We start from the raw sequence: 144,179 nt of genomic DNA, 5'->3' as shown, positions 1-144,179 counted from the left end.
GTAGCCATTTTTCTATTGACTCTCTCTTGACCTCAGGCTGTGGATAAATAAATGTAATGTCACTGTATCATGAAGTAACTGCTATTTGTTGAATACTATATAAATATATACAGGTATAAATATATACTATGTATATTTACCTATATATATATATATATATATATATATATATATATATATATACACACACACACTTATAGATATATACAGATGTATTAATATATATGTTTACATACATATAATTTAATTTTCTCAATAGCTCTATTGTGTAGGAATCAACCATTATCCTGATTATTGGTCGGGGAAACTGACACTTAAGCAGTAAATGGTGGATCTGAGCCCCAAATCTGGTTAGGTTAGCTTCAAAATTTGGACTTCCCCATTTTCCTTCAGTGCTTTTCACTATGCTTGTTATAAGCTTGACAATGTTCTAGGGTCTGTGGAGGGTTTAAAAGAAGGATAAAGAATTTTCAATATCTTGAACAAATTTTAAACTTTGTTTTGATGGCAAGATAAATCTTATGAAACTATAATAAAGAATTACAATATCTAAAAGCTTTTGGATGCTTTATGTCAGGCACTGTCCTAAACTCTTAATGTGTAAGTATTCACTTAATACTTATAACAACCAATGGAGTGGTAGTAATAGTTCACATTTTACAGATGAATGTTAAACAGTTATTAAGTGGCCAAGCTGGGATTTGAACCCAAACAGTCTGATTCCAAAGTCCATGAATCTGGAAAAAGAAGATCCAATGAGTCAGAAAAGTATTCTCTGCCCAGCACAAGAGAACTTGATTATGATAAGAATTAAGTCCCCCACTACCCATTCCTTCATCATTGGGGGGAATTGGTGATATAGGCATATCCGGGGAGTTTCGGCAGAGAAGATAACAGTCCTGGTTCTTTTCCTACTAGGAGACAGATGTTGGCTTGGCAGGGCCAATAAAGAGGCACAAGAGTTTCCTGGGTATACGAAATTTAGTCTGAGTATATACAATTTAGCCTCAAGAAAGTTAGGAGGTTGAAGATGGGAGGAAAGACACCCCCAAGTTCTTGTGCCAGCTGGGAAATAATAATACTAAATGGTTTCCAGGAATAGTATTTGGAGAGGATAGTGTCTATTCAGAAGTACTGTGTCTATTTCTTGGCTCACCATGAGTGTTAAATGAGTTACTGTTTGTCAAGCGTTTAGAACAGAACCTGGCACATAGTAATCTCAATATCAGTTTTTGTTCAATAAAATAGATACCTATACTTAGTGGACAGGCTCAGTGTCTTAAATCCATCATGTTTCTCCTTCCTCACACTCACTGTTTTATCTAACTCTCATGATTTCCCACATGCATCACTGAAACTGATTCTTGTCTGGCTCCTGACTTCATGAGGGTGGGGGTGAGGTACCATAAATGAGGGGAGATTGGACAAGCACTTCTAAAACTAACAATGCAGTGAAGCAAATAGTAACCACTGAGTGGATGTTACGGTTAGTAAATGCTATGAGTTCAAAATCTCTGGGCAAAGTTGTGATGAATGTATAGAGGATGGAAGAAAGAATAGAATGAGACATAGAAAGGATGTGAAGGGGACATTTCAGAAGACAGAAACAGTGTAGAGAAGATTCAGAAACTGGAAGCACATAGTTAGTCCAGAAACCATTGTGTCCTTCAAGGTTTCTGCCTCATAAACCTGCTGCCTCTTACACTTTGAGTTCAGGTCAGAAAATGTGCACAAATATGTCAATGAGATGAGAACACTGATTTCCTGAAAACTGTCATTTTTCCATGTCATTTTCCGTTCTTAGCCTCTCCAGTCTCCCGTTAAAGTAATTCCTCTTTCATATCGAAAATAAAATCTCAACTCCTTAGCCTTGAGTTTTTATTGTTTTTAAATATGCACTTTACTGATCCTTCTCGTCTCTTAGAATTTCTGTTCTGTGTCTGAGGTCATTTTTAGGATGAGGAAATATTTATAATTTTAAAGTACTTTATTTTTTATGTAGTCTCTCTTTCAAGAGAGATAAAAACATTTTTTATTCTGAAAATATGGCTTTTCTTCCATCTGTGGACACCTGTTCCTCACCTGGTTTCCTGCACACACAATAATAGAAGCTCGCTCTGTTCTCTGAGCTGACACAATTTCAGGCAAAGATATTACAGATTTTATTATATTCGGTAGAAATAAATAAAGCTCTTAACATTGTCTAGTATTGCTCCTGCAATTTATAAAGAGTTTTTTAAATGGCGCCCTGCAAATGCTCTCACCTCCACCACAGGCCAGAAATGTCCACGGGAAACTGCTGTTGGCTTCATGGCAGATCCTAACTCACGCAGTGGAAATGACACTTCCAATTGGGTTGTCACTTGTTACTTTCGATTCTCTAGCTCTTTCACAATGTTTAAAATTTTCCTTTCTCTCTGTTATTGCAACGATCTGTGTAAGTCTTTAGAATGTTAACACTTTTAAATTTTTTATGGCTCCTCAGAAAAATATGAACAAGTCTTCTCAGCAGTTTTCATGGATTAGTGTTAGGCTTCGATCAATGACGTCGGGAATACAATAAAGAGGGACTGAAATCAATCCTCTGCTTCCACCAAGTTGCTCCTCGTAGCACAGCGTGGGAGAAGAAATGCATTTGGTCCTCATTGCTCTTTCTCTTTCTCTGCCTTTCTCCATTCTCACCCCCAAATGTGAAGAATGTCCCATTATGTTGTTTAACTTTGTGTCATTACACATTCTGAGTTTTTGTTTGTTTGTTGTTTCAGTTTGGGGGTTTTTTTGGCCACACCACGTGACATGCAGGATCCTAGTTCCCTGACCAGTGATTGAACCCACGCCCCCTGCAGTGGAAGCGGGGTCCCAACTGCAGCACCACCAGGGAAGTCCTTGATGTTATTTTTTTTAATGTTTGCTCCCTTCGAAGCTAAATGCAAACACTCCATTTTGGCATTTTCTCTTTCCTCTCCAGGATTTCGGATTCACAGGGAGTCCAGGTCCTGAGAGAGCATGAACCTACATAAGTGCAATCAGATCCTCCCTGGGCTCGACACCTAGTTCCTGAAGGAAGTAGCCTCACAGCTACCTTCCTCACCAAATGCATCCTCCTCTTTTTCCTGGGCACAGTGCAGAAACTAAAGGTTATAGCCACACACACTTGCAGCTAAGGGTGGCCATATGACTAAATTTCTCACCAGTGGAGTGCAAGCAGAAGTGATGTATGCAAACTCTGCTGCACTTTGTTAGTAGGAAGCTATTTTTCCCTTGACTTGCTGTGTTACCCCTTTGTGCTAATTGAACACAGCAATGCCTGAGATGCAGCTTCAGCCTTCCAGATAAGCCAGTGCCCTGGGAAAGGGAGGAAAATGATGGAAGCAAACCATGTCCCTGAATGACTATATAGAACAGAGCCACCCCACAGCCTCATTCAGGGACACTGTTGTCAAGCTCTAGTCTGTTGCAGGCCACTGCATATTGTTTATTTGGGTCTTTTTCTTCAGCAGCTTAGCCTTAACCTTGACTGAGCCGAGACTGATTTATTCGTTCTCCTCCCACATTCTCCCACAAGAGATGCAAATACAACTCTGCTGGCCTCTTCTACAATCATTCCACATACAGCCCATTCAATCAGTGTTTAATGCGCTCATACCTTGTACAGCACTCTGGGCTAGGCAAGATGCAAGATATGATACCAGCCTCACTTGCTCAGAAAAGAGGGGAAAACACGCCCAACAAGAGGGATCATGAGAGACCTCAAAAAAGATGTAATGTTGGATGAGGGTGTCATGTATGCAAAAGATTTCACAGTTGGAGATGAAGGAATGGAACTTCTAAGCAAGAGAGAATATACTGACAAAGAGATAGAGGAAGAAAATTCTCAGCTTGGCTAGAATATGATGGGCATGAAGAAAGAATGGAAGATAGAACCAAAAATATATAATTGGAGGCCATTTCTGGAGAAGTAGCAGGTCAAAAAGATAGGTCTGGAACAAAGCATGGAAAGTGGGTAAATGACAGGCTTTATTGTTATACAATAAGAAGACACTGAAAACCTTAATTTTCAGGTCTCAGAATTCAACCAGGCCCAAGCAAATATTCTGTTCGTCTTTTGATTTGAAATGACTTTTGATGCTGGTAGGTGATAAGTGAAAGCATTCATATAGTGAATTATCTTAAAGATAGGAGGCACTTCATAAATATTGATAGTAAAACTTTAATATTATTTTCTAGTATAGTATAAGGCTAGTAGAGACCATGCCACTCAGTTACTTAGTATTCCTATGAGAGTTCCAACTATTTCCATATCTATTTCTCAGTCTGATTAGTGAGTTATAAGGGAAATGTTGAGCTGATTGAAATGTATTTAAAACTACATTAGTTCTAAATCTATACATTTAGTGTGTTTCTCCTCTGATCACACTGTCAAATCAAGATGCATACTTAGGTGCTTTTAATTAATATACTTGGTTTTTAAGACATTTTTTAAAAAGTGAGTAGGAGGAAAGTACATATTTCCTATTTGTTTGTGTTTGGATTACACCCTTCACAGTCATAGTTTCTTTTCTTCACTGCTTGCAAAACTAATTCATTATTATTTCCTTCTGAAAGGAATTCTGATGGGTTAACATTTACAAGCATATATAGCATAAGGTTCATAGTGAAACTTTTCTGGATGGGTTACTGCACACTGACTGGAAGAATTATAAATGCATCAGGTGAGCTTCAACTCAGGTGAGCTCCCAACCTGGATGGGATTATGTGGAAATGACGCTTCATGGAAAAATTTTATCCAAAGATTATTCTTAATTCTGAGAATGAAATTGCTTTCAAAATTCTTAATTAGTAACAATAAATTACCATTATTAAAAAGTGGAAATAAAATCTGTAGTTATTATAGAAATAGATGCATACATACATACGTGCATACATACAAACATAATTTTTTTTTCTGGATTATATATAGCTCAGTATGTCCAGAAACTTACTATCCTCCCCATGACCCTTGCCACACTCACCCTTAAGAATTTTGTATCCTCTCTATTAATCTGATAATATAGAATAAGGGAATATGAGGGAAAAGTGATACTAGAAATCACTAATATCCTTCTCAGGAAAAGGCCAAAAATTACTTTAGACATTATTGTTATTGACTCACTTTAATTATTTTCCAAAACTAATTCCCAATGCCCCACCTATCCAGACAATATTAGTATTTCAACTGTGCTACTGCATATACTCTTTCCATTGTCATTGGAAATATTTCAATTCCTGTCTTACTATAGAAAAAGAAAGTCACTCTTACCTCATTGTGTTGAATTTTTATTCCCAGCCCCCCATTACTTACTTAGACTAGTCTACTATTCTACTTAAACTATTGGGTTAGGGATGCAGAGAACAGGTCATTATCCAAAGTACAAGTTGTGGTGTACAGAGAATTTGGAGACTCAAAATTTCCTCCTTGGTCACAACTCCAGTCTAACATACTGATCTTCTTAAAAGCCAAATGAAGAGGATCTGATGAAGGAAAAAGTTAAGAATGGGATTCATTTGCTCAGCACCAAACACCCAAGAGAAACTGAAGTGGCTTCACAAAGGACCATGTAAAACGTGTGCACATCTCCAGAGCACATCTCCCTTGGCTCTGACTTACCCCAGATCTGAGAGCAGTCTGGTTCTTGCAGCTTCTCTCTATGACTCCTACCATCATATCCCACCCGAGTCTATATGCCAACCCTCTGTCACCCACATTCTGGCCTGGGAGCATGGTCCATAGTTAGTGCTCAATAAATGTTAGCTGCTGTGTCATTTCCATCACCACCACCACCATCATCATCATCATTGTCATCTCCATCATCTGTAGGAGTCCCGATTCCTGGTTTGGACTTCTGACCCTTTATTCCCTAGTTAGTCAGCTTAGGTTAGCAATTTTGTCTAATTGGTGGTGTGCACTCTCAACTTTGCTCAGAAGTACAGAATTTACCTGACGTCTTCCTATCTTAGCCAATTTCCCTGGCCTTCACTGCATGTCTTCCTAAATCTTCATCAACTTTTTTTCTTCCTTCCATAGAATCTCATCTTGTTAGAGTTAGAAAGCACCTTAAAGATAATCTTGCTTAACCCCTACTTTTTAAAGGTGAGAAAAGCAAAATTTAGAATTAGTAGGTAGACTAGCCAGAAGTAGCCATCCTTCCCCTTCTGAGTCCAGGACAACTTTTTCTATAGTCATGGTTCTCAGTCAAGGATGATTTTGAACCCCCAGCAACATCTGGGGACATTTTTGATTGTCATAATCAGGGAGGGAGGATCCTTAGCAGCATCCTTGGTCTCTAACCACAATTAATCCTACAACTGTTAAAGGTGTTATTGCAAGTAGGAGGAAAATGAGGTTAAGAAATTAACTCAGGGCTTCCCTAGTGGTGCAGTGGTTAACAATTCCCCTGCCAATGCAGGGGACACGGGTTCAAGCCCTGGTCTGGGAAGATCCCACATGCCGCAGAGCAACTAAGCCTGTGCACCACAACTACTGAGGCCACGTGCCACAACTACTGAAGCCCGTGTGCCTAGAGTCCATGCTCCACAACAAGAGAAGCCACCGCAATGAGAAGCCCGTGCACCACAACGAAGAGTAGCTCCCACTCGCTTCAACTAGAGAAAGCCCACGCGCAGCAACAAAGACCCAATGCAGCCAAAAATAATTAATTAATTAATTAATTAATTAATTAAAAAAAGAAATTAACCTAAGTCCCTTGGCTAGTAAGTATAAGATCTATCAATGCCAGGTCTATCTGATTTCCAGATACCATCCACCTCTACTGTGGTGCCTTTCTGATAAGAAAAGTAAAGAATTAACTCACAGGGTTAGTGAGTTAATTACATAACATTAGATAGTATACTATATTATCATTTTTTTTCATTTTCCCCAAATTGGATCATTTATAGTTTTGCTGAACTTCGCAAATATAAACTTATCTTCCCAGGGGAAGAAAGCTACTACTGTCCTCACTTGGTGAGAAGAGAAAGAGGCTCCGATATGTGGTGCTGGGACCTCACCAGGTCCCTGGTGGAGTCCTGCAGAGATTCACTAGCTCAGCAAAGATATGGCCATCTTGCAAACAACACTGGCAGCTGGAATAAGTTACCATATTTTGTTCTCATTTGAAAAAAATTAGATGAGAAAAGAGACATTTCCTGGACTTGCATGAACTTTTCTTTCACAAGCTATTTCCTTTGTAAATCAATATGCCCCAGAAGACTTCTACCAAAAAAGGGCAGCCTTTCTGTGGGCTCTTGTATATGAGGCAGGTGGCACCAGGTCACAGAGCCCTGTGTGGAGGCCCAGGAAGAGAAAAACAAACAAACAAGAGAAACAAAAATTTCCTAAGAAAGCCTTTCAGAGTTACATCCTGTCAACCACCTGCAGTAGACAGGGAAGCAAAACAAAGCCCTCTGATTTCTATGTTGGTATTTTTATCAAGACTCTGTGGCTGACAATTTCATTGCTGATACTCTGACATTTACTATTTTTCAGACTCAGCAATCAGCACTCATGTTCTCTGTTCAACCCAGAGTCTCAAGTTTTATTAATGATTCAAAGTATACTCCTATAATTTTTTGCTGTATGTGCAATCTATACATGCAGACTTGTGGACAAAAATGTCGCCTGCCATTTCAGTAAACAAAGGAGGCCATCAAGCATCAGCCATTGCAGTGGCCCCTGACGGTATATCCTGAGGGGAATTCAGGATGGAATAAAACAGGATACTGACCCTAGATAGGTAAGGTGCATATCAAAGGATAATTTCAATAAGCCCAGACTTGGATCTTCCCATAGAAAAGCATTAAATTCATTAATTTAACATGTCTGGTTCTCTTTAATTAGCAGCAATCTTCTGATGTTCTGAGTACCTAGTGGTTTTGGGGTGTTTTTTGCAAAACTCCTCTGTATCCTGGCTCCTCCCTTACCTCTTCGGAACAGTTCCTCAGAGCTATCTGAGAGGCTGTATCCTGGGCTTCAGTACTCAGTAAATTTGCTGATTAAGACATAATCCTCAACTCTTAGGTTGTGCTTTTTTTTCAGTTGACAGACTTAAATCTACAAAATTATAAGAGTGTTTTGATTGAATTGCATTGCCTCTCGGTAGAATCTGGTTGGTGATTTGGCTTCAAGCCTTATAATTACTGAGTGACATGAGACCTGGAATAGTCAGGGAGATGATAATTACCGTAAATAATGTTTTGAGGAATTATAGTCCATTTTTCCTCTCTTTTGCCCCAGCATTATTTCTAACTTAGCACTGATATCGTTTTATTGCTTCCTTGTTTACCTGACTGATTCATCTAGAAGCTTATAAATTCCTTGAAAATAGGAATCGCGTCCTATTTTTCTCTTTATCCCCAGAGCCTCTGATAGTACCTGGCACAAATTAAGTGTTTAATAAATATTGGTTGAGGTACCAAATGAATGAGTCAATAATTAATAGCATGACTGGATAAATGAACGACTGCTGGATGTCTCAGTAGGTCTTTACCATTCTTAAGGCCAAAGAGCCCACCTTTTGCCACTATTAGAGGATCAAGAATGAGACAAAGGAGGAACCTCTGAAACACCAGGAAACTTTCTCTGGCAGTGAAAGCTAAGCAGCTTCTTAACGTATTACTCAGAATTCTGAATAAAGATACCAGCTTTCTGGGGCCATGTTGACCGCACATACTAGTTAACTTGAGTGCGCCACTACTGAAGACGATAAGCTCACTGTTGCAAAACCTCAGCGGGATCTAGAAAAAACAATATTGTTCAAGCACAAAGAGCTCTGTGTCTTCTACCTCCCAAAGGTTAAATACCTGTACACTGGTGACAGTGACCTGGATGAGCACCGCAATCCCACTGAGCTCAAACGTTCTGTCACTACTAGGCAAACTGTAAGAAAACTGTAGAGAGAGGATTCTAAAATAATCTTCATGTTGGCATATCCTTTCTATTCAATTCAAAGTCTCTGCATGATAGCTGGCAAGTTGCTTATCCTCCTAATCTCAGTATTCTTGTCTGAAAGACAGAGATTAACAAATAAGTGAGTTTATAGCACTGGGCAGAGAAGCAGGCACACACTAAACAAATGTTCACTGATAAGGTTTATAATATAGTCCCTGACACTAAAGACACAAAAGCAATCATTACACCAAAAGCTATAAGTTCAGAATGCTACAGGAACACCAAAAAGTACCCAAACCAGTGCAGGGCTGGGGGAGGTCTCCTGAAGATGTTGCCTCATCTGAGACTTTGAGGATAATTAGGAGTTTAGGTGTCATCAAGTAAAGGGGGAGATGACATTGCAGGCACAAAGGACAGTATGAACAAAGACACAGAGGTTGGAAGCCACGTGGTGTAAGCCTGAAACCATGAGCAGTTTGATATTGCTGGAGCCGGAAACCAGAGATTCGGCAGGAGAGGTAAGCAAGGGCCATCTGATGAGAGCCACTGAGCTGTGCTACACAAAGGGCCACCTGATCACACACATCATTCAGAGAAAAAGTTCTTGTAGCTGATAGAGGATGGTGACAATGCTGAACCTGACCCGAGCCCTGTGTCCCTGGAAAATGGGGAAGCTTTAGAAATTCCTTTGTGTTCTGGAAACACTTGCTTACTGCAAAGAAGTCCCCATGTGACTTAGATAAGACTTGTGGACACCCTGCGTTTACCTCTGACAAGGCCAGACATAGACCCTCCAGATTCCCATTTTTGCCTCATAAATAATTAGCTGAACTGTTTTGTCCCCACTGCTCAATCTGAACAAAGGGTTTGTTAATCAAATTTTGGATAAGGTGAGCTTTGGCCCCATCAGCCTGAGCCAGCAAGCAGCCCCTCCTTAAACCCCTCCTGAAAGCAGACTGAATCCTCAGAACATTCTCTGCCACATGGTCCAATAGGCCACTCCTATTCAACCCACGTGCCCGCACCTGATTCTCTGCAGCCTTGTTTACTCCTCCCTGCAAAAGAAAAACCCTTGCAGATCTCACAGTCAGAGCATTCTCCCTATCGCTGTAATCCATTTCACACTCCTCGCTTAGCAATTATCCTTTGGAACAAAGTTTCTCCTTACTAAGTCAGGACTTGTTTTTTATTTTTCAACAGATTGGGCATGAACAAGCTGGAGACCACATGGGGACCATTGCAATAGGCCAGGCCAGAGTTGATGGGCATCCGAACTGGGACACTGCAGTGGCACAGAGTGGCAAGAAACATTTAAAGGTTAACTTGGTAGGAACTGATGATGCCCTGAACAAGGGGTAGAAGGAAGAGTCCGCTTGCTTCCTAGGTACCCTTACCCTGTATATTCTCTCCTTGGGGCCCACTCAGAGCTACCTGGTGCTGCACCTGTGCTCCTGCTGCACCTACTGCATCCCTCTGTCCCTGTGTCATTGTACATGCACTGTGTAATCAGGTGTTTCTATAACTGCCTCGCCTGTGGGCTGTGAGCTTCCTGAAAACAGGGTTCATGATTAGTCAATCCATACTCTCAGCACCCAGCTGAGTGCCTGGTGCCCTAGGAATGGTCACCAAGTGTTCACTGAATTGAATTAGACATTAATTCATAAAACTGATTGAAGATTTCTCAAGACGTCTGTATGTATGCAAGTCCTCTGGCTTCTGAATTGATAGGAACGACTGGGAAAATAATTTTAGCTAATATTTATTCTAGATTTACTATGTGCCAGGCATTGTGCTAAGCGACGTGAGTACATGATCGCCTTTAATCTCCATGAAAACCCTAAGAACTAGGTACAGTTACTATGATCCTTAGTTAACTGATAGGTACACTAAGACTAGAGAGGTTGAGCAGCTTTCAATAAGAAGCAGAGATGGGATTCTGAGCTTCCGTCTGGCCCCCGAGCTCACACACTTAATCCCTACATGCTATTGTCTTCCTTCAATCTCAGAAATAGCTGTGACCAGCTCAGGAGGGACTGCTCACCTTTCCATATAAAGGAAGATCTGAATGATGATATGTCAAAGAGACAGATGATTGAAATGAGCAATGGAACGTACTCTTTCAGGAAAATGCCAGAAAGACAAAAATGGTTTGGGAATGTGCATGCAATATTTATAACTCAATAGAAATGCTGACTGAGGGATTAACTGAGATTGTGAGTGCCTTGATGTTCTGTGCTAACCATACTCAGTGTAAAGATTACCTTCCAAAGAAAGCAACCAGTCACACAGAAAAAACTGAAAAGCACCATTTTTGCACAAATGTTTGCTTTTCCAAAACACTCTGTGTACATTTTCTTGGCACATTTCTGTATGTAAGCAGCTCTAGAATGCGGAGATGTAGAAAAGCCAACATGGTGCATGGTGGAGCTGATATCTGCAAATGTGAGCTTCCTCGGGAAGAGCTTCCCAGCCCTATGAGATGTGACTCTGAGAGCCATCAGCACTTTCACTGCACCTGAGACATGTTTTAGATTATTTTAGCTAAGACGCATTGCAGAGTGATGGCCATGTGATAGGCTTCAATATACAAGAAGCATGATTAACATGAGCCTTAGGCCTAGCCCGCTTCCAGAAGGGAATAGAGACATTTAAGAACCAAGATGATCCCTTGTACACCTGAAACTTACATAATATTGTAAATCAACTATACCTCCATAAAAAAGAAAAAAAGAACCACAGTGATCCTAAGATCACTTTAGACTGAATTGTTTCCTTCTGAGAGGCCGGGGACAAAGCACAAACCTCACTGTCTCTGTTTTCTAACCTCTGAACAGGGAGTACTAACACCTCTGTTTCTGGGAGTTCTCAGGAGCAGTGATGAGTGAGGTCAATGACTGGTATGTAAACATTGCTCAATCGATGTTCCATAGTTTTTCTTGCTGTTATGCAGATTTTTGAACTGAATTTCAAACAATTGGGTTCATTCCTAGAAAATATAGCCTATCAAAATTAGATACCCTTCAATAAAAACAATGAAAACATAAAACAAGGGTGAAGTGGTGAGAATAATTGTTGACCAATGACGTTCTCTCTGAGGAGGTGGGATTAAAGAAGCCCTCATGTAGCCTTGGATCTGAGTCACTTCGTGAGGTTGGGAACAGAGGCAGGAGGCCCAGGCAGGAGACTGCTGCAGGGGTCGGAACTAGAAGCTTACCAGACAATGAATTGGTCAAGGGGTCTGGAGTCCATCTTTCTAGCCATGCCCCATCCAGCAATTGCAGGAGAGTCAATTCCTGCACTTCTGTCTCCCTATCCTTTTAGTCGTTTGTACTGCTCAGTCATTTGCCAGTCAAACGTTTATACTGCTCTTCTCAACATGTGCTCCTTCAAGTTTGGACAACATTACAACTTAGTTCTGACTTCATTGAGATCCCACAGAGTGAAAAAGAGAGAGAGCGAGAAAGAGAGATTGACCTTGCTAACATGGGTGGGCCTCATCCAATCAGGTGAAGGCTTTAGGGCAAAATCTGCAAGTTCTCAGAGAAGGAGTTCTGCCTCAAGACTGTAACAGAGGAATCCTTCCTGAGTTTCCAGCCTGTTGGCCAGCCCTACACACCCCACACTCAAGACTGCAAATCAGAGCTTCCCTGGTGGCACAGTGGTTAAGAATCCACCTGCCAATGCAGGGGCCATGGGCTCGAGCCCTGGTCCGGGCAGATCCCACATGCTGCAGAGCAACTAAGCCCGTGCGCCACAACTATTGAGCCTGTGCTCTAGAGTCCGTGAGCCACAACTACTGAAGCCCGTGCACCTAGAGCCATGCTCCGCAGCAAGAGAAGCCACTGCAGTGAGAGCCCACACACTACAACAAAGAGTGGCCCCCGCTCGCCACAACTAAAGAAAGCCCACGTGCAGCCACAAAGACCCAACGCAGCCAAAAGTAAATAAAAATTTTAAAAATAAATAAATTTATTAAAAAAAAAAAAAAAGAAAAGACTGTAAATCACCTCTCACCTATGGCCTGCCCTACAGATTTAGGACTTTCCAGCCCTCACAATTGCATGAGCCAGCTTCTTAAAATAAATTTATATCTGTATCCAAAAAAAATTCTCGAAAAGTTCTCTTCTTGTTGGATCTCCTCTGTAGTGTTTTTCTTGGAAAAATATCTTTCTTTTTTGATGGAACAAACAGACAAAAAAACACAAATGAAACAGCCAAGGCCTTCAACTTCATCTTTGTCTCCTCATCTGTAGTAGGGTGTGTTCCTACTACCATTTGCTCTGTTCCAAGATTGTTTGCTTTGTGATTGTATTCGGTAATGCTACAACAGAGCCTGGAATGAGAACACAATCATGGGAATTCCCTGACGGTCCAGTGGTTAAGACTCTGTGCTTTCATTGCCAAGGGCCTGGGTTCAATCCCTGGTCGGAGAACTAAGATCCCATAAGCTACACAGCATGGCCAAAAACAAACAAACAAACAAACAAAAAGAAAACACAATCATAACTGATTCAAGATTAAAATCAACACGATATGTGTAAATATACATAAACCAAAATGCTGATATTCCATTTGCTATTCATTAATCTACAGTCATATAACTTCAGGTAGGATTTTGTATTAGGGAAAGAGCTGTGAAGCAGAGAATTTGATTTCTAGTCTGCCATAATCCTGGGCAATTTAAACAACCTCCCTTTTCTCTGTTTATTTGATTGTGAACTAACGCTTGATGATCATATGTAGTCAATAGTTTTAAAGAACATAAAATGAAGTAATGTTATAGGTTGTGTCACCCAAAAGATATGTTGAAGTCCTAACTCCCAGTATCTCACAATGTGACCTTATAAATAGGATGTAATTAGCTGGAGGTGTAATTAGTTAGGTTGAGGTTATACTGGAGTACAGTGGGCCCTTAGCCCACAATGACTGGTGTCCTTAAAGAAAAAAGGAGAGACAGACTCACAAGGAGAACAGCATGTGATGATAGAGGCAGAGACTGAAGGCTGCAGCTACAAGGCAAGGACTGACAGGAAACCACCAGAAGCCAGGGAGAGGCAAGGGAGGAGTCTCTCCTACAGATTTGCAGGGGAGTGTGACCCTGCCAACATCTTCATCTTGGATTTTTAGCCTCTAGAACTGTGAGACGATAAATTTCTGTTTTAAGCCACCCAATTTGTGGTACTTAGAAATAAGATAAGGGACTTCCTTGGAGGTCCAGTGTTCCGCAGGGGGCATGGGTTCGATCCCTGGTCGGGGAGCTAAGATCCCGCATGCTGCACAGCACAGGCAAAAAAAAAAAAAAAAAAAAAAAAAAAGAAGAAGTAAGATGATGAAATTTTTGAAAGATACAACACATCAAATTTGAAAGATTTGACACAGTGAAAGGTGTCATGGTGCATTTACAAATATGGGGCACTATATTAGTAAACAAAGGACACGTGTCAGACACCACAATACACGCTTCACTTGTGTCATTTCATTATATTATCACAATAACCAAACGAGGCAGGAACTACTATTATTCATATTTTACAGCTAGTAAAAGCATGACACAGACAGCTTAGATGCTTACCCAAAGTCACATTGCAAGTAGATATAGGCTGTTGGGGGAACACCATGACATTTCTTGCTCTTAAGGACTTCTTTAAAATCTAGTAGATAAAAGTTAAAATATATGCATGTTAATTTAGTCATTCATTGGTTTTGTTTCTAATGTTTTTCCACTTGAAATATTACTGAAGTGATTCAACAAAGGGATTGAAAGAGAGAGGGGGGCTGAAAAAGAGAGACAGAAAGAACATGTATGGGGGCGATGAAATCCTCAGCAGACGTAAGAACTATTAAGTACAAGCCTGCTAGGTTCTCCATATAATCATCACATATGAGAAGAAATCAGTTTCACAATCCCCAGAGTCATATCAACATTCTGGTTTGAGGTGATTTTCTAAGTTAACATCATTTTTTTTCTTGGAATTTCTCAATTCTTTGTGGATTCTGCACATTATTGCCTCCCTCCCATTTTCTGTGGTCACCCTGGTGGCGAGCAAATAGGGGTTAAATGAAAAAGATCTTTCCCTTCGTGATAAAATGTGAAGGAGAAAAAAAATTACCAAAATTTTTGTTACCGAAAATCTTTTCTGCATATTTTGTTGTGTTTTCTTTTTTAAACGTTCACAATGTCTAGGACTGGACTTTGGAAGTTATCGTTGTCTTGGCTGTGCTAACCCAGCCTCTCAGCCAGTCTCTCCCCACTGCATCTCACCCTCCACTCCTGCCAAGAGGAGGAGAGACAGAGATTAATATCTGCTCCTACCAGCCATTTCTTTTAAAGCTCTTCTATTATGGCCTTTCTCATCCACGGCCTTCCACTTGCCTAACTACAACTTTTCTTTGAATTTTCTAAGCCATGTTGTATAAGAATTTACACATAACTCTCCATTAACTTGCATGTTTTAGCTCATTTCATTCTTTCACTATGATGACAAGAGTAATGACTGCTCCAAAGTTACTCCAATCTTTCTGCCTCCTAGTAATCAAAAATGTGATTTGCAAAGCTCTTAATTGTCACAAAAATAATTAAGGCAAAACTACTTGTATTCAGATTACGGCCTTAATGACTTCAGGGTCTCAGGGTGACAGATGTGCAGATAGCTGTTGTTCATCAGTCACTGGGATTTCATCATATAGAGCCTGGGAAGGAATATTTAATAAGGTCCCAGAAAACAAGACTCATTTCTAACTTCAGTGAATTTCTAATGAGGCAGCTCTCGAGTTGAACAATGACTGATTCAGCCTCCATGGACAGGAGACTGGATTCTGATGTGCACTAAATACATCTCGGCTAACAGTTGGACCTTTTGTCAGCTAATATTTATGCAGTGTTTCCCTGCGCCAGAGGTACTGAGCTAAATGCTTTACAAGCACGACCTCCATCCTTATGCAGCCCCATGAGGTGAGTAGCATTATTTTCATATCGTTTCACAGCTGAGGAGACTGAAGTTTTAAGGGGTTACTAGTTTACTCAAGGTAGAGCCAGCATTCAAACACAGACAATCAGAAGCCAAACTTTTTGCTCTGAACCACTGTACTATACTGCTTTCTGTCTCCTTCTAGAAGAACTCCACTGAGGAGTGAGAAAATCTGCACTTGCATTTGAAACCCTCTTAAATGCCAAAGTAATAAAGGCAGTCGCGTTTATGCTGAAGAATTCTCTTACTGTATTTTCTAGTGTGAGAACCTCAGAAAGGAAGTTTCCACCAGATATATGCCAGACAAAAAGTGTATCTCCCAGGAAGTTGTTCATCGCCGTGCTATTTTTAAATGGACAAAGTAAACTGTTTTCCCATTGCCATCCCTGAAAGATACCTCACACATTTCTCAGTATGGTGTAGAGGGTTCCTCACAACCCAACCACAGCCTGGCCTCCTGGCCAAGGTCGCCTCACTACACACCACCTGTCTCCACCCTGTTTCCACTCAGTGTCACTCTGTTCTTCAGATTAGCTGTGATCCCCAATACCTTCGTGCGGTTATGTGCACATTTCTTCTTGCTGGAATTCCCTTCCTTCTTTTTGCCAGGTGGCAAGCCTCTACTCATCTTTCAGGACTTCGTTTGTGGTCTCCTCCTCCATACAGGCTTCCTACAGATGCTCCAAAACAGAATTAATCGCTCCTCTGTACTATCATGCATTTCTATTGGTATCACAGGTATTGCTCTTATTTGCTGTCTTATAACTATCTGTTCAGTTGCCTCTTGTCCCAAAAGCTTGTCAGTATTGACACTATTGTAAGTCCCGCAGCAGAGAACGATGATCTCAGCTGCTACGCTCTGCGTGTCAGTTTCCCTCGGCCAGCATGTGTCTCTCTATTCTTTACGGTCGAGAAACATGAAGTCTCATATCCACAAGATAACAGATGCCTTTTTTCCCTATCATCTTGGGTGCAACCAATCTATGACCTTTCAACTTCAAGTTCATTACCAATCTCCTATGTTAGAACAGTTCATTTATAACTTAATAATCAGAATGCAGAAAGCAAATATACAGCCAAGATGCCCAGTGTGTTAGAGGAGCAGCCATCAGAGTGGAAGGAAGGTTCACAAAGGAAATTGGCTCCTCTTAGGCCTTTTAAAAAACCCCCACGCAAAATAAAAATAACCCTCCAGGCACCCCACTAGGAGATCCATCCAGCTCGCTTCCCACAGACCTGTGAGGGGCTTATTCGTACTCCCTCCACCCAAGTTCTTTGCTTCTCACTTCCCATCAGTGTCCATTTCTTCTGGTCTACAGCTTGCCTGTTTCTTCTTGTCCCCCTGGACTGAGGACCCAACTTTGGGCTGTGGGTTCTGCCCCGGCACATCTTTGGATGCTGTTCCTAACAACTGCCCCTGGGCTCCACGCATTGCTGCTGAGCTGAAGTGAGAAAACCCACAAGCCTGGGCACTGTCCGCTCCCTGGAATAACATCCTGACAGGACCCACAGGACTGGCCAGTAGGGAAGTGCACAGACAGGCCCATTATATGACTGTGAAGGGCCTTATCACCTGTCAAGGAGTTGCCTTGAGCCTTTGGGTTTGGGGCCGCCATCACCACAGGGGAGGACTGGGGTCAGGTCTGTGTTTTAGAAAGCTGCCTCGAATAGGTGTGAAAATGGATTTGAGGGGGACAAGCCTGAAGCCAAGGACACTAGTTAGAAGGTACTAAGCAATCCAGGTGAGACTGATAAAGCGTGACCCTAAGTAAGGAAGAGCAAATACAACAGGGGGATACATTTGAGAGGCATTTTGGAGTTAGAGTTGACATGCTTCAGTGAATACTTAAACATAGGGGACAATGAAGAAAATATGCTGAAGATAGCACTGAGGTTTCTAGCTTTAAAAACTGGGAGGACTGTGACGCCATTAAAAAAGCAGGAAGAAGAGCAAGATTCATATAAAATCAGATCCAGCACATGTGAGCAGGACGACTCCACACCAGAGTCACTGGCGGTACCTGCGCTCAGCGGCTTCATTGCTTTCATGAACCTGATGCGGCCTGTAGCCTCCCATAGACTGTCTACGTGAACTGGGAGGGGGAAGAATGTTTCTAAGGGTTAATTTTAAAATGTCCTTAGATGAAAGATATCTTCATTACAATGATTCCCTACTAGTAAATTCCCAAAGAATACAACTCTGTTTTTACTGAGGTATAATTAACATGCAAAAAAGCTGTCCATGTTTAACGTATACATCTTGATGAGTTTGAAGATAATATACACCTGTGAAACCATCACCATAAACAATACCCTAAAACATAACCATCACCTCTAAAATTTTCCTCCCTCTCACTCACTTTTTTTTTCCCCCCAAACAATTTCCGTCTTAGATTCATGACTATTGGAGGTCAGGACGTGGGGAGGTGGGAAATGGGGACTGGGGCAGAGGAAAGGAGAGACTATTGAAAAGACAGTGGGCGACAGTAATGGAGAATGTGTTGGCACCATCTGGAGCACCTTCTGTATCAGCCTCTTACAAGCCTGGCAGCTGCAAGGGCCACATTCCAGGGCTCACAAAGTGGGTGTTGCCCAAACTGAGCGGTCATATCACCAGAGATGGGAGGCAGAATCATGGGAGGAGACTGCCTGAGAGAGGCACAAATCCTGCATTTTCTGCCAACATGAATCCACAGACAGAGTGAGAATTCCAGGGAGATTTCCAGATTGCTTCACCTGGAAGAAAAGAAAAGAGCAAAGTAGCTGTCAGAGCCACCCCCTCACAGCTGATAGCCTTCTGTTTGTGATGGGTCAGGCAGGGGAGGCCCTGGGAACCCAATTCACATCACCCGAAAACAACTATTACTTGCTTCCCCTCCTTCTAACCTATCTTTCTCAAGGCAGGGTTCCTTTTCAAATGGTAAAAATGGACTTTTGTTTCCTATGAGTAGGTATTACTATCATGCTTTATAAATGAGGAGACTGAGGTACAGAGAGGTTAAGTAACCTGCCTGAGATCACACAGCTCGGAACCAAAGATGTCAGAATGCAAACCAGGCAGTCTGATTCCGGAACCTCCATCTTTATTTAACCTCTGCACTAAATTTCTTCCCCAATAGGCTCTCTACAGCAAGAAGTAATGAAAAAGAGCAAAAAAATTTTTTTAAATAAGAAATATAATTACTGGAACAAAAGATTCAAGAGTAGATTGGACAGAATTGAAAGAATTAGAATTGGAAGTTAAATTTGGGGAAATTACCCAGAATATGATATGGAGTGATAAAGAGAAAAAATAAAATATTTGGAAGATAAATGAAGGAGTTCCAATGTTTATTCACTAGAAGTAGCAGAAATAGTGAATCTAGATGGTCAGGGAGAGCAAAAGAAGAATTTTTCAGAATTAAATATTAAAATTCACATCAAAGTACACTTGGTCTTTGACAATCTGACACTATTTTGGCATTTATTTGAGAGAACGTCATTGCTACTACACTCCTGCTTTTGTGGATAATTTTTTTCTGCCTCAGAAGAGTTAGCAGTTGAGTGTTTAGCTCCTGACCTACCTATAACTTATAGGCAACATTACTGCCATTTAAGTGATTATTTGCCTAACAAAGGGTGTTTTAGTTTTTTCTTTTTGGTAGATTATACAGTGCACAACTTTAGTGACTAGGTATGTGGATGATTTGGTGTGAGTAGGTGTACAAAACTTAGTGGAGTGGTATGGTATATTTTACGGAAGAGAATTCATTGGAGGGAAAATTAAGGTATATTGTGAAGTGGGATTTAAACAGCGTGTACCCTCTGGTTTGCAATTTATATACGCTGTCTTATAAATTTTGTTCCTGTTACCTAAAGGAGAACTCCTAAATCTGTTAAGAAGGCCATGCCTGCCACATTGTTAAAACAGTGATTTTATCCCTGCCCCAAACCATCAGATTCCTCAGGATTTCAGAGAAACTGCCTAATGGTTAGAATTAGAAGCTGTGGTAGAGATGATTTGGGTTATACTGAGTTCCATATACAAGTGGGTGTGAAATCCTGATTAAAGCAAACCTACTACTTACCAGACAATAACCTCTAACCTCACCTCCAACCCCCAAGTATGTGGCCTTGCTGGGTCACATGGTGACTAACGTTTCCCAGATTTCCTCTAAATTCAAGGTAGTAGCCCAATTGAACTGGGGGAGGAAGGAGTCAATGAGGAAAGTCTGTTGAAGATCTTTCTCCTACTCAAGAGAAATATATGCCCTAGAGCTGTGCCAGCACCCTTGATGTCTGATTTTTTTTTTTAATTGAATATGGGTTAGAAGAATGAAATCAGATGACACTTGACTGCAAAAATGTTTATAAGCAAATAGCTTAGACTTCTTACATTTTGGCATAAAGCTGGGAACTTCCTAACTTTGTAAAGCAAGATATAAAGCAAATATAAGGGGAAAATAAAGTACTTTTATTAAAAAAAAATGGCATTCTGGCATTTATTAATAACACTATCTATTACAAATTACTTAACATCTCTGAGACTTAGTTTTCCCTACCATAAAATGGGAGTCATGAAAACTATTTCAAAGTTTTTCTTTATTTATGTTTGGAAAACACTTAGCCCAGGTCCTAATACACAGGGGCACTCAATAATTATTTATTTATTAAATCAGAATTTATTTAATCAAATATTTTTATACTGTAATTCTATTTTTCTGACCTATTTCCTTACCAGTGGTATCTCTTCTTTTGTCAAAGTTTTCTGAAAATGAAGAGATTCATGGAATGCATCTTCATTATTACAAGTACTATTAACTTGACTTTTATACTATCTTGATACAGAAGACAGTGAGTGCTTTCAAAGACAAATACTGTATGAATTCACTCATGCATGGAATCTAAAAAAACAAAACAAACAAAGAGACCAAACAAAACAAAACTCATAATACAGAGAACAGACTGGTGGTTTCCAGAGGGGAGGGGGGCAAAATGGGTGAAGAGGGTCAAGAGGTAAAAAGTTCCAGATAAATAAATAAGCCACGGGGATGTAACATACAGCATAGTGACTATAGTCTGTAATATTGTACTGAATATTTTAAAGTTGCTAAGAGAATAAATCTTAAAAGTTCTCAGCACAAGAAAAATGCTTAATAAGCATTCCTAATTTAGCCTTGAGGAGAAAGAAAGTTTTAAAAATAGTGACAGATGGTAACTAGACATTATGATGATCATTTTGCAGTGTTTGTTTCGAATCATTATGTTGTACACCTGAAACCAACAGAATGTAGTATGTCAATTATACTTCAGTCTAAAAAAAGAAGACAGCAAGTGTTTAATAAAGGTTAGGCCTGAAAATATGAAAAAAGGAACGTTTTGCCATTTGGTAATTATATCTACATATTATTTTTAAATGAAAAATCTATTTTGTAACCATACAAAGTGTATGTCTATAATCCATTTGTTTTTGAAGATTTTATAACGGTGAAAAAGTGTAGACTTTAGAAACTGTGCCTTTTCCTTAATAAATTTTTTCAACCTCAAACTTTAGTTTGAACTAGTCTCACTCCAGACCACCAAAATACTAACACATGAATGCCTTATGGCGCCATCTAATGTCAAAGAGTTATTAATACAATCTGCTCTTCTAGGACTAAAATATCCCTATTATACAGCGATTTCACGAGCCATTATTTGGAAGGGGCCAGTCCTTTGTCTCTGTTAGCATTATACTCTATACTTATTATCCGTTGAATCTATGTGATTTTTTTTCCCACACATGACCTCTTCCCGTGTCCTGGACAGGTAGGAACCCAGTCTCATTCCTCTCTGTGGCTACCATGCTGTTCGCAGTACCTGGAACAATGGATGAGACTAGAAACATAAACAATGTGGTAGAATTACACTGTGTTTTAAAAGGAAAAAAAAATTATGGCCCAAATAATTTCCTTACAAGATAAAGGCGTATCTTTACAAAGAATAACAAACATCTCTGGTGGTAAAATTATATACAATCATTTCTTCTGTAAGTTGCTTTAGTTGAGGCTTTTGGCAATTTGAGCTTTGATGGCCTGATTGTGTTGATAGCCCTACTCACAGAGCACACCTCACATGTGTGTAGCAGTCTAGAGAGAGGCGCTGAGGCTAGGGGTTTGTGCTGCTGACCAGAAGCACAGGCAGCCTCAGCTCTCTTGATCTGTATTCTTGGGGATGGTACACAAAGCCTCAGTGAAGAATAGCCCATTCTGTTTGTTTGCTTGTGTTTTTGCTTGTGTGTTTTTCAAAAGTAGGAATTGGTTTCTTAATTGTAAATTGAATTGTCTCAGATATTTCAACAAAATAGAGTAAAAAATTGGTATTTTTATTGCTTGTGACAAGTTGTTAGCTATTGGTAAGAAGTGTTTTTACGTTTTGCCCTTATTGGCTAAGGAAATACCTGTGCGACACAACGACTTCCCAAGTTTGAGCAAATCCACTTGACTGCAGCTTCCCTGAAAGCATAAACAAATAGATCCACAGAATTCAGTGAGAGCAGGCACTCAAAGTAACAATAAGGTTGGTGTCCTTTCTTTTATCAGTATTTCAGCTCACAGAAATTCAGGCGCAAATGAAGTCTATCCCTGCTCCTGCCTCAAACTGAAGGTCATGATCACACTATGGTCATTCAGGTCGGGTTGACACAGGTCTCAACCCTGACCGGGAAGTCAGGCAGCCCTTTCTAGGCTCTGATGTTGGCAGCAAAGGGCAGGGCAAGAGGGTTACCAAGAATAGCTCATTAAAATAAGCTACTTTGTATAATGTGTCAATAAATTATAGAATAAGATATTTCTGCTCTGGATTTTGTTTTGTTCCTGACAGGTAAAACAAAGGAGGGAGGAGGGGTTTGAATGTTAAAAGCTTGCCAAAATAACATAACACACTATCCTTGCATACGTATGTTTAGCTCTGTTCTCTACCTTCTAATTCATCTTTGGGATCATTTGCAACTGAAAAGTAAAAAATCCAAGTGAATCAAGATATCATTTTTTTACCTACTTGAGTTGGCCAGATTCTTTTTAAACTACCAGTACCCAGTATATTGGCAAGAATGTAGGAGGTATAAACTTATTTAAACTTTCTAGAGAATAAAAAGTGCATGCCCTTTGACACATCAATTCCATTCTGAAGATTTATCCCAAGAACAAATGTGGAAAGAAGGATGTTACATGGATTTTCATTATACCTTTTATTTACAATAACAAAGTTTTAGAAACAACCTAAACACTCAAAAGTAGGATAAAGGCTAAATAAGTTATGATCTATCCACATGATGAAGCACCGTGTAGTCATTTTGAAAAGTGTATGAAAGAATAAAGAGAAATTTTTCACAATATAAAAATAGAGGAAAAACATACTATGAAACAGTGTGTGCATATTTATAAAGTACAGCAATGTGAGCAGTAGCTATCTTTGGGTGTTGTTATTACGGGTAATTTGATTTTCTCTTTGCAGTTTATGGATTTGTACAATGAGCATGTATGCCCATTGTAATCTGAAAAATAAACAATAAAAGTTTTCTGTAAAAAATTAAGAAGGAGCGTCATGTGTTGGATAGAGTCATGAGCCTGAATGAAGAAACAGAAACATCCCTTGTTCTTCCAAAATAATCATGACTCTGTAACTGCAACTCAGCAGATACAACAGGGGCCAGCCAAGTGTCATTGCTGTTTAGGACCTAGGTGATGGGATTACATGAAATTCCTCCAGCTTTTATTTTCATAATAACTTATCCTAATGTCCTGCAGCAGGACTAGGCTAGGCAATGTGCCTATGTAAGGTTCATGCTGAGTCAGATGGTGAGAATGGGGCTCACACAGTGTGCCAAGACTGCACAGTTGTGGTTGGGAGAAGCTACAGTGTGCACGGTGTTTCGGTAACCGGGAGGCTACAGCGTGACCACAGCTCATGGTGCAATTAGGGAACAGGGAGAAAACTGGAAAGATGACTTTAAATGCCTTGGAAAGATGGTGTGAAAGAATTCTACTTGGAGTTTGGACATATTCAGTAGGTTGCTGGCAGGACTTTTTTTCAAGCATTTTCAGCACACTGATGCCACAATTAACATCTGTGTTTTAGAAATGTGTGTGTGTATATGTGTGTAATGTGGAAGCTGAATTGAGAGAAAAGAAACCAGAGGCCGATTTGCCAGTCTGGAAGCTACTACAGTAGGGCAAATTTTAGAAAATAAAAATAAATGGCCATTATCAAAAAGTCTACAAATGCTGAAGAGGGTATGGAGAAAAGGGAACCCTCCTACACTGCTGTAAATGTGATCATCAAAATTTGTAAATTGTAAACTGGTGGTGCAGCCACTATGGAGAGCAATATGGAGGGTCTCAAAAAATTAAAAATAGAGTTGCCAAGAGACTTCCCTGGTGGCGCAGTGGTTAAGAATCCGCCTGCCAATGCAGGGGACACGGGTTCGTTCCCTGGTCTGGGAAGATCCCACATGCCGAGGAGCAACTAAGCCCGTGCGCCACAACTACTGAAGCCTGCACACCCAGATCCCGTGCTATGCAACAAGAGAAGCCACCATAATGAGAAGCCCGTGCACCACAACGAAGAGTAGCCACCGCTCGCCGCAACTAGAGAAAGCCTGCGTGCAGAAACAAAGAGCCAACACAGACAAAAAATTAATTAATTATTTTTTAAAAATAGAGTTGCCAAATGATCCAGCAATCCCTCTTCTGGGCATATATCTGGAGAAAACTCTAATTTGAAAAGATATATACGCCCCAATGTTCATAGCAGCACTATTTACAATAGCCAAGACATGGAAACAACTAAATGTCCATCAACAGATGAATGGATAAAGAAGATGTGGTGTATATATATAATGGAATGTTACTCAGTCATAAAAAAGAATAAATACCATCTGCAGCAACATGGGTGGACCTAGAGAATATCATACTAAGTGAAGTAAGTCAGAAAGAGAAAGACAAATATCATATGATATCACTTATATGTGGAATCTTAATAACTGATATAAAAGAACTTATTTACAAAACAGAAATAGACTCACAGACATAGAAAACAAACTTTATAGTTACCAAAGCGGAAAGGGGTGGGGAGGGATAAATTTGGAGTTTGGTAGATACAGACTACTATATATAAAATAGATAAACAACAAGGACCTACTTATAGCACAGGGAACTATAAACAAAAAATAAAAATAAGAGGCCTGAAATAGGACTAGAACAACAGAAATGGTGGTGAGAAGGAAACAGACTAAAGAGGCATCGTGGAGGTGGAGAGAACAGGGCATGGTGATCCAGTGGAATCAGAAAGTGACTGAGAAAACATTTAGAAGGTGACTGACTGCTCAGCCATGATGGTGGAACCAGCACACACTTTGGAAGTTTTGATTATCACAATTTATGTGAGTGGAAAACATCCTACAACTACAAATCTGGTCCCCTTTAGCACGTGACAATGTGCCACTCTACTCTTAGCTTCTTATAGCCACGAAGAGCCCCTACGAACCTTGGAGCAATAAATGGAATTTATAACTCTATGTCCAGCTACTTCTGCATCAAACACAAGGTCAGAAGAGCAATGATATGTATAACTTAAAACTGGATATTTTTTAAATATTAGTTTTAGAATATAGGTTTATTTTTTTTAACTTTTAATTTTATTTTGGAGTATAGTTGATTAACAGTGTTGTGATAGTTTCAGGTGTATGGCAAAGTGATTCAGTTATGCATATACATGTATCTATCCTTTTTCAAATTCTTTTCCCATTTAAGTTGTTACATAATATTGAGCAGAGTTCCCTGTAGGTATATTTGTTAAAGAAGCACATTTTGACCTAACCCTCCCACCAAAAAACAAAGAATTCATTACAGGTATAGGGTTTTTTTTGTTGTTGCTCCTACTGCTACGATTTTACTATTAAGTAACATGTGAAGCAACATCCTCAGCTTTTCCCTGAGCCTCGTGTCACCTCCCAGGGTCTGGGCTCAAGTTGGGCCAGACAGAAGGGGGCTGGTTGGGTGAGGGTGATGGTTTTCCTCATCCAGCAGGGAAGCCACACTTGAGTCATATGTCTGTCTCACTGGCTCCCCGTGGAAATTGCAACAAATCCTCCATGCAAAGCATCTGTGTAGTTTCTGGTCGTTGACCCCTATAGGCTGCATCTCACTTCTCATATTCCTCTCATCTACTTACATTGGTAATGTTCACTGGCTGAACAAATTTCAAAATTGGCATTATACTTTTGAAAGTATATTTACCATTAACTTGGAAAGGCTACTACAGTCCATTGAAGACTTAAAATAGAGCCTGGTAAATATATAGTTATATTATTCTTAAAGATTAAAGTTGGTTTTAGCAGAACAAAACTTTTCAGGAAAAAGGTTTTAAATAATAGTGCTTTACATACATAGAGAGAAGCCTGAAAAAAATGATGCTGATTGACTAACAAGGTGATATTCTGCCCTCAAAACTATTTAAGGATTGTTATGAACCTTGAGCTTCAACCCTGACCTCTTTGATTACAGTATCTACAAGTTTATCCCTTCTCTCTGCAACTAGAGGTGGTCTCTCCCATTTTTAAAAGAGCAATTATTTTCCTAAGTTGTAAACTATTAACTTACTAGACATTGCAAAGAAATGCCATTTCCCATTTTTATTCTTGACAAATTAATTATAGACTGGGCTATTGACCACAATTGTATACTCTTAACCCTTTGGGGGGAAAAAATCTGTTAGGAACAACAAAATTATTTGTGGCTTTTATTGGCCTTTCTTCTGTATTTGACTCAGTGAGGTTACCTTCCTGAATTCAAAGCAGAGCTCAGAATATTCAATAATATCAATAACTTAAATCTGAGTGTGCTGATCATTAGAAATACTCTTTTGATAGCTTAGATAAATGATCCCCAAACTTTCTTATCTAGTTTTTATCAGTAAATGTATTTATACATTTATATATAAAATTATTTGCAAATACTATTATATTAATAGAGACTTTAGGGAAAATACACAAACTAGTGATTTCAAAACGGCAAGCTAAAGGTAAAATAATATTTTTTTAATTTAAATTTTATTTATTAATAATAAAATGTCATTTGTTAATAAAATATATTTCACTTTTATTAAAATATATATTTAATAAGATCATATAATTAATTATGCTTCATTATTGTTGGAAACCTTGCCTAAGCTTTGCAACATTGTAATTAGATGTTTCTTTCTAAATGAGATGTATTTCTCTGCTTGGTTTGAATGGCTGTCACAGTTGTGAAATGTCCTCACATAGATGTGTACATTCCAATGGAAGCAACGTATCAAATGTTGCATTTTCTAAGTTACGACACATATTTCAACCTATCTACCAGTTACATACAGGCTTTTGATAAAGTTGTGTTCATAGGTTTCCTTTCTTCTTGAAGGCTTGAATGGGTAGGAATTTTGAGGACCCAATTCTGGACTGATTTTTGCCTCTTTTTTTTTTCTCTCTTTTTCCATCCAGCAGCTACAAGGGTTTTGTTTGTTTGTTTTGGCTTTTTTTTCTTTCAAGACTTTAAAGAAAGCCCTATTTTCAGAAACACCCATATCTGAACATGGAAAACAGTTGCTCCTGTAATACTGGTCTTTCATGGAGAATAATTCCCACTGGAGGCAATGCACTGTCCACTAAGAAGACTTTTGTTCACGGGGCATTTCACAGTGGCTTCTGTGCACAGTCACATTTCCAAAGTGCCACCTTCCTCCCCGGCTTTCCTGCCAGACAGCAGTGAGCATGCCCCCCTCAGCTGTTGGTGTCTCCTGCTTTGTCAGGGATGCCAGCGGAGACCAGCCATCCCTTGGAAAGGTGCCAGTCCAGGTCCTCTGTCTTGGCAGGAGCCTGGATTAGTGAAAACCTCAACCCAAGCTGGGATTCACGACTCCTTCTGGGTCGCCTTCTCCACTCCAGAGGGCAGCTTTGCTTCAGATTCGCTCTGGCTGGAGAAGAAGAGTCCCTTGGTTTCTTCAACAACATTGGAGTGTATGCTAAGAAGCGACCTTGTCCTTGACTCCCTTCCCTTTTGGTTTCTGTTTCTCTTTTGCGCACAAATCTCTTCTAAAAGCCGTGAAATGCTCTCTCCCACACCATCCACCCCCTTCTCACTATTCTGCTTGTCCCTGACCCACACTGAGTAGACGGCAGTTATCGTGGCATAAATGTTCTTAGCGCTGAAGTGCTGCTAATGCATGGCATCTAGCACTGGACTGCACTAATCACTTTCAACCCGAAGCCAGCCCTGGCACAGAGTGAGCAGGGCTCTTCTGAAGTTGCTCTAAACTGTAGCCAGAGCCGCCACACCAAGTTAGTACCAGAAGAACTGCCTGGGGCATGAATCTAACTTTAGACGGTTTGTAAGAACAAGTAGAATTCTGTCTCTGTATCCAGAGGAAAACTATCCAACAGCACCCCGCAAGTTAATCCCCTGGACAGCCCCACAGACTCGGAGCAGCATCTGCGCCCTCCTGCTCCAGGCTCTCTGCCCCATTTTTTGAATGCTGGAGGTACTGGTGTTTAAGGGGACAGGAGGTGTGTGTGGTCAAGGACCCAGCCTAAAAGTGACAATCCTTTCACCCATCCCAAACCTCTGCAGTGATGGGAAGCAAGTCAAATTGCCTTTTCTCCGGTCCTTGCCAGTGAGAGGAGATTATCTTCTATCCGTAACTAGATCACCTATTTTATTAAGAAAATGTGTTAATTATTTGTAAGGACTCCTGTATAAAATAAAACCATAGGTAGTCACTTTTTAAAATGCAGGATAAGAGGCTCTGTTGCCACTAACTAGGTATGCTTTCAATAGATGAGTGAGCCTATCTGATATCTGTTGGAAAGAAGGGCTAGTGATCTTTTAGAATCAGTCATCATTTTTGTCAGATGATTCCCAACTTTTAACTAGCATAAAGCTATTAAGTCTACACAACATGTTAATTTACTGTTACCCTAGTAATAGTTTTTTATGCTAGTTTATTTCAGAAGTTACACCAAGAAAAAGCACTATTTAACAGTAAAGGTTCTGTGAAACTTTATTGAAATGTTTTTACATATGAAGAAACTATTTTGCCATAGACATTTAAAGATTTTTCAAAGAAAAAAACATCTACACCATTTGCTGTGGAGTTTTGATGGCCCTGGTTGCCCTTTCCTCAGGGCACTGCAGCAGGCCCCAATTCCTGGAGAAAATCCTGGTGGCCCCCAAGGCTGTGCCCTCATCCTCCCTCCACGTGGGGAGGGTGGGCAGCTTCTCTTCAGCATGTGTGCAACATAGGTTGTCAGCCTGCCCCTCTGGCTGCCAGCTGGAGCACATGACAGCTGACTTTGCAGGGAACCACCCTCCAGGTTATTTTCACTAGAACAGCCTGATGTAACTGCTGTGCAATACAAGCCAAAATCGTAATGAGAAACAGTATATTTGGAATATCACTTGGAAGACATGTTAGCTATCCCTTCTTTCTGATTTTCTAAAAATCCCTCTCTCCAGCATTCCAGACAAACACTGAGCTCTGTACCTGGACCAAATGCTTTTGAGCTCCCTGTGACTATTTTCACCAAATTACCCAGAGGTTTATATTGAGGGACATTACAAACAAGAAACCTGTTGAAACTTCTCACTGTGTTTCAAGATGCTGCTAATTGCATTGCACTTGCTAATTACACGGCACATTCTCACCTGGAGATCCCACAAGAAATGTTCTAATCGTCAGGAATGAATGTACTTCCTCCAAGCAACTAATTAAAATTAATTTGCTTTAATTTTATGGACACTTTGAAGCACATACCTGCTTTCTTCTTTGAATGGACTGCTAGAAAGTTGAGAGTCAAATTTGAAGTTTACCTTTAGCAAATCACCTTCTACCATTTATGGGTTTTAATATTTTTATTTATAAATTTTATGTAATAATTTTACCTTCTAGCTTCTTCCTATCCCTTCTACTCTCATTTTCATTTTTCCTGCTTTCCTCTTCTGTTTAGTTTAAATTGATTTTTACCTCATTTTTATCTATTTATGTAAGATACCTTAAAACCTTTGAAACAGGGAAATGAATAAATAAATAAAGACTGGAATATCTGGTACTTTAATTATTTATCAGAGGCAAATAAAAGTGTTCTCTTTTCCTGATATACTAGGAAATAGAATAGAATTATAGAATTAGAACAATTCTATGGAATATAGTTTTTAAAAAATCCACTAGTTAATACTCTGAGTACCATTTCATGAAAGATTGGAAGTGGAGCCCCAAGGCCAGGGCCACAGGCAACAGAAAGAGGAAGACAACGGTTTAGGAAGCCAGGTCTAAAGGAGGACGCCAAGTGTGACCTCAGAGCTGCAAATATAGGTGATAATCCCCATCTGTAATGGGTTGAATGGTGACCTTAAAACACACGTCCAAGCAGAACCTCAGAATGCAATTTTATTTGGAATAAGGGTCTTTTAAAATATAATTAAGGTAGGGCTTCCCTGGTGGCGCAGTGGCTGAGAATCTGCCTGCCAATGCAGGGGACACGGGTTCGAGCCCTGGTCTGGGAAGATCCCACATGCCGCGGAGCAACTGGGCCCGTGAGCCACAACTACTGAGCCTGCGCGTCTGGAGCCTGTGCCCCGCAACGGGAGGGGCCGCGATAGTGAAAAGGCCCACGCACCGCGATGAAGAGCGGCCCCCGCACCGCGATGAAGAGTGGCCCCCACTTGCCGCAACTAGAGAAAGCCCACACACGAAAACTAAGAGACCCAACACAGTCATAAATAAATAAATAAATAAATAAAATAAAGTATTAAAAACTATTAAAAAAAATATATATATATAATGAAGGTAAGGATCTAGAGATGAGATCATCCTGAATTAAGGTGGAAAATCCAATGACAAGTGTCCTTATAAGAGTCAGAGAAGGAGACACAGACACACAGAGAAAAGCCATATGAAGACTGATGCAGATACTGGAGTGCAGCCACAAGCCAAGGAGTGCCAAGCATTGTCAGCAACCACCGGAAGCCAGGAGAGAAGCACGGAGCAGATTCTCCCTCAGAGCCTCCACAAGGAATCAAACCCACAGGTACCTCGATTTCACACTCTGGTCTCCAGAACACATGTCTGTTGTTTTAAGCCACCCAGTTTGCGATCATTTGTTCCAGCAGCCCTGGGAAAATAACGCACCATCTTAGGTCTCCAGGTTCAAATTCACACCAATCCATGTTTTAGGTTTCAGAACCTTTCTTGATGAATTTAACTCTTGATTAAAGTGACTTTTTGAAAGTGAAGCTTCTTCACTTTGAAAAAATATTTCAAACACAAATCAGTAATTATTAAGATATATTCAGTTGAAGATGTTTATACTGTAGCCTAAATGTTTTAACTTTCCAGAAGTTTGTACACTTAAAGACTATTCTCCATCACATTTTTATATTACGCATTTTAATAAACGATGGTATGATATTCAATAGAATGAAAAACTACAGCCCATATAGGCATGATTTCTATTTTTTTTTAATTTTAACCTTCTTTAAAAAATTTTATTTTATTTATTTTTTTATACACCAGGTTCTTATTAGTCATCCATTTTATACACATCAGTGTATACATGTCAATCCCAATCGCCCAATTCAGCACACCACCATCCCCACCCCACCACCACTTTCCCCCCTTGGTGTCCATACGTTTGTTCTCTACATCTGTGTCTCAATTTCTGCCCTGCAAACCGGTTCCTCTGTACCATATTTCTAGGTTCCACATATATGCGTTAATATACTATATTTGTTTTTCTCTTTCTGACTTACTTCACTATGTATGACAGTCTCTAGATACATCCACGTCTCTACAAATAACCCAATTTCGTTCCTTTTTATGGCTGAGTAATATTCCATTGTATATATGTACCCTATCTTCTTTATCCATTCGTCTGTCGATGGGCATTTAGGTTGCTTCCATGACCTGGCTATTGTAAATAGTGCTGCAATGAACATTGGGGTGCATGTGTCTTTTTGAATTATGGTTTTCTCTGGGTATCTGCCCAGTAGTAGGATTGCTGGGTTGTATGGTAGTTCTATTTTTAGTTTTTTTAAGGACCCTCCATACTGTTCTCCATAGTGGTTTTATCAATTTACATTCCCACCAACAGTGTAAGAGGGTTCCCTTTTCTCCACACCCTCTCCAGCATTTGTTGTTTGTAGATTTTCTGATGATGCCTATTCTAACTGGTGTGAGGTGATACCTCATTGTAGTTTTGATTTGCATTTCTCTAATAATTAGTGATGTTGAGCATCTTTTCATGTGCTTCGTGGCCATCTGTATGTCTTCTTTGGAGGACTGTCTATTTAGGTCTTCTGCCCATTTTTGGATTGTGTTGTTTGTTTGTTTAATGTTGAGCTGCATGATCTGTTTATATATTTTGGAGATTAATCCTTTGTCCATTGATTCATCTGCAAATATTTTCTCTCATTCTGAGGGTTGTCTTTTCATCTTGTTTATGGTTTCCTTTGCTGTGCAAAAGCTTTGAAGTTTCATTTGGTCCCATTTGTTTATTTTTGTTTTTATTTCCATTACTCTAGGAGGTGGATCAAAAATGATTTTGCTGTGATTTATGTCAGAGTGTTCTTCCTGTGTTTTCCTCTAAGAGTTTTACAGTGTCCAGTCTTACATTTAGGTCTCTAATCCATTTTGAGTTTATTTTTGTGTATGGTGTTAAGTAGTGTTCTAATTTCATTCTTTTACATGTAGCTGTCCAGTTTCCCCAGCACCACTTATTGAAGAGACTGTCTTTTCTCCATTGTATATCCTTGCCTCCTTTGTCATAGACTAGTTGACCATAGGTGTGTGGGTTTGTTTCTGGGCTTTCTATCCTGTTCCATTGATCTATATTTCTGTTTTTGTGCCAGTACCATATTGTCTTGATGACTGTAGCTTTGTAGTATAGCCTGAAGTCAGGGAGTCTGATTCCTCCAGCTCCATGTTTTTCCCCTCAAGACTGCTTTGGCTATTTGGGGTCTTTTGTGTCTCCATACAAATTTTAAGATTTTTTGTTCTACTTCAGAAAAAAATGCCATTGGTAATTTGATAGGGATTGCAATGAATCTGTAGATTGATTTGGGTAGTATAGTCATTTTCACAATATTGATTCTTCCAATCCAAGAACATGGTATATCTCTCCATCTCTTGGTATCATCATTAATTTCTTTCATCAGTGTCTTATACTTTTCTGCATACAGGTCTTTTGTCTCCCTATGTAGGTTTATTCCTAGGTATTTTATTCTTTTTGTTGCAATGGTAAATGGGCGTGTTTCCTTAATTTTGCTTTCAGATTCTTCATCATTAGTATATAGGAATGCAAGAGATTTCTGTGCATTAATTTTGTATCTTGCAAATTTACCAAATTCATTGATTAGGTCTAGTAGATTTCTGGTGACATCTTTAGGATTCTCTATGTGTAGTATCATGTCATCTGCAAACAGTGACAGTTTTACTTCTTCTTTTCCAATTTGTATTCCTTTTATTTGTTCTTCTTCTCTGACTGCCATGGCTAGGACTTCCAAAACTATGCTGAATAATAGTGGTGACAGTGGACATCCTCGTCAGGTTCCTAACCTTAGAGGAAATGCCTTCAGTTTTTCACCACTGAGAATGATGTTTGCTGTGGGTTTGCCGTATATGGCCTTTATTATGTTGAGGTAGGTTCCCTCTATGCCCACTTTCTGGAGAGTTTTTATCTTAAATGGGTGTTGAATTTTGTCAAAAGCTTTTTCTGCATCGATATGATCATATGGTTTTTCTTCTTCAGTTTGTTAATATGGTGTATCACATTGATTGATTTGCATATATTGAGGAATCCTTGCATCCCTGGGATAAATCCCTCTTGATCATGATGTATGATCCTTTTAATGTGTTGTTGGATTCTGTTTGCTAGTATTTCGTTGAGAATTTTTGCATCTATATTCATCAGTGATATTGGTCTGTAATTTTCTTTTTTTGTAGTATCTTTGTCTAGTTTTGGTATCAGGGTGATGGTGTCCTCATAAGATGAGTTTGGGAGTGTTCCTTCCAATGCAATTTTTTGGAAGAACTTGAGAAGGATGGGTGTTAGCTCTTCTCTAAATGTTTGATAGATTTCACCTGTGAAGCCATCTGGTCCTGGACTTTTGTTTGTTGGAAGATTTTTAATCACAGTTTCAATTTCAGTGCTTGTGATTGGTCTGTTCATATTTTCTATTTCTTCCTGTTTCCATCTTGGAAGTTTATACCTTTCTAAGAATTTGTCCATTTCTTCCACGTTGTCCATTTTATTGGCATAGAGTTGCTTGTAGCAGTCTCTTAGGATGCTTTGTATTTCTGTGGTGTCTGTTGTAACTTCTCATTTTTCATTTCTGATTTTATTGATTTGAGTCCTCTCCCTCTTTTTCTTGATGAGTCTGGCTAATGGTCTATCAATTTTGTTTATCTTCTCAAAGAACCAGCTTTTAGTTTTACTGATCTCTGCTATTGTTTTCTTTGTTTCTATTTCATTTATTTCTGCTCTGATCTTTATGATTTCTTTCCTTCTGCTAACTGTGGGTTTTGTTTGTTCTTCTTTCTCTAGTTCCTTCAGGTGTAAGGTTAGGTTGTTTATTTGAGATTTTTCTTGTTTCTTGAGATAAGCTTGTATAGCTCTAAACATCCCACTTAGAACTGCTTTTGCTGCATCCCATAGGTTTTGGATCATCGTGTTTTCATTGTAATTTTTCTCTAGGTATTTTTTGATTTCTTCAGTGATCTCTTGGTTATTTAGTAACGTTTTGTTCAGCCTCCATGTGTTTGTGTTTTTTACTTTTTTTCCCTGTAATTCATTTCTAATCTCATAGCATTGTGGTCAGAAAAGATGCTGGATATGATTTCAATTTTCTTAAATTTACTGAGGCTTGATTTGTGACCCAAGATGTGATCTATCCTGGAGAATGTTCCATGCGCACTTAAGAAGAAAGTGTAATCTGCTGTTTTTGGATGGAATGTCCTATAAATATCAATTAAATCTATATGGCCTATTGTGTCATTTAAAGCTTGTGTTTCCTTATTAATTTTCTGTTTGGATGATCTGTCCATTGGTGTAAGTGAGGTGTTAAAATCCCCCACTATTATTGTGTTACTGTTGATTTCCTCTTTTATAGCTGTTAGCGGTTTCCTTATGTATTAAGGTGCTCTTATGTTGGGTGCATATATATTTATAATTGTTATATCTTCTTCTTGGATTGATCCCTTGATCATTATGTAATGTCCCTCCTAGTCTCTTGTAAGATTCTTTATTTTAAAGTCTACTTTATCTGATATAAGTATTGCTACTCCAGCTTTCTTTTGATTTCCATTTGTGTAGATTATCTTTTTCCATCCCCTCACTTTCAGTCTGTATGTGTCCCTAGGTATGAAGTGGGTCTCTTATAGACAGCATATATATGGGTCTTGTTTTTGTACCCATTCAGCAAGCCCGTGTCTTTTGGTTGGAACATTTAATCCATTCACATTTAAGTTACTTATTGATATGTATGTTCCTATTTACCATTTTCTTAATTGTTTTGGGTTTGTTTTTGTAGGTCCTTTTCTTCTCTTGTGTTTCCCACTTAGAGAAGTTCCTTTAGCATTTGTTGTAGAGCTGGTTTGGTGGTGCTGAATTCTCTTAGCTTTTGCTTGTCTGTAAAGCTTTTGATTTCTCCATCGAATCTGAATGAGATCCTTGCTGAGTAGAGTAATCTTCATTGTAGGTTCTTCCCTTTCATCACTTTAAGTATATCCTGCCACTCCCTTCTGGCTCAGAGAGTTTCTGCTGAGAAATCAGCTGTTAACTTTATGGGAGTTCCCTTGTATGTTATTTGTTGTTTTTCCCTTGCTGCTTTCAATAATTTTTCTTTGTCTTTAATTTTTGCCACTTTGATTACTATGTGTCTCGGCGTGTTTCTCCTTGGGTTTATCCTGTATGGGACTCACTGCGCTTCCTAGACTTGGGTGGCTATTTCCTTTCCCATGTTAGGGAAGTTTTCGACTATAATCTCTTCAAATACTTCCTCAGGTCCTTTCTCTCTCTCTTCTCCTTCTGGGACCCCTATAATGCGAATGTTGTTGCGTTTAATGTTGTCCCAGAGGTCTCTTAGGCTGTCTTCATTTCTTTTCATTCTTTTTTCTTTATTCTGTTCTGCAGCAGTGAATTCCACCATTGTGTCTTCCAGGTCACTTATCTGTTCTTCTGCCTCAGTTATTCTGCTATTGATTCCTTCTAGTGTAGTTTTCATTTCAGTTATTGTATTGGTCATCTCTGTTTCTTTGTTCTTTAATTCTTCCAGGTCTTTGTTAAACATTTTTTGCATCTTCTCGATCTTTGCCTCCATTCTTTTTCCGAGGTCCTGGATCATCTTCACTATCATTATTCTGAATTCTTTTTCTGGCAGGTTGCCTATCTCCACTTCATTTAGTTGTTTTTCTGGGGTTTTATCTTGTTTCTTCATCTGGTATATAGCCCTCTGCCTTTTCATCTTGTCTATCTTTCTGTGAATGTGTTTTTTTTTCCACAGGTTGCAGGATTGTAGTTCTTGCTTCTGCTGTCTGCCCTCTGTTGGATGAGGCTATCTAAGAGGCTTGTGCAAGTTTCCTGATCAGAGGGACTGGTGGTAGGTAGACCTGGCTGTTTTTCTGGTGGGCAGAGCTCAGTAAAACTTTAATCTACTTGACTGCTGATGGGTGGGGCTGGGTTCCCTCCCTGTTGGTTGTTTGCCCTGAGGTGACCCAACACTGGAGCTTACCTAGGCTCTTTGGTGGGGCTAATGGCTGACTCTGGGAGGGCTCACGCTAAGGAGTACTTCTCAGAATTTCTGCTGCCAGTGTCCTTGTCCTCACAGTGAGACAGAGCCACCCCCTGCCTCTGCAGGAGACCCTCCAACACTAGCAGGTAGGTCTGGTTCAGTCTCCTATGGGGTCACGGCTCCTTTCCCTGGGTCCCAATGTGCACACTACTTTGTGTGTGCCTTCCAAGAGTGGAGTCTCTGTTTCCCCCAGTCCTGTTGAAGTCCTGCAATCAAATCCCGCTAGCCTTCAAAGTCTGATTCTCTAGGAGTTCCTACTCCCATTGCCAGACCCCCAGGTTGGGAAGCCTGACATGGGGCTCAGAACCTTCACTTCAGTGGGTGGACTTCTGTGGTATAAGTGTTTGCCAGTCTGTGAGTTACCCACCCAGCAGTTATGGGATTTGATTTTATTGTGATTGTGCCCCTCCTACTGTCTCATTGTGGCTTCTCCTTTGTCTTTGGATGTGGGGTATCATTTTTGGTCAGTTCCAGTGTCTTCCTGTTGTTGCTTGTTCAGCAGTTAGTTGTGATTCTGGTGTTCTCACAGGAGAGAGTGAGAGCACATCCTTCTACTCTGCCATCTTGAACCATAAGCCACATGATTTCTATTATTCAGATTATGTCAATCAAACATAGAACTCCTCAAAATATAGCTATCAACTTTATATCATGGAAAGTAGATCTTTTTGACAAACATTTTTTAAATATGCAAAGATAATAGTAAATAATCACATAACCACCAGGAGACAGGGAGAAAGGGTAAGACAGAATATACTAAGATAAGAAAATTCAGAACAAATAATAATACAAGACAAAATCTAAATGGATATTAGACAGTGATGAAAGAGGAAGTTGATATTATTATTCAGGATAAACCTGTTTTCTCTATTAGAGAAAGAGAGAAGTGATTTCATAAAAGTAAAAAAAAAAAAAGAAATGTAAAAGGAAATGTGAGATTTAATTATCTTTTATAAAATAATCTGTGTTCTTTTCACTCAGTTCATATTAGCAATGTTCAAGTGAAGAATATCCAAATATTTTAAAATTGGTTTGCAATACCTAATTTCACCAGAGGATGGTAGAAGAGGGTCGACACATATGAAAAAATTGCTAATTTATATTTTTCTCTCAGGAGTTGACTACAAAGTTCCGTGATTTGTAGAACTGTCAAAATCTTTTTATTCAAAAATAAAATTTCGGAAGATGATACGGCCGGGAATGTGGTTGATTTGCTCTTTAGTCTGTTTCTTTGTGGTGGAGAGAGGAGGGTGGGAAGAACTCCATAAGTGAGTTGATTTGTAAGAACTTTACAAAAGTTGGGGCGAAGGGGACATTACCTAACCCACAGCCCTCCATTCAAAATCCTTTAAAGGTTTCCAGGCTGTTAGTGAGGGTCCACAAATAGCTAGCAGGAAAAAGAAGGGTGTTTTTTCTGCTCATGAAAATTCATAGTGTATATCCCGCTAGACATCTTGAGCCTTTCCCATCTAATCCACCCAACTTCTACAAATGATTAAGAGATTTAGATCAATGGGAACTTTGGCTGCTAAGCAGGGAACCCTTGGGGCAAGGGCAGGTGGAGAACTGTCCACATTTCATTTTCAAACAGTGAGTGCCTACTAAGTGCACATTACCAGGCTCTGGGGTTTCAAAAATAAATAAGGTCTGGTCCCTGCCCTTGAGAAGTTAAAAATGTAGGCGTCATGAGCAACTGTCTGCCTCTTGGTCCTTCCATCCTATAGGTTCTCTCACTAATGGTACCGAGTTACCAAGTAAACAAGCGCTCTGACCCTGAGGAACCCTGGACTTAGTGTCAGGCTCCTCTGCTGGGGCACTGAGTTCTTATTGTCTCCCTCTGCCTGGGTTCCTGATCCTTCTTTTCTCGTCCCTGCTGCCCCAGACTGCCTCCCTGGATTCCAAGCTCCCTGCCGTTGTTCATCTCTGAGGCTCGACCCATCTTCCTAGCCAGCCCTACCTCTCCTAAACCTTTCTCCGTGCCCTGCATTCAACATCCTCTGTTGGCCCCACAATAACCCAGTGCTGACTCTGGACTAGAGCAGCGGTCCCCAACCTTTTTGCCACCAGGGACCAGTTTCGTGGAAGACAATTTTTCCACAGACTGGGCAGGGGAGATGGTTCAGGCGGTAATGCGAGTGATGGGGAGCATCAGATGAAGCTTCAATCGCTAGCCTACCTCTCACCTCCTGCTGTGTGGCCCGGTTCATAACAGGTCTCTGACTCATAACAGGTCTCTGACTCATAGCAGGTCTCGGACTCTGACTCGGACCGGTACCGGTCCGCCGCCAGGGGTTGGGGACCCCTGGATTAGAGGATGCCTGCAGGTGAGCTCTTTAAGTCTGGATAACCTGCATAAGCAAAGGACATGAAAGCAAATTATCCATGGATATTACAAATATTTATACCATAACTTCAGGTAATACTGTATTCCACTATTTCTTTGTGTCAATATGGACAAAATCTAAGACCTCAGAGCCTTCCTCTTACATTCTAATCTCCTAGAAGTAATCCAACACAGAGACTGTGGGAGGAGTTCTGAGTTTCTAATTCCAGAGCTATTTACCTGCTGTGTGATCATGAATAAGTTACTGCACATCTCTGAGCTATGTGTAAAATCAAATTAGGAATAATACATGCATCATAAATTTGTTGTGAAGAGTAAACAAGATAATATATATTAAAGGTGTTGAGGGTTTCCCTGGTGGCTCAGTGGTTGGGAATCTGCCTGCCAATGCAGGGGACACGGGTTCGAGCCCTGGTCTGGGAAGATCCCACATGCCGCGGAGCAACTAGGCCCGTGAGCCACAATTACTGAGCCTGCGTGTCTGGAGCCTGTGCTCCACAACAAGAGAGGCCGCGATAGTGAGAGGCCCGCACACCGCGATGAAGAGTGGCCCCCACTTGCTACAACTAGAGAAAGCCCTCTCACAGAAACGGAGACCCAACACAGCCATAAATAAATAAATAAATAAATAAATAAGACTTTCTCTCTATTTCACTGTCTTTATAAAAAAAAAAAAAAAAAGGGTGTTGGGCATAGTTCTTGGCACAGAGTAACACCGTGTTCGATAAATGTTAGAATAACATGGCTGCATGTTAAAGCTATTTCTAATCGTTTAAGAAATCTGAAAGTATTAGCATTAGAATTTTGTATTGGAGTATAGCTGATTCACAAAGTTGTGTTAGTTTCAGGTATACAGCAAAGTGATTCAGAGATATATATATATATATATATAGTCTTTTTCAGATTCTTTTCCATCATAGGTTATTACAAGATATTGAATATAGTTCCCTGTGCTATATATGTATATATATATGTGTGTATATGTTAACCTCAAACTCTTAATTTTTCCCTCCCCCACTTTCCCATTTGGTAACCATAAATTTGTTTTCTATGTCTAGCATCAGAATTTTTATTGCTTGTACTTCTATTGCTTGTACTTTTTCAATTGAAAAATTTCAATTGGAAAAGATATAAAATATCCACTTATATAAAGAACTAGTTTTCACAGCTTAGTCAATCAGTCCCCAATTTTTTTAGGACTGCTTATTCAAGCTTCTCCCTTTTTGATTTTTTCACTTCTGCCACTTGCATTTTCAAGTGGATTTTCTTTCACTATAGACAAAGTAAATACATCAATTTAAAAAAAAATTAAGGTAGAAGTAGGTATAAAATGAAAATAAACCTTTCCCTTCCACCCCAGACCTCCTATTCTTTTTTTCCCCAGATATAATCACTATCTTCATCAAATTCTTGCAACTTTCAGGCTTCTAAATGCATTTTTCACACAAATGATACCATACTGTAATAGTTCTCTGCATCTTGCCTTTTCATTTTACACAATAACGTATCACATAACATGACATACAGATCTACCACGTCATTTTTAATGTGGGGTTGCCCGATGCTTAGATGTACCATGCTTTATTTAAAGAGTTCCTGTACTGATGCGCATTCACTTGGGATTCTTGTTTATATAAATAACAATGCTTTATACACTTTTGCACATATTATCTTTTCACACTTTGTCAAGAATATGGATAGGGCAAATTTCTAGAAATGCCACTATTAGGTCAAAGGGCCACTGCATTTTTATTTTGAATAGATGTTGCCGCCAAACTTTCCCCCGGTGAAGTGGAAAGGAGCTTACACTCCTCTGTCTCAAGGGTGCATGACAATGTCTCTTTTCCTGCAACCTCCACCAGACATTTTATCCAAGTGTTAAACTGCATTCATCTGATAGGTGAAAAATTCCTATCTCTTTGTTGTTTTAATTTTCATTTTAAAATTATGAGTGAAATTGAGCATTTTCACGTGCTTATTATCCATTTGTATTTTTATGAACTACTTGCCAAGATATTTGCCCATTTTTTTCTATTTTTTAATGAATTTGTATTTTTTCTATAGTAAAGGAATTAACCACTGTTTGCCATATATGATACAGCATTACAATTTATACTGGAAATATTTCTGTCACTAATTAACATTCAAATTTATATATCACATATAATTGTTCCATATATATAACCTAAAAGAGAAAAATAAAATAGAAAACTAAGACTGATTTTATGGTTATACTAAACATCACTCTAGTATTTTATTATTGTACTTAACAAAATAAAGTGATGTCAATTGATAAATCACTATTTACTATATTTATCCATTCATAAGAGTGATATTAAGTGATATACTTAATAACATTTCAGTCTTTGTATCACTTTGCAAAAATTTACTGTACAAGGGATCAGACCATATGTGCCTTGCCTGGAGAACTGAGTTTTGGAGTTTACTTCTTTTAATACACCACTTATCATTATTCCATGCTGGGTATTTAGAGCCATCAAGGTATTTGATTTAATGATTCTAGAAGAAACCCGGGCTAACCAAAAACAGTTGACAGTAGAGGAATGAAGCAAGATGATCACATACATATTCCTTTGTAAACTCTGGTGGGTGATGGATGCTAACAGTAGAAAAATATCACTATTGTCTGATTCTGTAAAATCCCATTTTCCAGTGAATAATGGTCCAATTAGATTGTAAGCTTCTGATGGATAGCTACAGCATCTTGAAATTCATTTTTGGTTTTTAATTTTATTGTGGTAAGATGAGATCTATCCTCTTAACAAATGTTAAGTGTACAGTATATTATGTATTGTTGACTATAGATACAAGGTTGTACAGCTGATCTCTAGAAAATTGCTTGACTAAAACTTTACACTGGTTAATTACTAACTCCCCATTTCCTCCTCCCATCAGGCCCTGACATCTAACCATTCCACTCTTCGATTCTATGATTTTGAATATTTTAGATACCTCATATAAGTGGAATCATGCGGTATCTATTTTTCTGTGACTGGATTATTCAATTAAGCATAATGTCCTCAAGGTTCATCCATGTTGTCACATACTACAGAATTTCCTTCTTTTTTAAGGCTGAATAGTATTCTGTTGTATGTATACATCACATTTTCTTATGCATTTATCTGCAGATGGGCATTTAGGTTGTTTCCACATCTTGGCTTTTGTAAACAATGCACAATGAACATAGGAGTGTTCATCTCTCTTCCAGATCCTGATTTCAGTTCTTTTGGATAAATACCCAGAAATGAGATTGCTGGATCATACAGTAGTTCTATTTTTAATTTTTTGAGAAGCCGCCATACTGTTTTCCATAGTGGCTGCACCAATTTATATTCTCATCAACAGTGTACAAGGATTCCCTTTTCTCCACATCCTTGCCAACACTTGTTGTCTTTTGTTTTGTTAATGACAGGTGTGAAGTGATATCTCATTGTGGTTTTGATTTGCATTTCCCTGATGATGTACCTGATGGCCATCTATATGTCTTCTTCAGAGAAATGTCTATTCAAGCCCTTAGCCCATTTTAAAACTTGGGTTTATTAGTTTGTTTTTTTGTTTGTTTGTTTTTTTTGTTTGTTTTTTTACTATTGAGCTATACAAGTTCCTTATATATTGGACATTAACCTCTTATCAGATATATGGTTTGCAAATATTCTTTCCCGTTCTGTGGGTTGCCTTTCGGTTTTGTTGTTTCCTTTGCTATACAGAAACTTTTTAGTTTGAGGTAGTCCCACTGGTTTATTTTTATTTTGTTACTTGCTAAGCTTTTTTATATGCCCCATAATTAACAATTTCCATGAATACTTGCAAACTAAATATGAAATTAACAGATGCTTGTAACTATCTTGAGTGTTACCCAGTGGTTATTAACACCATATACTGGTCTTAACTACAAATCAGTAATTTCAGGATAAGTACATTTATACCCCATATCTAACAATGCCTGCTATGTCTCTGATTCATCATTCCCTCACATATTCATCCCTTATTCCTATAATCTCATATTGTACTTAATCCATCAATTATTAAGAGATTTTCTTCATCTACTCTTTCCTATTACATAAATGCACTAAGTATTTACTATATTAGTCATCGTTTACAGCAGTAATTTTGGAGAATTTATATATTTCCTATATAAATATGGAACAAATTATAGATCAAAAAATGTTAAAAGTGAAAGTCACCATTATCCAACAATAACCACATACTCCCAGATCCTTGAAGCTTTAGGGTGCCTTAATCATGATGAAATGGTCCCTACTGACCTAATGCTATTAATGAAGTTAATGTATCTGGCTTGAAATTGGATAAAGTGATTTTAAAGGTCATCTGCTCACTAAAGTGCAGATAGTGGTGATTCTTCTACCTTTAAGTTTCTCTTGCTCCACATATGCCTTGATTTATGATAAGAACATCACTTAGAAGATTGTGCAGATCTGGGACTCTGTGGTTGGGGAGATGCCCTCTGCATGAAGTTCTGGGAAATGACTCTCTAAAGATTCTTCATGGAAGACCCTGCAGTCATGATGACCCAGGGATGGTCCAGGGCCTGCCCAGCTGACACTTGATGTTTAGCCTCCAAACTCAGTAGTTTGTTAAGTCCTTTGCCCAGTGGGAAATAGTTGGCCAAAGCTAAGAAGAAAAGTAAATAAGTAAAATAGAATAAAATAAATAAAATAAAAACACACACATACAGAATCATGTTCTTAATTATAAAGGTCAATGCTTTTTAAATCCAAATGACTTCTTCAAATAAGCCATTCAGAGATTATGTCATTAAACATGTAGTGAACCTAAAATTCCACTTTTGAAAAGACAAAAAAAAATCTCTCTTTAGCAAAAGAAAAAAACAAACACAAAAATTCTCTTCCAAACTCTCTGTCCAACGAATGAGAATTCTTTTCCAGAGATCTGTCCAGTGTGCTGCCAGCAGTGATGCAAGTTTCCACATCCTGTTCACGTGAGCAGGACAAGGCGAAGCAGCTGTTGTTGGTGAACTCCACCAGTATCAGGTGAGTATTTACCACATTGTGGTCAAGTCAGAGAGCCCCTGTGACTCCAAGAATGAGTTAGAATGGAAAGTGGAATGGACTGGGAAATCATCAACTTTTCTCTCCCTTTGAAAACTTACTCTGGACTTACGATGCCTACATCTCCACAGCCTGCAGAGAAAAGAGGACTTCGGGGAAGAATCCTTCACAGCGTCTTTCCTCTGAGCACACAGGGCCCACATGACTCCCAGTCAGTTGCCTACAAGCGGGATTCAGCCTGTAGCAGAGATACGACATGTTCAACCAGCTATTTGATGTTTTGAGGACGTATTCTGGCAAAATCTACAGCTTTTGCACATAATTTAAGTACAATGACAGAAATTCATAGTGACTTTTGTGAGGATGGGGACAAGAGGGCTTTGCTTTTCCTCAAACTTGTTTTCTGTGTTACCTATCAACATGTAGCACATACCTGGAAAATACTATGGTTTTGTATCCCTCCTTATCTAGAAAAGAGAGAGATTGAGAAAACTGACCATATATTTGCTATATCGCAAACAGCAATTTCTGGTTGATATGTGAATCTCAAGAAAAATAAGGGAATCCTTACAAGCTATTGCTTTGTCCTTGTGGGAGGAAAAATCAAACTCCATACATAAGCATCACAGCCTCCAATCTCTTAGCACTCTGAGAATCTGGATCAAAGAAACCAGTAAAGGAATTACTCTTCCTTTTTTCCTTTAGTTTATTTAGGTAAATAAGATTCGAGAAATGTTTATCCCAAAAATAAAATTCCTGAAATAAATGAACACACTTGCCAAACACAGGGAAAATAAAACATAAACCTTGCAAGTCTAGACAAAACATGTCAGTAGCTGACACTCATGATGGCATGTCCTCTGATTCTGGCTAGACATTTATTTGGCCCTGGATCCAGACATATTTATCTGGGTTCATGTCTAGTTAAATGAAGGTTAAATTAGATGTCTCCAATGGAGCATTATAGGACAAGCAACTGAATCTTTCTGGAAAGAATATAAAATATGTGTAATGAGATTTATGGAGAGCTCATTAACATGACCAAATGAATATACATGGAAAATGCAGTTGCAGAAAATAAGGTAACTAGTGTCCTGGAAAAAATTTCTTCAGACAAAGCTCATTATTCAAACACAGGTTATAAATGACAGAATCCCTGAGCCACAAAGAACAACTACAGAGTATGTAGAAGACAATTTCATGTTACATATTAGAAGACAACAAGTACAAGGAAAAAAATGTTAGGACTTCTACTGTATTTTTATCTTCTTAATCCAAAATTTATTTTTGTCTATATTTTATAAAGTATAAAACAGATTAATATACATACACGTATATATTCTAGAAATGCATAAACACTGAGTGTGCATGCTCAAAATTTTTGAACTAATAGTGTTATACGACACAGAACAATCAGGTTATGGCACCACAGGTTGAATCAAATTCCTATTCTGGACCAACTGTCACCTGATGACATCATCCAGTTCTGTCAGCAGCTTTCACATCCACGTTACGTCCAATGAGGCTTTCCTCACAATTTCTCTTCTTAGACATGGCCACTCCCACTCTTTGACTTGAAAATTCCCCTTTGGCTTTTCTCCACAGTCTCAGGGAGACACTGCTGTCAGCCAGCCAGTTAACCCGTCTTAATGTGGAAAGAGCTGGGGATTGCGGTAAGTGGGTCTGGACCAGATAGGCTGACTGGCCACACTCAGCTCTAAACCTCAAGGTCTTGGTTTCCTCATCAGAAAAATGGGGATCATCATATCTCTTATTAGGACCAAATTAATAAAGTATGTGAAAAATGATTTTCAAAGTATAAAATATTAGGTAGAGTGTTGCTGCTTTTGTCGTGGTTACTATTAAATCACAATGTAACTTCCTCCTCAGTACTTCTACAGACACCTCACTAACAATACTTAGAGGACCAGAAGATGCAAATTATCCAAAACTTCTCAGACTAATTCCACTTATTATTACCATGATAAATGTGTGTCCTTTAAAAAAAAAATTGTTCTGTGTGAAGCGGTAATGAACCATGTAAAAAGAAAGACAGCACTTTCTTTTATCCCAAGCTCATCCAATTAGTTACAAGTACTTTGTAATATTTGTGGACAATATGGGCCTTTTTCCGCTTTCTTCTCTCTTCCTTTGTTCATCTCTGCCTATTTCTCTGTCATCTCTAATAGAAACTAGCTAAACTGTACAAAACAACAACAGAAGGTATAAAAGTAAAATTCAATACTAGCAATTGCACTATTAGCTTTGGAGGAATTAAAGAATTTTAGAAGGATGGTATCATATTCTATTGATGTCCTGACTCCTTTGCCTCTAAACAGAGAAGTAGGGAATGATAGTAGTTTATTGCTTTCCAATTTGTTGATGAATACTTTTCTCTTAATGTGACCCAAGTGCAGGGCCTTTGAAAGAGTCTGGCTCTCTGGATCCTGCCCCAGTGAGGCTCTTGCTGGCTTATTGTTCAGCAGAGTCTTCCAGCTTGCCCTTCATCTGGTGCTCCCTGGCCTTCTCTGCAGTGTTCCATTCACTGGGTCTGTCCTCCACCCCATCCTTTCCTGCCCTTCTTCCTCGTTCTGACAACCAGGCCCTACTTTCATCTCTAATTTTATGCATCAGCTCCCAAATTAAATTATTTGTTCAGGATTCTCTTACCTAGGGGTCGCCCACAGCTTTGTATCCTATAGTCTCCTTCACTCTCCTCCCCAGGAGCCCCAGGAGTCCCCATAGAGATTCCCAGCTCCCCCTGCAAGAGACAACAGGTCCTACATTCCAGATTCCATGTTAATTATTTTCTTTTAATGAACACTGATTAATAAAGGCAATATAATAGCTTGAGAAGAAGGTTACCAAATATACAAAAACTGACTACATAACTAGTTTAAAAAATGAATAATATTCATATGACTAGTCAAAGCTTTCATATTTCTTGGTTCCTTTGAGGCATTCCCACAGAGAATCATTATTAAAGATCATTATTAAAAGCTAGACACCACAAGCACATGCACATGCAATATAGATGTAGTCCCTAAAATTCTGGATACAATGTCTTAAATTTTAAACATTGTAATGGTGATCATTTTTTAATGTACAGAAATATTGAATCACTATGTTGTACACTAGGAATTAACATAGTGTTGTAGGACAATTGTACTTCAAAAACAAACAAAACTCATAGAAAAAGAGATCAGATTTTTGGCTACCAGAGGCAGGTGGGAAGGGGGAAGAGGAATTGAATGAAGGTGGTTAAAAGGTAGAAACTTCCAGTTACAAGATAAATAAGTATTGGGGTTGTAATATACAACAAGATTTAATAATTAGCACTGCTGTATGTTATACATGAAAGCTGTTAAGAGAGTAAATCCTAAGAGTTCTCATCACAAGGAAAAATATTTTTTTCCTTTTCTTTTATTTTGTATCTCTATTAGATGATGTATGTTCACTAAATTTATTGTGACAATCATTTCATGATGTATATAAGTCAAATCATTATGCTGTATACCTTAAACTTATACAGTGTGGTATGTCAATGATATCTCAATAAAACTGGAAGAAAAAAATTTAAGGATTATAATTAATGTTGAAACTTGATAAATATAGAGCTTATAGAAGTAAACTGTAATTACTGGTGGATTTAATCATAAGTTTTCATAAAACTACAAACATCTATTTTTCTAGGTAGATGGTTAAGCTATCATTCAAATCCTTGGACTAGGAGCACTCAAAGTAATATTAATCCCCTCAAAAATTGTAGTTTTTATTAAAATTTCTACTGGTGATAACCCTCCGACTAGCATTTCCCTTCCTTCTTTGAACTTTAGCCTTATGGCCTTGGTAGGATTTCACTTAAGCTTTGCAATTAAATTTTATGTAAATGTGCCCCAAAGTAATGACAACTCTCCATAACTTTGTTAGCAGTAGACTGGGCAAAATCATTGTTCCTCATTTCAAAAAGCAAGAGATTCTGTACATCATCTTTATGTCATAGATATTTAAGGTTTTTTTCTTCCCAATATTCAAAGCAGACTTCAAATTACGTCTCATATTTGCCAAAGCTGAAACTGCTCAAAGTCAAGATTTGACTAATTATGTCACAATGCTCTATCTGTTGGGATATTTGTAAACCCTGGAAAAAGTGAATAGACATTCACAAGTTATTATAGGTGACATCTAATAAAAAATGGAAAAGAGCTAATTAATCCTACATGAGGCTCATAAAGAATATATTTTTATAAGTTAATAAGATAATTTTGAGGCCCTTGACATGGGGGGAGGGATGGTTTTAGTTCTTCACTCATAAAAAAAGTGCTGAAACTTTAAAAGGATTGGGCAGAGATTATCCTCAAAAAAAGATGATAAGAAAAATAACAAAAAATTGAATTGGCCTTTGAATGCTAAATCATCGGTTGACCCATTCTTCCATACATAACATACATTTAGAACTAGTTCCTATATTATAAGCCTCATAAACCATAATATAAATAATATAAATAAAATATTAAATCCATATATTTCTAAGTTTATGAAAACTTTATGCAAATAGTTCTTTCTCCTGAACTCCATGAATTCCATTGATAAGATCAAGGTCAAGATGTGCAACATAATCAAGGAAGCCAATAGCTATTTTCCACTCTAATCACTATCCCTTATGCCAAGGGTAACATCTACACAGTCAAAGTGAGATGCACCAATGTTTCGATTCTTTTTTTTTTTTTAACATCTTTATTGGAATATGATTGCTTTACAATGGTGTGTTAGTTTCTGCTTTATAACAAAGTGAATCAGTTATACATATACATATGTCCCCATATCTCTTCCCTCTTGCATCTCCCTCCCTCCCACCTTCTCTATCCCACCCCTCTAGGTGGTCACAAAGAACCAAGCTGATCTCCCTGTGCTATGCGGCTGCTTCCCACTAGCTATCTATTTTACGTTTGGTAGTGTATATATGTCCATGCCACTCTCTCACTTTGTCACAGCTTACCCTTCCCCCTCCCCTTATCCTCAAGTCCATTCTCTAGTAGGTCTGCGTCTTTATTCCCGTCTTGCCCCTAGGTTCTTCTGACCATTTTTTTTCTTTTTTTTTTTTTATATTCCATATATATGTGTTAGCATACAGTATTTGTTTTTCTCTTTCTGACTTACTTCACTCTGTATGACAGTCTCTAGGTCCATCCACCTCACTACAAATAACTCAGTTTCATTCTTTTTTATGGCTGAGTAATATTCCATTGTATATATGTGCCACATCTTCTTTTTCTTTTCTTTTTTTTAACATCTTTATTGGAGTATAATTGCTTTACAATGGTGTGTTAGTTTCTGCTTTATAACAAAATGAATCAGTTATATATATACATCTATTCCCATATCTCTTCCCTCTTGCATCTCCCTCCCTCGCACCCTCCTTATCCCACCCCTCTAGGTGGTCACAAAGCACAGAGCTGATCTCCCTGTGCTATGTGGCTGCTTCCCACTAGCTATCTATTTTACGTTTGGTAGTGTATATATGTCCATGCCACTCTCTCACTTTGTCACAGCTTACCCTTCCCCCTCCCCATATCCTCAAGTCCATTCTCTAGTACGTCTGTGTCTTTATTCCCGTCTTACCCCTAGGTTCTTCATGACCTTTTTTTTTTTTCCTTAGATTCCATATATATGTGTTAGCATACGGTATTTGTTTTTCTCTTTCTGACTTACTTCACTCTGTATGACAGACTCTAGGTCCATCCACCTCACTACAAATAACTCAATTTTGTTTCTTTTTATGGCTGAGTAATATTCCATTGTGTATATGTGCCACATCTTCTTTATCCATTCATCTGTCAATGGACACTTAGGTTGCTTCCATGTCTTGGCTATTGTAAATAGAGCTGCAATGAACATTTTGGTACATGACTCTTTTTGAATTACGGTTTTCTCAGGGTATATGCCTAGTAGTGGGATTGCTGGGTCATATGGTAGTTCTATTTTCAGTTTTTTAAGGAACTTCCATACTGTTCTCCATAGTGGCTGTATCAATTTACATTCCCACCAACATTGCAAGAGGGTTCCCTCTTCTCCACACCCTCTCCAGCATTTACTGTTTGTAGATTTTTTGATGATGGCCATTCTGACAGGTGTGAGATGATATCTCATTGTAGTTTTGATTTGCATTTTCTAATGATTAATGATGTTGAGCATTCTTTCATGTGTTGTTGGCAATCTGTATATCTTCTATGGAGAAATGTCTATTTAGGTCTTCTGCCCATTTTTGGATTGGGTTGTTTGTTTTTTTTATGTGGAGCTGCATGAGTTGCTTGTATGTTTTGGATATTAATCCTTTGTCAGTTGCTTCATTTGCAAATATATTCTCCCATTCTGAGGGTTGTCTTTTCATCTTGTTTATGGTTTCCTTTGCTGTGCAAAAGCTTTTAAGTTTCATTAGGTCCCATTTGTATATTTTTGTTTTTATTTCCATTTCTCTAAGAGGTGGGTCTAAAAGGATCTTGCTGTGATTTATGTCATAGAGTGTTCTACCTATGTTTTCCTCTAAGAGGTAGATGGTGACCAGCCTTACATTTAGGTCTTTAATCCATTTGGAGTTTATTTTTGTGTATGGTGTCAGGGAGTGTTCTAATTTCATTCTTTTACATGTAGCTGTCCAGTTTTCCCAGCACCACTTATTGAAGTGGCTGTCTTTTCTCCACTGTATATTCCTGCCTACTTTATCAAAGATAAGGTGACCATATGCATGTGGGTTTATCTCTGGCTTTCTATCCTGTTCCATTGATCTATATTTCTGTTTTTGTGCCAGTACCATACTGTCTTGATTACTGTAGCTTTTTAGTATAGTCTGAAGTCAGGGAGCCTGATTCCTCCAGCTCCGTTTTTCTTTCTCAAGATTGCTTTGGCTATTCGGGGTCTTTTGTATTTCCATACAAATAGTGAAATTTCTTATTCTACTTCTGTGAAAAATGTCAGTGGTAGTTTGACAGGGATTGCATTGAATCTGTAGATTGCTTTGGGTAGTAGAATCACTTTCACAGTGTTGATTCTTCCAATCCAAGAACATGGTATATCTCTCCATCTATTTGTAACATCTTTAATTTCTTTCATTAGTGTCTTATAATTTTCTGCATACAGGTCTTTTGTCTCCTTAGGTAGGTTTATTCCTAGATATTTTATTCTTTTTGTTGCAAAGGTACATGGGAGTGTTTTCTTAATTTCACTTCCAGATTTTTCATCATTAGTGTATAAGAATGCAAGAGATTTCTGTGCATTAATTTTGTATCCTGCTACTTTACCAAATTCATTGATTAGCTCTAGGAGTTTTCTGGTAGCATCTTTAGGATTCTCTATGTATAGTATCATGTCATCTGCAAACAGTGACAGCTTTACTTCTTCTTTCCGATTTGGATTCCTTTTATTTCTTTTTCTTCTCTCATTGCTGTGGCTAAAACTTCCAAAACTATGTTGAATAATAGTCATGAGAGTGGGGAACCTTGTCTTGTTCCTGATCTTAGTGGAAATGCTTTCAGTTTTTCACCATTGAGAACAATGTTGGCTGTGGGTTTGTCATATATGGTCTTTATTATGTTGAGGACATTTCCCTCAACACCTACTTTCTGGAGGGTATTTATCATAAATGGGTGTTGAATTTTGTCCAAAGATTTCTCTGCCCCTCTTGAGATGATCATACGGTTTTCTCCTTCAGTTTGTTAATATGGTGTATCACATTGATTGATTTGTGTATATTGAAGAATGCTTGCATTCCTGGGATAAACCCCACTTGATCATAGTGTATGATCCTTTTAATGTGTGGTTGAATTCTCTTTGCTAGTATTTTGTTGAGGATTTTTGCATCTATGTTCATCAGTGATATTAGCCTGTAGTTTTCTTTCTTTGTGACCGCTTTGTCTGGTTTTGGTATCAGAGTGATGGTGGCCTCGTAGAATGAGTTTGGGAGTTTTCCTCCCTCTGCAATATTTTGGAAGATTTTGAGAGGGATAGGTGTTAGCTCTTCTCTAAATGTTTGATAGAATTCGCCTGTGAAACCATCTGGTCCTGGGCTTTTGTTTGTTGGAAGATTTTTAATCATAGTTTCAATTTCAGTGCTTGTGATTGGTCTGTTCATATTTCCGATTTCTTCCTGATTCAGTCTCAGAAGGTTCTGCATTTCTAAGAATTTGTCCATTTCTTCCAGGTTGTCCATTTTATTGGCATATTGTTGCTTGTAGTAATCTCTCATGATCCTTTGTATTTCTGCAGTGTCAGTTGTTACTTCTCCTTTTTCATTTCTAATTCTTTTGATTTGAGTCTTCCCCCTTTTTTTCTTGATAAGTCTGGCTAATGGTTTATCAATTTTGTTTATCTTCTCAAAGAACCAGCTTTTAGTTTTATTGATCTTTGCTATCGTTTCCTTCATTTCTTTTTCATTTACTTCTGATCTGATCTTTATGATTTCTTTCCTTCTGCTGACTTTGGCGGTTTTTTGTTCTTCTTTCTCTAATTGCTTTAGGTGTAAGGTTAGGTTGTTTATTTGAGATGTTTCTTGTTTCTTAAGGTAGGTTTGTATTGCTGTAAACTTCCCTCTTAGAACTGTTTTTGCTGCGTCCCATAGGTTTTGGGTCATTGTGTTTTCATTGTCATTTGTTTCTAGGTATTCTTTGATTTCCTCTTGGATTTCTTCAGTGATCTCTTGGTTATTAAGTAGTGTGTTGTTTAGCTTCCATGTGTTTGTATCTCTTACAGATTTTTTCATGTAATTGATATCTGGTCTCATAGTGTTGTGGTCAGAAAAGATACTTGATACGATTTCAATTTTCTTATATTTACCAAGTCTTGATGTGTGATCCAAGATATGATCTATCTTGGAGAATGTTCCACGAGCACTTGAGAAAAATGTGTATTCTGTTGTTTTTGGATGGAATGTCCTATAAATATCAATTAAGTACATCTTGTTTAATGTATCATTTAAAGCTTGTGTTTCCTTATTTATCTTCATTTTGGATGATCTGTCCATTGGTGACAGTGGTGTGTTAAAGTCCCCTACTATGATTGTGTTACTGCCAATTTCCCCTTTTATGGCTGTTAGTATTTGCCTTATGTATTGAGGTACTCCTACGTTGGGTGCATAAATATTTACAATTGTTATATCTTCTTCTTGGATAGATCCCTTCATCATTATGTAGTGTCCTTCTTTGTCTCTTGTAATAGTCTTTGTTTTAAAGTCTATTCTGTCTGATATGAGAATTGTTATTCCAGCTTTCTTTTGATTTCCATTTGCATGTAATATCTTTTTCTATCCCCTCACTTTCAGTCTGTATGTGTCCCTAGGTATGAAGTGGGTCTCTTGTAGACGGCATATATACAGGTCTTGTTTTTTATCCATTCAGCCAGTCTATGTCTTTTGGTTGGAGCATTTAATCCATTTACATTTAAGGTAATTATCGATATGTATGTTCCTATTACCATTTTCTTAATTGTTTGGGGTTTATTATTGTAGGTCCTTTCCTTCTCTTGTGTTTCCTGCCTGGAGAAATTCCTTTAGCATTTGTTGCAAAGCTGGTTTGGTGGTGCTGAATTCTCTTAGCTTTTGCTTGTCTGTAAAGCTTATAATTGCTCTGTCAAATCTGAATGAGATCCTTGTTGGATAGAGTAATCTTGGTTGTAGGTTTTTCTCTTTCATCACTTTAAATATGTCCTGCCACTCCCTTCTGGCTTGCAGAGTTTCTGCTGAAAGATCAGCTGTTAACCTTCTGGAGATTCCCTTATGTGTTACTTGTTGTTTTTACCTTGTTGCTTTTAATATTTGCTCTTTGTATTTAATTTTTGATAGTTTGATTAATATGTGTCTTGGCGTGTTTCATCTTGGATTTATCCTGTATGGGACTCTCTGTGCTTCTTGGGCTTGATTAACTTTTTCCTTTCCCATATTAGTGAAGTTTTCAACTATAATCTCTTCAAATATTTTCTCAGTCCCTTTCTTTTTCTCTTTTTCTTCTGGGACCCCTATAATTCAAATGTTGGTGAATTTAGTGTTGTCCCAGAGGTCTCTGAGACTGTCCTCAATTCTTTTTATTCTTTTTCTTTTATTCTGCTCTGCAGTAGTTATTTCCACTATTTTATCTTCAAGGTCACTTATCCGTTCTTCTGCCTCAGTTATTCTGCTATTGATCCCTTCTAGAGAATTTTTTATTTCATTTATTCTGTTGTTCACCTCTGTTTGTTTGCTCTTTAGTTCTTCTAGGTCCTTGTTAAACGTTTCTTGTATTTTTTCCATTCTATCTCCAAGATTTTGGATCATCTTTACTATCATTATTCTGAATTCTTTTTCAGGTAGACTGCCTATTTCCTCTTCATTTGTTAGGCCTGGTGGGTTTTTGCCTTGCTCCTTAATCTGCTGTGTGTTTCTTTGTCTTCTCATTTGGCTTAACTTACTGTGTTTGGGGTCTCCTTTTCGCTGGCTGCAGGTTCGTAGTTTCCGTTGTTTTGGTGTCTGTCCCCAGTGGCTAAGGTTGGTTCAGTGGGTTGTGTAGGCTTCCTGGTGTAGGGGACTAGTGCCTGTGTTCTAGTGGATGAGGCTGGATCTTGTCTTTCTGGTGGGCAGGTCTACGTCTGGTGGTGTGTTTTGGGGTGTCTGTGTCCTTATTATGATTTTAGGCAGCCTCTGTGCTAATGGATGAGGTTGTGTTCCTGTCTTGCTAGTTTTTTGGCATAGGGTGTCCTGCACTGTAGCTTGCTGGTTACTGAGTGGAGCTGGGTCTTGGCATTGAGATTGAGATCTCTGGGAGATTTTCACTATTTGATATTACATGAGCTTGGAGGTCTCTTGTGGACCAGTGTCCTGAACTTGGCTCTCCCACCTCAGAGGCACAGCCCTGATGCCTGGCTGGAGCACCAAGAGCCTGTCCTCCACACAGTTCAGAATAAAAGGGAGAAAAGAAAGAAAGAAAGAAAGAAGAAGATAAAATAAAATAAAATAAAGTTATTAAAATAAAAAATAATTATTAAGGAGAAAAAGATTTTTTTAAGTACCAAAAAAAAAAAAAAATGGACAGACAGAACCCTAGGACAAATGGTAAAAACAAAGCTATACAGACAAAATCACACACAGAAGCATACATATACACACAAAAAGAGAAAAAGGAAAAAATATATATATATCGTTGCTCCCAAAGTCCACCTCCTCAATTTGGGATGATTCATTGTCTATTCAGGTGTTCCACAGATGCAGGTACATCAAGTTGATAGTGGAGATTTTATCCGCTGCTCCTGAGGCTGCTGGTAGAAATTTCCCTTTCTCTTCTTTGTTCGCATAGCTCTGGGGTTTCAGCTTTGGATTTGGACCCGCCTCTGTGTGTAGGTCGCCTGAGGGCGTCTGTTCTTCGCTCAGACAGGACGGGGTTAAAGGAGCAGCTGATTCGGGGGCTCTGGCTCACTCAGTCCGGGAGGAGGGAGGGGTACGGAGTACGGGGTGAGCCTGAGGCGCGCCATGCGTTCTCCCGGGGAAATTGTCCCTGGATCACGGGACCCTGGCAGTGGCGGACTGCACAGGCTCCCGGGAGGGGAGGTGTGGATAGTGACCTGTGCTTGCTCACAGGCTTCTTGGTGGCTGCAGCAGCAGCCTTAGCATCTCATGCACATCTCTGGGGTCCACGCTGATAGCCGCGGCCCGCCTGTCTCTGGAGCTCCTTTAAGCAGCGCTCTTAATCCCCTCTCCTCACGCACCAGGAAACAAAGAGGGAAGAAAAAGTCTCTTGTCTCTTTGGCAGCTCCAGACTTTTTCCCAGACTCCCTCCCAGCTAGCTGTGGCGCACTAGCCCCCTTCAGGCTGCGTTCATGCAGCCAACCCCAGTCCTCTCCCTGGGATCCGACCGAAGCCCGAGCCTCAGCTCCCAGCCCCCACCCGCCCCAGCGGGTGAGCAGACAAGCCTCCCGGGCTGGTGAGTGCTGGCCGGCACCGATCCTTCGTGCTGGAATCTCTCCGCTTTGCCCTCCGCACCCCTGTGGCTGTGCTCTCTCCCGTGGCTTCAAAGCTTCCCCACTCCGCCACCTGCAATCTCCGCCCGCGAAGGGGCTTCCTAGTGTGTGGAAACCTTTCCTCCTTCACAGCTCCCTCCCACTGGTGCAGGTCCTGTCCCTATTCTTTGTCTCTTTTTTTTCTTTTTTCTTTTACCCTACCCAGGTACGTGGGGAGTTTCTTGCCTTTTGGGAGGTCTGAGGTCTTCTGCCAGCGTTCAGTGGGTGTTCTGTAGGAGTTGTTCCACATGTAGATGTATTTCTGATGTATTTGTGGGGAGGAAGGTGATCTCCGCGTCTTACTCTTCCGCAATCTTGAAGCTCCTCTCTGTTTCAGTTCTTACAAACACTCACTCTTTGTGATTGAGTTTAAAGGAAGATATACATACATTCAATTTAAGGTAAGTCAGAGAAGAGGTGAAGTAAGTGACAAGCAGAAAATGAAGTCCAATTTGAAAGATTTATAATCTTTAAATTATTTTCTGTAAAACAACTTTTAAAGTAAAAATATCATTAAAAAAATATTGAGCACCACTTTTTTTGTGAGCAGAAGTACTTAGGAACTAAAACACAGGAATGAGAACCAAATTACAAGAATTATGGCCTGAGATACAGTGTAATGTTCATTATTGGCATTCTAGTCAGGATGGAAAGAGAATGAACGGGAGTTAAAGGACCAAATTTTCTGCTCTCCTCTCCTTTTTTTCCTACTTAATAACCTGAGTAGAGAAGAAATACAGTAAAGAAAAAATGTGAGAAACTAGTGGAGATAAGGAGATAGAAAGAAACTGGGGTCATGGCTGGTGAGCATAATTCATCAGATCTGTTCCTTCCAAGGGAACATATCAGTAAATTTTTTCCTAACAGTACAGCAATCATAGGTGAATCTAAGCAGATGGGCACCACTTTCTATTAATGTCCATGTGGGTTATTTTTAAAATATCTTTTTAGGGCTTCCCTGGTGGTGCAGTGGTTAAGAATCTGCCTGCCAATTCAGGGAACACAGGCTTGAGCCCTGGTCCGGGAAGATTCCACATGCCACGGAGTAGCTAAGTCCATGCACCACAACTACTGAGCCTGTGCTCTAGAGCCTGCGAGCCACAACTACTGAAGGCCGTGCGCCTGGAGCCCGTACTCCGCAACAAGAGAAGCCACGGCAATGAGAAGCCCGCACACCACAATGAAGAGTAGCCTACACTCGCCACAACTAGAGAAAGCCCGCGCACAGCAACGAAGATCCAACGCAGCCAAAAACAAATAAATAAATAAAATAATTTTATTAAAATATATATATATATCTTTTTAATACCAGTGTTTATCCTTGTCAGCTAGCTAATATGGTTATGACTCACTTTATTATCAATTTACTTCACACCAAAAAAAGATTACTGCTATATAGTGGAGATAATTAGGCAAAATATGTGATTCTCAACTCATTGGCAAGAATGTGTAATTGATTTATCATGAATATTAAAAAGCTAACACCACACGTTTCTCACTATTCCATTTAAAAGGTGAGACAGGTACACTTGATAATTATATATTCTCTCTCTCTCTTTCTCTCTCTCTCTCTCTCTATATGTATGTATGTATGTGTATATATATATATATATATATATATATATATATATTGCTTAAGCAAAATTCAAACTTTCAGTCCCAATATTTCCCATATTAATAGTAATAATAACAGAAATAGCCAACACATATATAGCACTGACTACATATGTACTAACATATAAATCTATTCTAAGCACTTTACATCTATTAGCTCATTTGATCTTCACAACAACCTTGTTAGGCAGACGCTAGCATTATTTCTGTTTTACAAATGAAGAAACTGAGATATAGAGAAATTAAGAAGCAAGCCCAGAGTTACACAGTTAGTAAATGGCAGAGCTGGGAGTGAAGGGCAGCCAGTATCGCTCCAGACTGCGCTCTTAACATTTACACTACACTACTCTACAAAAGACTCATATAAATATGTATTCACATGCACACAAATGCTCTAAAAGTCTTATTTTTTACTAGTCAACTTATTCCGTTTCCTGTGCTTTTGCATATGTTGTTCTGTCTACTTAGAATGTGCTCATCTCCCATTCAGAAACTCCTACTCTTCCACCAAGTCACAGCACAAATGTCCCCTTCTCCAGGAAATCTGACCCAGTTTTCCTACACAGTGAGAGGCTCTCTTCCTTTGCTCCATGGACTTTGAGCCTTTTTTCCTATGTGTATCACAGCCTTCATACTTGAAGAGATACATAGTAATACGTGGGCTGTCAGATAAGAGCACTAGATCCCTAAAAGCAGGGACACTAAGCATTTTTCATGTGGGTATTCCCCAAGCTGAGCTTGATTCCTGACATGAAGAAGGCCCAACCAGGAAGAAGGAAGGGGTGGAGACACACAAGCATGCGTCAAACGGTCTCCAGGAGAATTACGGATGAGACTCCAGCACGAGCCCTGCCACCATGCTGAAAGCCATCGTGATGGCATTGGTGACCAAGTAGATAAGCAAAGGTCTCCCTCACACAGTGGGGAGGAACTCTTTGCTCTCTTCCACCTCTTTTCCACCATGTGCTGTGTCTTGCTACCCTGGTTGCTCCTCAGGCATTGCCGGGAGCACCTGGAATGGGGAACCCCCACCTCTATCCTGCAAAACCCAGTAAAATAAATGCAGCCTTTAAACCACCCGAATATTCCAGAATGAATCTAATAAATTCAGCAACTAAAAATATGAGTTGTCTAATAGTCTACCATACCATAAATTAAAATTTGTATTCTATGTTCAATGCAGTGATGGTTGAGATCCATTTACTCATGTAGGTATAAATCAGAATCTCAATTTTTAAAAGCAATTTAGTTTTAAGAAATGCGTTGTCTATGCTTACCTCTTTGTGATATCATATTGGAGACGGGTCGAAAAATATGACAGAATCCCAGCCTTCAAGGAGCCTACAATATCTTAGAAAGATGACACACAGATTAAATGTCAAAACAAAAGAAATTTATGGTAATCCTAAACAGTATTCAGAAAAGGAAAGAACAACAGTGGAATGGTCATAAAAGCTTCATGAAAAGGAATGTATTTCACACCAAAATCAAGAAAAATTAAACATTAACATTATAGCTAATTTTCTGCCTAGACATGGGTGAGACTAGAGTACAGATCTGCCAGGTGTCTAGTAAAATATCAGCTATTTATATTAAACATGTCTCTCTTCTTCACCATAAGAGATCTCTGGATGTTCTGATCCTATTTATTTCACTCTTCCATCTGACTTCTAGAGAAAAGAAGTGATTCACACAATGTGTCACACCTGGAATTTCAGTTATAGACAACAGAACTTTTTAAAAAGACAATGCAAATCTATCATCTTACAGTTTTGCAGGTCAATAGTCTGAGATGGGTCTTAGGGACTAAAATCAAGGTGTCAGCAGAGCCGTGTTCCTCTTAGAGACGGACTAAAAGCAAGGTGTCAGCAAAACCGTGTTCCTTTCAGAGGTTCTAGGGGAGAATCTGTTCCCTGCCTTTTCCTGCTTCTAGAGACCACCCACATTTCTTTGCTCATTGTGACCCCTTCCTCCATCCTCAAAACACATTAATCCAACCTATCTTTCTGTCTTCACATGTCCTCTAACTTTGACCCTTCTTCCTCCCTGTTACATATAAAGATGCTTGTGATCACATTGGGCCCACCCAGATAATCCAAGATAATCCCCTCATCTCAAAACTCTTAATTTAATCACGTCTGCAAATTTCCTTTTGACCTGTAAAGTAATATAGCCACAGATTCTGGATATTAAGATGTGGACATCTTTGGGGGTGGGGGGCGGGGGGGCATTATTCTGTCTATCACACCTATGCTTCCAGACTTGATGGTCACCCGGTTTTTAAATAAAATTGGTGCATTTAGAAATTACTAGATTTCTTGATAGGTATAGACAACAATATTATGACAGAGAAAACATGATGATACCCTTATCTGAGTCTATCGACATATGTTTCCTTGGTGTTATGGAATGAATGTTTGTGTCCCTCCAAAATTCATATATAGAAGCCCTAACCCCTAGTGTGGCTGTATTTGGAGATGAAATTTCTAAGGAAGTAATTATGGTTAAATGAGGTCATTATGGTGGGGCCCTGATCTGATAGGATTAGTGTCCTCATAAGAAAAAAACACCAGAGAGTTCATTCTCTCTTTCTCTGCATGTGCACAAAGAAGAGGTCAAATAAGCACACAGTGAGATGGCAGCTGCCTGTGAGCCAAGAGAAGAGGCCTCAGAATGAAACCTACCTTGCTGGCATCTCGATCATGGACTTCCTAGACTCTGGACCTGTGAGAAACAAATTTCTGTTGTTTAAGCCACCCAGTCTGTAGTATTTTGTTATGGCAGCTCAAGATGACTAAGACACTTGGTAATATTAAAAGAAAATGTTAATATGTAGACATGTGTGGCTGACAAGCATGGGGAAGAAGGCCAAGGGGATATAACTCCAATAAGTTATTAAAAGCTGTTGCACTTCTGCTCTGTGGTATGTGCTTTCAGTACTCTGGGGCTACAGACAGGCATTTCCTCAAGAAACAGAGCATGACATCATGGAGATATCAGTGCTCCGTCCTGCCGCTGAGCCCCTCTTTTCGGTATGTGCGTATACTCTTCTCTTTTGGAGTGTTTTGCTTCTGAAACGCAGCACCTCGATCTCTTTCATCATCACCCTTGGGCTTCGGGGGTCACTCTGCCTTGATCCCAGAGAGCAGTGAGTATTTGCCACAGCATTCGTATCACCACCCCACGGGTCAGCAGAGAGGGGTGGGCGTGAAGACCCAGCTCACCTCCCTCAGGCTGGAACAATGCTGTGGGATGAGGCTCACCTCCATGGCCTTGGCCTCCTCCCCTACCCAACCTGGTTCCCTCACTCCCTCACCTGTGTCCATGGGAGTCTATCTTTAATAAATTACTTGTACAAGAACCCTCTTCTCAGGGCTGCCTTCTGAGGAACCTGACGTTAGAAATCCTCTGAATTAAACCTGACAAAAGGACCTCTTAATAGAATAATTGTTTATTATTTTTGCACATTAAAAAAGACATTGTGATATCTAGTCCAAATGTGGCCCCAATGGACCAGGCCCCTGGAGCCACACCTTATGTGGTCTCCTTGCACATGGAATCTGGGTTGGCCTGGCACTCACAGTTGCCAATAGAATGAGGCAAAAGGGATGCTGTGCCATTTCCAAGCCCAGCCTTGAAGAGGACTGGCGACTTCTTGTCTCCCTCTTGGAATACTGCCTTTTGGAAAGCCTAAACCGCCATGTAAAACGTCTGACTGCCCTGCTGAAGAGACCACGTGGAGAAACCCCATGAAGAGAAAAGGGGCCTGAGATGCACAGAGAGAGGAGAGAGAGAAAAAGGCCGAGTGGTCCCAGTGACCTAGTTAATCCAGCTTTCCAGCCACCCCACCAAGAGGTCAGCCATTTGAGGGGTCATCAAGTCTATTCCATCCCAGTCAAGAACCAGATGGCTGCAACATCATGTGGAGCAGAAATGTCACCAAGCTGAGCCCTGTCAACCCACAGAATCATGAGTCATGATAAAATGGTTGTTATTTTAAGGCGTTAGGTTTAGGGAAGGTTTGTTATTCAGCAATAGATAACCAAAACAGAAATATATGTTCTTTGTAAACAAAACCAAAACAGAAATACAGATATACTCAAACTATAAAGAGGAAAACCAAAATGGTACCTAATCCGTAAACCGGGAGATAAGCTCTGTTAACATTATACTGCATTACACTGTATTCCCTCAAAGACTTTCTCCTATGCATACATTTTCCCACATGATTTGTGTTAATACCGTATACACAATGTGTATTCTGTTTTGTTTTGTTTTTTTACTTGGCAGTATATCGGAAATATTTTCCATTACCCTTATAATTTTTAAACATGAATAATTTAGGGACTATCGTATGAATGTTCAATAATTTATTCAAACATTTTCTTAGCGTTCTTTTCAATTGTCCACTTTTGTAGTATAGCCCAGATGAGCCTCTTGACACTGAAATCTTTGCTGCATCTGAGATTATTTCCTTAGATTCTTAAAAGTGGAATTAGTATATCAAAATACATAAACTTTTAAAAGTTCTAGATGTATCTTTTCAAACTACTTTCCAAGAAATCTACAATTCATCCTCTACCAGTACTGAATAACAGGGTTAGTCTCTTAGTACCCTTAGCAGCAATGAGTAGAATTAAGTTGAGTGTTTTTTTTTTAATCTTTATCAGTTTGAAAGACAAAGAAAAGATATTGTTGTCTTCATTTGCATTTCTTTGGTCATTAGTGAAGCTAGACATTTTTTTCAAGCTTTTAATAATCAGTGGTTTACATTGTCTGTGAATTCTTCCCATCCTTTCCTATCTCCCTATGTAAGTCTCAGTTCTCAATTGTCAATTTGTATCAGTTTTTTTTTTTAACATATACACGTACTATAAGATATTAAATCTGTCAGAGTATAGACAATATTATTTTTCAATTTGTTATTTAGCTTTCAATTTTGCTTAAGATGTTATACATATAGACGTTACACTTTAAGTAGGTAAAATCAAACTATCCATACTTTTCTTTACGAGGGGAACAAAGCCCTTTTATAGTTAAACATAAAATAAATTTGCTCAACATGAAGTGAATTTCCTATTTTGTCAGGCTTCCCAAAGAGAAGTATTGGTTACTTTCCTTCCTTAAACAAAACAAAAAAGTTAACACATTCATAAACACTGGGAGTTCCAAGTTTAAACAATGGATAAATATTTTACACAAACTGTGACGTTAAATATTTCACTGAGGAAACACTACATCTCAAAAAGGGTGTGGATCATCTAGAATCAAGGCAGAAAATCTCTCATCAAACACCCAAGCAGCATGCTGAGCCTCTGAGTACACATTAATCTACTCAGCTGGCTCAGGCTCTGCATGATGATTAAAGAAACAACAGCAAACTCACTCATCTACTTGATTGTCAATGTCATGTGCTAACCACAGACAACTCAGTAATCAGGGCTCTTGCTACCTTGAGACCAGTGGCTCTCAGCCAGGGGTGATTTTGCCCCCTTGGGGACATTTAACAATGTCTGGAGACAGGGCTTCCCTGGTGGCGCAGTGGTGAAGAATCCACCTGCCAATGCAGGGGACCCGGGTTTGAGCCCTGGTCCAGGAAGATCCCAGCAACTAAGCCTGTGTGCCACAACTACTGACCCTGCGCTCTAGAGCCTGTGAGCCACAACTACTGAGCCCACGTGCCACAACTACTGAAGCCCGCATGCCTAGAGTCCGTGCATTGCAACAAGAGAAGCCACTGCAATGAGAAGCCCGTGCACCACAATGAAAAGTAGCCCCTGCTCGCTGCAACCAGAGAAAAGCCCGTGTGCAGCAACAAAGACCCAACGCAGCCAAAAAAATAAAATAAAAATAAAATAAAAATAAAAATAATTCTTTAAAAAAAAACAGTGTCTGGAGACAATTTTGATTGTCACAACTGGGGGAAGGTGTGTATCTAGTGTAGCTACTAGAAATCAGTATCTACCAGTATCTGCTAGTAGTATACCTACTGGTACCTAGTTGGTAGAGACCAGGGATGCTGCTAAACATCCTACAATGCACAGGATAGTCCCACTCCATCACCTCTTCCCACCCCACCCCCAATAAAGAATCATCCCGCCCTAAATGGCAATAGCGCTAAGGTTGAGAAACTCTATTCAAGACCAAGTCAATAGAAAGAAAGTGAGAGCTTACATCTCCTGTATAATTATATTTGCCTTTCAGAATCTTCCTGTAAAGTCTCATGTGGCTTTCACCATCAAAAGTCAGGAATCCGCTAAGTAAAACATACGTGATTAGGCCTTAAAAGCCCACATGTCAACTGCACTGGTGTAAGGTTTCCTTAGCAAAATCTCGGAGGCTATTTACTCTGGGGTCCCACAGAGCATCCTCCCTGTCCAGTCACCACTTTTGTTCCCAGAGTGTGCCAAACCAAAATCTGTGATAAAAAATTTTGACTCTGCACCTGGGTGATAACATAAGAGATTTTCAGGCTTTAGGTGCCTGTGAGTTATTTTCAATGCGTTGCAAACACCTCATGCCATCAGCAACCATGTGGAGGATTCTGACAGCGTCCTGCTCTGTAAAGTATGCCTGAGAGATGAGTCCATCAAAGAATTCCCCTCCTGTAGCCAACTCCATCACCATGTAAACTTGATCTTGGGCCTCAAAGATCTCCAGGAGCTGGACGATGTAATGATAGCTAACCCACCGCAGGACGGAGAACTCAGACTCACACGCCTCTCTGCCTTCTCTCATTCTGGTTTCCATCACTTTTATTGCAAAAGGTTTCTTGGTGGTCTTCTGCTCCACTCTGACAAACTTGCTGAAACTGCCTGTCCCGATAAGAGCCTTGATATCATATCTGTTGGAAGAAAACCCAAATAAATCTGTTACCCTCTGAAGTGATGATTTTCAAAATTATTTAATTAGATGCTTTATATCATCTTTTCTAGCTTTATATTTCCCCTATCCAATTTCCTTGCGTAACTGTGTTCATTATTTTTGAAAGTCACCCCAAATCCTCTTTTGAAATGGAGGCAAGTGATATAAAAGTAATTAGTTGGTAGAAAGACAAATAATCTTAATAACAATAGCTACCATTTATTACACATTTATTATGCTCCAGGAATTTTTTTTTTTAATCCTATCCTATAAAATTCCTGCTGGGTGATATTAAAAAGTTAAGTGATTTCCCAAGGCCATACAGATTGTATTGATAGTTGCAATAGATGGGATTTAAATCCAATTCCTTCAAATGCATTTCTCCAAAATTTTCTTGAAGAATTTTGGGACCTCCATCTACCATTTTCTTTCCTCCCTCCAACTCTTGTTTTTATCATTCTGCAACAGCAACCACCAAACCAGGGGGAGAGAATAAAAAAGAAGCTTAGTCTTATTTATAACTTCTCCAAAGATGGAGGAAACCATATCAGGAGACAGGGTACAAAGAGTAGGCTTCCTCAGGTTACTAGACTGTGAGCTCTCAGTCCCAGGCATAACTCACATCTCACCCAAGTTATCGTCCTAAATCGCTCCTCAGTAGATGTACCATTGTGAAAGTCAGCATGGTTGCACTATTATAAGGGCAGCTTTCAGAAGACGGGTGGCGATGGTGTCAGGACCGCCTTGTAGCCAGCAGCTCTCATAGTTCCCCTTACCTGATGCCACTGCACTTGCAATTTTACACAGCCAACAAAATTTTAACCTGGGATGTATGTGAGTAATGTGTAAAGTAATCATCTCTCAGAAAGACCAGGAAGTCAGCTAGGATTTCAAAGGCTAGGGATCTTAAACTTTAGTTACTGGTGTTAATGTCTATGTAAATTTAAGAATCCTATCAAAATTTAACCTTCTATCTTTATTTAAGAAATGTTGAGAAAGTGCTTGACTTAGAATCATGATTTTAAGCTGGAAAGAATATTAGAGAATGATTTAATCCAACCCCTCATTTTACAAATGAAGACATTTGAAGATCAGGTTAGCTGATTGGTTGTTTAATTTGTGGAGTGAGGATTAGAACCCAGGTCTCCTTACTTGCATCATAATTTGGTGCTTTTCCCACTTTACTAAAACTTCTCCCAGGTAAGAATGCCAGCGAATGGAATGTACTCAAGGAGGACACAGGGAGAAGGTAATTCTTTAAGTCACATACTGAATACCAAAGATTCAAATGCAAATATCAATCTGTACTTTAAACAGCCTTACTTATTTTTGCTGAATTTATTCTTCCTGTATTTTTTTTCATTTGTCTACTTACTTATTCCTTATATTCCTGTGCTTACTGAATACAAATGGCATTTGGCTGTACCAGCTTACAGAAAATAGCTTTGTTCTATACGGTGCATTTAATTTTCTGGCCAATTACCTTATCAAAATAGATAGCAATTTAGTAATCTTAAATGGATTCTGTCCTCTCTTCTCTTTCCAACTCTGCTTTTTTTATTCACATGCACTCCCAGTGTGATTTTGAAGATAATCACAGGCATTTCAAATTCTGTTGCTTTGCAGACCAACACATTACCTCTAATGTGGATGAAAGCACTTTACAAATACTAATTTATCACTATGCCCTCAAAACTGCAGGAAAATTCATTTGCTCATGGGATTAATCATCAGCTATCAGACGAATTACCATTTCTGAGGAACTACACTCTCACTCAAATAAAAGGAGTGTTATTCAACATTGTTATGGGCCTTCATAAACCAAATGTTTGAAAAAATGCCAGTAATTTGGCATTGGAAGAAACAGTAAGCTTTAAGCCAGAATTTAGAGTAGTGCAAATAAATGCTTTCAGATAACAAATGTCCCTCAAGAAAAGCCTGAAGCTGTGGCCTTGCTTGAGAGCCCTTGATGGCCATGGATGGTGACTATTTTTATGAGGATGGTGACAATTTTTATGACGATGGTGACTATTTTTGTGACTTGGGTGGCTATATCTTGTGTAGTGCCTGGCACAGCAATAAATGTTGAATGAGAGAATCATTCACTGAATGAATACTATTTCCAAATTATCGCCTTATTTTGAAAACATTAAGAATGGAATCAGGCATGGGAGTATGCATCTACAAGGCCAATCCACCTCCTCCACTTCCACCCTCCACTCCCACCCTCTCACAAAGCAGCCTCAAAGTCAGGTTTGTAGGTCATGCAATTTTACATCATCCCAGAGATTATAAGAAACAAAATTATTACTTTGACCTCAGCTGCCACAAACTGAACATGATTAAAAAAATGAAACATGGAAACAATAATAATATTGCAACCGGTTTGACAGAAGCAATTGTAATGAACTCCCAAGAAGAAAGTGAATATAGTCAGACTTAAATTCTATCATCTTTCCTTTGGGCTCACAATGGAGAGGAAAGGCAACTGTGTTCTAGACCCATTTCTGTCACCAGCTTGGATAAGTCACTTAATCTTTTAGGGCTCAATTCCTCATTGGTTAAAGAAGAGCCTTTAGTTAGTCTCTAAAGCTTTCCAATATTGAGATCCTCTACGTCTATGACTTTGTCATAATCTAAGGGCCTGGGACTAACCCGGAGGTGGAGGTTATGAGGGTGGATAAAGACTAGACCAGACCCCCTGGCCACAGATGACCAGAGATGCCACCCAATCAATTCAGTCTTGACAAGACCCCATATCCCCTCTGATTCAAGTTCAGTCACATCAACCAATTTTGTTCTTCTCTGAGCTTAGCAGATACTAGACTAATCCTCAAGTCATCCTTGTACCAGAATTTCCCAAGGATGCCAGGAAATGGCTCTGCATAGACTATGGTCAGAACAGTGTGATGAGGTGAGTGTATAATCCTAAGACTAGAAGTGTCCCTGAGAATCCGGTCAACCCACCTACCACTGTGTCCAACCAAACGCTGCAGACTGGAGGGGATTCCATGATGTCCTTCCTCCACCTGGCCAACGTGGGGCACTCTGAGGAAATTCTTTCTCAGGCCAACCAACCGGCCAGCCTTCCTTGCTCATTTCTTACATGGTCATCTTATGAAGACAATAATAGTATCTACATGAGGATCTGCACCATGCACTGTACAGCATCATTTACATATATTACTTAATCATCCTCACAGCATTCTTACGAGGCAGCTATTATTATTATTCCCATTTTACAGAGGCGGAAATTGAGCAAGGAAAAAGGCTAAGGAACATTCCCAATGACACACAATAGAAAAGACAGGAATGGATCTCAGGTCTGGTTGATTCAAAGCCCTGTTTCTATTCCACTAATTATGATCTCCTTTTCTAGAATGTAACAGAAGATCCTTCACACACCCCAGCCCCAGTGTATCTATGGCAAGCCCCCCCCAACTCCACCCCGCCAGGCGCTGTGTGGGTGCGAGGCCTTCCTCCTTCCCAGGGCTCTGAGGTCAGGGATTCTCTCCCTTTACTCCCTGCGGCTCCTTCTACTTCTTCAGTCTTGAACTTTCCCTATCTTCTGCCCTCCTCCCCTCTTTCAAAGAGAAATTGCACTGGACACTTGCTAAAAACAGCAAGGAAGACTTTATTCCAGACTATTGCAAGAGGGGTCAAAACTACTGCGATGGGAGAGACTGAACTCAACTGTTGAAACACAAGGCAAGAGAGTTGTAAGGCTGGAGTGAGCTTGTAGGAAATTACTAAAGGGCATTAGGGTAGGAAGGGGTGTCATGGAAGTGAGATTCCTACCCTCCCACAGAGACTGGTAGATAGAGCCTCGATCTTTCTTTGATTACATTTCAAAAGGTTGGCGCCCAGGTCCTTGAGAAAGACATTCCTGGGTTGTAAAAGATTTACACCTCAAAGGGGCAGAGACGATTTAGGGAGGTCTGGGGCCTTTGATCAGAAAGAAGCCTAAGGTCCGGTCAAGTCGAGGGGAACTTTAAGGGCGCCTCGTTCAGCGGTTCACCTTGCTCAGCCCAGTCCCTCCGCCTGCGGTTCACGCCGCGCTTTACCTGGCGAGGATCCGGGGGGCGAACTTGGCGCGGAGGCGGGCCACCTGCATCCTTCGAGACTCCGGAGCGGCCTTGGCCTTGACTCTCCCGCTCGACCCGGGCCGGCGCGGGCGGCTGGCGCCACAACCCATGGCCACGGCGGGGAGCGGGGCCCGAGGCTCCCGGTGCGGGTGTCCACTTATCCCCGGCTAGCAGAGGGGGCAGAACTGAGCCCCCCGCCCAGGGGCCCTCGTTAGGAAGAAGGTCCGGCTTACAGTCCGGCCGCCTTGATCCGCACTGACCACTTATCCATAGTAGAGCTTGACGTGGTAAAAGCAAAGTGGGCGAGAAGTCAGGAGCCTGGGCTTAATTCTCAAGGGCTCAGTTTTCTCATCTGTGAAATGAGGACGTGAACATATAAAGTTATATAGTTTATAAAGGAGATCTTCCTTCTAAAGGACTTCTATGTCTCCAAGGCAGAGCGCACTCATATCTAGATGATATGAACATTAAATATAATATTTTTTAAACTCTAAGAGCTTATAATATTTAAAGTATAAAATATCACTGTACTCTATTGCCTTAATTGAGCGCACGAGTCTGTGTCTGGCACTCCACTACCTCCTACATCTGTAAGAGACATGAGCCTCACCCTCTGAGTGATGCATCTGAGACAGAAAAACTCTGTCTAGAACCCAGCCCAATACACTTTGCAAATACAAGGGTAAAATCTGTGGGGGAAAAAAATAGTATTAATTATGTATAATATTAATTATTAATTGTAATTATTATATAATATATAATCTATTTTATCTATTTCATCTTTGTATTCATAATTATTTATACATGAGTATATATGTTATACGTATCGTTTTAGTAAATGATATTTTATGTATTGGTCAGATATCAACATATTGATTATGTATAATTTACATTGATAAATTTTATATAATTGATGCGTGGGGAGTGAAATTCAGCCAAAACCAGCCAGGCACGTCAAGATCAGGTACCCCTCAGAGGCTGTGGAGCCAGAAGTGAGGTCCAAGTCTCCCAGTCTAGTGCTCTTTCAATGGTCATATCCTTTCTAATTTTTTTTTTTTTTTTAGACTGAGCATTGGGATTTATTTATTTATTTATTTATTTATTTATGGCTGTGTTGGGTCTTCGTTTCTGTGCGAGAGCTTTCTCTAGTTGTGGAAAGCGGGGGGCACTCTTCATCGCGGTGCGCGGGCCTCTCACTATCGCGACCTCTCTTGTTGCGGAGCACAGGCTCCAGACGCGCAGGCTCAGTAATTGTGGCTCACAGGCCCAGTTGCTCCGTGTCATGTGGGATCTTCCCAGACCAGGGTTCGAACCCGTGTCCCCTGAATTAGCAGGCAGATTCTCAACCACTGCACCACCAGGGAAGGCCTCTAATTTTGTTTAATGTTTAGTTTGGCTTAACAGAGACCATCTGTGATGAGTCAATTAGTCATGGATTTGCCCAGAAGAACTGTATTTTGAAGGAAAATTTAAAATACGACTTGGGTTTAGCTTAGAGAAAATGAGCCCATCCTGCAAAGGGAGCTTAAGTGCCAAATAATAGACTTTTCATGAAAAAGAACCCTCAAGATTCGCCAGGTACTGGGAAACAAAGAAAGTTGGTTGTAAGCAGGTGAAGAATTCGTGCTTTTATGTCTCAAGTTTTTAACTGATTTTCAGAATAGGCAAAATAAGCAGAATGGAAAAGAGAAGAAAGGGGAGGAGATGGAGAGAAGTAAAACGTTCGGGTGCTGCTCAAAGAGCAAGCTCTCCTGCTCAGGGAGCACAGGGTTGTGAGGATACATGCGGCCCAGCAGATAGGAAGCGTCCACCGTGAATCCTGGCCCTGGGCAGCGTTGACGGCCTGCCTCAGTCCCGCGAGGCAGTCCCTCTATGCAGCTGGCCGTCCAGCAGGGAGAGCTTTGTCAAGAGCCTCCTGCTAAGCCTGAATTTTCCTTGAAAATTGGCTAATACAATCACTGGTTTTTAAGCTCTTTAGAAATGAAAACAGTAAATAGAAACCACTGATTAGTTCTCTTTTGGAAAGCATCAACTATTAAATGGAAGTGTTGTTGACAATATAAATTCCGTTCCAGGAGACAAAATTTACTTACGCATTCAAAACTTTTAAGGGTTTTCACCAAGCTTTAAAATGTTAAAATGTTAACCACACATCTTCAGTGTGTTCTTTTAGCCCAACTAACCCCTCCAAAAGGATCAGTAATGTGCAGAATAGCATCCTACTGCAGGGTCTCCTGTGTGTATTTCTCTTTATTGTGCATAATTGCCTCATTGTTTTGGAGACCACGCAAACATTGTTTGGGACCACATGCTATTTACACATTAATTATTTATAGTTATTTAAATTATATATTTTATCCTAATTGAAGTAATAAAATTGTTCAAGTAAGTTTTAGACTTAAGGCCCATTTTAAATGAACTTTTATTTTTATGTCCTTGTGTTTAATGCTTGTAAATGGCTTCCTGTAACACTCACACCAGTTGAAGAAATGAAAATGGTGTTCAACATCTGATTCTGTGCTAAACTTTACTCTAGTGGTGTTTTCTGAAGAGTATTAAAAAATTGAACCTCCAGTTTCTAAAGAAAAAAACTTACCTCATCCTCAGCTCCCACTTACTACCCCAAAGTCACAAATTCTCATTAAATAGTCAGCCATAATGTTCAAAACAATATGTAGGGCTTCCCTGGTGGCGCAGTGGTTGAGAATCTGCCTGCTAATGCAGGGGACACGGGTTCGAGCCCTGGTCTGGGAAGATCCCACATGCCGCGGAGCAGCTGGGCCCGTGAGCCACAACTACTGAGCCTGCGCGTCTGGAGCCTGTGCCCCGCAGCGGGAGGGGCCGCGGTGGTGGGAGGCCCGCGCACCGCGATGAAGAGCGGTCCCCGCACCGCGATGAAGAGTGGCCCCCACTTGCCGTAGCCAGAGAAGGCCCTCGCACGAACCGAAGACCCAACACAGCCAAAAATAAATAAATAAATAATAAAAGTACAATTCAAAGGTTTAAAAAAAAAAAAAAAAAAAAAAAAAAAAAAAATTATAAAAACAATATGTAGTGCATAGCTCCAATCACTCAGTGCTGGGTTCCCTCCTATACCCAGTTTTTAAAAAACAGTGTTAGAAGGGCACATTGAGTCCTAGGCAATAGAGATTCTGAACCCATAGGAACTTCCTAGAATAACACTCTGGCTTATATGTCATAAATTGAGTCAACTAAGTAACTTGGTGTGTGAAAGATATACTCAACAAATTATAATCCAGTCCCTAAAGAATATTGCACTGAAAGGATATACAGAATTATGCCAAATCTAAAACTCATTAAAGACTTAGACGATCATTTAGGGAAAACTCATTTCTCTCTTACATGAATAATATTGGTGGAAAACAGAAAAATATTATGAATTTTTGTATTCTATTCTATTGTAAGTATTTAGTACACTTAGTGAAAGAAAAAGAGCAACGCAAGAAATTAGGGAGGTCACAAGGAGTGATACACTGGGAAGCCCTACAATTCTACACTCTCTTCTTTAGATTAAGAAGAAAAATATATAACCAAAAGGCATATTTAACAGATAAAAATGAAGAATTTGCTTCATTTGGAATGAGTTCTTCTTGGAATAGCTGCAATTTTGTTGTTGTTTTTCAAGTTTTCCTTTTCTTTAGATCCCACCTACTGGGATTAATTTTCTCTAGAGTGATCTCATGCCTGAAACATCAGTTTGAAGGTGTAGGTGTTCATCTTATTGACTTCCTTTTCCCCAAGGTGCAGGGTTTGTGTTTGTAATGACAACTAGCATGGGGCTCTTTTAAGCCAATTTCACATACAAAGTGAAGTGTGGAACCAACAGTGCAAAGCTCCTCTCTGAGCTTTCTTCTCATAAACCAGTAATAAAGAACCTCTAAGTAGGATGCCTTTGTGTGAAATTCAGAGATGAGAGAAACGTTCCTGCTACCCTTGGCAGACTATTTTTCATTATCATAACACCTAAAAAAAAACCATAACAATTCAGACAAGTCAGTAAGAAATTTTCAATTACTGAAAATATTTTGTCTCCACTATAGTAGTGAATCATTCCTGTTAATTTGCATAGCTCTACATTTAGCACTGAAAAAAAGAGTATTTAGCTCTTGTAGAATTTCAAGTTTTTTAAGTTATCTTATAATTGCAAAAAAAGAAGATAAATGTTAGTATATAATAATAAATTGCAGGTAAGATCTCTGCTGTCAAGTAAAAACACAAATTTTGCTTTTTTTAATAGTAATGACTCAAAGTTGACAGCCAACTGATGAGTGAAGTTTCCCTGATATTGTGCATAAATCAAAGAAGATAAAGTGAGAGTATTTCCATGATATTTTAGCTGATTTGCCTAAAAGAATTCTGCCTTTCCAAGTTGACAATTTGCATCCAAACCTTAAAAAAAAATGATGATTAGAAATAGATTTAGTTACTTGGAAAAATATTTACAATATATTTCAGGGTGGGGTAAAAAAACCAAACTCTATATAGTATGATCTCATTTATAATCTCACTAATGAGATAAGTTCCCATGGTGTGGAAGGAAGCCTCTGGCCAAAAATCAAACAGCAAGGAACAGAGACTTGCTGACAACTACGTGACTGAACTTGGGAACAGATTCTCCAACACTAGCTGAGCCTCGAGATGACTACAGCCCCAGATGACAGCTTGACTGCCACCTCAGGAGAGCTTGGCTCTGAAAGTAGACTTCCAAGTTCAAGTCCCGTTAGCACCACTTACCAGTGCTGTGACCTTAGGAAAGTTGCCTAGCCTCTCCATCACTCCAGCTTTCTTATCTATGAATTTGAAATAATAATAACACAAAGGTCATAGGGTTGCTGTGAATAACTCCATTCATGTAAAGCAATTAGAACAGTACTTGGAACATTATAAATGCCCAATAAATATCATTATTGTAATATATTATATATAATAACTACATAGTTCACTTAAAAACTAACATAAGTAAATGGCTTTAAGGGGTTGTATTACTTATCTCTTGTTTTATAACAAATCTCCCCTGAATTTAGTAGCTTTCAAACTTTAACAAAATGAGCTGAGAAGCATCCCCTGTCTCTCAATAATAGGTCTGAGTATGCCCACCACACTTGGGCATCAGAGAGGTTACCTCTGCGAAAATGCACAGTTGGCTGGGCCCTCAGTCAGTCAGCTTCCTCTAGTAGGAAGTTCTCAAGGTGCAATTCTCATGGCTGCCACAGATAATCAAGTATCAAGACAATTGTTATGAAAAGAAAACCATGTTTGAATAGCTAGATGAACTAGTTTTTAATGAGCATTTTAACAAACAAAAATCAAAACTTTTATTCCAAAAATATTTGCACAGTTTTCATAAACATTTCAAAAACCAGTGGCTTAGAGACTGATTTCTAACCTAAATAAATCAGCATTTTTTACAATTTACTGAAACATGCCCTGGATTTCCATGCTACCATATTTAATTCAAACAAGACTCTAAAAAAAGTTAACAGAGAAAAGAACCTTGGTTTTTGATTGACTTGCGGTTTCGGGGCATTTCCACAACCTGATACTTCTCTTATATCCGTTATTCCCATACAAGCCTTTCTCTCCAGGGAAATAGCTTTCTCTTCCTAGGACACCATCAACTGCATCCTTGGCAATGCTTTTCTCTCTGACTGTTAGTCTGTGACCAATTTTCTCTCTCCAACATTTTGGAGAAACCTGCTATGGATTGAACTTAGAGGTCACAGTTTCTTTCCAAATGTTAGTCTCAGAGCCCATGGTCAAGCTGAAAAGCCAGCTGTGAAAGCTTTCAAGACTTAATCTCTTCACCCTGTCATCAACTCCTCTGGTGTCCAAATTTGTCAGGTGCCATTTGGCGTCAGGAATAGCAGAGAATGTTTAAATCCAGATTTATTCCTCCATTATGTGAAGCTTTATTTCTGAAATGCTGTTTTGTTTCATTTTATTTTTTAAGACATTGCTTATTGGTTTATACACTTCAATTGCCACATACATACTGGGTGCTTTCATGAAGTAGTAAATTTTTGGTGGGTGGTGGGGGAGTGCTTAGATTATTAAAATTATTATTATTAGTTTGTCCCTATATGTTTGTGTCTTTAAAAATATTGAATATATAAGCATCTGCTAGAAAAATAGCTCAGATGAGGAGTTTGATATTCAGACTTTAAAAGCGTTCACTAGTTTGATATTTTTACTCTCATTTTTCTCACGCTTGATCTCAGCCATTACCAAAGGTTCTCAAACTTTAATGTGCATAAAAATAACTCAGGGGACTTCCCTGGTGGCACAGTGGTTAAGAATCCGCCTGCCAATGCAGGGGACACGGGTTCGAGCCCTCGTCCAGGAAGATCCCACATGCCGCGGAGCAACTGGACCCGCACGCCATAACTACTGAGCCTGAGCTCTAGAGCTCGCGAGCCACAACTACTGAAGCCCGTGCTCCTAGAGCCCATGTTCCGCAGCGAGAGAAGCCACCGCAATGAGAAGCCCGTGCACCGCAATGAGGAGTAGCCCCTGCTCGCCGCAACTAGAGAAAGCCTACGCACAGCAACAAAGACCCAACACAGCCAAAAATAAATAAATAAATAAACGTTAATTAAAAACACAAAAAAACAAAAAAGCAAACTCAAGGAGCTAGTTAAAAATGTAAATTCCAGAACACTATTCCCAAAATTTTAGATTCATTGAGCCTGGGAAAAAGACCAAGAAGTTGCATTTTTAACAAACCAGTGTAAAGTGGTCTGTAAACCACAATTTGAAAATATTGTTTTAGACATTCAAATCTAAAAGTCATCAAAATTTAAATCAAAGAATCATAACCATATTCAGTGCTATTACTCATAAATGGCAAAACTGGGCACCTAAACAGTAAATTCATAGACCCCGCCCAAATGCCATCACCTCCAGGGAAAACAGATATGAGAGAGCCACCTCCAGGAGAAGGGGAGAGAGAGAGAGGGAGCAAGAGCGCTGGGCAAGCTCTGAATGGCTTGGACAGTGGACAGCAAGGGAGCATCGGGTACTGAGTACGGCAAAGGAGTTGCTTTACCAACCCTTCTGTTAATGTTTAGTTTTGTTGTTTTCCAATTTCAGAGGTAATACATGATTAGCGCAACCTTTCTGAAAACACTATAAGAAAGCTGACTGTTAATAATAACTTTAATTTATGGATGTATATAAATATCCCTGTTTTTCATATTTGTATATTGTTATTTCTTAAAAATATCATGGTATATATAATGCAATGTAATTTTTTTTCCACTGATCAGTATCCTTATTTCCCATGTCAAAAAAAATTATCTAAAAGATGATTTTAAGTGGCTAACCAGCATTCCATCGTGTAGATATTCCACAATTTAATTAAATATTCTTTTGTTATTGAATATTCAGTCCCACTGTGTGGTGGACGTGGGACATGCCACCACCATCCCCTTCAACACATAGATATTTTAAATATTTGAGATAAGTCTTTTAATTTTTTCCTTTATTGTTTCTGCCTTTTGCATTGAACTCAGAAAGGACTCCTACATTGGATACATTGTGATGTTGAAATGCACTGTGTAATCAGCCTCTGTACTTTTGATTGAACAGTTTCTCATTTTCTACCCACCACACTGATTTGAGATCACCAAAGCAACTTATATCTCAGGGTTCAAGAGTCATTAGACCTGGCTCTCACTACGTTAGAAGTAGGGGAAAGTTACGGCCTCATTCTCCTCAAGTAAATCCCAACTCATCCAAATCTTTATAACTTCCTGTCTTTTGTGACTTTGCAATTTGCCATTTTTCTCATTGACCCTATTTACCACTCTAGACCTATGAAATCCCATATTGTGTTTTATTCAGTAGCCTGCTATCTAGTGGTTGAAATGGAGAAGTACAGGTATTTCCTCCCTAAAGAATAATCCCATTTCAGAATACAGCTCTAAGGTCACTCCATATATTTGTATAAAAATATGAATAGTTTATAAATCACTTTTTAAATAGTAGAATTAATCATAAACCTAGAGTCAGAATATCTTTGTTTTATCTCCAGATCTGCAATTACTGATTTGTAACGTCTATTTTAAAAAAAAATTACTTAACTTTTTGAAGTTGGGGTTCCCTTTCTTTGAGGTAAGAAGGCTGTTTTTGACGTTCCTAAATTCTTTATAATTTTCAATACGTTTTACAATTCTATTATATGTAGTATTTGGAGAACTCTTAAATCAAGAAATTTCTTTTTCAGATTCTTTAATGATTAGACACAAAAAGCCATGAATTCCTCCTTATTTCTTCAGTTGGTATGACATTCTATCAAATTATCTCTGATAATATCCCTTCCTATTCTAAGATTATAAGGTTTGTTTGTATAAAACTCTCTCTGATTACAAATCTTTCTTCTGTGACATCTTTAATAATGTAAATATAATGTATAATAATGACCTCTATAATAATGTAAAATCACCTTTCTACCTAATAATTCATTTTTCTTAGTTCATATTTTTTAATAGAAACAGTGTTCTCAGCATAACAATGCCCTTTATTATTCCCACTGGTGAATTTTCCATCATTAGTTCATGTAATTACCATACAAGCTTACTGCTGTAGCAAGACAGGTCCTGGGATCTCTGCCATCAAGATAGAAAAAAATAGGGCTTCCCTGGTGGTGCAGTGGTTAAGAATCCACCTGCCAATGTAGGGGACACGGGTTCGAGCCTAGGTCTGGGAAGATCCCACATGCCGCCGAGCAACTAAGCCCATGCACCACAACTACTGAGCCTGTGCTCTAGAGCCCATGAGCCACAACTACTGAGCCCGGGTGCCGCAACTACTGAAGCCTGCACGCCTAAAGCCTGTGCTCCAAGAGAAGCCACCTCAATGAGAAGCCCCCCCACCGCAATGAAGAGTAGCCCCCACTTGCTGCAACTAGAGAAAGCCTGCGTGCAGCAACGAAGACCCAACGCAGCCGAAAATGAATAAATAAATAGATAGAGAGACAGAAAAAAATAAAAATGAGAAACATTTGGAGGGCAGAAGAAAACATTGTAAGGTTATTACATTTTAAAATACATGTGAATTCAAAAATATATAATTTATTCAAGTGAAACATGAATATTTATACAATAGTATGATATATGAGTTTTATAACTTTTTAAAATTAATGTTATAAATCAGAATTTCTCAAATACTATTCCAAAGAATATTACTTCTTCAGGTTGTTAAAGACATTAATTGCCCAAACAAAGGGAGTCATTGTCCAATCAATTGTTTGGAAAATGCTGTTTTAAAGTTAAGTGGCTCTAATCACCAAGGGACTGCTCAGAGACTTCAGTATGTTAACATGCACTTTGTCCAGGGTGGGATGTACTGTCTAACCTGTTTTTTCACAGAGCTTTTCTTTACCCCCACAGAACATCTCTTATGAAACTGTCGACTGAAAAGAAAACACACACACACAACTTAAGAGCAGTAAGTTTCAGTTTTATTTTATTTTAGTTTTTAGTTTTTTCATGTTTGAGAGGCAAAGCTCTCTTCATTTATTTGTCATGAGGATGGGGAAGAGGACCGTGAGGTCACAGGCATGTCTGCACATGGGGGTGCCAGAAGCTAGTATCCACCAGGCCCTCACTCTCTCAGGAGGCCTCCCTGGAAGGGGCCAGCTCACAGATGCCTTGGACACCCTCCATGCCAATCACAAAAAAGTCACGACTGTCCTATTCTTGCCAATCTGCCTGGGATCCAGGGGAAGAAAGCGGATAATGATCCTTCAGGAAACAGAGAAAAAGATGTCATCAGCTCCTGGGCTAATGCCTCACATTCCGAGACCCCGAGACAGGCACTCCCATCACGGGCTCCCAGGCCAGCCTACCTTAGCCCCCGGGCATTTTGCAAGCCTGCCTCACCCCATTAATGTCAGGGATGATGGTGACTGCACATCATCATCGCCCTCCCAGGACAGACTCTCAACATGGCAGCCTCCGAAGTCACTGTATGCTATCTGTGGGTTCACAGAGAAACCCTCGCTCTTCCAAACTGCAGGCCCCCTGGGGACATACGCAGTGCTCCAGCCGCCTGTTTTCACAAAGTCTGGCTCAAGAAGGCCAAGCACAGGGTGACTCCCACTCCCACCCCCACCCCCGTAATGTCTGTGGAGTGAGTGTGCCTCTCTCACAGAAGTGATAGGAAGTTCTTTGTGAAGAAACAGGATACTTGGGATAGCCTGGGGCCAAGGAGGTATATGTGACAACTTCAGTTTTCCCATCTGTAAATAGGCATAATGGAGGTATCTACCTCATGGGGATGGCATGTCCACATGAGGGGTGTGGACACGGGAACAAAACTTCTAAGGATCAAATGGAATCATGCATGTGAGTTACCTATCGAGTATCTGGCACACGGTAAATTACGCATTACTTATCATTGTTAGAATTATTAACGCTCCCCAGCTTGAGGACCAGGCCTGAGCACCTCCCAGAAGTGACCATTCTTCACCAGCCTTTCTGGGCCAACGAAGGCTCCATTCTGGAAGGTTCTTTCAAGCTTCTCATGCACTTAGTACTTCGTAGGCATGGGCTTGGCTCAGGAATATTTTTCACCCGGGAAGAAGTTTTAACCTTGCCACAGAATCCCAGGTTTGGGAGCTGTAGGGGCTTCTTGGGAATCATTTAATCCATGCCTCTAGTCACAGAAGAGAAGGCTACAAACCAGAGATGGTTCATTTCCAGGTTTGTCTGGATCCCCCAGCTGCTCGGGACCCAGAACCCAGGTCTCCAGACATTCAGGCCAATGCTCTTTCCACTACTCCGTGGTCCTCCTGGGAAACTTACCTGGGACCCAAAGGTCCCTGCCTCAGAACATACCCAGAATTCCTCCTGACCTGCTTGGAGAAGTTCTAGAAAATTACTCCTGTTTTCCTAAGATGTGGAAAAGTCTGAAGGCAGATGATAAGTGGCTTTGGTTTTGTCAGGGTAACAACATCCCACCCTGCCAGGTGCCAGGGCAGGTACGGTATAGTGCCATGTCATGCAGTGCCCCCAGGGGGTAGTTAAAGGACAGCCTTCCCACTTCACAGATGGAAACACTGAGGTCCAAGAGGCCACACCTTACCCGGGTGTCACAGGAACCACTGAAGAGCCAGGAATTCATTCAATTCCACTACCACTCTCAAGGTGGCTCCACCACGGCGGGTGCGGGGGAGGGCAAGGGGTCAATGGGCCCTGGGGCACCAGATCATTCTTGCACAGGGTGAGAAACTTATTTGTTCCCCAAACTTAGGATGGGCCTGAGGTGGGATCCCTGCTCCCGGCCGCACAGCAGTCCCAAGAGGGTCCTCTCCCTGCCCCTACGCACCAGTCCTGGGCCAGCTCCAGCTCCTTGGTGAGGAACTCGAAGAGGCGGGGTGCCCATCACACCGATGGAGGAGACGAGCGGCTGCGCGCCGGGATCCGCTAAGTCGTTCACCGCTGTGGCCAGGCCGGATCGCACCGTCACGTTCACGCGCTGCGGGGACACGAAAGCTTAAACTGAAGCCGGTGTAGGTCGGGATCGTGCTGAGGACCGGGGCGCGCGGAGTGCGGGAGCGCGGGGTGGAGATGCGCGGGCCCCAAGGGATTAGAGCTGGGGGCACCGGCCGGGGTTACTGGAGGTCACGTCGGGCTCCTGACTGGGCAAGGCGACACGGAGCGGATGTCGGGGACGGGGCCGCGAGGTCACAGAGAGCTGGAGGTCAGACTCGGCGGGCAGCGGGGCGGGCGGGCGCGGAAGGGTCGGGCTCACGGTGGGGGAGCCGGGGCGGGGACAGAGCCCGACCCAGGTCAGCCAACTTCCTCCCACTCCGTGCTCCCCGGCCCATGTGCAAGTCCTCAGGCTTGCCCAGGGTGGCGGCAGTGGCCGCGCACAGCCGCTTCTCCAGGCCCGCGGGCACGCGGCGGGCGGGCAAGTTGGAGTGCACTGCCGAGTCCAGCGGGAAGCTGTGCGAAGGGCAGCAGGGGAGAAAGCTCAGTTTTATTTGATTTGGGAACCTTATTGAGGACTATAGCCTGGAGAGAGCCTCTCAGATAGCTCTGAAGAGGTAGGGGAAGAGCCAGTATAAATATGAATTCGGGGCTGGGGAATACATGTAATCAAGCGTACATCTTGGTAAGAAATTATTGCTAATCACAAAAGCAGATATCTCACGGCAATGAGTTTAGCGCTTTTCTATGTATGGGAAGGTGCAAGAATCTGGGGTCACTGAAATTCTTCCTTAGATATGCATCTTAACTATCTAGGGACGGTAATCCAAAACACAGAATGCTTCATCCTGTTTTTGCCATCCTGAATTCCCTGAATTCAGAGCGTACAGTCGGTGGGTGACTGCAGTGGATTGCAACTTATCCCTTTGTGTAACTGGATGATAAATAACAGACACTCTGTTCTTTTTGTTTACAGACCCTTAAAACAAGATAAGTTGCAGTGAACATGCAGGGTAAATGGAACCAGACTGTGAAATAACAGATGAAAACATTTAAAAAAAAATTGCTATTTAGGAGGAAGAAAAGAAGGGCTTGCATTATGGTGAAGACCAGTGATGGTTTGGTGAGCCATCAAGAGATAGGGAGTAGGAGAACACCTTGACACTTAATGAGGTGTCCAAAAACATCTAACATATACAACAGGAAGTCACTTGTGTAAACTGCAGTGCGACTTTTTTAAATGAAAAATTTATAGGTAATGTATGTTAAAGAAAAAAACCACAGGCCCCAAATGGCATCACTTTTGCTAAAGCCCATGATACCACCTAGATTTCATAGCTAACCTAACTGCAGTTTCAACCTGCCTCAGAAATGTAATCTTAATCACGCAGTTGGAATTTTCTAGTCAGCATGTTGGCCTTTTCCCCAACCCACCCCCACCCCCCATCCCAGAGGAAGAGGACGCAGTCTGCATGATAAAACCCTCTGGGTCTCTTCCCTCCAAAAATAAGTTGTCCTGGCCCCAAATAATCCTTTCTTTTCTTTTACTAATGACTTCCCCCGGCCGGCCCTTCTTCCTATAAAAGCCTTCTGCCTGTACCACTCCTGGGAGCGCTCTTGTAGTTACCAGATGGGATGCTTCCTGGTTCATGAATTGTTGAATAAAGCCAATTATACCTTCAGATTTACTCTGTTGAATTGTTCCTTGACAGGTAAATCAAGTGAAAAGGTGCTTGCTGTAATGTTATGATGACCCCTTGTGGTTCAAAACCAAAATGACCCTTTGAAAAATTAAACCTGGCACCATGAGCAGCAAATATCTTGGAGTTTAAGTAACATTCTTTCAATGTTCCCCAAACTATTGTCAGTGGTTATCTCTAAAGAGTGGTTTTAGAGGGACTTTCATCTCATATATTCCTGTAATAGTTAAAATTTTTGCAAAAAGTATGCATTGCCCTGGTAAGCAGAGCAGAAAACGATAAAGACTAAACAAAATATAAGGGAAAATAATCATCTTTCTCAGGTAGATATTCGTTTCTATGCAGCCAGAATATAGAATTTGGATTAAAGTAAATTAATGCCCTTAATCTTTTTAAATAAACAGGATTTTGAACTTTTTACCTTTGCTTTAGAGTTATACTTAACATAAATATTTTATCTAAGTATTATGAGTGATGATTGGTTTTTGTACTTTTCTAATCAGATTAAAATTTTTGCCCTAGAACAGATTTTGTGATAAGAAATTAAATAGGGTCACTGAAGAACAATAAGCTATTATGAAGGAAGACACATACTGTATCAGGTCCAGGATTAATTAACATATAAAAGCAAAAATATAATTTTGATAAAGTATAAAAGCTGAATCATTAAGGCAAACAGCACATTACAAATCACTGACAAAACAGATTTCATCACCAGACAACATGTGAAGTACTTTTAGTATTCTCTTTAGCAAGAAGACAATATTAGGGTTTCCCTGGTGGCGCAGTGGTTGAGAATCTGCCTGCCAATGCAGGGGACACGGGTTCGAGCCCTAGTCTGGGAAGATCCCACATGCCGCGGAGCAACTAGGCCCGTGAGCCACAATTACTGAGCCTGCGTGTCTGGAGCTTGTGCTCCAGAACAAGAGAGGCCGCGATAGTCAGAGGCCCGCACACCGCGATGAAGAGTGGCCCCCACTTGCCGCAACTAGAGAAAGCCCTTGCACAGAAATGAAGACCCAACACAGCCATAAATAAATAAAAAATAAATAATTAAAAAAGAAGACAATATTAAAACACCCTTAAAACTTTAAATTATCCAAAACCAACAAAGCATAAAGTGGCCCAGAAAGTCAGTGATGCTGATGACAGTTGGCAAATACTCTGGCTTATAAGAAAGGAGTTAACCAGGAGTACACTCTGGCTGAGCACTGTGATAGCTATTTTGAATCAATGTCAAGGGAGCAGTCTTGCTTTGCCTGCAGTGTTCTTGTCCTGAATTCAGTCACATGCTTGCTGGGTTTTCTCACTGTAGCCCACTTTAATCAAGTTGGGATTCTTGAAGAACGTACACGGAATTTAAGTTCATGTGGCTTTAAAACTCAATTTTTCAGCATAATGTGTTTTTTTGGACTGATATGGGAGGTTTGTTCTGTTTTGATATGTTCTAATCTGAAAACTTAAGTACTGGAGAAAACAGTTAAGGAGAGGTAACCACAAACCCATCTACAAAGGCACTGTCTCTACTGGGCACATGTGCTCTTAGAAATCAGCCACATGCATATACTGACCTTAGCTTCCAGTGAGCAGTGCGGGGCTATCACACCACTTATTGAACTGCCCACTCCACTGCAGAGACTTTGCCTTTCTGCGAAAACTCATTGAGAACTACAATGTTAAACCAGAGCTCCTTGGAGAAATAGGCGATTCCAGGTCAGGGTAAAAATTGAACAAAATGAGCATGGAACAGCCTGTCTACAGAAAACAAGGAATTTGTCAAAGACTACTGGGGTTATATCAGAAAACAGGATGACTATGCTTAAATCCATATGTTAATAATAATATTTTTTATTTTGAAAAAAAAAACCCTTATTGGTCACTTTTGGAGGATGCTAAGAGCCAACTTGTTATTTGGAAAACTGGTAAGTAAATGGAACGAGTTAAGCATTTATCCTGCTTTCTTATATGAAATGTAAACTAGGGTAACCAACAGTTGTTGTTGAAAAGTCTCTTTTTATATAGTTCTCCAGCTAATAAATGAAGAAGGAATGATAAACTAAAATATAATCATTTTGTGACTAAATGAAACAGTGGACCTAAGTGGTAATCATAAATGGCATCTGACATTAAAAAAAAAAAAAAAGAGATATGTTACATGCATCCTGATGGAAGCATTCAATACTGCTGTGAAGTGTTCTTGCAAAAAATCTAACATGAAAGTGATCTAGTGGCCAGATTTAACTACCAACTTACAGGAATAACAGGAGATAGACCAACAGGTTCAATGACACCTCAGGATGTAATCAGCAAATTCCAAACTGTGAAAAACTCTCCAGAACCTGAGACCAAGTGTCTTAAACAAAAAGCAGGGCTAGTGGGAGGGAAGGCGTACCTAAAAGAAAGTTAAGAGACATGTAACCCAATTATAATGTCTCCTCATTCCAACAAACCACGTGTAAAAAAAATTACGCTGAGAAAATTTGAACATTAACTGGATATTTAATATTAAGGAATAACTTCAAGTACAATGGAGTCATGATTATATTATAATATATAATACAGTATATATAACAATATTATATTATTGTTAAAGGATTTTTATCTTTTAGAGATAACTGAAATATTTACAGATAAAAAATGATATCTTGGATTTACTTGAAAATAATTAAGGGTAGGGAGGAAGTGGGCAATGTTATAGAGCAGGGCCAAAAACGATGGCCCAGGCCAAATCTGGCCCACCACCTGTTTTTTTGTTTGTTTGTTTGTTTATTTTAAATATTTATTTATTTATTTGGCTGATCGGGTCTTAGCTGCGGCGTGTGGGCTTCTCTCTAGTTGTGGCAGGAGGGCTCCAGAGTGCATGGTCTTAGTTGCCCCGCAGCACGTGGGATATTAGTTCCCCAACCAGGGATCGAACCCATGTCCCCTGCATTGGAAGGCAGATTCTTAACCACTGGACTACCAGGGAAATCCCATGTTTTTGGTAAATAAAGTTGTATTGGAACACAGTCAGGCTCCTTTGTTTATGTGATCTACGACTGCTTTCTTGCTACAAAGGCAGAGTTGAGTAGTCGCAACAGAGACTGTATGGCCCACAAAGGCTAAAATATTTATTATTTGGCCCTATGGGGAAAAACCTTCCTGATCCCTGGTAAAACTGAACTAAGATTGGCCATGAGTGAATAATTATTGAAGCAGGGTGATGGATACATGAGGGTTAATTATAAAGTATTGTTTCCATTTATATATGTTTGAAATGTCCCATAATAAAAAGGTTTAAAGTTTGTTTGTTTGAAGTGCAGATAGCTTTAGGAAAGGACTTTGACTTGGCCTTTGACTTTGTCACTGAGGATGGCATCCTGGGCCCACTCCAAGGTGTATCCTACACAACACTGCCTCTAAAGACACTCCGAGGGACTGTTTGGCTCGGCATGGCTATGAAGCTAATGACTCTTGGGAGCTCTTAAAACTGACAGAAATTTGTAATAAGTCCTATATATTCTATATAGTTAAGCATACATACACATATACATATATATGTATAGCATGCTACAAAACCGCAATACCTTCATTCTTTGGATACAATTACCAAATATAGTGTCTCCTAGAGAAATGTGGAACTAAAGACTCTGTAAGAGCAATTTTATCCAGCAAACAGCTATTTGAGTCTCTGCTCACCCTCAAGGCATGCTACTAGGCACTTGAGAGACAGAAAGATGATAAGATACTCTTCCTGGCTTTCAGGAGCTCAGTGTAGTTAATGAATTAGGATTACAGTTTGTAGTAACAGGAGGAAGAAGAGAAGCCATTGCAATAGCTTCTTAGCACACAAGCCCACACCTGCTAAGCATATTAAGGATTGTATCTCATTTAATATTTACAACAAACTGAGGTGAGTGTTATTATCTTCATTTTACACATGAAAATACTGGCACTCAGAGAGAGGAAGTCATTTAAACTCATACACTGTCACACTCCAAAGCCCACTCTCCTAAACATCATTGGTAGTTTAAACTCTGAAATGAACATTTTTTTCTTTTAATAAATTTATTTATTTATTTTTGGCTGTGTTGGGCCTTCATTTCTGTGTGAGGGCTTTCTCTAGGTGCAGCGAGCGGGGGCCACTCTTCATCGCGATGCGCAGGCCTCTCACTATCGCAGCCTCTCTTGTTGCGGAGCACAAGCTCCAGACGCGCAGGCTCAGTAATTGTGGCTCACGGGCCCAGTTGCTCCGCAGCATGTGGGATCTTCCCAGACCAAGGCTCGAACCCGTGTTCCCTGCATTGGCAGGCAGATTCTCAACCACTGCGCCACCAGGGAAGCCCTGAAATGAACATTCTTATTACATTTCCACCAGAAGGACCCATTTACAAAGAAGCTCCAGATTATTGTCACTGTGCTGGGTTTCCTCTCATATCCCATGAGTTTGATCTCATTTTTGATAAGTACCTTTAGCAAGAATGAGACATTTTTGCTTTTGCTAGGTTAGAAGAGTAATGTGAAGAAAAGGAAATACTTGGCCTGCTTCATCCACTAATTTCATAATAGTGGAGAAATTAGATGTCTATCATTTTAAAGAAACATTGGAACTTGTCTGCTTATAAATATAAAATATGGCAAACTGAAGTTTTTCGCACACACTCACACAAAATCCATTCTTTTTTGAGCATGTGGACATTCAGGGCTAGTTCTCAGCAAAACTATGAAGACTTTGTGTTGTGCTCTAAATATTTAACAACTGGCTCTCCCCTCAAAATATGTATATATGTTTATCATAAACTTTATGATATAAAGGATGCACATTACCCAATTTACAAATAACAATAAAATAATACTCTTTCTTACAAATCAAATATACTCCATTGATTTTCACAGTATGCTTTCATTTATCTTTGTTCAACTCCAGAATCTGTAGCCAACCTATGGTTGCAATTGACAAACAAGTATAGTTCCAATGACTGTTGGTTGATATTTTTATTTACATTAATGAGTAGGACAAAAATGAAACAATGAAGTCATATATAATGTGCGTGGCTTCTTTGCTGAATAAAACAGTTTTTTGAATACTGAAAGACTATGTTTTCAAATTTTTTGCAATTCACGATGTAACTGTAACAGGAAGGGGAACGGGCCCTTTCCAGGGCCAGAAAGTGAGCTCTTGTCTAATACTCGGAAATGAATTGTCTGAGGAGACACACGTACTGACAAAGCAAAAGACTTTATTGGGAAGCGGCACATGTGCGGAGAGTAGCAGGGTGAGGGAACCCGGGAGAACTGCTCTGCCACATGGCTCACAGTCTTGGAAATACTGAGAAGAGACTGAAGAATTTCTGGCACCTTAACTTCAATTAAGAATTTGACACAGTATATATGAAAGTGAAATACTACATATGTAAAATAGCATTCAGGATATTTGATAGAATTTTAGAGCTAAGTGTAAGGGAGAACCAGCATCCCTTTTGGGAGCATGAAACAACAATTACGTCCTGGCTTAATTAAGCTGTGCATTTTGAGCTGCCTCCAGACTTCTGAGAGCTGGTTCCTTATTTGTGATTTGAATAGTAATACTATCAGTCCAGATACTCATCTGAGTATCCTGAGATCCAAATGGGAAAAATAAAATGAAGAGCGCCTTGTAAAGGGTCAGATTTTGCAAAGGTAGTGGCTTATTATTAAGAATCACAACACTGTGTATCAGCTCCCAGGATTGTTTTCTGTTCTTTGCCCAAAGACTGGGCGCGGGGAGGGAAGCAGCTACGAACCTTTGACCAGGTTAAGGCATTACTAGTCATTGGTTTTACACACACGGTGCTGCTGAATGAGCTTCTCAGGGTTCTCCAAACGGCCTGCTCACGTTTGCTCTATTTACATATAAGTTAATTTAAAAAAAAAAAAAGCCCTCTCTTTCTTCTTATTGATAGTCCTCAGGACACTTAGGACAAATGTAATTTACAACTGAAAGCTCAGAAGCTCAGATGGGGAAGGAATGTTTACACAACATTCTGCTGTAGCAAGGGTTCCAATAGCAAAGCGGGGAAGGGGCCAGTTGCTCTCGAAGGGAAACAGCACTGACCCCCCCTTCTCATGACCCTCCTCTCCCAGCAAGGGTTTGCTCCCGGGTGCACTTGGGTTATCTAGCTGATTCACTGTTGATGTAAAAACAGGGCTGGGCAGGCTATGTTGAAAGCCACTGAAAGCGGAGGAAACTAGTCACGAAACCCCGACTATCAGCTGAGAGATCGCTTCCCGGTAACTCCGGAGAACTGCTAGCGCTCTTTCCAGACCGGTGCACGTCCTCGGGGTCTTCCCGGGACGCAGAGCTGTTTCAGCCTCTCTCGGCCGCGACCGCTTCCCCCATGCTTGAGGGCGCCGAGCTGTACTTCAACGCGGACCATGGCTACCTGGAGGGCCTGGTGCGAGGATGCAAAGCCGGGCTCCTGACCCAGCAGGACTACATCAACCTGGTCCAGTGTGAGACCCTGGAGGGTAAGCGCCGCTCTTCTCGCAGTTTAAAAAGGAAAAAAGGGATTGATGCTGCCCACTGGAAGCATGGACCAGGGACCTGGGAGTCCAGGGCGGGTTCTTAGGCCCAGGGTCCAGACTTCAGGGGTCCATGAACTTGGACGAGGAAAAAAAAATTACGTATCTATTTTCAGTATTCTCTAAGTAAAATGTAGCATTTCTTTTCATTATGAATGTAGGCAACAAATCACGGCGGTTAGTACTTTGTCACCAACAGAAATTCAGTGTTTTCATATCCTCATACTGTTCTTGCAGATACATTGAGATATCATTTATGTTTTCACTATTTCAAAATTATACTAGATATTGCACTCATCCTTGATATTTAATGTCTTAATAAAGAATCACGTTATTACATATTTTAAAATAATAGCTATATTTTAAAATATTTGGTTTCCTTTGTAATACTATGTATTTTCGTTTCTACTTATTTATTTATTTATTTATTTACTTACTTACTTACTTATTTTTGGCTGCCTTGGGTCTTCGTTGCTGCGTGTAAGCTTTCTCTAGCTGCAGCGAGTGGGGGCTACTCTTGGGTGCTGTGTGTGGGCTTCTTATTGTGGTGGCTTCTCTTGTTGCAGAGCCCCGGCTACAGGCTCATGGGCTTCAGTAGTTGTGGCACGTGGGCTCAGTAGTTGTGGCTCACGGGCTTAGTTGCTCCACGGCATGTGGGATCATCCCGGACAAGGGCTCAAACCCATGTTACCTACATTGGCAGGCGGATTCCCAGCCACTGCACCACCAGGGAAGTCCCTCGTTCTACATATTTATAAATATTATTTGGAGAAGGATATCACCAAACTGTCCAGGGATCCATGGCCAAAAAAAATAAAATACCCTAAACCTTGGTCTAGAGAATTTTATTCTATTCTACTTACCAGTATCTATTAACACGAGAGTATGTATATTTGAGGTTTGTCTTTAATGGAGCTTAAGAAAAAAAATCAAGAGACATGGTATGTGGTGAGGCCATCCTAGATTCAAAAGTCCTGACTTTGACCTCTGCCAGGAATAGGTAGGTGACTTTGGGCTGAAAGCCTCTGAGCCTGATTCCTTATTTGTAAAACTTGATGGTAACGCCTGCTTTGCTGAGTTGTTTGGAGAAATAAATAAGGCAGTACATGAGAGAATGTGTTAAGAACTGTGAAGCACTCTACAAATGGAAATTATCTCTTTTTTTTAACCACTTTAGAGGTATGATTGACATGCAAAAAGCTGTGCGTATTTAATGTATACAACTTGATGAGTTTAGAGATAGGTATACACCTGGGAAATCACCACAATCTATGCCATAAACCAATCCATCACCTCCAAAGGTTTCCTCGTGCCCTCTGTTATTACTATATGTGTGTGTGTGTGTGTGTGTGTTTGTGTGTGTGTGTAAACTATAGGCTCTATGCTCTACAGTAGATCTCTAGGACTTATTCATCTTGTATAATCAACACTTCGTACCCTTCTCCCCATTTCCCCCTCCTCTCTGGAAATTATCTTTTTCTTAAAAAAATTTATTTATTTTAAATATTTAGTTATTTATTATTTTTTGGTTGTGTGGGGTCTTAGTTGCGGTACGTGGGTTTCTCTCTAGTTGTGGTGCACAGACTCCAGAGCACATGGGCTCAGTAGTTGCAGCACAAAGGCTTAGTTGCCCCCCTGCATGTGGGACCTTAGTTCCCCAACCAGGGATTGAACAAGCATCCCCTGCATTGCAAGATGGATTCTCAACCACTGGAATACCAGGAAAGTTCCTGGAAATTATCTTTAAGCTACAGTATTTTCAAAGGCTTACCAAAGATTTCACATTTAAATATATAGTATTTTTATTATTAAAAACACTACATTTGTTTACTTTGAAACATGCTTATAAAATTAATATAATAATGTCAATAATAGGGTGCTTTAAAACTTCTAGATTATTCTAGAAAAAGCAAGAAAGCAATAAGGATCAAGACTGCCAGGAAGAGTATTAGAAGGCAAAATAAAACAAAAACTCGGAGGTGACTTTGCAGGCTTCTCAAGTAGGGCTGATGGTCCTGAGGTCACTTTATGGTTCTGACCAGTTAGAGTCAGAGTTAAGGCAGAACTGCCCAAGTTGAGGGAGACCCTCTTCTTTCATTAGCAATGGAAACAGCTAGACAAATCTTGTAGATGATAACTAATTCTGTTGGCTACAAATAATTACAATATAATCCCAAATCCTAAATCACTTCAGCATATTTAATTAGGAGTTTGGTGTCCGGAGAATGTTAATCATATATATAAAATCAGCATAAATTAAGGTAGAAAAAATTAGTGAACACAGAGCATAGTGATTGCTTCTGAGAGAAGCCATTTGAATGAATTCTCAATAGTTTTCAGTCAAGCTTTTAAATGGGCTGAGGAATGCAAATTTAAACATAAACAATACATGAAAAGTCTTCATGATACAAAGCAAGGTTTAGCCAGCTCACTAAAGAATTCAGAGAGAAACCACCCTCAGCTTCACTTTGGGGGAGAAGGAAAGGTTTCAGACCCTTTTGAAGACCCGAAGAATGAAATTCTTAGAAAAATACACACAGGTGCATACACATAGAATTTTCCATATAACATCAGGCGGTCATGGACCACCTGAAGTCATCCTGCACCCCGAGTAAGAAACCCTCTTATATACACCATTGCTTTATTGTCATTGTATCTCATGGTTTCTACCTTTCTTTCCTCCCATTAATATATATATTTTTTCAACCATTCGTTTTACAACTGTGTTTGAATCTGTTGCCAATCTGTTGGAGACTCTTAGGAATATCAAATATGAGCCATCAAACTATAGGTTATAATGATGAATGAGAAAATCAATCTAAATAAAGTAAGGGTTTCATGTCCTCAGTTAACAGTTGAGGACTCTGAGGCTTAGAGTGGCTGTGACTAATCTAACCACCTTGTCAGGGGTGGGGTATGCAGACATCTGTATCTGCTTTTCCACTAAAATGTCTGCCTCCTGAGCATGAATGGAGGATACATGAATAGGTCCATGTTGCTCTCAGCTCCATTTTGATATAGAAAATAATGTCTGCCCTGACTATTTATTTTATAAGATGTTGGGAAATAAATCACTTGTGGGGCTTCCTTGCTGGCGCAGTGGTTAAGAATCCGCCTGCCAATGCAGGAGACACGGGTTCGAGCCCTGGTCTGGGAAGATCCCACATGCCACAGAGCAACTAAGCCCGTGCGCCACAACTACTGAGCCTGCGCTCTAGAGCCCGTGTGCCGCAACAAAAGAAGCCGCCGCAATGAGAAGCCTGCGCACCACAACGAAGAGTAGCCCCCGCTCGCCGCAACTAGAGAAGTCCACGCGCAGCAAGGAAGACCCGACACAGCCAATACATACATACATGCATACATACATATATACATAAATAAATAAAATTCAAAAAAAAATAAAAAATAAAAAATAAATCACTTGTGAAAAGCAGTGCAACTGTTGCATCTGTGAATGTACTGAGAGAAACCCAGCCACCTTCCGGGCTGGCTTAAGACATGAAGAGAAGAACTCAAGGACACTTATTGGGACAGAAGTTAAGGATTTTAGGATTTGTTTACTTTCTCACATAATATGCACCATACAAATTATGGGTAAAGAAGAGTAGGTAAAACAGTGTCAGGATAGTACTATGTGTTGAAGCAGGCATTTTCTGTAAAGGAAAGCTAACTTGGCAAAGCTTATATTTGCCTTTAGTCTTTTGAAGTCCTCTAGTCTTTAAAAGAAAAGTGTCCTGATACCAACAAGTTGTTTTAGAACCACTTACCAGAAACATATAAGGTTTCAGGTAAATTTGGAAGAGAGAAATATGAAAATTGTCCAGAAAAGCTTTGAAAAATCCTAGTATTTATGATTGTGTGAGTGTGGTCAGAAATACTCATCCACTCCAAGGCCTGACCCTGACTAACAGTGACCCGAACCAGTCACTAGGACCCTCTGTGACTCAGTCCTTCCAGGGGACAGGAGAGGAAGCCAGTTCACATGGCCTGTGTCTCTGGTACTGCTTGGAGGCTATATTCACATAGAAAATTCTTAAAAGGTAACTTTTAAAACAAGTTCTTTAAAATTAACTTGAACCAAAATAATAATGTTAAAGGGACATAAAATTGTCTTTAGAAAAATTAACACTGCTAATTTTTTTAATTAAAACTTCTTTTAGAGCAGTTGTAGGTTCACAACAAAATTAAGGAGGAAAGACAGAGATTTCCTATATAACCCCTACTCCCACACGTGCATAGCCTCCCCCTTATCAACATCCCACACCAGAGTGGTGCATTTGTTATAATCAGTGAACCTACACTGATACATGGTAATCACCCAGAGTCCAGAGTTGACATTTCAGTCACTCTTGGTGTTGTACATTCTATGGGTTTGGACAAATGTATAATGTGTATCCACCACTATTGTATTCTACAGAGTATTTTCACTGCCCTAAAATTCCTCTATTCTCCCCCTCCCTGACCCCCAGCCCAACAACCACTGATCACTTTACTGCTTCCCTAGTTTGGCCTTTTCCAGAATGTCACATAATTGGAATCATACAGTAAGTATGTAGCCTTTCCAGACTGGCTTCTTTCACTTAGTAACATACATTTGAAGCCCCTCCATGTCTTTTCATGGCAACACTGCTATTTTCATCAGATTTTTTTTTTTAATTACAAACAAGACTTTTATAAGTATTCTTTCCTCTTCAAAAAAAGGACAGAGTGGTAAAATGAATACTTCAGAGCTTTAGAATTTACTAAGAAATAACCTTTTCTAAAATATATGGTGAAAGTGATCTCTGGCTCTCAGGGTGTGGTAAGAGCGCTCTCAACCCAGCCTTTACCTCGTCCTCTTTGCCATGATTTATGGGAAGGGGATGAGAGGAGGTGATTATAGCTCATGAACAATTACTTCCTTTTCAAGGGACATGACCTTCATTACTTTCCAACTGTGCCTTCACATGGGAATTAATTCATATATTAAGCACTTTCTCATTAGAGCTGAAGAAGTAAAGATGGAAAAGAAATAGTCCCTGCCCTAAAAGGGCTCCAACTCTAGAGAATAAAAATATTGAAAAAATAAGAACCCCTTACTGAGAGCAATTGGGCCTCAAAATTCCAAATGCATGTACACTTGACCTGGTACTTCATGTAGCATTGTTGGGAATAGCAGAAAATGAAAAACAAATCAAATGTCCATTGACAGGGAACTGGTTAGATAAAGTATGGAACAGTCACGTAATGGGATATTCTACGGCTACAAAAAGAAAGAAAGAAAGAAAGAAAAGAAAAAAGCATGAGGGCACATACACACTCTAAGAGGACCTATATGGAAAGAAAGCTGAGATGTATTAAATGAGGAAAGCAAGGGGAAGAACTGTGTAGCATACAGATACTGTTTACTGAAAAAGGCAGATACATTTAAAATATATTTTCTATATGATTGTCTCCATACAAAGAAACTGTGAAAGGATTCAAATGAAACTAAAACTGGTAATTTACTGGGGCTAGTAGTGAGTGGTGGGGGTGGTGGATAGGTAGGTGACAAGTAGGCGACCTTTCTTTGTTTACCTGTATTTATACCTGCTACCTATTTTTAAATTAAAAAATTCATATAGAAGGAAGACTCTTATTTCAAAGGGCTTTCACCAAGCTCCTTTAGACATTATTTGTACCTCTAATTATAGTACTTATTTTCTCTGCCTTGTATTAAAAATGCATATACAATGCCATCACTTTTCTGTTCAAAAATACTTTCATCAGGCAGGATAAATTTCACTCAGTTTAAAAGCTGGAGCAGTCTGTCCTATCTCTACCTGGTAAGCATTTCCTCAGAACCCTTTTGCCCTTCTACAGTTATTCCTTCAGCCACAAATTCCATTCTCCATCCTGCTTGCCTGGAGAACACCCATTCCTCTTTAAAGTCTCCACTTCAGAGTCAATTTCTCTATAAAACCTTTTCTACTGTATCCCTATTGGGACAGAATTGACTAATCTCAATTTTGTGCTATATTGTACCTTGTAATGGACCTAATTCTGTGTAGCATCTGTGATATTTGCGTAAGTATGTCACTCTGGGGCAGGACATTTGTCTCGTTTATCTATCTAGTCCCCTGAATTATCAGTTAAGGGCTTACCTCCTGAATGAATAAATGAATCTATCCCCTCCTAAATTTAAGCCTTAAGGGCAGACACTATAAATATGTCTGGTGATAGAGGTGTTAATTAACTAGGTGGGAGAATCCTTTCACAATGTAAATGTATATCAAATCACCACAATGTACACTTTAAATGTCTTACCATTTTATTTGTTGGTTATACTTCAATAAAACTGAATTTTTTTTTAAAAAGACTTCTTTTATAAGGGTAGAAACCACACCTTGTACTTTTTTGTCTCCTAGCTTCTCTAGCCCAAGGCTATGTTTTGCACATAGTAAGAATCTGAAAATACACATTAGAAATGTCTGCATGTTTGAGTTAAAGTCCTGGCTCTTCTACTTTCTGGCTCTAGGATGTTAAGTCAGCTGCTTAACTTTTAGTCATGGTGCTTTCTTATCTGATACTTAGATGGTATCTCCCTGGCCTAACTCCCAGTTACCAGGGGAATTAGAAATTTCTGAAGATGTTTTGTAAACTGTAAACCATAAGAATTCCTGGGAAGTCATAAGAACACCCCCTGAACTGCAGTGTATATACAACAAGAATTAATTTACCCTCTTCTGCTGGACTTTTGAATTCCTAAAATAATCCTTCCATTTCTTGGTTATGGTTAATGGTGTTTGGTGTATGATTCTAAGTAGCTGATTCTATTCGCCTTCAAAAGCACTGGTTTGTTTTGGAAATATTCATTCTATAAATAAACAAAACAATTAAAAATATAAGAAGAGTTTAAACCTATACATAGAAAATATATTTGAAAGTGAACCAAATCTTGAAAGACAGTAGGTTGGGAAAATGCCAGTGAGATAAGGAATAGGAGGTGGGTGGAGGGGAGTTGATATGGCAAGACATTCTAGGTTCTTGAGGAGAATTAGTGAACTATAGATAGAAAACAATAAAAGCATATGGGTGAGGAGTAAAGCAGTTTGGCTGCAATACTAGCATACTTGGAGAATAAGGCAAGAATTTAATTTAGGTTGGGAAATTTTTTGAAGGCCCTTGAAAGTCTAATTATGGAGCTTCAAAATATTGGATGAGGAGGTACGTTTGAATCTTCAGTCAAATACTTATAAGCAAAGAGAGGCTGCGACAGTGAGAGGCCCGCGCACCACGATGAAGAGTGGCCCCCGCTCGCCGCAACTAGAGAAAGCCCTCACACAGAAACAAAGACCCAGCACAGCCCTAAATAAATAAATAAATAAATAAATAAATAAATAAATAAATAATGCATTCAAGCTTTAAAAAAAAAAATACTTGTAAGCATAGAAAACATGAACAAGTTATTTCTCTGAGCATCGGTTTCTTCATCTATGAAATGGGGATTATTGTTAAGGTTGAGAGATAATGTGTATTAAATTCATTGTCAGTGGTAAAATACTCTGCCAATATTATGCAAGTTGCTTTTAATCTGCCTAAAACTCAGTAGTTCCAAGCTACTTATAGGATCATTATAAGATCAAAATATTTCTTAGGAAATATTCTTTGAGGCATGGAGTACATGAAGAGAAACAAGCCTGGGAGAATCTATTAAGAGATTGCCACGGTAAGCTAGGTATATGATATGGTCATTCTAAACGGGGGATATAAGGAGAGGAAATCCAGGAAGATATTAAGGAACAATGCAGGGGATTTGGAGTTAATAAAGCATCAAAGAGGACTTGAAGTTTTATCACCATGAGAATGGCAGTACATTAGCAAAAACGGAGGAAGAAGCGTCTGGTTTTATAGATCCTGATATATTTATTAAAATCTGAGTAATTATATGATGGTAGATTCCAATGTATTATTTAAGAAAATTCTGGTTTAGAGAATAAAAATCAAAGTCTTAGCCAACTAAAGCAAGTTACTTTGGAAGTAGATGGGTACAAGTGAGGAAAAAAAAGGCTCTTCACCTACATCATCTTTTTAAATCCCCACAACAACCCAAAAGCATAGTTTCTATACCTATTTTGTAGATGAGGAAACTGAGTTCAGAAAGGTCAAATAACTTTCATAAGTTCAGCGCCGGCAGAGTGTGGTGAAGAGGCAGGGGGCTGCTCAAAGATAGCACCCTTCACAGGTACCTCTGAAGGTGCTTCCTTGGCATAACCTACCTGGAGTGTGAAAGGTCTGGACATTCATTTTTATAGAGTATCAACAGGAAGCTGCACTGAAAAAAAAAAAAGATCTATCCAACAAATTACTAAAGAAGAGATAACAACCAGATAGTTGTCCTGCCTCACTGGCCAAGAGATCTCAGATAATTCCCTGAACCCAGTGACTGCAACACACAGAAGATGCATTTTTACTTTATGACCCTGTGTACACACATGCGGGCACATTGCATATACACTACTCTGGGTGATATACTCAGATATTTGTTATAATAGCTCAATCTGTTCCCTTTATGTTATTACATCTGGGACCTATAAAATTGATTTAGTTGGTAGTGATCTCACAGTTCCTCATTTGAATAAAAAAAGAAAAAATGCCACTTGACACACTACTCTGGATAAAAAAAGAGTGTAATTTTCCAAAGTGTGCTCTGTGGGTGGCTCCGCTGATTTCTGGTGGCTTGGGAGGTTCTGTACCATACTCTTTCCAAAGAAATCATTCAAATTAATGTATTAAAGGCTTTCAGTTCCTGAAGTTAAGAAGCCTGTTTATTCCAAATGTATTTGACCACAAAGCTCTATTCATCACATACCTATTTAGATAAGCATTTAGGGAAATGCAAGGAAAAATATGTGATCCTATTTTAAAAACTATAAGCATTATTGTCATTACTGACAGATAATGATATTGTCTCAGCAAATATTTCAGGTCTTAAGATTTTCTTAGGATCTGATTGCAAGTGTCCCTTGGATCATCTTGGGGCTGGTGAGACAGGGCTCCTTCTATCTCAACTGTCTCTCCACCAAGCACAGTATTACAAGATTGCTTACAGGGTCTGAAACACTTGAGACATTTTTTTAAAATAAATTTATTTATTTTACTTATTTATTTTTGGCTGCATTGGGTCTTCATTGCTACGCGCGGGCTTTCTCTAGTTGCAGGGAGTGGGGGCTACTCTGTTGTGGAGCACGGGCTCTAGGCACGCGGGCTTCAGTAGTTGTGGCACGCGGGCTGAGTAGTTGTGGCTCTTGGGCTCTAGAGTGCAGGCTCAGTAGTTGTGGCACACGGGCTTAGTTGCTCTGCGGCACGTGGGATCTTCCTGGACGAGGGATTGAACCCGTGTCCCCTGCATTGGCAGGCGGATTCTTAACCACTGCGCCACCAGGGAAGCCCTGAAACACCTGAGACATTTAATTTCAGAATCTCACTGGCAGCTGAAAGGTTTGGAAGTTATTTTGCTTAAAAGAAACATATGTCACATGAGCAATATACCATGGTTCTGGAAGAAATACCATTTGTGTCACTTCTGTTGGCAAATATTCCTCAGTGCTGAGAATGCAAACTGTCAAACTGTATAAAAATCTGACTGTCAAAATAAAAGCCAAAGAAGACATGGCAAAAGAGTATGATTTTTTTTAAATTAAGTTAATTAAATAGGTAATTGAGCAAATAAATTCTGCAGTCAATCAGATGAAGAGCATTTCTGGTGCATGATCTACTCCAGACACTGAGGAAGAATGCCTGTCTGCTGAATCTCAGAGACTCAAGAACCACTTGAGTGCCTAACTGCAAATCCACCCTCCCCCCAGCTTCCAGAGCAATTAGTTCATAGCCCACAGGGGCTCCCTGTTATCCTCAGGATCAAGGGAGTCACACCAAGCCTTCCTGGGGACAGCCCCTGCTTATTTCTCTGGCTTCACTTCTTACCCCTCCTTCTCTCCCATTCAGTGCTTCAAACCACACTGAACTGTTTTGAGTTTCTTGCACCCACAATACCCATACTAATTCATGGAATGCCTTCCTTGCGCTCTTACATAGCACCTTAAGGCTCACCTGTGGCTTAACCTTCTTCTGGAAACTCTCCTAGGTTTTTTGCTCTCATCCCTATGCATCTTGCTCTTATTTTCTATGTTCCCGTAAATCAAGGTTCTTATCTTTATCACTGAACTTAGTTGTTTGCATCATCTGTTTGTCGTGCCTCTACCTCCACCAGATTGTGAGTTTCCTTGAAGATGAGGAATATGTCTTCCAGATTTTATGTTTTTGGTTTTGTTTTTAAATTTTTTATTTATTATTTATTTATTATTTATATTTTTGGCTGTGTTGGGTCTTCATTTCTGTGCGAGGGCTTTCTCCAGTTGCGGCAAGTGGGGGCCACTCTTCATCGCGGCGCGCGGGCCTCTCACTATCGCGGCCTCTCTTGCTGCGGAGCGCAGGCTCCAGACGCTCAGGCTCGGTAGTTGTGGCTCACGGGCCCAGTTGCTCCACGGCATGTGGGATCTTCCCAGACCAGGGCTCGAACCCATGTCCCCTGCATTGGCAGGCAGATTCTCAACTACTGCGCCACCAGCGAAGCCCCGAGGAATATATCTTGTCCATTTTGGACCTCCTGTGGTAACAGCACATAGTAGATGCTTAATAAATGTTTGAATGAAAAATATAGTAAGCTCCAGGATGCTATATTGTCTCCGGTTGTGTGCTAGATGGTGCCAAAGACATTTTTGATATTCAGATATTTAAGAACACTTATATGTTGGGTACTACACAAGGAACCAAAAGATAAAAGATATAAATAAGAAAGCAGAACTGCATTTTTGGAGTTAACATATTAAGACTTTATAATATCCTGGGACAGGAGCTGTGCTAGAAATATTATCCAAGTACTTTGAAATTCAGCGTGAGATTGAATAATTCTGCCAGACAGAAGTAAGGCTTTACAGAACAACTGATAATCTGATTTAACTGATTGGCAATAAATTATGGATTTTTAAGATATGAGGCTGGTTTTGAGTCCATTTATCAACGTGATTTTGAGCAAGCTATTAAGCTCTCTGAGCTTCAGGGTTCTTATCTGTAAAAGGGGCTAAAAATCATTCCTAACTCATAGGGTTGCCATGAGTAGTAAATGAGATAATACACACTTGATACAATGCCTGATATGCAATAAGCGCTCAATCACTGGTAACTATTATTTTAATGTTGAAGGATACATTATAATGAGCAATCTGAAAAGGGGAGCGGGCCAATTCTATAGAGTTAGATGGGATCAGTATTAACAGAAGTGTAGGGCTGGAAAACAAATGGTTTGTTCAGGATGAAGTGACAATAAATGAAGTTGGAAATCAATTAAATTATCTGGCAACCAAAAACATTGCCATTTAAAGGACATCTAGCATGGTCCCATGGAAATGATGTTGGAATTCAAGAGTAAGGAGACCCATCTCCTAGTTTAAGCTCCACTACTATATAACTCCCATTTAGACCCGCTGAAACTCAACTTCTTCATCTGTAGTCAAAGGATATTGGTGGCTGCCCTCCCATACCCATGGTAAATATTAGTAATAAACTTTTCTTTTCCATCAAGCTGAGATGGAGGCTTAGTATCCTCAAACAGTTTTCCTAGCACTATTTTCAAATGACTAAGTTGGCTCAGGTAAAACCAATTTGCAATCTCTGGACTAGGTGATTTTTTATGTTCTTTTGAGCTGTGCTAAATAATTCTAGATTTTTTAGGTAATTAAAAATTGTTATATCGTACTTGACTATCTGTGTTAACATGAATTTTTTATTGCTTTAGAGATTGATGCTCAAATCTAAATCATATGTAGACCTTATGTTAAGGTCTAATAAGATAATAATTAAATATGCATTTGTCATAAAGTTACCAAACTTTCAATTAGTGTTGTAAAGGTTATTCATGCATGTTCAAAATTTAACCTGATTTGGGGTTTCATTTAATTTCAGATCTGAAAATTCATCTCCAGACCACTGATTATGGCAATTTCTTGGCTAACCAAACAAATCCTCTTACTGTTTCCATTATTGACACGGAGATGAGAAAAAAGCTATGCAGAGAATTTGAGTATTTCCGGAATCATTCCCTGGAGCCCCTGAGCACCTTTTTCACATACATGACGTAAGTGATAGCAGGAGGCCCTACTCCTCCCCAGTGTGATTGTGCAAACAACCCCAAACAGTTAACAGGTGGGGTGTTAGGCTGACATGAGGCTTAAGACCTTCTACTGTTTGAAAGTTTTAATACATTCAAATCTGAGCAACTGATAAGCTCACAGAGCTGCATTTTCACTGTTAGAATATAGATTTCATTTATTTATAAACATGATTAGATAGGTGGCTATGGCCTCCATGTAAAGCAGTGTTTTCAGTTTTCATTCTAAAAAATAAGTACTGCTGATGCGTGGAGGTAGATATTATGCGACATTTTCGGATCGCTTGTCAGGGTGGGGTTGAAATATCACAGATCGTTCTTAAAGCCACACCTACCCTTTCCTGATTCCTCTTCAACAGCATAAGGAGTTCCCATCACAGTTATATGTGTTTTATTTTTATCCCTCTCCATCACCAGTGGTTCCAGTCTTTCAGTGTGAAGGCCCTTCTTTTTAAAAAATGTTTGAACTTCTACACAATAGCAAATTGTATTTCTTAATCCAGTTAATAAATTATATCCAGTGCTCAAAACTTTGGGCCTCTCTAGTTGTCTTAGCTGACAAACTGGGAAAAAAACGCCCGCAATAGATGAGATGTTTATCATGTATATACAATTTAGATGTAATATACAAAGTTATGATTACTAGATCCAGGCCCTCAACTGGTTGAGAAAGGCATAAAATAAAAATATCCCTTTATTCCACATGTCCCCTCCTTCCCCACTCAGTTCCGCTCCCTAAAAGTAGGTACTTCTCGGTGTCTTATTATTTTTCTAAAAAAAATGTACATTGTGTATGTATATTGATGCACACTCAACCCACCCTACCCCCACATTTATACAAACAGAATCAGTTTTTTCCCACTTAATATTTGTTAGAAATAATCCTCATCAATGTCATACTTTTTTAAATAATTGCATGGAAGTCCGTGTTTGGTACGTATCATGACTCCATTCATCAGGCATCTATTAACAACTAACTAACTTTTTTTTAATTACAAAATGTTTTGCAGCTAGCTTATTACTGTGTAGGTCTTGAATTTATTTCTAGTTAAATTTCTAGCAGTGCGAGTAGTGAATCAAAGGAATGTCCCGTTTTTATCTTAACAAAATTTGCTACGTTGAACCATCCCCACAACAGCGCATGAGAAGGCCTGCGGCCCTAACTATTACCAACATCACATACTACCTTTTTAAGTTTTGCCCTTCCAATAGGTTAAAAACTGTGTCTCTTTGCTTTAATTTATATTTTTTTATTAGCAAAAGGGAGCATCTTTTCACACTTAACTAGTCATGTTTATTTGCTACCTGGTCAAATACTTTTATTTGCTACCTGACCAAATACTTTGTCTATTTTTTTTTTAATTGGGGTATTCAGCATTTTTTGTTTATATATAAAAGCTCTTTTTAAATTAAGAAAGTTAACCTTTCATCATATGGGTTGAAAATTTATTTTCTCAGTTTGATATAATATAATTTTATTTTTATTTTTATATTGTTTGTTTGCTGTAGGAACATTGAAAATTTTTAATTAGCTATAATCGGCAGTCTTTTCATTGTACAATCTTTTGATTATTGTGTCCTGCTTAGAAAGGCCTTCTCCACTCCAACTCATCAATAAACTCACCTGTCTTTTCTTCCATTTTTTTGCTGTTGTTGTTGATGTTTCATTTTTTACATTTAAAACTTTGATTCATCTAAAATTTATCTTGGTGTAGGGAATGAGACTAGAGATCCAGCTCAAATTGTTCTTCCCACATAGTGATCCAGTTGTTCTGTACCATTTCTGTAAATAAGCAAGTAGAAGAAATGATCATAATTCCAGGCAGGAAGTAACCACTGATGTCCCTGAGACATGTTGTTAGTGCCTATGTTCCTTGTTTGTGCAGTCAATCCTCCTATCAGCACTGTAGTATAGAATTTTATTTATAGGCAAGACACAGATGCTGACATTTTTAAAGACTCCACCAATATACAACTAGTCAGGGATGAAGATCAGATATGAACTTGGGTCTGACTCAGTCTAAAGCCCAAGCACTTTTTTTGAGAATTCTGGAAGGGCTGACATTGTTGCCAAGCCTGGAAATGGAGTAGAATTTGGAGATTCGGGAAAAGGCTGAACATCTGGGGTTGACGCATGAAGAGGGAAGGATTCTGCCTGCATGAGGAATAACTGGTCAGTTTTGGCTGGAGGAGGCTGTGCAAAAAGGGAAGGAGAGAAATGGGGAAAGGAGGTTAGAGAAGTAAATTCCAACCAGATTATGGAGTCTTCATTGGCAGGCTAATGAAGCTGGCCTTTATCACATCAGAGTATTTTTCGTGTGTGTGTGTGTGTGTGTGTGTGTGTATGTGTGTGTGCGTGTGTTTTGTTGGCATCTGCAAGACCTTTCTTTAAAAATAAAATCTTTAGCAGAAACCCCAAATGTAGGAGAGACAAAAGAAAAGGCCAGGTTTGTTCCCAAGATTTATTCCTCTCCATAACAGTTGGGGTGAAGTAGAATGCACTTGAGCTTTGGAATGAGTCAGATCCAAGTTTATATCTAATCTTGAATGGCCGCCTGTGAGAGAGGATTTGCAAGCAGGGAAGCCTCCTGCAAAAGTGTCTGCCATGGGTAATTATGAAGACATTAAAGATTCCTGAGCTTTAAGACAACATGGCCATAGTTGTGTAACAGTAAAAATGATAATCCAAATGCTAGACACCATTTATGAACTATTACTATATGCCAAGGCTCTGCTAAGTGCTTTACAAACATTGTCTCATTTAACCCTCATGACAAGTCTTATTCAGTTCTGATCATCACCATTTTAAGGATGAGGAAATGAAAACTTAAGTGCAGTTAACTTGCCTAAGTCACAGATCTAAAAAGTGGAGGAGTTATGATTTGAAATAAATGTTAGCAGTAGGCTTTGTAAAATTATTTTGCTCAGACTTTAGTTGAGTTCAGAAAATCTGACCTGTGATGATGACAGGGGACAGTCCAATTTTAACTGAATGAGAAAGCTGCCAGGCTTTTGTTTTTAGATTGCAAGACGATCTCACATGATGAAAATTTTCCCCAAATATGTGAAGAGATGCTCCAGCTCTAAGAATGACTCTGAGTCATTTGGTCAGTGGTTCCTCTTACATGATGATTCCACAATTTATTGCTTCCTAATTACAGAATCTTAAAACTGGAAGGAGCCTTAGCATTAATTAGCCTTCTTATTTCATAACAAACTACCATGCCAATCTAGTTAAAATATACTCTGTTTCTAAAAACAATTACTTAAAATTCCAAATATTTCTAGTCATTAGCGATGTTTAAAAACTGTATATAAGAATTCAGACAGTTACAAATACCTGGGTAGAATGTTAATAAAAAATAAGACGTGGAAATGTAGTTTTGGTAGTATCAGTATTGTTAGTAGTGGACATGTTTTAATTTATCTTCTGCCTCTCTCTGTCTCTCTGTCTCTCGGCTGTAAACCCTTTGAATTAGTTCTTTCAGTATCTCTATCTGGACTTACAAGTACATAATGGGCACTGAATATTTGCTGAATCAATATATAATCCTGTATTTAGCAGTATCTTACACATACATATAGAAACATACTTTCAGACAGTTCAGGATTTTATATTTTATATAGTACTTGAGAATTGGTTATTTACTGGCCAGTATGTTAGGGGTAAAAACCAAATGTCATGCCTGCAGATACATTTTGTGTGACCAGGTCAGTCTTTACAGTAATTTTTTAAAATATGTTTAATTAAGGCTTGCATTCTCCAATTAACCACAGTTGCCAACACTCCCTTTTGTCTTATGATCTTCAGGTATTTAGGTTACTTATCAGACATCTGACCTAGATGTTTTACCTACATCTTTACACAAAGAAGTGTTTATATCTCCAGTTTTCAAACTAGAGAAACTGAGGCTCAACATATTAATGTATATTTCAAAGTCACAACATTATTAAGAGATTTGGAAGGGATTTGATTTCAGGTCCATCATTCTAGAAAACTAATGATCTTGTACTGTCCCAATAGTTTATAAAAAGGCAAGTAAATCAGAAATATCTGTGGGCCTTTAAAAAATAAGTATATTTCTGATCCCTATCCCAGGAGATTCTGATCCAGTTGGCCTTGGAGTGGGACCCTCCTGTATTTTGGAAGGCATGCAGGTTATTCTGACGTGCACCCTTAATTAAAAATGTCCCATTATGGTGCCTCAACTTTATGACTTGGAAGTCACTTTCACAATTATTCTTATGAGTTTTTCACCACAGTTAATTACATGGATAGGATTATCTCCTTGTCAGAGACCAGAGAGCTCAACTGCACTGAAACCTAGGTCTTCTGAATCTCAATCCGTGGTTTGTTCCACCATGTCGTGTGACTTGCCAACACTGGCAGCATCGAGCTGTGCTCTGCAGAGCCTAAAGATGTGTTACCATAACAAAAGGTAACAAAGTTATGTGTGCAAGACAGGTGTCCAATAGTTCTGAAACTATTTTTCTTATTTCTCTTTTAGAACATGTTGCAAAGTCAAGTGTCTGTCTAGCGCCTGTGAACTCCCATCAAATAGGATTACTTCCTGCCCTATTAGGAAATGCCCAGGGCATCATTATGAAAATGATTAAGTCAACCCTAATAGAGATGGTCTAAATTTAAGGTGGTATGATAAATATAATCTAAGCATTGCACATGCATGTGATATAATTACTGTATATGTAAAACTTGTTTTGAAAATCTGGGATGGATATTTTTAAATGCCTAATAGCAGGAAGATCTGGAGGTTTTATGTACTATAATTATACACAGTGATGTGAAACAAAGGAATGAATCCAATAACATTTTAATGAAGAGACTATGTAATATAGGCTTGGATTGTTTTATTTTTCTTCCCTCCTACTCAACACTTTCCAGCAGCATTTCAATTTCTCCTATCTTTTGAGATTAAACATCTGACTAGAATAACATTTTAATATTCAAAATACTAATTTTATTTTAAGATTGTTTTAATCTCTTTAAATAATCAAATTTTCTCAATATAGGATGACCAAGGAAATATAATATTCAATACTTCACAGTAACATTGACCAAGAATTGTAGGTTAAGGACCACACAGTGAAGAAAGATTCATTTATGAAAGATAACCAAAGTTCTTGACTATTCCAGTGACAGTTTATAACCCTTCTGTAGGCTCTGAACTGTGCTGTACATTAGGAGGCTGTATACCTTGGTTTGCCCTAAAGGTTTTCTCAGGATGAGGTCTATTGATGCTCAAACTAGGGAAAACCTCAGCAAACTGGATGAGTTGGTTACCCCATCACTTGTTAGTCAAAACATAAATAACCTAATTCTGAGTCACTAAGAACTTACATTCTAATAGAGCAGGCACATGTGTCCACAAAGGGTGAAAAGATGACAGAATTAAGCAACAGCTATAATAGAGACTTGAACATTCAATTAGAGGAGTCTGGAGGATGAAATAACTAAATCTGGATTTAAAAGATTTTGCAGAGAAAGTAGAATTTGAACCAGTATTTCAGTGGGCATCTGATTAAAGGAATACATGTACATCAGTGAGGCATGATAAGATTGTGTATCTGGAGATAAGTCATCTCAGGTGTGGCTGGAGCCCACCCAAGAGCAAGAGCATGGACTGGAGAATGAGAGTCAAGAGCCTGGCCTGATTTAGGGCTCTGGCCTAAGTCTTTATAAGTAACAATCAAGGAAGGCTTTTCAGAAAGGGTGCTACCATTTCATGCTTCAAGTGCCTAAGTCCTTGTAGCTAGTAAGTAGTAGAGATGCTAAGATGCGACATCAGGGCTCTCCACATAACATTTCAAAGGTGCTACTTTTACTTTTTTGTTTGTTTTTACTTTTCAACTCTTCTTGCCTTGAAAAGTGAGGGTTAATGATCTGATACTTATTTTAGGAAAATGATTCTGTTGGTATTGTGAAAGATGTGTTGAAGAAATGAGGCTTGAAGCAGAGAAACCATAGAGGAAGCTATTTTTAAAGTTTAGAGTGGAAATATTGATAGTAGAATTAGGAAGGAGGGGACAGTGGTTAGATGCATCTGAGAGGTAGACAACAGAATTTAGTATCTTGCTTTATGACGAATGAGAGAAAACAGTCAATGATTCCTGGGAATTCTAAGCTAAGGGAAGAAAGAATTTGCAAGTCAGAAAAAGGATTTTGTTATTTCTAATCAAAAAGAATAAGTCCATTTAAGTTAGATAAAATTATATGAATAAATTAATCATTCTTAATCTCACCATGATTTGACATATTTTTATACTCTTTCTATACATTTTAAAAGAAAATCATGTAAAAATAATTTAATTAATTTAAAATATCTATTATCAGCATTTTTTTCAAGTCAAAAATTTTTCTAATTTTTTTTTACAGTATGGTACCATTTATATTTTTAAATGGGGGGGGTTTTGCATGTATTTGCTTGTTTGTGTATATATATATATTTGTGGGAGATATCAAAGGCATTGATGGAGTTACGCTCCTGGAAGTTTCTTTGCACCAATTTTGGTTCCAAACAATTTGTTTCTATTTATTTTCCAAGTAAGACAATTTCAATATACAGAACACTTTTCTTCATTTTGGTTGAGAAATTGTTGTTGTTGTTCTGCTTAACTAGCTATCATAGTTAGTAGGGGGTTATCACATGATTGCCTAAAAGGAGATTCCAAAATGGATTTGAGTACTCAGGGGAGAGAAGGGTAATGATGGTAACAATGTTTTATTGTTTCCTTTTTTATCTTTTAAATTCTGAATCATAGTAGTGTATTACCTAATCAAAATAATAGTTGCTAGTCCAATATCCATAGCTTATACATTACATTTTTTATAACAGTTTCCCATGTCCAAAGTATGCCTTGCTATCTTAATCAGTTTCTGAATTCAGGGAGCAAGTTCAGGGTGAGATGGATACCTGAAAATCTCTCAAAGACCTAAACATAAGAGCCAGAACTGTAAACCCTTAGAAGAAAACATAGGGGAAAATCTTCATGATGTTAGATTTGCCAGTGATATCTTGGCTATGACACCAAAGCACAGGCAATAGAAGAAAAAATAGACAAATTGGAGTTCATCAAAATTGAAAACGTTTGTGCATCAGAGGACACCACTTAAAGGACAATGTTCATTCTTTTCATCTGTCATCTTCCCATTTTTAAGTGCTTTTCTTGGGTGCTTGATAGTTGTTTTTATGGCAGGTCGACATACATAGTTCTCTAAGTTCCTTGGAGGTTTTTTAGTTCTCTTAGCCTGAAGACCAGTTTTCAATTTTAAATTTCCCTCTGTAAAGTTTGTTTCTTTCACTGAAAACTGTTGCTGTACATCAGTCAAACCATCATCTTTCCCTGCTTCGATGTTTCTTTCCCGATTCCACTTGCGAAGGTCCTCTTCTTCCTTTGTGTTGTTCTCTAGCTCTACTTCTCTCTTGCTGATCAGTGTGCCAGTACTGATGGCAGAGGGACTCTTTCTTGAAAATCCTTCGGAATCAGAACCCAATCCTAACATAGCACTATTTCTAGGGTCCATCACAAGTGTATGTTATTGCCAAGGAATCTTATGAAAATTTTACAGAACTGTGTTCCATAAAAAACAGGGATCTCCAAAACTTGCAACCAGCATCTCTTTCTCGTGTCAGAGGCCAAGGCCGAGAGAGATGAGAGTGCAGGGAAGCGCAGAAGAGGGGATGGCTGCCACCAGGCTCCTCCACTTTCCTTGGTCCACAGCGGATCCCTTCCACTTGCCAGGAGGTGGCCAGCGAGTGAGTGGACTTCAGCAGTGCGAGTCCAAGCCTCCTCCTCCACCTCCTCTCCTCTCCTCACCCCCTTCCCCCTCTAATATTTTTAAATGTTTATATAGCCTTCCATCTGGTCATGAACATTCTAGATGTTTTGTGTCTTCCTTACCTCCAAGTCTGCATAATATTTAATTTGTTAAATTCTGATTTCAAGAATCAAATTCCCAATAATATTATGAGACTGACTATTTGACAGCACTATGCATTTGTGATTCTGACTCTTTGGCCAGAAAAGTTCTGAAATATAAAGATTGCACCAACTTAAAGGCTTTCTATCCAGGTGAATGTTCAATGGGGAACAAGTGCAGGGCAAAAATATCTCAACTCTAGCTGCTGATAAAGCCTTCCTTGTATAAAACTCTCAAGCACTTGAATGGAAAAACATTGGTGCTCTTCTGCAAAAGTGATGCTTGGTCGATCTGTAACTGAATGATACTTAATCAGCATAATGTTTATTAAGTTACTGCTATGAGTGAAGGCCTATGCTAGGTTCTAAGATTAGAGATGAATTGAATATAGACTTTGTTCTCTAAGCCAGTAGAAGAGTTACTTAAGGTGCAGATTCCAAGACCATTCCTCTAAAAATTATGTTTTAGTAGGTTCTGGACTGTGATCTAGGAATCTGCACTTTCACTGAGCCTTTCAATCAGGTGACCCTGATGCACGTGAGAAATTCTTACAGCCAGTAGGTAGGTTCTCTGTCTACAATACACCAGTTGTGAGACCCTGAAAAGAGTTCCTGAATCGCTCTAAACCTTGGTTTCCTCCTCTAAAATAATAATTATTATATTAAATTTAGAGTTGTGAGTTTAATTGAAAATAGAACATTATTTTGTGAGGCCCAGTGAAATGAAATACAGGGCCCTTGTTAAAAAATGTTTAGTTTTTTTTTTTTTTTTTTTTTTTTTTTAGTGTTTAGTAATTTCAGGAGAACAACAGCAGAGAATTAAACCAAGCACAGGGCCCTACTAAGTGTGGAATCCTGTGTGACTATACAAATCTCACATCCACGAAACTGGCTGATTGAAAAATATGCACATATATAATACACAAATAAATCCACACATACAGCATATCCACATATACTCAAAAAATGTAGCTAACTTTATGCATTGGGGTCTAGTCACCTGTGAAAGTGAGAAAAGGTTGCATAAAGGAGGTGATGCTCAGACTGAGGCCTGAAGAATGACCCTGTTTGTACATGAGCAGGAGGCAAATCCAGCAGAGAGAGCAGAAGCACAGGCTTAACCAGTATGGCAAAAGTGGTGTCTGAGGGTTAACAATGTTAAGGTAATGGATGCCACAGAACATATAATATTGATACATCAGGGCCAAGGTGGACAGGTTCTTTCCTTTGCTTTGCCAACTTTCTGGCTAGGCAGCAATCAACCACCAGGGGGCATGATTGATCCCAGCAACCTGTTTTCCAGAGTATTGCTCCTTCCCCAGCAATTGTTTAGTAAAAGACTTAAGGCTGTCCCATAACCTGGAGAGATTGAAATCCATTGTGGTACTTATCCAGATAGCCACTGCCTTAGTTGTCTTTTATTTTGTCTCATTTATTTTGTTTTTTTTCAATTGAAAATGAGGCACGTGTGCATATTTTTTTAAAGAGTTTTTATTAAAAAATTTATTTAGTGCTTACTACAAGCCAGTAATTTTATAATCACTTTACATGTATTAAATTTATTTAATTCTCACAACAATCCTATGAGATGGCTTTTTAGAAATACGGAACAGAGATTTTCTAAGCAAAGAGTATATTCCAGTACCCATTTCCCAAAGCCCAGAGGCAAACACTCATAAGTTTTATGCATGCCATTCCAAATTTCTTTCTATGTGAAAAAAGTTTTATATATATGCATACGTTTATATCTAAACCAATAAATATAAATACACATAGTTGGTTTTATTTTTCTTAGAACAGTGAGATTATACTATGTATTGCCTACAATTTGCCTTTTTTATGTAATCTATTAAGATTTTTCTACATAAGTATATATAGATATATATTATTTTTTTTTTCCACACACACACAGTGTATTTTATTTTTACAAGAGATAAATAGACTGACACCAAGCATTGTACATGGATGACCACAACAAAAGCAACAATGATTGCAATTACCAAACATGAAACACACTTATACTATGTCATAATTGACATTCAGTCCAGTAATCCTCCACTGTAACAGCTCCTTTACTTTGCAGTGAAAATTGATTTGTATATTCTTTTCCTCTGAGTCCTTGTGGGATTTTTTTTTTTTAATTCAGACAGAAAGTCACAAAAATTATACTCATCCTCATCAGTTCACTCAGTCCCATGTAATTAATTTCTTTTTTTCATCTTGATCTTTTGTTAGCACTTTTATGAGTTCATCAGTTTTTCATTAGAGTTCTGAAAATGCTTATTCATTCAGTTCAGCAGTACAGTCAGTTACCAGAAACCTGTACTTGTCAGAGTCTTTTCCATGAATTTCTTGAAGATGAAACCCTTTTATAGGAACATATTTGCAAAATCATCAGAGTACACCCAGAACTGTCTGTAAATGACGAAAGACTTAAAAATGACCATGGTTAAAGATTTGATGAAAGTTCATAATAACGCAGTTGACAAGAAAATTAGTTATTTCTGAGATATACATTTTAAAGTAATAACTAGGATTATTACTTATAACATTATACCAGAACATAGAAGATTTTTAGACGTTTCCTGTAATGTCTGAAACATTTATATTAACATATTTCCATACATATTTCCATACAAATACAAATATAAGATTTTTAGAAATTTCATGTAATGTCTGAAACATTTATATTAACATATTTCCATACATATTTCCATACAAATACAAATATAAGATTTTTAGAAATTTCATGTAATGTCTGAAACATTTATATTAACATATTTCCATACATATTTCCATACAACTACAAATATAAGATTTTTAGAAATTTCATGTAATGTCTGAAACATTTATATTAACATATTTCCATACATATTTCCATACAAATACAAATATAAGATTTTTAGAAATTTCATGTAATGTCTGAAACATTTATATTAACATATTTCCATACATATTTCCATACAAATACAAATATAAGATTTTTAGAAATTTCATGTAATGTCTGAAACATTTATATTAACATATTTCCATACATATTTCCATACACATATAAGATTTTTAGAAATTTCATGTAATGTCTGAAACATTTATATTAACATATTTCCATAAAAATAACCCAATGAAAGTTTAGTATTAGTTGTTTTGTTTGTTTTTTTATACTGCAGGTTCTTATTAGGCATCAGTTTTATACACATCAGTGTATACATGTCAATCCCAATCGCCCAAATCAGCACACCACCATCCCCACCTCATTGCAGTTTTCCCCCCTTGGTGTCCATATGTCCATTCTCTACATCTGTGTCTCAACTTCTGCCCTGCAAACTGGCTCATCTGTACCATTTTTCTAGGTTCCACATACATGCATTAATATACGATATTTGTTTTTCTCTTTCTGACTTACTTCACTCTGTATGACAGTCTCTAGATCCATCCACTTCTCAACAAATGACTCAATTTCGTTCCTTTTTATGGCTGAGTAATATTCCATCGTATATATGTACCACAACTTCTTTATCCATTCGTCTGTTGATGGGCATTTAGGTTGCTTCCATGACCTGGCTATTGTAAATAGTGCTGCAATGAACATTCGGGTGCACGTGTCTTTTTGAATTACGGTTTTCTCTGGGTATATGCCCAGTAGTGGGATTGCTGGGTCATATGGTAATTCTATTTTTAGTTTTTTAAGGAACCTCCATATTGTTCTCCATAGTGGCTGTATCAATTTACATTCCCACCAACAGTGCAAGAGGGTTCCCTTTTCTCCACACCCTCTCCAGCATTTGTTGTTTGTAGATTTTCTGATGATGCCCATTCTAACAGGAGTGAGGTGATACCTCATTGTAGTTTTGATTTGCATTTCTCTAATAATTAGTGATGTTGAGCATCTTTTCATGTGCTTCGTGGCCGTCTGTATGTCTTCTTTGGAGAAATGTCTATTTAGGTCTTCTGCCCATTTTTGGATTGGGGTGTTTGTTTCTTTGATATTGAGCTGAATGAGCTGTTTATATATTTTGGAGATTAATCCTTTGTCCGTTGATTCATTTGCAAATATTTTCTCCCATTCTGAGGGTTGTCTTTTCGTCTTGTTTATGGTTTCCTTTGCTGTGCAAAAGCTTTGAAGTTTCATTAGGTCCCACTTGTTTATTTTTGTTTTTATTTCCATTACTCTAGGAGGTGGATCGAAAAAGATCTTGCTGTGATTTATGTCAAAGAGTGTTCTTCCTATGTTTTCCTCTAAGAGTTTTATAGTGGCCAGTCTTATATTTAGGTCTCTAATCCATTTTGAGTTTATTTTTGTGTATGGTGTTAGGGAGTATTCTAATTTCATTCTTTTACATGTGGCTGTCCAGTTTTCCCAGCACCACTTATTGAAGAGACTGTCTTTTCTCCATTGTATATCTTTGCCTCCTTTGTCATAGATTAGTTGACCATAGGTGCGTGGGTTAATCTCTGGGCTTTCTATCTTGTTCCATTGATCTATGTTTCTGTTTTTGTGCCAGTACCATATTGTCTTGATTACTGTAGCTTTGTAGTATAGTCTGAAGTCAGGGAGTCTGATTCCTCCAGCTCCATTTTTTTGCCTCAAGACTGCTTTGGCTATTCGGGGTCTTTTGTGTCTCCATACAAATTTTAAGATGATTTGTTCTAGCTCCGTAAAAAATGCCATTGGTAATTTGATAGGGATTGCATTGAATCTGTAGATTGCTTTGGGTAGTATACTCATTTTCACAATGTTGATTCTTCCAATCCAAGAACATGGTATATCTCTCCATCTGTTGGTATCATCTTTAATTTCTTTCATCAGTGTCTTATAGTTTTCTGCATACAGGTCTTTTGTCTCCCTAGGTAGGTTTATTCCTAGGTATTTTATTCTTTTTCTTGCAATGGTAAATGGGAGTGTTTCCATAATTTCTCTTTCAGATTTTTCATCATTAGTGTATAGGAATGCAAGAGATTTCTGTGCATTAATTTTGTAACCTGCAACTTTACCATATTCATTAATCAGCTCTAGCAGTTTTCTGGTGGCAGTTTTAGGATTCTCTATGTATAGTATCATGTCATCCGCAAACAGTGACAGTTTTACTTCTTCTTTTCCAATTTGTATTCCTTTTATTTCTTTTTCTTCTCTGATTGCCGTGGCTAGGACTTCCAGAACTATGTTGAATAATAGTGGTGAGAGTGGACATCCTTGTCTCGTTCCTGATCTTAGAGGAAATGCTTTCAGTTTTTCACCGTTGAGAATGATGTTTGCTGTGGGTTTGTCATATATGGCCTTTATTATGTTGAGGTAGGTTCCCTCTATGCCCACTTTCTGGAGAGTTTTTATCAGAAATGGGTGTTGAATTTTGTCAAAAGCTTTTTCTGCATCTATTGAGATGATCATATGGTTTTTCTTCTTCAATTTGTTAATATGGTGTATCACATTGATTGATTTGCGTATATTGAAGAATCCTTGCATCCCTGGGATAAATCCCACTTGATCGTGGTGTATGATCCTTTTAATGTGTTGTTGGATTCTGTTTGCTAGTATTTTGTTGAGGATTTTTGCATCTATATTCATCAGTGATATTGGTCTGTAATTTTCTTTTTTTGTAGTGTCTTTGTCTGGTTTTGGTATCAGGGTGATGGTGGCCTCATAGAATGAGTTTGGGAGAGTTCCTTCCTCTGCAATTTTTTGGAAGAGTTTGAGAAGGATGGGTGTTAGCTCTTCTCTAAATGTTTGATAGAATTCACCTGTGAAGCCATCTGGTCCTGGACTTTTGTTTGTTGGAAGATTTTTAATCACAGTTTCAATTTCATTACTTGTGATTGGTCTGTTGATATTTTCTGTTTCTTCCTGATTCAGTCTTGGAAGGTTATACCTTTCTAAGAATTTGTCCATTTCTTCCAGGTTGTCCAATTTATTGGCATAAAGTTGCTTGTAGTAGTCTCTTAGGATGTTTTGTATTTCTGCGGTGTCTGTTGTAACTTCTCCTTTTTCATTTCTGATTTTATTGATTTGAGTCCTCTCCCTCTTTTTCTTGATGAGTCTGGCTAATGGCTTATCAATTTTGTTTATCTTCTCAAAGAACCAACTTTTAGTTTTATTGATCTTTGCTATTGTTTTCTTTGTTTCTATTTCATTTATTTCTGCTCTGATCTTTATGATTTCTTTCCTTCTGCTAACTTTGGATTTTGTTTGTTCTTCTTTCTCTAGTTTCTTTAGGTGTAATGTTAGATTGTTTACTTGAGATTTTTCTTGTTTCTTTAGGTAGGCTTGTATAGCTATAAACTTCCCTCTTAGAACCGCTTTTGCTGCATCCCATAGGTTTTGGGTCGTCGTGTTTTCATTGTCATTTGTCTCTAGGTATTTTTTTATTTCCTGTTTGATTTCTTCAGTGATCTCTTGGTTATTTAATAACGTATTGTTTAGCCTCCATGTGTTTGTCTTTTTTACGTTTTTTTCCCTGTAATTCATTTCTAATCTCATAGCGTTGTGGTCAGAAAAGATGCTTGATATGATTTCAATTTTCTTAAATTTACTGAGGCTTGATTTGTGACCCAAGATGTGATCTATCCTGGAGAATGTTCCGTGCGCACTTGAGAAGAACGTGTAATCTGCCGTTTTTGGATGGAATGTCCTATATATATCAATTAAATCTATCTGGTCTATTGTGTCATTTAAAGCTTCTGTTTCCTTATTTATTTTCATTTTGGATGATCTGTCCATTGGTGTAAGTGAGGTGTTAAAGTCCCCCAGTATTATTGTGTTACTGTCGATTTCCTCTTTTATAGCTGTTAGCAGTTGCCTTATGTATTGAGGTGCTCCTATGTTGGGTGCATATATATTTATAATTGTTATATCTTCTTCTTGGATTGATCCCTGGATCATTATGTAGTGTCCTTCCTTGTCTCTTGTAACATTCTTTATTTTAAAGTCTATTTTATCTGATATGAGTATAGCTACTCCAGCTTTCTTTTGATTTCCATTTGCATGGAATATCTTTTTCCATCCCCTCACTTTCAGTCTGTATGTGTCCCTAGGTCTGAAGTGGGTCTCTTGTAGACAGCATATATATGGGTCTTGTTTTTGTATCCATTCAGCCAGTCTATGTCTTTTGGTTGGGGCATTTAATCCATTCACGTTTAAGGTAATTATCGATATGTATGTTCCTATGACCATTTTCTTAATTGTCTTGGGTTTGTTTTTGTAGGTCCTTTTCTTCTCTTGTGTTTCCCACTTAGAGAAGTTCCTTTAGCATTTGTTGTAGAGCTGGTTTGGTGGTGCTGAATTCTCTTAGCTTTTGCTTGTCTGTAAAGCTTTTGATTTCTCCATCAAATCTAAATGAGATCCTTGCTGGGTAGAGTAATCTTGGTTGTAGGTTCTTCCCTTTCATCACTTTAAGTATTTCATGCCACTCCCTTCTGGCTTGCAGAGTTTCTGCTGAGAAATCAGCTGTTAACCTTATGGGAGTTCCCTTGTATGTTATTTGTCGTTTTTCCCTTGCTGCTTTCAGTAATTTTTCTTTGTCTTTAATTTTTGCCATTTTGATTACTATGTGTCTCGGCGTGTTTCTCCTTGGGTTTATTCTGTATGGGACTCTCTGCGCTTCCTGGACTTGGGTGGCTATTTCCTTTCCCATGTTAGGGAAGTTTTCGACTATAATCTCTTCAAATATTTTCTCTGGTCCTTTCTCTCTCTCTTCTCCTTCTGGGACCCCTATAATGCGAATGTTGTTGCATTTAATGTTGTCCCAGAGGTCTCTTATGCTGTCTTCATTTCTTTTCATTCTTTTTTCTTTAGTCTGTTCTGCAGCAGTGAATTCCACCATTCTGTCTTCCAGGTCACTTATCCGTTCTTCTGCCTCAGTTATTCTGCTATTGATTCCTTCTAGTGTAGTTTTCATTTCAGTTATTGTATTGGTCATCTCTGTTTGTTTGTTCTTTAATTCTTCTAGGTCTTTGTTAATCATTTCTTGCATCTTCTCAATCTTTGCCTCCATTCTTATTCCGAGGTCCTGGATCATCTTCACTATCATTATTCTGAATTCTTTTTCTGGAAGGTTGCCTATCTCCACTTCATTTAGTTGTTTTTCTGGGGTTTTTTCTTGTTCCTTCATCTGGTACATAGCCCTCTGCCTTTTCATCTTCTCTTTCTTTCTGTAACTGTGGTTTTTGGTCCACAGGCTGCAGGATTGTAGTTTTTCTTGCTTCTGTTGTCTGCCCTCTGGTGGTTGAGGCTATCTAAGAGGCTTGATGGGAGGCTCTGGTGGTGGGTAGAGCTGACTGTTGCTGTGGCGGTCAGAGCTCAGTAAAACCTTAATCCACTTGACTGTTGAAGGGTGGGGCTGGGTTCCCTCCCTGTTGCTGTGGCGATCAGAGCTCAGTAAAACCTTAATCCACTTGACTGTTGATGGGTGGGGCTGGGTTCCCTCCCTGTTGGTTGTTTTGCCTGAGGCAACCCAACACTGGAGCCTACCCGTGCTCTTTGGTGGGGTTAATGGCAGACTCTGGGAGGGCTCACGCCAAGGAGAGCTTCGCAGGACCTCTGCTGCCAGTGTCCTTATCCCCACGGTGAAACAGAGCCACCACTCGCCTCTGCAGGAGACCCCCCAACACCAGCAAGTACGTCTGGTTCAGTCTCCCCCAGGGTCACTGCTCCTTCCCCTGGGTCCCGATGCACACATTACTTTGTGTGTGCCCTCCAAGAGTGGGGTCTCTGTTTCCCCCAGTCCTGTCACAGTCCTGCAATCAATTCCCACTAGACTTCAAAGTCTGATTCTCTAGGAATTCCTCCTCCCTTTGCCGGACCCCCAGGTTGGGAAGCCTGACGTGGGGCTCAGAAACTTCACTCCAGTGGGTGGACTTCTGTGGTATAAGTGTTCGCCAGTCTGTGAGTCACCCACCCAGCAGTTATGGGATTTGATTTTACTCTGATTGCGCCCCTCCTACCGTCTCACTGTGGCTTCTCCTCTGTCCTTGGACGTGGGGTATCCTCCTTGGTGAAGTCCAGGGTCTTCCTGTCAATGATTGTCCAGCAGCCAGTTGTGATTCTGGTGCTCTCGCAAGAGGGAGTGAGAGCACGTCCTTCTACTCCGCCATCTTGGTTAATCTCTGTCAGATATATATTATTTTAAAGCATATATTGTATCGCATTGTGTTGGATGTACCATAATTTAATCATCCCCCTTTTGTCCATATAGTTTATTTCTTTGCTATTTCAAGTAATGCTACAACAGACATCATTGTACATATATATTTGCTTCCTCATGCCAGAATTTCCTTACGTTGGATTCCCAGAAGTGAAATTGCTTTGTCAACAGCTGTGCAGGTTCTAGATTTTGATAGATATTAGCAGGTTGCTCTCTCATGCTCCAACAATGTATGAAAATTTTGTTCCTCTCCCTGTCCTCTCAGCTGTTTCTTTTTTTCTTTCCTCATTGGAAGAATTAAGATTCTCCAAAATTTATTGTGACTGGTGTTTTGAATATAATAAAGATAAGATTTACCAGTCACTGTTCTTGACTAGGTGGAGAACAGGCTATTATAGACACAGCATGTTTAACTGCCTAATGAGCAAGAAGTATCACTCCATTTGTGTTCCTATGGATTTCTGTAATATTTACATACAGTGCTAGAGAAGGGACAACACTGGAGCAATCTCACTAATGTTATTCTCCTCAGTAGAAAAGTACAGAGAAAGCAAGGAATAAGCAGCTATGACCCCTAGAAAAAATGCCAGTTATCTTCTTGATTCTGTTTACTCAGGGAATATCAGAATTAACATATTTGTCTGAACATAGAGAAAAATTTATTCATCAATTGAAAAAAATCATCAGTGTGTGTCCCTGTTCTGTGCAAGTATGGTTCAGGCCTCAGTACAAAAAATGTACTGAACAAAGTCCTTATCTTTAAGGATATTATAAGTAATAAAGGTGAGTAGGAATTGTCTGTAAATAATTACACTTGAACATGTAAAATCACTTACCCAAGAACAATTGATTAGTGGCAAAATTAGTGCAGGAATCCAGGTCTTGGCTCTTTAGATATATAATAACTGTTTGTGAATGAATGAGCTAACTGTTGCTCATGTTCACTATTGCTACTGCCAATGTATACTGAAAATTAATTTCACACCAAGATAAATATGAACACAGAAATTTAGAGAGAGAAAAAATGATACCACTTCTAGCTAGAGACATTTTAAAAGCTTAAAATGAATATTTGAATATTGGCCTTAAAGGATGGGAAAGATCTCAGCTTTTAGCAATTGGTGGGGAAGGGATGCTTTATCCATATAGAGAAGAGTAGGAACAAAGACACTGATAGAGAAAAGGACAAATAAGTTTGAAGAATTTTTAATCCAAACAAATGAGTTAGACCAAGATTGTAGAGAATCTTAAGTACCAGAGAAAAGAGTTTTCTAAAGATTCCAGAGCTACTAAGGGTTTGGGAAATGCATAGTGATAAGCATTTTTGTTCTAAATGTGCTATTACAGCAATGCTGACTTCTTAGTAGTTTCTCAGTATTTTATTTTCCAGGAAGGAAAAAAAAAATGAGTGTGACAGCAAAATTAATTGCTTTTAAAAATGGTTTTAATTTTCACTTCCTCTATTTAAAAAATGGGAATAAAAACATGGCCCTGTTGTCCATGTGACAGTAAATAACTGGTGGGCTTGTTAAGGGTGGATCGGCACCTTTCACTGAGGAGTTTCATTCAGGAATGAAATAACTTAAGTACACCTAATGTATTTCACACACACCCCTATACTTTCCATGAACAATTACTCTTGATCGTGCATTTTATGTCCCTGATCTTGTATTTTCCATATGTACAAGTGTGACCTAGAATCATATCACAGTCCTGCTCACCTAAAACAGCATCATTATCACTGAGAGCACTGTGTTATGTGTTGCAGGTGAAAGGATGCTGATCCAGCCACTTAGGTAGAAGGAACCAGTCCTGACATCAGGGTGTGGCTCACATGATGAAGCCAGACCTTAGTCACAATGCTTGGAGATGATGAATCTCTTGTCGTCTCCAAATTCGCCAAGTTATTTCCTATCCAGTCGTGCTCGAAAGGAGAATTCAGACTGAGTCATGAAGAGCTTCCATCTTAACAAAGGGGTTCAGACCTTTTTATACATAAAAGCAGCTATCATTTATGATGAGTTAACCAGCATTGTTTTGAGATTAATTATTATATTTCCAAAGAGAAAACATTAAATATTTTGAAGTTCAGATATCATAAAGGAAACATCATATAAAATAATGACCACACAAGGATAATTCTAGGGTTATAAGATGTAGAACAGGATGGTAACAGATTTTATGAAAGGTATAAATCAGACCTGAGGGTGAGTATCCCAACAGGTATTATGATTTATGGTCTTGTGGATGTTCTGTCTTCCAAATGACTATACCACTCAGCTTCTTGTCTCCACGCCATACCAGGGGTTAAATCCTTATCTTCTAAGAGCAATAGGTAAATTTAGAAAGGATTCTGTTAACTAGAACTAAGTGTAAAAGTACAGAGATGTAGAAATCTCAGACTTGATGAAAGAGTATGAACATTGCAAACTTTTTACTCTAAAGATTATGTATGTGGCTTAAAATTTTCTCCTCCTCTTCCTCCAAGGTCTGGTTTATAGAGAATTAACTTCCTCTAAGGATGTATGACCCTCCTTCTTTGCAGGAGGCACTGCAATAATGCTTTCATATGTATGACTAATCCTGGTGCCAACCATTCAAGTTGAATAAATATTTCCATTTAAGATGAGGAAATGAAGCTCTTGTTAAACTGGTTTTTAAGTAACAGAGCTGGGCTTAGAATTAGGCTTATCTGTTTCAAAGATTGGGCTCCTTTTACTGTGACAATTTATGATTTCCAAACTGTTTTCATATGTGTGATTTGATTTAATTTACACAGCAACCACGTGAAGATAATGGTATTCTACCCTTTCCCACCCCTTGATGCCAAGCTTCTTAAAAAGGATAGTCTCTACTCCTATATTCTCACTTATTTACTCAACCCACTCCAGTCTTATTTTCTACCCCACCAGGCCCTCGAAACCACTCTAGTTGCTAAGTCTAATGGATATATTTTCAGCTTTTTCATAACTCAGCACAGTATTCACAGTAGATGTCCTCATCCTGTGCATTCTGTGATGACACTATCTCTTTGGACTCCTTTTACCATCCTGGCCTTTCCTCATTCTTCTTGCAAAGTCTTCTTCCACCCTTTAAAAGTTTTTTGGGGTCTGTTCTATTCTCTCTTCTAAAATATATACTTTCTTTTTAATGATATCATTCACATCAATAGCCAGAGAAGTAATCAGAAACCAACGAATGAAGGGCCTTGCATACAATGATGAGAAACTTGTGTTTCTTTCTAAAGGCAGAAAGAAGCCATGGAGAGATTTTTAGGAATAAGAGCAGTGAAGTTGCTGATAAAGATAGAGATTCCAGAAGAAGGAGAAAGATTAGGGGCAATAAGATTTTTGAGATAGTGTGACTGAGGTGCCTATGAGAAAATCAGGTAGTCATATTCACAGAAAGGAAGTGAAAGAATATGGATCTGAGGCTGGCGAAAGAGGTTTTGCCTGGAGCTGAAGATTTGCAAATAGTCTGCTTCTACGTGGTAGAAGGAAGTGTGGCCATGGATAAAGTTTTTGAAGTGGGACCTACTGAGTGAGAATAATACTCTGATGGAATCCTTGCTTAATAGGTGTGTGTATATTTCTTTGCTCTTAGCTGAGAATGCCTACAATAAAACCACACTAGTAAATACCCCACCTAATGCCCAGATCTTGGTTTCTAATACCATTCTCCCATAAGGGGAATCAGCGTTCCTTGGAGAAAAAGCTAATTCTGGGACTGGGGCAAGAAATATACAAGATGAGCTTAAACTGTCTTGTAATGCCAGAATATGAGGAAATGTAAAACAAAACAAACAAAACAAAAAACCTGCAATGGTTGTGTATGTTAAAGGAGCACACAGGAGTCAACTGCAAGAGCCCTTAGTGGCTAAAGCTGGAACAATTTGAGCAACAAAATAAAGGAAGTTGTACTGAATTATCACCCCAAATATAAAATAAATGTAAAATAAATATTTATGAGACCATCCTGGTCTAAATAAATGATTGGATAACTTAATAAATGAGGGAGAAGAGACAAATCTCCCTTGTAGAATAATTTGTGTAGATGCTCCATCCTCAAGGAGGGGAACCATATTCCCCATTTCTTAAGGGTAGGCTGTACATAGTGACTTCTTCCAAAGCGTACAATATGGGAAGAGGGGGCAGTACCTTCTCAGTGTGGAGAAATCTGGCAAATACTGCCTCAGCCAGGTGATCAAGACCAGCACAGTCATAAACTATGCTAATAGTATGTACCTTTGATATGATGGGATGCAAGTGGCTCCTTCTGCTTAGCTTGTGGAAGTGCAGAAGTAGTCTGCAGGGGTGACTGGGTGGGTGGGGGGGTGAGGTGGGCACAGAGCCCTGCTCCAAGCTTCTGGATCTCAAGCTTCCAGTTCTTCCCTCTACATCCTTTAAGATTAAGATTCCTCCAACTCCATTCTCTCCCTCACTCCTGGGACTCAAAATACACAGCAGCAATGAGTCCCAGGAGGGGAGGAGAAAAGGGGAAAGGCTGAAAATGTATTCAAAGAAACAGTAATTAAAATTTTTCTAAATTTGGCAAAACACAAACCTACTGATTCAAGAAGCTGAGTGAACCCCAAACAAGAACAACCCAATGAAATCCAAGCCAAGACACATCATAGTCAAACTTCTGAAAGACAAAGACAAAAATGCCTGAAAGCTGTGGCACTTGTGGGGGAAAAGCAACGTGAACAATGGTGGATTTCTCATTAGAAACCATGGCATTCAGAAAGAAGGGGTGTAACTTTTTTTTAATGCTAAAAGGAAAGAGATGTCCACTCCGAATTCTATATACAATGAAGATATCTTTCAAGAATGAAGGGCAATTCAAAACAGTCTCAGATGAATGAAAACTAAGAATTTGTGACCCATAGACCTACCTTAAAATAATGGCTGAACAAAGTTCTTGAAACAGAAAAGAAATGATAAAAGGAGTCTGAAACAACAGGAAAAGAACAATAAAAAAGGAGGAAAATATGGGTAAATACAATAGACTTTCTCCTCTTGATTTTGTAAATTATATTTGACAGTTGAAGCAAAAATTAATACTTGTCTGATGTGGTCCTTTCTGTATGCAGAGGAAATATTTAAGACAATTCTATTATAAGTAGGGAAGGTAAGGAGATTTTAAAAGAGGTAAGGTTTATACACTTCTCTAAAAGTTGTACAGCCACTCTGGAAAATAGTTTGGCAGTTTCTTAAAAAACTAAACATACCCTTACCATGCAACTCAAATTGCACTTCTAGGCATTTATCCCAGATAAATTAAAATTTATTTCCATGTAAAAACTGACACAAGTTTCCATAACAGTTTTTATTTATAATAGCCAAAAACTGGGGGAAAAAAACCCCAAAACCAAATGCCTTAAATAGGTGAGTGGTTAAACAAACAAGTATACATATACTGTGGAATACTACTCACCAATAAAGGGACAAATTATTTACATGCAACAACTTGTATGTATTACATGTGTCTCAAGGGAATTAAGCTGAATTAAAACAGCCAGTCTCAAAATGTCACATAATATACAATTCCTGTTAAATATTATTCACAAAATGGCAACGTTACAGGAAGAACAGATTAGTATTTGCCAGAGGTTAGGAGATGGTGGGTGGGAAAAGAAGGGTGTGACTGTGAAGGGGTAGCACATTGGAGATCTTTGGATGATACAATAGTTCTTTACCTTGACTGTTGTGGTGGTTACACAAATAGGCACATGGGATAAACTAACACAGAACTACACACACACAGAGTACCGATGTCACTTGTCTAATTCTAATGTTTCACTACAGCTATATAGATGTAACCCCTGGTGGTAACTGGGTGAAGAGTACATAGGACCTCTCTGTATTATTTTTGCAACTTCCTGTCAATCTAATTATTTCAAGATAAAAAGCTTTAAAAATTTATACCATGCTGTTGTGCCCACGTAGTAGTAATCGTAATAATAACTCATAAAATTTCTTCTAACATTTGAAGCCTGTGATCACAAGAAATGAAAAATTAATATTCTATTATATGTACATAGAGTTATAGAGAGCCATAAAAGACTTTCAACATAAAGGCATAAATGCTATATTAGGGTAAAATTTCATCAGAGAATTGGAATAGAAATAACATTTCCAGAAAAAAAATAAGGAACAACATAATTTCCTTCTGTTTATGTATTTGTAATTGAATAGTGGTAGTGTCTTAGTGAGCTCGGGTTTCTGTAACAAAATGGTATAGACCGGGTGGCTTGAACAACAGGAATTGATTTCTTACAGTTTTGGAGGCATGGAAGTTAAAATCAGGGTGCCATCCAATTTGGTTCCCCGGTGAAGGCTCTCTTCCTCATGCGTAGACACCTGCCTTCTCATTATGTCCTCACGTAGCAGAGGGAGAGAGAGCAAGCTCTCTGGTGTCTATTCCTATAAGGACACTAATCCCATCATGTAGGCCCCGTGCTTCATGGCCTCACTTAAACCTAATTAATAGCCCCAAAGGCCCCATCTCCTTATACCATCACATTGGGGGTTAGGGCTTCAACATGAATTTTAGGGGGACAAAAATCTGTCTTTAGCAAGTGGGTATTCAGATACTTCATTGGATAATTTAATTTGACTGATTTAACAGGTTCATTTTAAATACTGACATTCACAATATACCAGAAATATTTTTGCAGTATTTAAACTTATAATAAAAGTTTTTATATATCAACTTAAATGAGTTAGTGCATAGCTTCAACAATTGTTTTATGTTGTTCCAGGGCAATGCTCTTCAAACTTGCTGCCTTACCCCACCTGGGAGGTCACTTCCCTAGAAAGTCATTGTAGTTAATTACCCTGACCCCTTGCATTTAGCCCAATCCTTATCTCTGTTCCCGAACCAATCCAAGCTTGACACTTTTCTTGATAATTTCCCAGTTCTGTGCTGCTTTATCACGTGTACATTCTGATCAGTGACTTCTTTTGCTCTAATCCATCAATAAGATTCTATTTGTTTGAGATCTTCTAGAAATTTATTGAAATCTGTTTCACTTATGTCACTGTATTGATCAATGTTTTCCTTTTCGTATACCTTGAATATTAATATGGTTTGGGGAGGGTCAAATAGTGCAGGTATATGCTCAGCCCAAAATCTGACGAGAGAATCCTAAAAGGATTTGTAAAATTCTCTGGCTTTTACCTGTGCCCACTATCTTTGTAGCTGTGTCTTCAGAAAGGACCTGACACCTTTCTTCTGCACTTAACGTCACCTGTGTTCTCAGAAGACCCCTCTCTCTCTTTGTCTAACTATATCGTGCCAAAGTGCTCAGGGAATGATGGTCGTTTCTCAGCTGTTGCTAATGACACTTAAGTACTTAAAATTTTTATCCATAGAACAGTTCCTCTAACTCACCAAATTATGTCTCTACATTATCTGACCATTTAGCAACTGTTATATTAGCCCAGAATGTGGTAGTTATCAAATAAGAAATGTAATTTAGTTAGCTTCAAGATCCTTAAATAAGTTTGGGAGCAAAAGGAAAAAGGTCAGTGCTAACTCCAAAAGGAAATGTTAAAATATCTTCTGGCTGGAGCTGCTTTATCTGAATCCAGCATGGAGCTGGGGCTTTGGCTGTGGGGTCCCAGCCCTGCGCCTTTCCAGCAGTGTGACCTTGGATGAGGCATGGAACCCCTCAAAGCCTCAGTTTCTTATGTGTAAAGTGGTGGTAAAAATGGTCCTTAGAGCACTGACTTGTGGAGAGGCTGGAACGGGAACATGCATGTAATGCATATAATGTATTGCATGTATGTAATGTAATGTAGTGTAATGCATGTAATGCCTGGCACATAGCAACAACCTCAAGAAGCGTTGGCATTTTTAAAAATTATTATTTTTACAACCTAAAATTTTTGAAATAGAGTCATTTACTCTTACAATTTCAGGTGACTTCATGATTTTCACAGGTGCCAATATCAAAGTTACAGAAGAAAATATTTAGAAGGGGCTAGAAGTGAAGATGTTTGTCTAGACCATGAGTGGGAGAAAAATTAACCCAACAGAGTGGGCACTAGTTTTGGCTCTGTTGCTACTGATAAGCACAATTATTTAAAACATGAGGAGTTTGAGCTAGGTGAGCACCCAGATGTCCTTAAACTCAAACGTTACTCAAGCAACGCCAGTAGAGATTTCCTCCCTAACCACTGGAGGCAGGGCCCTAGAGGTCTATCAAGATCATACTCTGGAAAGAGCAAGCTGTTTTCTGGGCACATTATCCCCCAGCCATCCCAAACAGCCAATGATAATTATATACCTGGTGCCTATGTGACAGAGATGAGGGAGGGACAGGAAAGATACCCCTCTCCCCTGCCATGGGCCAAATCCTGAGTCTCACTTCATTTTCTGAACAAAACTATGAGAGCTGCTACTGTTGTCCCATCTTAGAAACAAGGCCACTTAAATGAGTTGAAATAAAACAATTCAATCTCCATAGCCCTTGCTCTTTGCAATAGAGGGCCTAGCCTCTCTATTAACTTTAAAAAAAAAAAAAAGCACTCCAGACACACATGTGCCCACATACACATGTGCACACCCCCACACACACTGTACAGGCATAGGCTTGAGTGTTACGTGTGCACTAAATTCTCACAGCATTGACTTTGGTTGCCCCCGTCAGCGTTGGTCTCATAGTCCTCTGCACATTGGGAATGTTGGCGGCTCATATGCTGTTACATTACAGGGGTGCTGTGGGGGAACAATTAAACATCTGGAGTCTGCTAAGGATTATTAAGTGCTGGCAATTCCCCTCTCAGGTAATAGCTTTTGAGCCAGAAGGGGACAGTTAAATAAGCACTTCCATTTTAATATAATTTTCAAGAGATAAAAAGGGTTCTAAAATTCCATAATGTCCAAATTTGGTACTGCTGTTTGGGGGAGTGAAGAAACTTTATAGTCATGTGCTTTTTTAAAAAAATATATTTATTTATTTATTTAATTTATTTTTGGCTGTGTTGGGTCTTTGTTTCTGTGCGAGGGCTTTCTCTAGTTGCGGCAAGCGGGGGCCACTCTTCATCGCGGTGCGCGGGCCTCTCACTATCGCGGCCTCTCTTGTTGCGGAGCACAGACTCCAGACGCGCAGGCTCAGTAGTTGTGGCTCACGGGCCTAGTTGCTCCGCGGCATGTGGGATCTTCCCAGACCAGGGCTTGAAACCGTGTCCCCTGCATTGGCAGGATTTATAGTAATCATTTATTTATTTATTTATTTATTTTTATATTTATTTTTGGCTGTGTTGGGTCTTTGTTTCTGTGCGAGGGCTTTCTCTAGTTGCGGCAAACGGGGGCCACTCTTCATCGCGGTGCGCGGGCCTCTTATCGCGGCCTCTCTTGTTGCGGAGCACAGGCTCCAGATGCACAGGATCAGTAGTTGTGGCTCACGGGCCTAGTTGCTCCGCGGCATGTGGGATCTTCCCAGACCAGGGCTTGAAACCGTGTCCCCTGCATTGGCAGGATTTATAGTAATCATTTATTTATTTATTTATTTATTTTTATATTTATTTTTGGCTGTGTTGGGTCTTTGTTTCTGTGCGAGGGCTTTCTCTAGTTGCGGCAAACGGGGGCCACTCTTCATCGCGGTGCGCGGGCCTCTTATCGCGGCCTCTCTTGTTGCGGAGCACAGGCTCCAGATGCACAGGATCAGTAGTTGTGGCTCACGGGCCTAGTTGCTCCGCGGCATGTGGGATCTTCCCAGACCAGGGCTCGAACCCATGTCCCCTGCATTGGCAGGCAGATTCTCAACCACTGCGCCACCAGGGAAGCCCCTCATGTGCTTTTTATAAAGGGATAATTGCCTTCTTCTAAACTTCTTTAGGTAAAAATTTTATTGGGGTACATTGCAGAAGCTCAATTGCAATGCAGGAGACTCTTATCCTGCTGGAAATGCATTCTTGCACAGGAAGTCAGTAACCCTTGCAGCCAGACTCCAGTGACAGTGCTTCTAAGTGGCCAGGTTCATTTTCATCCAGTGAAAGGTGTTCTTTTCAAACCTAACTTGTGCAGTGGTTGAGTCCCATCACTGCCAAACGTGGAGGACCTTGTCTCATCCCTTGGCTGTCCCTTCCGTCTTCTGAGCCACCACCTCAGCCTCTTTCCCCTCAGCTCTTAAACGTGTTCTCTTCTCTCCCATCTTAAAAAACAAAAACAAAAACAAAAAAACCCACCAAAACTGAAAGTCCAAAGCTCCTCTGGCCCCCGGGTCTCCATACAGTTACCTTCCCCTGCTTTATAGTTTAAACTCTTTTAAAAAACAAAACAATTAAACAAACCAAAAACCTCTGTACTTCCCACTCATTTTAAATGCACAGTGGTCAGGTTTCTGGCTTCTCCCCTTTCCCTTCCACAAGCAAACTCCACTGAACATGTTTTGTGGTGCCAGCTGACCTCTTATTGGCTGCATCCTGAGAACACCTTGCTTCAGTGTCTACCTTGACTTTCCTGTGGCCTTTAACCTCTTCTTCCTAGAATTCTCTTCTCTGGTTTTCTTCCTACTATCTGATCATTCCTTCTCAGGTTCTATCAAGGTCCTTAAATGTTGGAGTTCCCCAGAGTTCTCAGGACAGAACTCTTGACATACACTCTAGAATGTGGTCTCAAGCATTCCCAAGACATCTGCTTCCACCTTTAAACTAGCTCCCCCTGCCCTGCTCCCTAAATGTCTCTGGTCCACAGCTGTCTCTTCAGGACTTAGATGTCCGAGGCCTATTTGGCATCTCCTCCTGGGCATCTAAACTCATTCGGTCCAAAACATCAGCTCCCACTACAACCCGTTCTTCCTCCAGTGCTCTCATCTCAATAAATGGCTCCAGCTTCTAACTGTTAAACCTAGAAACCTATGTGTCATCCTTGACAACTAAACACAGCATAATCTGAGCGTTAAGAGAAAAGTTTCAGAAGCAAATTGTCTGAGTTTGATTCTCAGCCCTCTTCATTTGTTAGCTGTGTCGTTATGGGTGAGATTTTTACCTGTCTGGGCCTCCAGTTCCTCATCTGTAAAACGGAGGTAATAATAGTACCTATCATCATCACAGTGTAATTATCATGATTAAATAAAATAACTTTTGTAAAGCACTTTACTATTTAAGTGTTGGCTTGCCTCTTATCCTGTTTTAATGCATATTCTATCTACATAGATCATAATTCCCCCTGTCCTTGAAGTATTCAGCATCTCCCATTGCCCTCAGTCCAAATTCCTCATCTTGTCTTTCAGGACCCTGCACGTTCAGCCTGAGCCCCACCTCCAGTGCTCAGCAGGCAAAAGAACATCCTTGTTCCTGGCCCCCTTGTCTCTGGGGCTTTTCACATGCTCTCACTTCTGCCTGGAAGCACTCTTTCCCAGCTTTTGCCTGGACAACTCCTACTCATTCTGCAAGTTGCAGCCTGAATGTCACTCCCTAGGAAGTCTGATCCCAGACTGGTTTAGTGCCCAGCTCTGAATCCCCACACCACCCTGTAATCTCCTTTATGCAGCCTGTATGCTGCATTGCAATGTACCAGTACCTCCCTTAAACTGTATTTTCTGTGAAGGAAGCGACTGTGTCTCTCTTACTTCTTGACCTCATTGCTTGGAATATCCTGGGTAGAGCTTATATTGAATAGAGAAATCACGTAAAGTGTCAACCTATGGACTCTTGGGGTTCTGGGAGGGGAAAAGACTAGAAAGTTGACTATCTGCTCTCATAGGAGGAAAAAAAACCAGAATATTTTAATTTTTAATACATAAAACATTTTAATATTAAAATTAATATTTTTATTTATTTTTAAATATTTAAAACTTTGAATACTCAATGATGGGCTTCATCAAAGATTTAAATAGTCAGTTTTTGAAGTAGAATGAAACCCTTTAGGTCTGTGTTTCTCAACTTTTTAAGCCCATAGTCCATTATGAGAAACCAAACAATTTAACACCCTCATTACTCTCTGCCCCACCCACCACATTTGGCCATTACTGTGTAAGGGTCATCTTCTGTGTGGTCCCGCCAGTCAGGTATTATAACTGTGAACATGGTTTTTCAAACTATGGTACCCTCTGAGAGTCAGATATTTTACCTCACCTACATCTCTCAAAACCCAGAGTTTAAAATAAAAGGAGAGATATATTTCCTTAATGAAAGCATGTGTGCCTGAAATGTGGAGGTTTTTTGTTTGGTTTTTTGTTTTTTACCTGAGGGATGCTTCTTATTCTCATGCAACTGTTTTCCTAATGATTGAGCCCTCTTCTACACCAGGTGCAGTTACATGATAGACAATGTGATTCTACTGATGAACGGTGCATTGCAAAAAAAATCTGTGAAAGAAATTCTGGTGAAGTGCCACCCGTTGGGCCGTTTCACAGAAATGGAAGCAGTCAACATTGCAGAGACACCTTCTGATCTCTTTAATGCCATTCTGGTTGAAACACCATTAGGTATGAATGCATAAATAATTGCACAGCTGCTTGTGTATGTTATCACAGTATTAGAAAATGCACTTTCAATTCATAATTTTCTCCATGAATATAGTGTCATACTATACGGATTCCTAGAAGTGAAATGGACATTAAAGAATCATCTGGTCCAGCTCCCTTATTTTTCAGATCAAGACAATGAAGTATACCAGATCACATGCAAACCATTTGTAGCTGAGAAGGAGCTAGGGCTCATCTCCCAACCTCCAAACCCCTGTACTTTGTTCCTGACCATAGCAAATAAATGATAGAACTTGTAATTTTTCAAAAAATTAATTTTCTAGCTGGGTTTTATATGTTTAGTTCCTTATCTTTTCATTTTAAATTTCTGTCTTAATAAGGCTGCATATAGGAAACATTTTGTTTTAGGAAATTTAAGAATGCCATTTTCTGAGATGCTCAGGAGTGTCTGTCTAATGACCTGAAGCAATGATGAAATAAGTAATAATTTCATTATAATTTGGCACTGACAACAGTTGTAGCATTTAAAATACTAATGGGACAATTTTATACAATTATTGTCAGGAAACCTGGATTATAGTTATTCACTGTTGATCATTCATCAAAATAGTTGCTGTTTAAAACAAATTTTAAAAAGAAAAAAATTACATCATTATTAAGTGTCCAGTGCTAATGGAGCATAGCATGGCAGAAAGAGGGTGAGTCTGAAAGCAGATATCCCTAAGCATGACAGGCTCTGCCCACCACCAACCGAGTGACTTGTAACAATTCATTTCACTCCAGTTTGCTCATTTTAAAAACAATAATATCTTACTATAACAGAGTTTTGAAAACTAAGACGGTTTTAATACAACTCAATGCTTGGCACATAGTAAGGTTGCAAATGGTAAATATTACTGTTATCTAAAGGTGGGTGTCGGGGGGGGCTTCAAAAAGTAAACCATAAAGTGAGTAGTTCCAGGTTGTGAGGCTTAAATAAGTTCAAGTATATCCAGTGTTTGGTGATGGCTTGCACAGAGCAAATGCTTCCTAAGTCATCAACCTTCTTGTCACCATCACTCTTAGCCTCACCGAGTCTGTGGATTGCCACTCCACAGTGTCCTAGTTAGGGGTGGGCAGAGGGTGGTGCGTTCAGGAGACATTTTCTACAGTTTATAATCATGTTTTGATTAATTTATTTTGTACAATAATTTCTGCTTTCAGCTCCGTTCTTTCAAGACTGTATGTCCGAAAATACTCTAGACGAACTGAATATTGAAATACTGCGCAATAAACTATACAAGGTAACTGTTTCCCCCAATATTATGTTCTTCTTTATTACATAATACATCATAACCAGAGTTCTTTATTAAATGTTACTTGCTTGTTAGCCAGCTGCTGAATTATGAAGCTAGGCATACTGGGGACAAAGTCCTTTTAGTCCTGGCCTGTCTTCTAGTTAAATACATGTATGTCAACTTCTCCCAGCCAGCAAGATCCTTGAGAGGATCCCATGCTTCTCTGTATCCTTAACTCTTTACATGGTGCCTGGAACATAAAAGGTGTCAATTGGATGGATGGATGGATAGATGGATGGATGGATGGATGGATGGATGATGGGTGGGTGGATAGATGAGTGCGGTGAACCATATGAATCCATTTCAAAAGAAGCAGCATACATAGTGAACCTTGTGTTATGTAGTGTCCATCTCTGCCCTCAATCCTGTTAACAGAGTCCCTGAATTTCACAGTTAACCTGTTCACACAATTTTAATCTACTGACAGTGTGCAGCATACCAAGATGACCATCTGTGGACACAACATCATAGGCACCACTTTGTATAACCTGACCAGCTGTCTGTCTGGACTATGCTGCCGCCATTTGAGTCACTCTGTGTAATAAGGGCTGAGCAAAATCTATCCATTTTCACTCACACCACTACAGCATCTTTGGACACTCTCATAGAGTACCTGAATGAATATATATATATATATATATATATATATATATATATATATATTCATATATGTATACATTGCCATTGCCATGCTGTATATCTAGCTTCTTATGTTGACACATGTGGACCTCTCAAAAGCATTGCATTGCAGCAGTTTTCCTTTTTATATAAAGACTTACGGGCTTAGAGGAAGCATCCCTGAGATATAGCTAACAGAAGGCACTGTTTTAAGCACTTATAGGCATTAGATCACTTAACCCACCCAGCAAAACTATGTGCCATCCCCATTCCTCAGATGAGAAAACTGAAGCATGGAGAGGTAAATTTACTTGGCAGAAGTCAGTTAGCTAGTAAGTAACAGATTTGGGATTCAAACACAGCCTGCCTCTACAGCCTAGACTCTGCCTTTGCAGTGTATCTTCCATGCTCAATGCCATCCCAAATGTGTCTCCTGAGCACTAGGAGACATTAAATATCAGCATAGGACCAAATCTAGACTTATTTGCAGAGTTCATAAGACAGTTTGGCACTCTTGTTAGAATAGCAAGAATCAACAGTGTGAAATAATCCAAGAGGCATGCAAAAAAGTGCTTGTTGAGTAATTATAAGCTATGATAAGTCCAATTTTGTTCTTTTATGGAGTTCCTTTTTTAGGCTGTGCAATGTGCTTCAAGGTGAAAGTTTGCACCAAATTTATTATAAAATATCTCCCTAGGGGAGAAGTAATTCAATTTCCATTAAAGAGTTTAATAACCCATGAAAAGCTGATCTAGAAATTTCCAAAAGGAAAATATATTCATTTTCTTGCCTTATGATCTTTCTTCTTTTTAAGTCTTACATCGAGGCATTCTATAAATTCTGTAAGAATCATGGTGATGTCACAGCAGAAATTATGTGTCCCATTCTTGAGGTAAGAAAGAGTCCTTGAATTTTTTTATGTCAAATAATGTGCTTATACACTTTTCATTTACATAATCCTACCAATTTTTTGAATCTTAGAAGTTCTTTTATTTAGAAATAAAATAGCAATATATTTTGTTATACATATATCATTTGATGTCTTCAGTTAAAAGAGGTATTTTCTTAGTTTTCTACATAGAAGAGTTATTTTTGAATTAGAAAAGAATGCTTTTGATAGAAGTTTGATCATGATTCACTTTGATGTAGTATGAAGAAAGTAGATTATAATTAGTTAAAAATTTAGCATGCTTTGGACAATTGGTGCACTATAGGTACTCTTATAATAATCACCAACTTCCCTCCCAAAATTGGGCAGCTGGGGACCCCCACAACTTGGCAACAAAGTCTACTGTGGGCATGGTTCCTTATATAAATCCTAAAATAAAGGTTGCCCCAAACAACCGTTGAGCATCCCCGCTCTTGGCAAGAACATTCTATGGGTAGTGATTCACAGTTGCCATGCCCACTTAAACCTCACAATGTGTCAGATGGCACCATTGGTTCCAACCTCTCTAATTGATGTTATATTCTCTTTAATTCCTCTTTATCATCACAGATTTCATCTGTGCCCACAGGCCCTCTTGCTTGCAATGTCAATCTGCACATGCATGAGGGACTCAGGCCAGAGATCAGAATGGTCTGAGGGGAATTCTGGGCATAGTTTGCACTGAGTATTTGACATAGATCGCTCTTGCTGGCTTCCTATTTCACTTGGATCTTAAAAAAAAAAAAAAAAACCCATTCTGGGCTTAAAAATCTCTTGCTTTGCCCTGTGAAACAAAGTTTTGTCTAAAGAATATCTTTAACCATTAGATTATCTGTTACAGTGACTTCTACACTGGTGGGTAGATATTTAAGCTGTTCAGTGACTTCTGATTTCAAGAAAAGCCTGATAAGAACTACCCTTTGGGTAAGAAGAGAAAAAAACCTGAAATAACCTCATCTGCATATATTTCAACCAAATGTTCTGAAACTGCATTTGATAAAATTAGCTCCCCTCAAATATCTAATTATTAACATTTTACAGTTAAAGATACTGTTAAAATTTTAAGGTCAAAGCAGTCCTTGAAGTAAGAACTCCTTGGAGAACTCCAAAAAATATTTTTTGTCTTTATCTATATTATACAGAGAGTGGGCATCGATAAATAACATTTTTTTCATGGCATGCTAATTGTCAGAAAGTGAGTTAGTCTCTTCCAGACATGCTGATAACATAACACAAGCAACCTAGTGACTCTATGAAGCTCCTCCCTTTCTTTTCATAAATTTAACTACTAGCCACACTATAAAAAGCCACATTATCTCTGGCTCAAAAATGTAGTTTCTACATGGCATAATTCCTGTGGTTTAGAAATGGTTCATGTAGTTTATACCTACAAAATATATAGGAAAAGATTAACGTTAAAATTAATAACCTTCACACCTGTCAGAATGGCTATCACCAAAAGGAATACAAATAACAAATGTTGGCAAGGATGTAGAGAAAAGGGAACACTGATACACTGTTGTTGGGAGTGTAAATTCGTGCAGCCACTGTGGAAAATAGTATGGAGGTTTCTCAAAAAACTGAAAATAGAACCAGCAATATAAACCAGCAATTCCACTACTGGGTATATAGCCAAAAGAAACAAAAATACTAATTTGAAAAGATACATGCACCCTAATGTGCATAGCAATATTACTTACAATTGCCAAGGTATGGAAGCAACCTAAGTGTTCATCAACAGATGAATGGGTGAAGAAGATGTGATACACATATACAATGGAATACTACTTGGCCATAAAAAAGATGAAATTTTGCCATTTGCAGCAACATGGATGGAATTGGAGGGCATTATGCTAAGTGAAATAAGACAGAGAAAGACAAATATTGTATGATATCACTTACATGTAGAATCTAAAAAATACAACAAATCAGTGAATAAAACAAGCAAACAAACAAAAAGCAGACTCACAGATATAGAGAACAAACTAGTGGTTACCAGTGGGGAGAGGGAGAGGGGGAGGGGTAATATAGGTGTAGGGGGGAAAAAAGGGTTATTCTGGGATTATATGAAATGTGAAACTCCAAAATTGTAAAGCACTTAGTATTTAAAGAATCTTTCATTCAATAAAAAAAAGAAAAAATAATAATAACCTTACAGAGGTATACAATGGCACTATTAATAGCTAACATTTATTATATACCAGATACTATCCTAAGTGCTTTATATACACAAATTCACTTGGACTTCAAAATAGCACAATGAGATGGGTAGTTTAGTACCTCATTTTCAGAAGGGACAACTGAGGCACAGAGAAGGCTAGTAAGTTGCCTGATGTCAAACAGCTAGTAAGTGGTAGTGTCAGGATTTGAATACAGGTAGTCTGGCTCCAGTTCTTATATGTTTATCTATGTTAAATTACATCTACATCAAATTCACCTGCACAGTTCTTTTGTATAAAAACTGCTCTTCTGTGCTAATTCTTAAGCAAGATCATACTGCACGTGCTACAAAAATCAGAAGTAAATAAGAATTATGTCTTTGTAAATGTAAAAAGGATAGCATGGTATTAGCAGAATACTTATCACCAGGAGGATTTGGTCAAAGTACTACATACCCTGTGTTCTCTTTGTCCCTTTCCTATACCCATGATACTACCTTATTAGATTAGATTTTTTTTTCAAGCTGTGTTAAAAATAAAAATCCATTTAACTATCTTTGTACATTTATATAAAAATATCAGTTATGTATGTTATGCAGTTATAACATTTCTAATGATATGATTGGAAGAGGCTTGTCAGTTTTATATAAATACACCAGATCATGTAATTACTTCCCCTTTTATTTGTGCAACTATAGAGCACTTAGAGTTTCTGAAGTTCTTCCATATTCTCATTTGATCTCATTTGACAGGAGACTTTAAAAGACTGAATACAGTGGAAGAGGGCATTAACCTAGGCTTGCAGGTTAAAATGTGACCTAATCACAAGACTGTAGCTTCATATTTAAAAAAAGAAATTGACTTATGTTCCAGACAAATGTGCTGCAGTATACTGTTTGCCTCTTATTCCTGCTCTTCTGACAGTCTGTAAGGTTAATGAAGCAGTGAAAAATAGCACAGAATATGTTTGTTTCATCTCCCTCGGTCAGTACACATGTTAATAAGGCTGGGTTTGGTCCCAATTCACTTCACTCTCTTCCACTGCCATCGACTCCTCTATCCACTGCTCCCACCAGGGAGACCCTTCCTCCTGTAAGGAACTGGCCAGAATTTTTGACTCAATGAGCCCAACTCCATCATGAGCAACGGATAATGGTTTTGAATACATCAACACTGCATGGTTATCTTTTGCAACAACAACAAAAAATAAGTTATGGTTTTAAAATGCATGAGTGTTTGAAGGGTAGAGTGAAAGGAAAGACATCCGACGTACACTGTACCACACAGGCTGGCTGCCCTCTGAAAATGATACAGGGCTTACAGGAAACTAGTACCACCCCATCTACTCTCCTCCATAATCAGATGTCATAGCAAACTGTCTGCTTAGGGATGGTCAAAGACAGAATAGCTCCTTTACAATTCAAAAATTATGGTTCTTTTCACTAAGAGAATACACATACACACACACACACACACACACACACACAGCCTCTCGGCTAGAAGTAGTAAAGCAGATAGACAGTTATAATAAAAGGGCAATTAAAGTATAATAAGGAGTCAAAGGAAATCATATCCAATTAGAGAGGAAAGAGAAGAGCTTCTTATGAAAAGGATTGCATTGGATGGAACCCTCAAATGCAGGTAGGATTTCAACCTGGAGAGTTATGGGATGGAGTGTGTGCTCTGCAGGCAAAGGGAACAAGTATTAACCAGGACAAGAAGTTGGAAAGTGTGTGGCGTGTTCAGATACCCGGCCGCATCAGTCAAAGTCCTCTCTTCTTGGCATGGCTTGTGAATCCTCTCCTATTCTCTCCCCAGCTACCTGTCAATCCTGCCTCTCCAGCTGCTTCCCCAGGGTTGGAGCTATGGCCATTCCTCCAAAATGTCATGCTCTACTCCATGCAGCTTCCTCCTCTGCCTTGCATGCCTGCAGTGCTGCCTACCTGGCCCTATTTCTCTCCTTATTATTCTAACATTCTATAACTAGGAAGGATGTTGAAGATCATCTGGGACAATTAACTCCATTGTTGCTCCTCCTGCCCTATTTGTTATTTCAAGGTTTTTTTATTGCCATGAAATCTCCCTCTTGCCTTTCTTCTTTTATCCCTGGAAAGTCTGAAATTACTGGAAGGACTGGTTATATTCAGTAGCCAGAGGCAGCTGCCTTTGCTTCCAGATAAGCCCACTCCTCGCTTCTGGCACACCCATAATTTCCATGAGAGCAATCAAAAGTATCAGAAGGAACCAACTCTCACTGTACTGATAGGAAACACCTGTTCTAACAAAAGAGTTCCAGTAAAATCTGTTGCAAGTCTGGATTTGTTATTAATTAGTCAAACATAGTATTGTAGAGCAATTCATTTCAACTTTCGTGTGCATATGAATAAGCTTGGAATCTTGTTAAAATGCAGATTCTGGTTTACTAGGTCTGGACTATGGTCTAAGATTCTGAACTTCTAACGAGCTTCCAGGTGATGTCAAAGCTACTAATCCTTGAAACACACCTTGGATAGCAACATTGTAGAGAATATTAGAGAATTTTTTAAATAGTAGAACCATAGTAGCACCCTGGGCCATTCCATTGGATTTAGTAAACAGTTAAGATCTTCCTGTGTCAGGCACTGGATATTCAAAACTGAACAATCAACAAGAGAGACATGATCTCTCAAAGATTTTAGAGTGTGGTGGGGTGAAAGACACATGCACAGATTTTAAAATAATGTGGTAAGTGCAGGTTGCTTTGGATGGATGGAGAAGGCTTTCTTAGCCCAAGGACATCATGGCAAACTCCCATGGTGGGCAGAGGAGGTGTCCGTGGAGGACAGACTGAGATGAAATGGTCAGAGTAGGTAGAAGAAAAACTAAGAGAAGTCCAAAGGAAGAGAAGGCAATTTCAAGAAGGACTCCGTGGTTAGATAAGACAGAGAGGCCTGACGTGGGGCTGGGAGCTCGGGTGCCTAGTGGTGCTCAACACAGAGAAGACAGGCCGGGAGTACATGTGACCCACTTGAGAGATCGTGTAGCCAAACCCCACCATTTACAAATAAGGAAACTGAGGCCCTGAGAGGAAGATCACTTGTCCCGAGCCCTGTAATCCTTAGCTACAGACTTAAATTTACTGATATCTAACCTAGAACTTTAAAGAAGAAAAACAAAACCAGGAAAGTACAAACAAATGGTAAGTAGCACAGTTTCATTATGTAAAAAATCCTACTGACATCAAGCAGAAAGGGATGTTTAACATGTATGACATGCACATTTTGTGCTAAACACTCTGCTAGGCCCTTCTATTTACATTACCTTGTTCTATCTCTGAATCGACCCCAGCAAGTAGGTATTATTCCAATTATTATGGAAGACACATTTGAGACTCTAGTGGCCTACATGAGAGAGACACATGAGTAACTAATAACAGAGAGCCTGGGAACTGAAGTTTAGTGTGAGGTCCTGGGCTCCTGGGCTGTTGTCACTGCTGTGTGATCCTTCTCTGGCAAGCAGAGTTACTCCGTTACAGGAAGAGATTATGGGAACATTAATAACACATGTCTGTATTATAATTAGACATAGATCAGGAAAGGAAAGCAAATCATTTTGGAAATGAATTTGTCCAGAGCGTTTAATAGATGGTTCAATTTTACTGATTTATTGTCTTGCAAATTCAGTTTGAGGCAGACAGACGTGCTTTTATCATCACTCTTAACTCCTTTGGCACCGAGTTGAGCAAAGAGGACCGCGAGACCCTCTACCCGACCTGTGGCAAGCTCTATCCCGAGGGACTGCGTCTGCTGGCCCAAGCAGAGGACTTCGAGCAAATGAAGAGAGTAGCGGACCATTATGGAGTATGTGTTTATCCCAGGTTCCTGAAAAGTCTTGTGTGATTTCATCACGTGTATTTTAGAAGTCCGCACATCACATTTACACTTCTTATCTAAAACATTTATAATGTTTGTGCAATAGAAAGCAGTATCTCTTGCTGTAATGTCTCTCCCAAAGAAATACGCTGAGTTTCTAACCCAAGCTATTGGTGTTTTTTAAGGTTCCTGCCAAGCAACTACTTGTTTAAATCTCCAAGGAACGGTCATTTGAGCCCTTTTTTTTTGAAGTGCTTGATAAAGCAAGTTCCCCAAGGGACTGGTGCAGTGTTCTGGAAATGTGAGCTCATGCCACAGTTATGTAAAAGAGCCTGACCCAGCCATCCTTTCAAGTGCCCATTGGGCAAACAGTGTTAGGTACAGACTGTCTACTTGAAGGACAGGGGAAAATATGGACATACTGTTTATACCACTCCCTTTGCTCAGTGGCCAGGATTCGGGAAAGGAAAGAGGGCTGCTATGTCCTCTCCCACTCCAGCACCCAACTGCTCTTAGAGAGCCTAAAGCTTCTCAGCTCAAGGTTATAACCTCATCCCCTGGTACCGTTCCTTCTGACCTGCAGACAGTAACATACAGACCCTCCAGGTAGCTTTTCCAGAACTGGAATGACACTCCTCTTATCTTTGCCTATGGATTTCCGAAACCCTCCAGGAAAGATAAGCCAGCAAACAATGCGTGAACATTTGTGACATCTCTTGTGTCACTGCAAGAGGTTCTTTAGCATAATATTAAAATTTGAGTTTCTCCCCAATTTCCACCCCTTCCTCACTTGAAATTCCATAATGAATTTTAGTCAGTTGTCATCTCAAAGAACCCATGAAGCCATACTGATTAAACCACAAGCACTCAGTTAGCCTCTATAATGTGTCTAACTAGCCCTAAGAATCAAATGTGGAAATCAGCTCAGTGTACACTGAAAGTAGAACTGCTTTGGCCTCTTACCTTGTAGGCCTGAACAAGCCAATAGGATGGAATGCCATCTGTACTCTCGTTGTTTGGATTTTTTGGTATTTCCTCAAGAAGCCAAAGATCCTACAAAAAAAATCCAGGCCTTCTGGATAGATTTTCTAAGATGGGTGCACAGTTTCTATATTGCTGGAAAAATATAGTTTTTATATTTATAAAAAAGGAAAATTTGTTAAAAAAACAATTTCTTGTCTTTGTTTTTCAGGTATACAAGCCTTTGTTTGAGGCTGTAGGTGATGGCAGTGGGGGAAAGACATTGGAGGATGTATTTTATGAGCGTGAGGTATGATGTAAATGGAAATACTGCTAGCTTATATGCTCTTTTTCTCATACTCTGGGTCTTAGTATTTCCTTTTTTTTACTTGGGTTTTCTTTTTACAGTTGATCAGGCCAATTGATCATGTACATTCATAGTTTGAATGTGTATTAGTTAGTATCTCTGCCTTGGAGAGTCAAGGCACTGTGGTTCACATATGATGGCTTCTTGTGGGATTGTCATATACAGACAGATGTGCACATAGCAAAGCTCTGGAAGTAAGGCAGCCATTCTGTAAGTATCTAGAGAAACAAAGCTAGGATGTTCTCATGATCACATATTGACTGTTCCCAGGGGGCACACCCTGTTAAGTGCATCCCACTCGAATCCATCCCTTTTTCAAGAAGGATTTATCACTCCTGTGCACAATTAGAACACTTAGGAATTATTTGCATGGAAATCCATCCCATCTAGATTATTCTCTTTCCCTGAAAAGGCAGAAGAATACTTGATCCATTTGTAGCCAATTCCTGAGCTACTGAAGTGTGCAACAAGAGGACTTTGTGGGAGGGTAGCCAGATAAAGTCCCCCAAATCTGGAGACTTTTTTCTAGTGTACTTTATTCATTTCCCTAAAACCACTGGTCCTTCCATGTCAGTCTGATTGGAACTAACAGATAACCCTGAAATTCACCCACACTTTAGGGTTAGACTGGCTTGAGAAAGCAGTATGGGGGGTCTTCCTGTAAGTCCTACTCTAGACATTTTCCAACGATTCTCTAGAAAGAAGTAAAAACAATGCAAGTATTCCCATATATTAGGGATGTTTTAAAAGTCCACACTATTGCCCTTCTGCTGCAAAGACGGCTGTTAAAGGAGCTGCCCTTGGCAGGAAAAATGTGTGCCTGTTTCTAAGAGCAGGGGGCCTCCCCTTCCTGACTGCTTTGCTTGAGGTTTTCAGAATTACATGTGGGACTCAGTACCTCTTCTCCTTTCTTCTAAATGGAAAAGTATAAAGGAATTGTTCCATTTCAGACTGTACCCCAGTTAAAAAAATGTTTTTGAAAATTTTCTTTTACTGATCTGCCTTCTGCAGAAAAAAACTATTCAACTGTATGTCAAGTTGCTGCAGAGCATCCTAAGGAAACTCATAATATCACCTGGTCCAAATTCTAGAGGCCTGTGACATTACCCTGAAATGCAGTTCAATAGCCTAAAAACCACCTTAAAATTTTAAAAATTGTGGCCAAGGAAAAATACTTTATCTAAATGAGACAAGCCTACTAGCTAGAAGCCAAATAAATATCACTACAAAGTTACACACACACACACACACACACACACACACACACACCCCCCAAAGTCCTCCTAGGAATCTTGGTGCTAGCAGTGCTGCTGAGATTTGGAGCTTGTCTTATGATTTTACAAACTTACTTTTTAAACTACTGTTGTCTGCCTTTCTCTGCAGAGTGACGCTCTCCCTTTAGACTTGCTGAATTTCCTACTGTTTTCCTTTCTTTGACACAATTTAGAAATTGTCTATTTAAATACAGATAAGCACTACACAAGCACAAATCAGTCTGTAGCTTAATATTATTTTATTAAAGTAGTATGTTCCAGAAGAGTTGATGGTCCATGTTTTTTTTTTCCTTCCCCAGGTACAGATGAACGTGCTGGCATTCAACCGGCAATTCCACTATGGTGTGTTTTATGCGTACACCAAGCTGAAGGAACAAGAAATGAGAAATGTCGTGTGGATAGCTGAATGCATTTCACAAAGACATCGAACTAAAATTAACAGTTACATTCCAATCTTATAACCCAGTGAGGGGCCTGAAATGCAGAAAATCATAAATGCTAAGAGGAAGTTACTGAGGGAAATAGGAGTTGTGTTATATTATCTAGATCACACAAAACTAAGCCACACTGCACTTCATGAATTGCATACCGACCAGAAACGCAGCAAGGCAACCCTGAAACAAAGCATTTATTTTTCTTCCAAAAGCCTTAAATCTTGCTTCCACATTTATGTCTCATTCTTCACCTTGCCTTAGACATTAATTTTAATTAACCCTATGGTACTTTTCCTATTCTTATTTTTGTTCTTTTAAAAATCAAATCTTTTAAAAGTGTTTTGCTTTCCCATGATTCTCCACAGGCCCAAATACTGAGTGTCTGCTTTATTTTTTAACTGTCCATCCCTTCCCTAGGTCCACAAAAATCCAGAGCTGTACGTAGCCAACATGGACCACATATGGTGGAAAATACCTTATTTTTTTCTAATACACTTTGACCTGGTAGGCTTGGGAAAGCTACATAATTCCAAATCATATTCCATAGATGCAGGTAGTGTTAAATTTGTTATTAAGGCTACCACTTACAACTAATTTTCTCACAACTTTCTTTAAATAAAAGGTATACCTCTCTTTCTTGCAGTTTCTTCATACTTTGCCTGAGAAGAAAGTAACTCCATTAGTTGTATTTTATTCATTCAGAAGCATAAATCACAGGTTCGGTTTACAGGATATGGATTCTCTATAAAACTTCAGTAGAACTGGTGCAGAGAGCTACCCAGAAAAAGAAAAAGTGACAAACGCTGCTCTAGTGCTTTCTTCAAAAATAAAAAATTCCTAAATAGAAAAATCTGTATTTGCTATAGTTTAAAAATTAAACATATATACATATTTGAAAGTTCTTCAAGTGAGAATATTTACAGAGAATATACATATACTGGTAATAGAATGAGGCACAAAGACCAAGAAGTAAATCAATTTTGCTGCAAAATTTCAGAAATTTTTTTGTAGAACATTTTCATAATTTTAGTGATAGGAATGTTTAAGCATAAGGAAAAACAGCGGCTCATACCGCCAGAAAGAAAGCCAAGTGCCTAGCCTCTCAGCTGTGCGAGAAGCCTAGGCCACACCCCAGTTCTGATGGCAGGGAGGCCGCAGCTGGTGCAGGGCTCCGGTGCAGATCCATCAGCTGGACCCAGGGAGCCTGCTTCCCATGTACGGCCTCTGGTCTGGAAAGCATCCTCCCTGACTTGTTCCTGCCCCTGCATGCAGCTGCTGTCTTCCACTCTGAGGCCTGGATGCCGGGAGACATCTACATTTTACATTTTCACCCATGGTGTCTACAGTGGGGGTGGGTGAGTATGGGGTAAAATCCTGGGATTCTTTAAGGGTTGAGAGCAAAGATGTTGATAGGAAAGAGGCAGCTTAGAGAAAGTTGATTCTCAGACTAAGCCCTTCCCACCCACCTCTGCATGACATGCGTGGGGGCCCTTCATGTGCCACAAGGCCACAGGCTGATGATACTTCTCTTGTTCCCTCCATATAAGTAATGAAGCCACCAATCCCCCCAACCCTTTCCCTAGCCACCAAGTGTAACCATTGTGTGAATAGAGACGAATTTCCTATAACCTCATGAGGCAAATGCTGTAGAATGTGCCCCTATTAGAGAAGGGGATACACGCTCTGCAATTTGAAGAACTTGCCTTGAACTTACAGCTTTTAAGTGTTGCTGGGATCTGACTTCTCTGTCTTACCTCAGGCAACTGGTCCACACTGGAGAATATGGACATTTGAAAAACATTACATATGCTAGAAAACGAGGCCAACAAATCAGGTACATAAAGCAACGCAGAAAACAACGAGACAAAAATGTATTTATTTTTCTAAGTGATCGAAGTTGAGGCTCCTTACCATCCCTTTCCCACCGTCCTCCCAGCAGTATTTCATCAATCTGTCATATTTCCACCTGTATAATTTGCTGCAGTTGGTCTTGGAACATTGTATTCCAGTGAATTCTATACCCCAAATTGCTGTCAGTCTGCAGCCAATCCTGCCTGTGCGCTGGTGCCGACTTCAGGCCACGCCCCCCCCCTTCATCCAACTCCCTTTAGCTTCATTCTCAAAGGTTCGAAAGTACTTTATCAGTTTCTCCGTGG

The 144,179-nt window shown here is 39.2% G+C and overlaps 2 protein-coding genes and 1 pseudogene across 3 annotated transcripts; 1 reads left to right on the top strand and 2 right to left on the bottom strand.

Moving 5' to 3' along the window:
- Positions 1-43,510: 43,510 nt before the first annotated feature.
- PSKH2 (protein serine kinase H2) lies at positions 43,511-68,814 on the bottom strand. Its single transcript, XM_007176118.3, is given in 6 exon segments — positions 43,511-43,695; positions 43,698-43,728; positions 63,930-64,037; positions 64,040-64,261; positions 64,263-64,599; positions 68,684-68,814. Coding segments are annotated over 6 exon segments (1,014 nt in total).
- Positions 68,815-78,395: 9,581 nt separating this feature from the next.
- Positions 78,396-83,226, bottom strand: LOC103019297 (D-dopachrome decarboxylase-like; annotated as a pseudogene).
- Positions 83,227-88,041: 4,815 nt separating this feature from the next.
- Positions 88,042-142,659, top strand: ATP6V0D2 (ATPase H+ transporting V0 subunit d2). 2 transcript variants are annotated; one of them, XM_007176094.3, is made up of 8 exons: positions 88,042-88,343; positions 100,380-100,551; positions 129,917-130,095; positions 131,299-131,378; positions 132,865-132,942; positions 138,800-138,976; positions 140,181-140,258; positions 141,889-142,659. In XM_007176094.3, the coding sequence occupies exons 1-8, from the start codon at positions 88,214-88,216 to the stop codon at positions 142,048-142,050; spliced, it is 1,056 nt and encodes a 351-aa protein (XP_007176156.2). In that variant the 5' UTR covers positions 88,042-88,213; the 3' UTR covers positions 142,051-142,659. The 2 variants fall into 2 exon arrangements, with proteins under 2 accessions (XP_007176156.2, XP_007176157.2); XM_007176095.2 differs by lacking the exon at positions 132,865-132,942.
- The last annotated feature ends 1,520 nt before the right edge of the window (positions 142,660-144,179 follow it).

Source organism: Balaenoptera acutorostrata, chromosome 17 (genome assembly GCF_949987535.1).
Source record: "Balaenoptera acutorostrata chromosome 17, mBalAcu1.1, whole genome shotgun sequence".
Taxonomy (NCBI): Eukaryota; Metazoa; Chordata; class Mammalia; order Artiodactyla; family Balaenopteridae; genus Balaenoptera; species Balaenoptera acutorostrata.
The sequence above is the reverse complement of the archived record's forward strand: the minus strand, read 5'-3'. Positions and strand labels throughout refer to the sequence as shown.

Bases quoted from the DNA above. Each gene is read 5' to 3' on its own strand.
- ATP6V0D2 (XM_007176094.3), top strand. From the start codon at position 88,214: ATGCTTGAGGGCGCCGAGCTGTACTTCAACGCGGACCATGGCTACCTG. The intron at 130,096-131,298 runs GTATGAATGCAT...TTCTGCTTTCAG, and splicing joins TCTGGTTGAAACACCATTAG to CTCCGTTCTTTCAAGACTGT. The intron at 132,943-138,799 runs GTAAGAAAGAGT...TTGCAAATTCAG, and splicing joins TTATGTGTCCCATTCTTGAG to TTTGAGGCAGACAGACGTGC.